Consider the following 131043-nt stretch of genomic DNA (forward strand, 5'->3'; position numbering starts at 1 on the left):
AGGGTGGGTACCAATTTCTAACCACCACCCAGTTTCCAGCCACCATCCCGTCGGGTCCTAATCTGGCCCCGTGAGAAGCAGCTGGTCACCTCCTGCCTTCCGGAGGCTGGGGTGGGGGTGGGGACCCGTGATGTCAGGGCCTGTGGCCTGGAGGAGATAAGGGAGGGGCACAGACGGTGGAGCCAATCACGGGACTCGCACACGGGAGACGTTAGAAAGGACAAGTCTAGAACTTTCAGCGACAGGAACTGTTCCGATAACATCACGAAAGGGCACAACTGTGTGCCCAGGGCGATACCAGCTGTGTGCACACAAACCTGCTGGCGAGAGAGAAAAGACTAGAGGGCAGTGGGATCGGTGCTTGTTTCTCTCGTGGGGGGGTGACAGCTACTCGGCGGTTTTCTATTTTCCTATGATGAGCTCGGTTAAGCCGGAGGAAAAACACTCGTAAAAATGGGCGGGGGGGTCTGTGGGGCACACGGCCCTTTCCCCAGGGAAGGAGGGAAGGTCTGTGTGTTTGCAGGGGGGGGGGGCTGGAATGGCCACGGGACAGAGGATGGGACCTGGGGGTGGGAGACGCTCTCCTAGAACAGCCACAGGCCGCCCTGAGCTGCACCTGGGGTGGGGGCCGGGGTGGGTGGGCTCAGTGGGGAGCTGTCTGGGAGGCAGCGGGTGTCACACTGGCCTCCCAAATGCTCCGTGGGAAGGGTCCTAGGAGAACAGAGAGAGTGACAGGAGGCCTGCCGGTGGCCCCTGGGGACCCATCAGCGTGTGTGCCGGGAGGGTGCGGAGCCCACGGGAGGCAGGTGTCTGGACGAGACGGGCAGAGCTTGGTGCTGGGGAAGGAGGGGCCGCGGGATCTGAAAGGAAGGACCAGAAGTGGCAAATTCATCGTTTAAAGGGAAGCCTGAGAGGTGCCGAGGGGCATCTGGGTTCAGCCCAGTGAACTGGGGGCCGAAGGAGCGTCTGGCGCCCGCGGTGACGAAATCCTGGTCCAAAGCCACGAGGCCCCTGAGGGTCTGATCAGCCTCGTCCTGGGCCCTGGGGTCCTGCCTCCAGCTGTGTGGGCCTCAGTTTCCCCAGAGAGGCAGGGCATGGGTGACAGCCCTTCCGTTATCCTCGGCTCTCGGGGGCTCCGCTATAAAAACGATTGTAAAATGCTCTGCGCGTCGCGAGGCTGTCCCGTGACGGGGGCGATGCTTTCCCACAGAGCGGCTCAGTTCCCAGGGGCCCCCCGGAGCCGCCCTGCCCTCGGAAGAAGGGCCCTTCTGTTCCCTGAGGTCTCGTGAGTGTGCGTCCCCGGGACAGCGTGGGCCCCGTGCCCGCTGCTGGCAGCCGCCCTCGCAGGGCACAAGGGACACTGTGTCTCCTGGGCCTGAAGGGAAACCGCCAAGATCAGGGCCAGCTTCTGCTGAGCCAGCTGAGGGAGGACAGGGACCCGGCACAGCCCGCACCTCTCGCTTGGAGAGCGAATTTAACCGCGGAGGCGGGATGAGCGCAAACAGCGAATACTCACTGAGCACTCAAGACGGGCCAGTCACTGACATACGCTACCTTTTTTTAAAAAAAATAGGTTTTTATTGATTTTAGAGAGAGAGGGAGGGAGAGGGCGAGAGAGACAGAAACGTGAGTGAGAAACATCGACAGCCCGCCTCCTGCACGCCCCCTACTGGGGATCGAGCCCGCAGCCCAGCCGCGTGCCCCATCCGGTGGCCTCTTGGTTCCTGGGTTGATGCCCAACCGACTGAGCCACACCGGCCGGGCCACACATTACCTTTAAAAAAAAATACCCATTTCTTCCTCCCAACAACACTCTGTGTAGGGACCCCTGTGACAGGCAGGACATGGAGCCAGAGGCGTCCACGCCCCGATGCTCAGGGCCTGCGAACGCGTCACCTTAAATGGCAGCAGGGCCTCTGCCGGTGAGACCCAGGTTAAGGACCCTGAGACGGGAGTAGCCTGGACCGTCCAGGTGGCCCATTCTAACCTGAGAACAGAGACCCAGGGAGGTGGCAACGTGGCAAGGACTTGGCCTGCTGCTGGTTTTGAACTGGAGGAAGGAGCTGAGAACCAAAGAATAAGGGTGTCCCCTCTCCCCAGGGGCCTCCACATGGGACACAGCCCTGTGACACCCGGGTCTCAGCACAGCGATGCCTGTCAGGCTCTAACGCACAGGGACCTAAGAGGACAAATGTGGGTGGCTTAGGCCTCTGCGTTCACGGTCCTTTGTCACAGCAGCCACAGGGGAGAACAGGGACTCGGGAAGGGGAGACTGGGGATGGGGAGCCTCGGTGCTAGACATGGATGGGCTCGGGCTGACCCTCCTTCACAAAGAGGACCTCCAGCCCCGGTGAGCACAGGGCATTCAGCTACACCCAGGGGCACGCCGGGCCCTGAAGCAGTTTCACAAGGCGATAGGTCAGTCCCCGCCAGGACCCCTGCTGACTTTCCCTGCTGACACACAGCTGTGCCTGGGGGAGGGCCCGCTGCCAGCGAGGCCTGGGCCACCGACCCGTGCGGCCCAGCTGCCGAGGGGCTGCCGTGACAGAGGGGTGAGTCAGAGTGGAATCCGGAGCCTTCCGGGCTTGCCCCCGTCCCAGCCAGCTCCACATCTGTCCCCCAGCTGTCTCCCCTCAGAGACACCTCTGCCTGCAGAGACCCAACACCGAGGTCGGGCGCACTGGGCCTTCGGAGCCCACCAAAGGCGCGGCATCTGTTACCTGCCCTCCCAGGAAAGAGCTCGCAGAGCAGGGAGGAGGGAAACGCTGCCACGTGGCAGGAGGGCCAGATCCAGAGATCTTGGTTGCTTTCCACGGAAACAGTGCCTTGGGCCCTGAAGGGATGGGAGACAGGATTTCATGACGTCCCCGCCTCTCAGGGCCTGTGGGGAGCAAGGAACCCGGGCCCACCTCCAGCCCACCCTCCTCAGCCTCACTCCGGGGTTTCGTCCCGTCGGCACCCAAACTACCCAGCTGCAGGGTCACTGGCCAGCCCAGCCGTGGTTTGGGGACACTGCCCGTCTGCCCTGGGCAAGCTGTCTTGGCCATATGGACGCAGAGGGGTTTGCCCTGGCTCAGGGTCTCATCGCCCAAAGAGGAGAAGATTCCGGAAGAAGCAGCCAGGCTGGAAAAACCTTTGACCTTTTGCTCTTGCCAAGAGCACCCTGGCCGGCTGTCACCTAAGACACTTAATGGGCTTTGTGTCCTGAAAGGGGAGGCCTGAGGCAAGAAGGCAAGAATGCTGATGGTTGGCTGGGAGGGCTGGTTAGAGGGAGACAGAACCAAAATCAAGAATAAGAGAATTTTTGCCCTGGTCGGGTAGCTCAGTTGGTCGGAGTGTCTTCCCAATGCACCAAGATTGCAGGTTCGACCCCTGGTCGGGGCATATACAAACATCAACCAATGAATGTTTCTCCCTCTCTAAAATCAATAATAAATTTAAAAAAAATAAGGTAATTAAAACATATATATATATATATGTTTTAATTACCTTATTTATATCAATAAAGATATATATATATATCTTTATTGATTGCAGAGAGAGGAAGGGAGAGAGATAGAAACATCAATGATGAGAGTCACTGATTGCCTGCCTCCTACACCCCCCCCCCGCTGGGGATCGAGCCCCAAACCCGCGCATGTGCCCCAAACCTGGAATCGAACCTCCACCTCCTGGATCCACCGCTGAGCCCGGCAAAATAAGAGAATTTTTGATACACCCAGAAAACTGGAGGCAAACACAGAGCCCAGGACACTGATCCAGCTCGGCTTTCCCCCCGCCCCCCACACTGACCCTGCTCACTGACCCTCCCTGGGGGCCCCAGGGTGCAGGGCCCCCAGCCCCAGGTCCAGTCTGCAGAGCAGGAGGCCCAGGCCCATTTCCAGCCCAGGAGGGTGGGGACCGCGGGCTTCTGCTGGGCAATTGCACCCTCTGGTGGCAGCCACGGGAAGTGCACGACATGCAGACAAAGGGGGACCAGCTGGGGCTCCCTTTCCCAGAATCCCTCCTCCTGCCCTCCTTTGGCACCACGGGCGGGGGGCCCGGGGGCCTGTCCTTAGAGCAGTGGATGTGCAGCACCACCCTGTCCCCGAGGGCTCCTAAATGAAATGGGACCCACCCAGGGGAGAGGGGCCCAGGCTTGTGGGTCACCTCCCTCAGGACAGTGCCCGGGGTTCTCTTGTCTGCAAAGCCAGCTCTGCCCAGGGGCCCGCAGCCTCCGCCCACAGGGGCTGAGGCTGCAGCTGGTGGGACAGTTATGGTTGAGGTTTCCCATCCGGGCGCCCATGTGCCACCTGAGTCCTCTCTGGACCTGAAATCCTGTCTCCAGCTCAGGCCCCTCCTGGGCCTTTTTCCCTGGGCTGTTCTCACAGGTTCCTGAATGGCCTGTGCCCAGGCAGAGCCACACCCACCGACCCCTCCCCCAGCTGCCTCCCGGCACCCCCACTCGCCCTCTCCCTTTCTTGGCCTCTCTTTCGGAAACACCTTTTTCCTGCCCCTCAGGCCTCGGTGCTTCCTGAACAGGAAGGGGGCCTTTTGACTCGAGAGAGCTATTTAGAGTGGCCTCTCCTTCCAGGCCTCTCTGAGGTGAGCTCCATGGCCCCCGGGCTGCCGAGAGAAGATGCTCCGGACGTGCCTGGGTCCCAGCCACAGGGGGAAGGGTCCCCAAACAACCGGAGGCACCTTCTGACCTCACGAAAAAAGAAACAAACCAGCTCGTGCAGCACCGTGAACCTCAGAAACAGTGTGTGAGCTACGGAAGCCGGACACGCTGTGGAGCACGCTCGGGATTCGGTGTCCATGGGGTCCCAGAGCAGGCACTACTTCCCTGTGTGACAAAATCAGGACACAGGGCTTGGGGGAGGTGACCGGTGGACAGACGGGAGGACACTGTGGCTGCTGGGGACGTCTTATATCTAGTCTGGGGTGCAGGTTATGAAGGTGTTTGTAAACTACACCTCAATCCAAATACAGAAGAATAAAAAAAGACAAGCACTGCCTGCCGGTGTGGCTCAGGGGTTGAGCATCGACCCATGAACCAGGAGGTCACGGTTCAATTCCCGGTCGGGGCACAGGCCCGGTTGCTGGCTCAACCCCCAGCAGGGGGCATGCAGGAGGCAGCCGATCAATGTTTCTCATCGACGTTTCTATCTCCCTCTCCCTCTCCCTTGCCCTCTCTCTAAAAAAATAAAAATAAAAACATTTTTAAAAAGAGAGACCTCCCCCCCCCCGTTGAAGGCCACAGGTGAGGGACTTTACCTTCCAATTGTCTCTCTCCACCTGGGTCTCGCCCCAGCTCCACTCAGGCCCCGGCCGGGTTCAGGCAGCCAGGCCTCTGTGCCAAGGCAGATGGCAGCCAACGGAGCAGGCGGATCGGCCCACGGGCCACTGAGCACGGCTCCTTCTGGCAGAGAAGCCAGGTGTCCAGGCAGACCCTCCGTGGGGACCTACTGCCATGGAGACGGCCCTGGCCTGTATTTTGGCTCCCGGGGCTGAGTTCATCATTTCAAATCTCCCACCTTCCCCTGTACTCTGCCTCGGTCACATCTGCGGCCCCTCCTCCGAAGCCCAAGCTATTTATAATGCCCTGGAAACAGCCAGGGCCAGATAATGAGGGGGCTTTGCCAAACAAAACCCCAGGCCATCCACTCCCCTCGCCGCCCGAGCAGCCTGCAGTCTGGAGCCCGGAGGGACCATGCATCTCCCACACGTCTGACGCTCAGACAGAAAAGTCCTTCAAACACCCCTCTGGGGAGAAATCTGCCCAGAAGCGTGGTCTGCAGGGCTCGCGGGTGAATGCTCGAGACATTCTTGGCTTGGTCCAGTCACTTTGACAAGCCTGCATTTACCCTCAAAGGACCAAGCGCAGTGAGCCATGGGGTGTCCAGGTCAGGGTGAGGGTGACGGCAAATGTGAACTGTGCCCCATGTTTGTGACACCCTCCAGGACGCCCCTCCCGATTCTGGGGGTAGATATTCTTGTCCCCATTTTACAGGTGAGGAAACTGAGGCTCAAGGGGTTGCAGGGGCCCAGGCCAGGCTGACTCCAAAGAAGGCCCAGGCAGTGAGGAGGCGCCTGTGAGCAAGCCAGGGAGATTCGGGACCAAGGACACTCCACGGTAAAAGAAAGAGATGGACATTCATTCCTGCCTGTCCCTCAGCTTAAGGGCAGACCCATCCCTCACCCCTATCACCCTCAGGAATCAACAAGCAAGTATTTCCTGAGCCCGGGCCATGTGCTAGGACCCAGCTTGGCCACTTCCAGATGCAAGTCCAGCCGCGTGTGGCCTGCGGGCTCCTCTCTGCCCCGGGCAGCTTCCCCCAGCCAGTATCAGCACGCCAGGCCCCGCCCCGCATCGGGCACAGTCCTGTCTCCCAAACACAGAGGCCTTTGTCTGGGGTGGATGGGGCACGGGAGCATTGCTGTCTCTTCGGCCAGCTCACTGCGACCTTCCCGCCCACTTCCCACAGCCGCCCCAACCCTGTGGTCACTTTCGGGGCCTCCCCAGTGGCCTCTGCTTTCTCTCAGGCCAGCAGGAGGAAGTGGGGAGATGACTCAGGGGCGAGACGTGGCCTTAAGAGACGGGGCTCTGTGCTGACCTTCCGTGCAGAGACGGGCCATGAGTGACGGGGAGAGAGCTGGACGGCTCAGGAGACGTGTAAATGGGGAGGGGACAGCTTGTTTGGCCAGGACCCCAATGGGCTACCAGCCTCACACAGGCCTGAACTCAGGCACGACAGTTATTTTCAACTCTGAGGAGAACATGAGAAACAGCTCAAAATATAACACGTTCACACGGCTGCTTTGACGAGTAAAATTAGCCTGAGTGATAAATCTGGGTATGCACTTTTAAGTAGTTTTTATGAAAAGACAAATCTGAAGGGCTTGTCAAAATAACGCAAGAGCAAAATGAACGATAAAGGCTCAGCGTGACTTCTGCATCTGTGTGACAGGACGTCGGCGGTGAAGGTCCAGGGCCCGGGAAGGACACGGAGGAGGCTCTGTGCGAATGTGAGAAAGGCCTCATTCTCCCGTGACCCGCCCGGGACGCGCGGCCTGGGAGGGAGTCCGGGCGCGTCCCCTTCGTGCTATGGAGACGACTCTCCGAGCCACAGCTTCTCCCCCAGTGCAATGGTTGTCAAGACAAAAGGCCGTAAAGAACCCAAAGTGCTCGGCACCCGGGCATCACCATCCCAGGGTGAGGGGCTGTGACCTTCCTCACTCGGGGAGAGAAAGCTGCCCGGCCCTGCACGCGGGGCCCTGGGCCCTGGGTGGACAACCGGGAGCTCTGAATAAGCCGTAGATCAAATGATCCTGCCCGAGCCAGTGCCAAGGGTGTGACCCGCACTGCGGCTTGTAGCAGAAGGTCCTTGTTCCCAGCAGACGCACGTGAAGTGGTCAGGGGTTAAGAGTCACGGTGCCGGGCAAGTTATTTTCAAATAATTGCAGGGAAGTTTTATTACACATGTGTATGTGGACAGACAGACCTAGGGGTGGAGCAGCGTAGCAAAACGTGAACAGCGAGTCCAGAATCCACTGTTTTTCACCCTCTCTATTGATTTGACATTTTGCAAAAATAAAATCTTGAGGAGGAGCCATGGCCCAGGAGCTCGGTTAGAGCATCACCCGGACATGCCCGGCTTGTGGGCTTGATCCCCAGTAGGGGGCGTGCAGGAGGCAGTCGATTGGCTCGATGTTCCTCCCTCTCTCTTCCTCTCTTCCAAATTAAAAAAAAAAAAAAAAAAAAGCAAGGCATTTTGCTTCGCTTTTCCTGGGATCCCTGAGAGGGTCTGTGGTTGCCTCAGGTCACCCACGTTGCAGCCTCGAGACACAGAAATTCCATTGCTAACACTCGCTGGATACTCACACGAGCTCAGCACTTTACAAGCAAAGTCAAGATTTGAACCTTGACTCCAAGTCTGGCCCATTTTATGGTGCGAATTCTTCCTACAGCATCACCTACTTCCCAGAACACGTCCAGGAAAGGCCTGAGGAAGGAGGGCTGCTGAGAGCGGAGAGGAGGCGGCGGGCAGGTGGGGCTGCCAGACACCAGAAGGTGGTGGCTGCGCAAGGCTATCTGTCAATCACACTTATTCTGCGCGGTTTCTTTCAAACATCCCCACTTTATCTGGGATGCATTTTGGTATCATTCACGAATGAGGAAGCCTCGCCCATGACAGATTAATACCAGGAGGAATTCTGAAAGACAGAGCTGCCCAAGTAGGGACTAAGAGGATTTCAACATCCTGCTGTTGGGAGTGAGTTCCCCAGGGACAGAGGTATCCAAGCCCAATGACCCCCGGTTAGAGGGGCCTTATGTGCGTGAAAAAAACAGGGCTACAGTTTACAACTTCGAAGGTTGGGTCCCGTGCAAGTCTGCACTGACTCTATTTACAAATGGATTTTGAAATCCGGGAAGGGAGGTAAAGTGGGTCACTGCCGCTGTCCAGATGGGGAGGGGATTGCGTCACTGAGAATACGACCCATCGAGGGTTCCAGGGAGGAGGTCAGCTCTCCCCCTGTGAGCAGCCGGCACCCTCCTGGAGCATCAGAACCGTCAAAGGAGCTTGGAAAACAACAGACACTGAAGACAATACTCCAGCAAATGAAGCTGAACCTCTTGGGCTGGGCCCAGGAATCAGGACTTTTAAAAGGTCCCCAGGTGATTCCAATGCGCAGCCAAGAAGGAGAACAACTGAGCTGAAGGGAGCGGGGCTCGGGTGAGGTGCCCTGCTGCCCCCTGCGCCCAGGTCACCAGGAGTCGGCTCATCCCCACGTCTGGGCCAGACCCCTCTGAGCCTCTGACGTAGGCAGCTGTTGAGAGGCTGAAAGTCATGATGCTCCCAATCAAAATGACTTTCAGGTGCTCCCTTGGGAGGTGAGGTCCTTGAACCCTCCATGCAGCGTTCAGCGGAGTCCGGACTTTTCTAGTGGTTACAAAGTTTCCACAAATTCATAGAGAGCGCAAGTAAGTAGAATGTTGCTCGCCAGGGGCTGGGAGGTGGAGACCAGGGAGTTGCTGTCGGATGGATACAAAGTTTCACTTTGGAAACTAAGCTTCAAACTTGCAGAGTTTGGAAAGAGCTCTGGAGATGGATGTGATGACCAGGGTACGCAACAACGTGAGCGCGCTCAGTGCCACTCAACTGTACACTTAATGCCACTCAACTGTACAGTTAAACGTGGTTAAGTGGCCAAGCTCATGTTATGTACATTGTACCACCATAAACATTTTTCAAATGTTTAAAGCTCAATAACTATAAAGAAAAATATAATGGGCCTGCACCAACCCACCCAACGGCAGAATGTTAGCACTTTGTCAAATTTTCTTCAATCTTTTTAAATAAAAGAAACTTTTCAAATATTTAAAAAAAAAAAAAAAAAGCTCACAGAGAGATTTATCAGAGGAATATAAGGGTAATTCAACATAAGCAAAACAATCGACGTAATAGACCCAAACACATGATCGTCTCAAGGGACGCAGAAAAAAGAATCATCTGACAAAATCCAACACCCTTTCATGATAAAGACACTTAGAAAACTGGGAAGAGAAGGGAATTTCCTCAACTTGATGAAGGGCACTCGAGACTGAAAGCTTATCCCCTGAGATCAGGAACGACACGAGGATGCTGCTATTCAACATCATACTGGATAGAAGTCCTAGCCAGAGCAATCAGGCAAGAAAAATAAATAAGAGGCATCCGAATTGGAAAAGAGATAAAATGATCTCTACTCACAGTTGGCATGATCCTCTATCTATAGAAAATCCCAAGGAATCCACACACATTAAAAAAACAAAAAAACTACAGCTAAACATCAAATTCAGCAATGATCCGGAGAATGAGAAAACACACACGCACATCGGCTGTGTTTCTCTGCACCAGCCATGGACACTCTGAAAAGAAATTAAGACAACACCCCCATTTACGCAGCTCTCAGAGCATCTGAGGGCTGGCTGGGCAGCAGGACAGTCTGGGTCCTTTGAACTGGAAACATCTCGTTATTAACGGACCCCGCGCGGGCACATGCATCAGCACCTGTAATTTTTCAGGCATCTGAGCACATCTCCTATGAAAATTAAGCAGAGCAGACAGACCTGACGGCCCAGGGCGGTGGTGTGGACGGCGCAGGACACGCGTGAGGAGAACTACCTCTGCGAGCAGGTCAGCGTGACCTGGTTCTCAGCCAAACTGCCCCCCTTCACGTTCCCGGAGTCACGGGAAGCTGGGGAACGAAATCCCAGGCCCCTCGGAGGAACTGGCCTGAGTCAGCTTCCTAGAAGGGGGAGGGCCCAGATTAGACCCAGGAAGCTGCTTCCTGAAGGGGGTGGCTTTCGCTCAGAAAGTTGGTGGGGTTTTTAAGTTGTAGGAGAAACTAAAAGTGTTTTTAATTATTGTTTGGTGACGAGGGGCCAGAGAGATATTTTGTTTGCCAAGTATTGCCACATTGCTCAGTTCTCCGTGTTCCCAGACTCGGCTGCTGCAGTCGGTCCCATCACCCTCCTTACCCTCCTGTCTCCTCCTCTCTTGCCAACAGCCAGGCAACCTCTGGGAGCACCCGGGGGAGAGCGTTCTGAGAGGCAGGAGGGGCTTCGCTGGGAAGGCATGAGTCCGGAGCCAGGCGGGGGCCCAGCTGTGTGGCTTTGAGCCCATCCGTCCCTTCTGTAAAGGGGCCCAGGGCAGAGCAGGGTGGGAAGGGAGGCCATCCTTTGGACTTGGACATTTTAGTTTTTCTAAAAGCCAAACCCTTTAAAAATTCAAAAGAACTTTCAAAGAGGGACGCGGCACTGACCCAAAGGAAAAATGAAGAGACACATTTTCAAAGACGGACAGGAGATGTTTCTCCTCTAGGCCCCTCTTTTCTCCCCACCGAGCTGACAGCAGGGGCTCGTGGTCACTCAGGAGGGGCCGGCTTAGGGAGGAAGGAAAAACAGTTCCTGTTTTCAGGCTCCCTCGGCTCCCCAAGGAGATCCCAGAAAAGGCCTGAATGCTTAAAGCTGGCCCACCTGGGGGCAAATCCACCTCACTATGGACCGTGTATTTGGGGGGTGGAGACAAATCACACACACACCAAACAACGTATAAACGGGCACCTGCATTGGATGGGAGGCCTCTGGATGGCATTTAGATCCCCTCAATTTTATTAATTCAGCATTTATAAAGTGCCTACTGTGTGCTAGCCATTTATAAAGTGCCTACTGTGTGCCAGGTGTTGTGAGCGGTCAGAGAGGGCCTCTGGCTGGAAGGCAAGGAGATGAGGCCTGTGCACAGACCCCCCCCCCCAATGTCTGAACACAAAGGAGGATGTGAAACCCACGCGGAGGGTGTTTCCCCCGGGCCGCTCCCTCCTACCCCGGGAAGTTCAGGAAATCGACCCCAGAGGCTGGAGCTTCTGCCCCCCTGAGCTCCGTTTCAACCCTCCCAGCTCCATTTTACAGAAGTGGAAACGAAGGCCCGCCCAGCGAGGAATTATTTACTCTCGGATTCTCCAGGCAACGCGCAACTACAGACAGCCAGCAAACTTCCCCTAGAAACCCAAGGGGAGAGCTGCATCCCCACAGAGCTCGTCTTAGGGAGCCCGGACGGCCCCTGTCTCCCTTCCCAACTTAGTTCCAAAGACACCGAACCAAACCCCAAGCAGGGCGAGAACCTTCAGGGTGGCTGGAGTCACATGTATCTTTGGCGTCTGAGGAACAGCCCTGCCTGGGGGTGTGGGGGGGGCGGTTCTTTGTGTGAGTCCCCTGCTCCCCAGTAAGGGAGTTGCGGGGGGGACCCCATGGAGCAGGAACAAGAGGCCACAGGAGGAAAACCGGGCACCACTGCCTTCGCCGGGCGGCCGGCTGCAGCGTCGCAGCCTCGGATTTGAACGAGCCAATGGTCTCCCGAAGGCTGAAACAGGAAGCCAGACAAACAGCCGGTCTGCGGGGACGCGCTTCCCTGAGCCCGCGCCAGCTGCGCCCCGCGCCGTCCCCACAGAGTCCCATTGGCTCAGCAGCCCGTTTTCCTGCGTTGGCCTGGTTGGGGGGGGACCTCACCCCTGGACAGCGCCCCCACCGCCCCCTATTCGAATCCTTCCCTCTCCGCTGATGCTTGATCCTGTGACCAGTTTCTGTGGGCTCCGAGGACAAGAGGGACCCTGGGGGCTTCTGGAGCCCTGAGCGCCCTCAGGTGAACTCCCCGCGGTCACCCGACCTCTCCCTGCACCTCCAGTGTCTCCCCCGGGAACGCGTGCCCTGGGCGCGCGCCAAGGAGCGGAGCTCAGGAGACGCGGAGGTGGGGGGGGGGGGACGGGCACGCGGGATCCCTTCTCTTCTGGGCGCATCCCGGTGCCCAGGGAGCATCTGGACCCGCCCGCGAGGTCACCTGCCCAGGCGGTTCCGCTCGCTCCGCTGGGACTCGAGAGGACGCGCGCGTCGGGTGTGAGAGAACGCAGCGCCGGGTGTCCCTGACTGTACAATCACAACGCAGTGTCAGCGGCAGGTATTTCCCAGGAGGGAAACTGAGGCTCAGAAGGTTGAAGTCGGCCACCCTGGTGAGTCAGCTCCTGGATGGGACGCGCAGCCCCGTAGGGACGTCCGGACCCAGCTCCCCCGTAGTGTAATATCAGCGCCCCGGTCCGGCCTCTCCAGGCACAGAGCGCACCTCCCCAGGGTTGGTCCCAACCCCCCAAGACTTGCCGGTCGAGCCCCCCACTCCCCCCAGGGGCCCCGGCCCGGGCCTCGGCAACCCCGCGCAGGCCACTCACCGGTGCGTGTGCGCTCGAGTCCCGGAGTCCGCGCCCCGCCGCGTACAGTCGCGCATCCCGGGCAGCGCCCGCCCCGGTCCCCGCCTCGCCGAGAAAGTTCCCGCGGGCTCCGGGCGGGGGCTCCTCGCGCGGCTGGGCGTCCGCGTCGCTCCGGCCTCGCGCGCTCGCTCGGGCCGCCGGCCCCGGCCCACAATGCGGAGGGAGGCGCGTCCTGAACAAAGTGCGTCCCCGGGGCCCGGGCCGGGGCGGAGCCTGGTGACCCGCTGCCCCCGGCGCGCGCCGCTGTCCCTCCGCCGCCGGCCCGCCCCGCCGGCCTCCCGCGCGCGGTGCCAGCGGATCCCGCCGAGGGCGGAGGCCCAGGTCCCCCCAGAACGGGTCACGGGAAAGCCACCCCCTGGCCCTTTCCGCCTGCGCCTTGCGCCCCGCCTCCCGGCCGCGGAAAGGCGGCTGCCGGGTGCGGGCGGGGGCCCGGGCTGGCGGGGCGGAAGCCCGCGCACAATCGAGCCTTTCCTGCGCCCGGGACCCGCCGCCGCCGCCCCGCACGCGTCCTGGGGCCGCGCCGCCGGCCGCTCGGGGGGAGAAGGGGACAGACAGATGGACAGCCGGCCGCGTCCCGGCTCCTGGCTCCGCCCCCCGCCGCCCCGGGCCGCCCCCTCCCTGAGCCCCGGACCCCGTCGGAGCGGAGCGGAGGCCCCAGAAGGGCCAGCAGGAGTAGGTGCTCAGTAAAACGCGCGACCTGCCCGCACTTCCAGGCTCTGCCTCTGCTCCTTAAAGGGCCGTGGGGGGCGAGGGGGGCCCCGCCGCGCAGGAGGAGGGCAGAAGGCCACCCGGTGGCCTGGGCTCCGAGGGAGAAAGTGACCAAGCAGAGGGGGTCAGAGACTCCCCGGCTCCCGCTGAGAAACGCGAGGCTGATTCACGTCCAGGGTGTTGGGGTTGGATGGAGGTGGTGGGGGGTTTGAAGAACAGAACGCAAAAAAAAAAAAAAAAAAAAAGCTGCTCCCTGGAAGGTCTAAGAAGCTTCCCCGGCAGGGGAGGCCGTGGGGGCCCCGGTCCCGCCTGAGGTCACAGTGACTGTGGATGGACTCCACTCACAGGAACACTGAGCAAGTTCCCTGCTGAAGAGGCGGGGACACAGGGCCCCGCTCCCCCTGGCGATGCCGAGACCATGCCCTTTCCCCAGGACAGGAGAGAAAGCCAAAGCCAAGGCTCCATAAGGGTTAAGTCTCCTCGAGTATGAAGGGCCCTCATACCAGCCCCTGCTCCGGTGTCCCCATGACAAGCCACATAGCATGTGGACAGGTGGGGAGCGGGGGAGAAAGGCCAGGCTGGTTGGGGTGATGGGCAGGGGAGGTGAAGGCCCCTGAAACAGGGGGGACCCCGCGGAGCAGCCAGACTGGACAGAGCTGCTGGGTCCCCTCCCATCCCAGAAGGGGCCTCAGCCAAGTGCCTACTTTGGGAGAGGCTTTCCTCTGAGCACAGTGATGACTCAGTTGCTTTGAGTCAAGCAAATGGGTTTTCCTGAAATATGAAAATCAATGAGAGGTGGAGGCAAGGGCCCGGCTGCGGGAGAGCGGGGCAGAGGAGGGTGCTGGGGACTGAGGTGGCCAGGGGGTGAGATTCAGTCTCACTGCAGGGGGACCCTGGTGGCTCACCATGAGCCCCAGCCCCACGCAGTCATCTAGAAGGTGGCCTCCAGGCCCTGCTGACCTTCCCGAGACTCCTGAACACTCAGTAGTTCCCCCGTTCCCCTCCTCTACCCACAGCTTAGAGCCAATCCCCAGTAGGGACAGGAGGTTACTAAGAGGTTTACCGCCAAGGAGACAAGTGGGTTTTCAAACATCAGCCCAGGAGCCTGTGGTCCCCAGAGCCTCTCAGACCCGGCTGCAGGTGAGCTCTGGGAGCCCCAGGAAGCTCAGTGAGTGACATTCTCAGGCCCAGCCTCCTGTCCTTGGGGACTCTGCCTGTTTTCCTGCCTCTTGAGGTCCCCGGGCCTGTGCTGACTTGTCTCGGCGGGTGGGGGCTCTGGCCGGACTCTGGGGGTTCGAGCCGTCGGAGCTGTTTCCGTGTGGCCCAGGAGGGACCAGGGACCCCGTCCACCTTCTGGCTCTTGCTCGGGCTCCGGGAGCAGCGCACGAGGCTCTTGGCAGCATGTGAAGACAGCACTTTGCTTGATTTCCTGAGCATTTAAAAAAGCCATTAAAGCTTTGGAGGCGGAGTCTGAGGGAGCTCTGGCCTGCGCACGGGGCACAGTGGAAATTCACCGGCGTCCACGCAGCCGGGCCGTGCGAGGCTGTGTGTCACCTCTGTTTACTCCTCTGTAAAAGGGTGTTGACACCCAGGGGACAACAACCACCACCCGGCGAGGCTCGGGGGGGACCTCAGTGAGATAACAGGGGAGCGAGAGGTTTGTACTGTGCTCCTGCCCCGGCCCCCTTTCCCCCCACCCAGGGAACATGCTTAAAAACCCACGATTGAGAGACGGACCTCTGACAGGCCACGAATAACCTTGTCCTTTCTAACTCGACTCATTTACCCAGCGAGGGGTTTTGTGGCAGTGGGATGGCGTGAGGCGTGGGCAAAGCACGGTCCCCACAGAGGCCACTCTGGCCCAAGACTGGCCCCGGGGTCCCCCTTGAGAAGGGCCCTCCGTGCTGATTGCTGAACTTACAGGGACCTGGGAGAAAGAGTCTTCGGGGACGGGCTGGCGCAGTCATGAGTGTTTTATGGGAGCCAGCGAGTCATTGCCTTATCGGGAAGACTGCTCCTCCCTCTCTCTCTGTTACCAGGAATGAGATGAGCTGAGAGCCCGCAGTGTTTTTCCAAAGATGGCTTTGGAAGAGAAATGTTTCTCGGAGGGGCCCGGCGGGTAGAGGTGGGGTTGGTGGGGCCAGACAGTCCCTTTTAAGAAGCCGGCTCTGAGGTGGCCACGCTGTACTGAGTCTATGCTTTCGTCCCCACTGCCTTTCTGAGATTTTACCATTTATGAACCCCCTGAATCCTGGCAGCAGCCCTAGGAAATAGGTACCACTTTCATCTCCCGTTTATAAGTGAAGAAATGGAGGTCGAGTTGCCTGGGCCTCGCAGCTCATACCTGCTGGAGCCAGGATTCGAACCCAGGCCCTGACTCCTGAGGCCCTGCATTGGAGTGCCCTGCCTAAGCAGGGAGGGGGGTTCCCGCAGCAGCCCAGTGGGCAACGGGGAGGGGCTCTGTCACCCCCTGACCTTTCCACACACGCCGCCCAGCTCTGGGGTGTGCGGGTGACTGACGGGCCTGCTGTGTGGAGCAGCTTCTCCCCTTGGGTACCATGTGCCCAGCAGCAGCTGCACGGCAGGGCCCACACCTGTTGCCTAGATCAGTTGCTGTGACTCCTTCCTGGGAAGGCAGGCCAGGTGCCCAGGCTTGGCCCAGGTCCTCCTTGCCAGGGGCAGGTGGAAAGGTGTGGCATCTGCCGGTCAGTCACAGCAGCAGCACCCGAGGGCTGCCTGGAGGGGGCCGGGGTCAGGAGTCTCAGCTACAGGCTGGGCCCATCTTCCAGCGGCACGCCCCCTGTCCCTAAGGCTCCTGATGGTTCTCTGGCCACTCCACCACCACATGGCAGGGGTTTGGGGGGGGGGGGACAGAGAAATAAGGAGAGCAGCGGGAGTCTTGAATGGGACCCCTCCAGCTGTCCTGGGAGGTGGGGATGCTGTGGGGCTGAGCAGCAGTGCGGCCCAGAGGAGGGGGCTGGGAGACGGTGGCTGCCGAGGGCCTAGATGAGGCTGGGCCTGGAAATGAGAGCAGAACTCGCCGTTGTGTGTCTGCCTGGGGAGAATTCCATTCCCCACCGAGCCTGCGTGGGGCGTGGACTGGCCGGCACCGTGGGAGCGCCGCTCACACAGGCTGTGAGGCAGGCCCATCCCCAGGGCGCCCCGACACTGAGCGAATCCAGAAATCCCAGGTCTCTGAGAACATTTCCACGAGGCAAATCCGAGACACACGTCCTCTGACATCCAGACCTGCACAGTGCATCCCACGTGCCAACGCACATAAAACCTCCAGGCGAAAACCAGATGGGGACTTGGCATCGCTGGTGTCTGGGATCACACCCACGCCCACACGTCTCTGCCTTCCCCCATCCCCCGCCTCGTGCAGGGCCAGGCGGCTGGAGCCTCAAGGCTCAGAGGGTGCCAAGGCCTGGGCGGGAGGAGCTCAGCTCCGCGACGGGCCTGGCGGGGCCTGGAGACCGCCTGCCCCTGCGCCCCTGTGGCCGCGCTCCTGCCAGACGTGGCGCGCTGCTGACCCCTGCTGGCGCTTTGCTTTCTGCAGCCCCAGGGGAAGCCCCAGAAAGGGCAGGAGGGTTGGAAAAACCTTGCAATCCATTGGGAGGGGTGGGAAGAAACGCCCGCAGCTCAGAATCCCCTCATCTGGAGTCTGAAGCACCCTTGACGAGACCAAGAATAAATGAGAATAAGATCCAGACCGAATTTCTGGGCGGAGTGAGTCAGGCTGGAAGCCTGTCCTGAGCCTCTGTGGCTTGGAAACCTCCCGGCTGCCCACCGCCTGGAACCTATAGCTGGGAAACCCTGAGGACGCTGCAGCAGTGAGCTGAACCAGAGAGAAAAAAGAGAAAAAAAGAGAAGACCCCACTTTCTCTCCTTAATTTAGAGCAGGTCCCGACGTTCCCCGTAGACACATTTTAGTTGTGTCATCTCAGTGACAACCTGCCTTCCAACCCCAGGGCTGTCATGAAAGTAAGGAGGCCTCCCGATGACTCCAGCCAGCCATCCTCTGAGCGGTCACATGACAACAGGCCCTGGGCAAGAACTGTCAGCTGGCGTGAGTAAACCCGAGAACCACGCGAGAGCAAAAAAAAAAAAAAAAAAAAAAAGACTGTTGTTGTGTCCAGCTGCTGAGTTTGGGGCAATTTCCAACAACCGATACCTGGAACACTGCCCATCAAATCCTGATCACCCTTCATGACCCCCTCCTTTGCACAGGTACCCCCTTCCTTGATAACTACTGTGGGGATCCCCCTCCTGGGGCTGCGGAGACGTGTCATTCACAACTTCACCAGCAGGCAGCAGCCCTGCTCCTGCTCCTCTGTAAACTAGGCGATGGATTTGTTCATAAAATATTAACTAAACACCTGCTCCCCACGAGCTGCCAAGGAGAGCAGGCTACGGTCCCTACCCTCCGAGACCTCCCCAGCGCATAAGCTCTGTCTTGAGCTTGTCTTTGGACTGCAGACTCCAAAAACCACCAATCCTTTCTTCTATCTTGGAGCCTAACTTCCCAGGACCCACCCGGCTGGAACAGAGGTGGCCAAGTTCTTGCCTAGAGCCAGTATTTCCAACCTACTCCACTGCCCTAACCCTCTGCTGTCTGGCCCAATGACCACAGAGGAGGTGGGAGCAGAAAAGACAGAGCATCCTGGTTGGAGCAGGAGGGAGCAGACCAGGAGCCAGGACAGCTGGGCGGACTGGAACCGCGTCTGGCAGGGAAACCTCTCCTGAGCCTCCAGCCGCCCTCCTGTGGCCACACTCAGTTCTGCCCAGGCTTGAGGGGCTCAGGACATCGGAGGGTGCACAGCTCCCGAGTTCCCTTCCCCCTTCACGCCCTGTGGCCAGTGTCCCTGCCCACACCGTGAAGGCAGGAGCCCCCCTCCCCCCATGGAGGCCTGTTTTCAGAGGCCACAAGTAGCAGGGAGGCTGCAGGGGGAGCGGAAGTGGCTCGTGGCTCAGGCCCAGGGGAGGGGAGAGGAAGTGGTCATTTAAAAAGGTAACCAGCAGGTTTCACAGCCCTGGGGGACCTGGCCCTGAGCCTCCCCGAGGGAGTCCCCGAGTCACCCTTTAAGCTCCCCTGGACCCATCTTGGCCTTCACAGTGTACTTGATATCCGGAGCCCCCTGAAGTCCCCCCTGGTTCCTTTACAGATGGATTTCCCCTTTTCCTGCCTCCAAGAATTTTATCTTCCTGACGTGTACACCCAGACTTCCCGCCTCTGCATTGGCCTGGCTGTCAGGCTCACTCACTTCCCCTGCAAACCCCTAGAGGTCCCAGGACCCCTCCTTGGGAACATGAGTACAGAGACTGAGAGTCCCGGTTAGAAACGCTGGGCCCGTTCCACAGCTCCCCTTCAACTTGCCTTGTCACAGCCTCCGAACTCATCTGATCCAGAAAGACCCAGGAAGATCCAGAGCTGGAAAGGGCCTCCGAGATGCCACACTCCCCGCGCTGGTGGGCTCCTGGCACTGCGCAGCTCTGACCGAGTTGTCTGTGCAGAGGTGGGGCTGCTGGCCCGGTGGGCCAGTCTAGGCTATTTAACCGAGGTCAGCAAGAGGAGCTTTGGGTGTGTGTGATGCCCCAAGTCTAATGGTCTAAGATTTCAGCATCAGGCCAGTACCTTGTGTACCTGGTCGATAACCCTGTACACCTTTGATCACCTCAACCCCAAAGTCCTCCCTGTCCCCGGAGTCTACTTTACATGCAAAAAGGCTGTGAAAGCCTGAGCCCAGAGGGTTGGCACTTATGCAGGGAGGGTGGTGTGACTGAAAGGCGGAAGGTTCTGGAAAATCAGCAGATAAGGCAGGGCCTGCTAGACTTCCTTTATCTCCAGCTCTGCCTGGACAGCTCCCAGGCCCCGTGCCCTGACACCCTCTTTGGGTGGACATGCCCAGTGACCCTATGTCCTGGTTTCCCCTGGGGCTTTCGTGGAATTATGGAGACAGGCACGCCGCATTTATTGCACTTTTCAGATACTATGTTTGATTTTCTGAAGGGTCAGATGATGGTTACATTTTTTTAGCAATAAAGTATATTTTTAAAATGTGTATTTTTTTTATTGATTTCAGATAGAGGGAGAGAGAGATAGAAACATCAGTGATGAGAGGGAATCATCTCTGGGCTGCCTCCTGCATGCCCCCCACTGGGGATCAAGCCTGCAACCCAGGTATGTGCCCTGACCCGGAATCCAACCTTGACCTCCACGCTCAACCGCCGAAGCCCAGGGGGTCTGTGTTTAGGACAAGAGCTCAGCTCCTAAGTGAAGGGGCAGGATCAGTGTTTAGACCTGTCTCTGCCTGGCGCCCAAATGTGTCCCTTACACCTGGGTACCAGGACACCAAAAAGTGAGACACCCCCCACCCCCACCCATTCCTTTGAGTCACGAGTTTATCAGGGGTCTCAGATCACATGCCCACCTCACCATCTGGCTGATAGGAAACCCCAGAGAGGTCTGAGCGCACAGTGGGTCCACAGGGCAGGCCTGAGACGCGTCTCCCCTCCGGCGGCACGGGTCTGGGGGGGCCCCCCGCGCCGCGGGCGGGCGCCCTGACGTCAGCCTGCAGTGGTGCTGTGTGCAGAGCCCACAGGTGGGCGGGGCCGGGACACGCCTTCCTGGAGCAGAACAAAACCGCGCGCGCGGGGGCTCACCCCGCAGCTGCTCCAGAGCGCTTCCAGCCGCGCCCGCCCGCCCGCCGCAGGTGAGTGCGCCAGGTGAGTGCGCCAGGTCAGCGCCGCAGCGGAAGCGCGCCCCAGGCTGTGCGCCCCGGGGCCAAGCGGGCTGCGCGTGAGTGCGCCCCGGTTCCTCTGCTGTGCCCCTCGCACCGCGTGTCCCGAGCGCCTTCGGGTCCTTCCCGTTGCCAGGAAAGTTGGGAGGAAAAGTGGCGCTGCCGGGCGCCGTCGCGGGCGCTGAGCGAGGATAAGCGGCGGCAGTTAGCCCCGCGGCGCTTCTCTTTCCGGGAGGCGCTGGGTCCCTCCCCGCCGGGCTCCCACGTGCCCTGACCCGGGCGCCATTCGCAGGTCCCACAGCAGAACAATAGGCGATTTTGCGCGCCCCCGACGCTCATGGTACGGCCGGGATGGATGAGGGGCCCCGTGCCACCCCCTCCCTGGCCTTCCTGGCCCGGGAGAGCATGCCCGAGGGTGGGGCGCGGGAACATCTGGCCGCTTGGCCCGCCTGGGGCATCTGCGCCCTGAGCACTGGTGTGCGTTTTCAAGCTTTCCAAAGAACCAGATGGAAGCGCAATGTTCCACCTCTGCCACCCGTGTCTTGGTGCCAAGTAGGGGCGATTTCAGAGCCCAAGTAACCCACAGTGGGTGCTTGGTGACCTCAGTCCGTGAAGGCTCCGGTGCAGGAAGGCTGCTGGTGTTGAGCACAGCCAGTTACAATGTTACCCAACATGCAACCGCTAGGCAGGTGCCTACTCACAGGCGGGGGAGGATTCTCAAGCTCCAGTCCCTGCATGGTTGTAAGGTACTCAGGACCTGGGGCTAGGCCTGGGGCGGTAGGTGAGCTCAGGCCCCTCCCTGGAGACCTGGGCTCTAGCCACCCACGCCCTGCTGGGTGGGGCGGGTGAAGGGCCAGGCCCTTCCCAGCCCTTCCCAGCCCAGAGGGCTATGCATTGGGGTCCTGTGACAGTGACACCGGGGACATCCACTGGGCGTCCCTGGGCGTCCACAGGTTCCCTGGAGTCTTGGTGAGAGATGGTTTGGAAGGCAGACTGGCTGCTTCTTGACATTGGGTGACCTTGGACAAATGATTTCTCCTTGCTCAGTTCCTTTTGGAGATGGAGTGCACAGCAGACCAGGAACACACTGGGGTCAGCTGCTATCTTCTCCCTGTCTCCCCGCTCAGGGCCTCCCAGAAGCTAAGGAGGCTGGTGCTGGTGGTGCTGGCTGCTTCTTTGTCATCTGGGGGATTTGTCCCAGGTGGAGTTTGGGACGGTGAGGGTGCTGAGCTTCCCCAACGGTCGCTCAACTGTGGTCGCCCAACTCTCGATTCTCAGCCAGGCTCCAGCCTTTTGCCAGAGAGCGGGTCCTCAGCCCTCAGCTGCCCCGAGGCAGCTTCTGCATTCACTGGGGGATGACCTTTTGCCTCTGGGAAAATATGGGGCCGGCCAGTGCACAGGGAAGGAAGTTTATCTGGCAGAGGGTGTGGTGTGGGCCAGAGGAGGGGGAGGGGAGCACTGCCCGGTTGGAGGGTCTGGGAAGGGGGCTGCAGGAGAGAAACTGAAAGGTAGACCCACCAGCGCGGCCACTAGGCTGCTAAGTAAAATGTGACAAACAGTGCCAAGGCCTTTTGCCTCTGGTCTGTCCTGGCCCCTTCCTTCCTGGCCCCGGTGTTTTCTTTTTTAATTGCAAGTGTCTGCCTCTGGAGCCAGGAGTCCGGCCAGAGTTGCAGCCCAGGAGCACAGTGTTGACACTTGGTTGGCGTTCAGTAAATATCTGGAGATGAAGGAGGAATGCGGTAGCAATGGGCTGGTAGCTGAGCTGGGACACTTGTAAACCTTGCAAATGGCCACAGGCTGGTTTTTTTCTGTGAGCAGTGGTGAGCACCAGGTGAGGGGGGAAAGGTTTTTTATTTACTGTGGATGCCCTGGTAGAGAAGGCTCCTTGGAGGTGGGAGGGCTTTTTTGATAGGCAGTTAAAGTCTGAAATCTTTGTCCAAGCCCAGCATACTGTGAAACGTTGGCTTGCTTAAGGACTATTAAAAAGACTTTTTTCTCCACATCAACCATTTGCCAATACTCAGGCGAATCGGCAAATCTCTAAAGAGACCCCAAACTGAGCAATAAGTGTTTGAGTTGGTCTTTCCTTAGGATAACAGTGAGCAGGTATCTGCACCAGCCTAAGCCTGGGACAGTCTCTGAGGTAGGTACAGATGCAGCCCATTTTACAGAGAGAGAAACTGAGGCTCCGGGATGCTAAGTCACTTGCTCAGTGTTGCAGCCCGTCAGTTGCGGAGCCGCCACTCAAACATAGGCTGAGGCCTTCCAAACCCACCTCAGTCACTATGTTGCCATTTTCTTTGCTACTCTGTTTCCTATTTCTAGAGACCCACTAAGGAAATACCTGCCTTCTGTGAAACATAGGTTTTGCAAAGTGCTCTACAGCAGCTTGTAAACTATCCCAGTGGCTTTATCAGTATGAACGTGGATGGCGTCGGGGTTAAAGCTCAGGGCGTCTAGGTTTTCACTCGGCTGCCTGGCCAGGGTGGGGAGAGGAGACCCCGGAAAGCGGGTCCCAGATCCCAGTGGGTACATTTTCTTCAGGTCTGATGTGCGTTTGAATTTTGGTTCCAAGTGTGCAGGAAAGAAAAAGCCTGGAAAAAAGTCCGCTTGAGGAAACACACACACACACAGGAGCTGTCGGGGGAGGGGACAGGGGACAGGGGACAGGGAGGGGTCCTGGGTACTGACAGGAGCCCTGGGCCCGTGGTTTCCAGCTTTCAGTAATTGCTATGGTGATGACTGGCTGTAGACGCAGCTCCCCAGGAATTCATCTGACGTCAGCGCCGAGGGATTCCCATGTATGGTAAAGTGTGTAAATATGGAGGCGGCAGCCTTCCAGACTGGCATTTCCAGTGCTTCCCCAGGGCCGAAGGCTGCGGCCCAGTCCTCAAAGCGACCAAGAAGGTTCACAGGGGGGCAGCTCGGCAGCCAGCGCCTCCCTGCCCAGGGTGCCCAGGGTGCCCAGTGCTCTTTATCTGGGATGTCCAGGATGGGGCTTCCTGAGATGTCAGTTGCAAACAACTTTTTTTTTTTTTTTTTTAAAAAGAAAAGAGTGCTACCTTGTTTTAAAAAATTAAAGAGAAATCACTGAGACCTTCTCAGGGATCACGATGGTTACCCCTCCAAGTTGGCATCATTCCAGACAAAAGCAAAACAACTTGATCTGTTGATTACTCCGGGAGGCTTATTATAATATAGGATTTCCTGTGACAGGCTTGAACCGCTGAAACAGGAGACCCCGGTGTTGACCTGGGTTGACCTTCAGATTTCTGAACTCCGAGGGGAAAGAGCTGTGCTGTACAAGGCGTTAGGGGGCCAGCAGGAAGGGAAGAGACTCAGATAACCCCGCCTCTGTCACTTGCAGTCCCGCAAGGGCCAGGGGACAGGGCTTTGGAAAGAGAAAACTCACAGCGGAGAGAGCGAGCTGAGCTAGAGGGACCGTCCGAGCTGGGGGACCACGGGGCCGGGAGAGATGCCGGTGAAATGCTCAGAGAAGCAAGTTGTACTCAGGGTTCCAAAGAAATCCTGGGGAGATGCGGGGACAAGGCCGGGCCTACGTCTCCACGTTGGCCATTTGTCCCCTGCCAGTGACCATTACTTTCAGGGGTCATCTTCCTGGGCTCTCCAGTGTCACCTCCAAGACATGGGCCCTGAGCCCTGACCAGCCAGCCCCCTCCTTCCCTCTCTCCTCTCCTTGGCTGCCATCCTGACCCGGGGGCATTCGGGAAGAGGCTGGACTGTGCGTACCTGGCCGGATACCACAGGGCTCAGGTAATGTGAGAGCACGTTTCTACCTCAACAAACGCCTGACAGGTCTCAACCAGACCGCGTGGGTGGGGACACGCACTGTGCCCAGAAGTCGCTCTTTGGCTGGAGGGAACTTGAGCTGTTGGACTGGGAGCGATGGGGATTTTCCACTGGACTTAACGGCCTGGAGTGGTTTGTCGCTTTACTGGTTTGATGAGAAGGGGGTCTCCTTCAGGCACTTAAGGACTGTCCACCTCTGAGATGGTTTCTCGGACTCGGAACATGGCTGAACCTGTCATCTCAGCCTGGCCTCTCAGAGACTTGGGGTGAACAGGAGTCTGCCCCGTGTCTGCTCCTGAAGGGAGACCCCCTCCAACCGGGGGGCTGGGCTCAAAGGACTAGCCCAGCTGAAAGACATCCTGGGGCACCTCGGATCTGTCCTGTCGAGACTAAGGATCAGGGTACAGTTCTCAATGGGATGGTGTGGCAGACAGACACAAGCTGGTTGCTTGTGAGATGAGGCCGATCCATCCTGGGCTTCTAGCGTCCAGCCCTGGGGGCCCTGACACTTTCGGTAAAGAGCTTCCAGGTAATTCCAGCCCTTCTGCAGAACATCCGAGCCGTTTCTGTTGAGATATTAACAGAGGAAAGCAGGAGAAACCAGGACTCGGACTGCAGTTCCCAGCAGGGATGCAGCTCTGATGGGACTCACTGTAGACCTGCAGGTGGCTGATGTGATAGCAGAAGGCAGCCCTGCCCCCTGGTCATCCCACCCATGTACAGAGGGCCTGGGGACAGAGACACAGCCAGCCAGCCTGCAGGTGGCCAGGTGAACCCCAAAGAAGGGCAGGTCCCAGGTCCCGTGTCCCAGGCTCGTGCGCTGGGCTGACGGAGAAGCCGTGAGTTTCTGGTTCTTATTTGGACGGGGAATGTTCCTTCTCAGGCCTCACTGTTTCAGATAGAGACCTGCTGGGAGGGGAGCAGACATCTGGCTGGAGGGCTCACCTGGCCAGTCCCTTAGCCGGGAGCAGCAGAGCGTGCTCGGAGCACGTGCCCGGCACGTGGCGGTCACAGCGCTATGGTCTCCTTTAATCCTCAGAACTAAGACTTGTCCCACCCAGACAAGCAAACTGGAGCTCAGAGTGCAGAGGAGCCGGCCCACAAGCCTTCAGCTAGGAAGGCTTGAACCCAGGCACCATCTTCCTAACTGAGCTGACCCCCCGGGAACTCTGATCTCAGCCTCCTGCAGCAAGGAAGAGGGAGGAGGCTGCCGGTGAGGCAGACTGACACCCGGTACTGTGCTTGACTGGCTGTCCTCCACGCTACATGGTTTTGCAGCCCTGAGGGCTTGCTCAGCCAGGCAGCCGGCCCATGGAGCCTCCAGGGCCGAAAGGGGCCGAAGGGACTGTGGGGCACGAGGACTGTCCCCGGGGATCAGGGAGCTCAGGCCCTGGGAGGTGTCTGAGGAGGGCACAGAGAATCAGGTGCCGTTGGAGAAACCCTACCTACGGGTGTGTCTGTGATGTGCGTAAGCTGCGGTTGGTCCAGACCTGGAAAGGGGCAGCTGGCCACATGCAGTGGTCAATAGCCAGGTGGGAAGGGACAGCAGGCCCCCAGCTCCAGCCCCCCACTTTGTGCACACCCCAGCTCTGCACAGGCACAGCTGAGCTCTTTCTATGGCCAGGCCCTGCATGGAGCACTGTAGGGGTGGGCGCGGTGATTAAATCACCAGCCCCCATCGTGACTGAGGCACAGTAAGCAGGTGCCTGAGCTGGCAAGTGAGTGAAGGCTGTGCTATGGGGGCTCTCAGAGGGGCTTGATTTTCTCAGGCACTAGGGAGCCACTGATGGTTTTAGAGCAGGGGCCCTGGCAGCGATGCAGGGATGGATTGGGACGGAGATTCCCAAAGCAGCTTCCCAGTAATCACTGTCTCCAGGGATGCATTCAGCTGTAGAGTAACTGGCTTCAACAGTAAAGGGAATTTGTTGGTTTCCTTAACTGGAAAATTCAGAGAGAGCTTGGCTGAATTCGGTGACTCGATGAGGTCACCACACACTGGGTTTCTTTGTCTCTCAGCTCTGTGCGCCCCACTCGCTGTCAGCCTCATCCTGGGCCTGCCTGGCCCCTTGGGGACAATGGTCCAGAGCCCCTGGCTCCCCTGTCCTTGCTCAGGAGGAGAGGCTGCTTCCAGGAGGTTCTCTCAGAAGATCAGGGTATTTTTTTCTCCTGAGCACTTGACAGTATAGATTCTGCCTGTGGGGACCTGACTGGGGGACTTGTGTTCTCTGAACTCCCGTTCGTCTGCCGGTTTTGCTCCAAATGAGCATCTGTGAGGTTCATCCGTGTGGGGCTTGTATCTCACGCTTACTTGTGCCCCCCAGGCAGCACTTGCAGGAGGACTTGGGGAGGGGGCCAGAGGAAGTGCCCCCCACCAGGGCTGGGCCCCCCTGCAGGAGCCGGGCCTCCTGACCTTCTCTCCTCCTCAGTCCCCGCCTGGGGTCCTCTGTCCCGAGCAGCCTGGGTGTCCCGTCGTCAACTCCCGTTTCTGTGCCCAGTTCCAGGATGCCCAACTGGGGAGGAGGCAAGAAATGCGGGGTCTGCCAGAAGACCGTGTACTTCGCCGAGGAGGTGCAGTGCGAAGGGAGCAGCTTCCACAAGTCCTGCTTCCTGTGCAGTGAGTAGGCCCAGGCCCGCGGTTGCCATGAGGACGGGAGGGGGCACCCCCAGGCCAGGCCGGGCCTGTCAGAGCCCCTGGGAGCTGGCCCCATGGGATGTAAACAGCTTGACATTTGGCTGAAGCCGCAGCTGGGGCGGGAAGCACTTAAGGGCCTCTTTGTTCCCGCGGAAGCCGCCTTCCAAGCGGACACTGGCCAGAGCCCGTGGGGGCGGCGGGCTCCAGGCCCAGAGCCAAGCTGCGAAGACTCGGTTAGGAAAGCTTTCCCCTCGCTCCCTCTCCTTTCTCTCTGTCACAGTCTGTCCTCTACGGGCTGAAGACATGTTCAGCCTCAAGTCTCACCAGCCCGTGGGCCTCACGATCCCTTGTTCAGAGGCCCTGCAGGCTGCAAGCTTAGGAGGAGCTGAGTTTGGGCCAAGAGCCAGCTGTCCCTTCCTCCCCCTCTGGGCCGGCCCTCACCTCTGTCCTGTCCCTTCCTGCTCCCACAGCCTGGGACAGGCAAAGAGGGGCCCAGGTGCTCTTTAAAAATATGTTTTTATTGAATTTAGAGAGAGAGGAAGGGAGAGAGAAACATCATCCATTGGCTGCCTCCTGCATGCCCCTGACTGGGGATTGAGCCCCAAACCCAGGCATGTGCCCTGACCAGGAATTGAACCGGCAACCTCTCGGTGCCCAGGACAACGCTCAACCACCTGAGGCACCAGGGCCAGGTGAGCCCAAGCTCTTTAACACCCACCCCCAACAGCCCAGAATGAGACTTGCTCCGACCGCAGCCTGGATGAGCAAGAACCAGGCAGCAGATGCCAAGCTGCCAGGAGACCTCAGGCCGCCCAGGGACCCTGCCTCCTTGCCCTTTGCTGGCGGGTGCATGGGCCAGGGGTGTTTTCAGATCACCCAGGAAGTGAGGAATTGGGGGGCCTCCCCAGGTTCACTGTGATCGCAGCAGAGGATCTGGGTTTGAGGAAGCGGCAATGTCCATCAATGCGTTGCCCTTGAGGGCAGGTGGAGGGGACTCAAGAATGGCCAGCGAAGCCCCAGGTTTCAGAGCCAGTCCTGTCCTCGGGGTTTGCGTGGGACTCTGTTTTATTCCAAGTGGTGATGGGCAGGTTAGTCCATGTCTCTCTGGCTGAGTTTTCTCGTTTCTCGGGAGGTAATGATACTGGGTTTTGTGGAAATGAAAATGAAAGAAGTTTGGGAAACCAAGCACCTGAAGGAGGTGTGAATGGTCAGTGTGTGACAGACACTCCTAGACACACAGCTGACACAGCGAGACAGGGTCACAATGCCCAGGGGCTGAAGACCCAGCCTGTTCGCGTCATCCTGTGACGCACTGAGCAATGTTAGGACACCCTGTGGCGTCTTTGTCCCAGGTGATTGTGATCCAGACTGGGAACCAGCTGGGCCAGGGGCCACCTGCTCACTAGGTCTCTACCTGCTGCCTGGTGGGTCAGCAGAAGCAGCCAGCACAGGCCTCAGGGCCCACCCCTGCCCAGCCGGCTGGAACCACAGCCCACCAGCCATGGGCCGAGTCATGAATGGAGGGTGAGCGAGCCCTGGTGCGGCCCGCTGGCCACCGGCCCACCGAGGAGCCGTAACAGCCGCATCTTATTATCAGCAACTCACTGCCCTGAGGAATTTCCTAACCGTTTATTTTTTCAGGGGGAATGAGAGAGTTTGGCATTGGCCAGGAAGAGGGTGCAGGCTGCTGGGGTCCAGTCCTCAGGGCCTCTGTGCTCTCAAATGTTGCTTAATCACTGACCAGGAGGGCCAGCTGTGGCCGAGAGCTGCCCCCCCCCCCCCCCCCCCCCGCCTGCAGTCCTGCCTGTAGGGGTGGCTGTGGGTCAGGCAGTGGAGGGGGGTCAGGAATTCAGGGGCCGCAGAGGAAGGAGCCAGCTGGGCTAGGGTGTGAGGAGGTGTGGAGGGTTAGAAACAGTTGTAACAGGGCTGGGGCGGGGGGTGGGGGAGGCTATTGTGAAAGTAACAGCCATGGGGAGTGGTCTCACATCCCTGGGGTCCCTCTAGGATTGGACCTCAGGAGGTCCCAGCCTTCCAAGGCTGGCTCCTGGTGCCCGGAACGGCTCCGGGCACTTGGCCACCTGTTTGGAATGGAAGGAGCTTCGCTGTGCACTAAGAAACGTCCAGCTCGAGTTCAAGAATTCAGGACAACCCACAGAACCAGAGGACTTTCCCTCCTAAGGAAAAGAGGCCGCAGGGTTTGGGCCTGGCTGGCGGGAAGGGCCCCTTGCTGGCCAGTCCTGAGTGCCTCCCATCCCCAGAGCTCCTCTGACCATTCTGGTCCTTGGCTCTGGATTCTGCTCAGCTCAGGGCCTACAGTCCCTTCTGGGTCTGGGACAGACAGGAAGACAGGGTGAAGCAATAGCTGGACTCAGGGAGCAGGGCCTCCGTCCTGGGCTTGGCCTTTGACCTGGGAGCAGGGACAGAGAGGCCCTGCCCTGCACCCCTGGGGTCACAGTGGGGACAGGACAGGCTAGTGCCTGTCTCTGAGCTCTGAGCTACGACAGGCTCCCTCCAGGTCTGGCCTCACCCCATGGTCGTGGCCGATGGAGGTGGCTGCTCCCAGAACCCAGAGCACAGGGAAGCTCCCAGAGGCCGCACGCCCCAGAACACCAGCGTCTCCCTGTCTCCTTACCCACAGGGTGAGGTCTGATGTCAGGTTTCACCTCTTGGTCCCACACGCTTGGCCTGGCTCACAGGGGTGTGGGCTGCCAGGTCACACTGTGTTCTGGCCGGTCCCTTATGTGCCTCGGTTTTCCTTCTGGAAGCAGAGACCTGCTCTCGGCCTGAGTGGGGGAAGGGCGGGCCCTCACCCGCGGCTGCCTCTTTTCTGCGATTCCAATCAGCATGATAGGACTCACCCAGGCCTAGCGCACCTGGAGTACAACCAATACTCAGTAATCAGCCCAAGCAGATAACCCTAACTCTCTTTACTGCCTTAACATGATTTGGCAGAAATCAATTTAGCCCTTCATTAAAAATTCCCCTTACCTGAGCCTCTGGTGGAGCCTGCAGGTGGGCAGACTCCAGGGCGCATCCCCTGGAGGAGGTGAAGGGGCAGAAAGCCAGGATGGAGTGGGGGCTCTGGGAGAACAGAGACCCACGGGGGTCGTGACCTGGAGCCACTTTAGGCCCTGGGTCTCCTAGCTGAGCTCCCGGGACCCCTGCTGGAGAGACCCCCTCAGAAGAGACCCTCGTCTCTGCTATCTGCCAGCCGGGTCTTGGAATTCCCAGTTCAATCCGGGCCTTATGGGAAGCAGCTCCTGACTTCCTGCCCTAGAAGGGAATGCTGGAGGCCTTGGCCTGTTGTTCCCTCTCCCTCCATCTGTCCAGAGCCAAGCCCCAGGGGGGCTATGGAGAGCTCCGTATTTGGGCTGCCCAGAGTGCTGGAATGAGGTGGGGATCTCAAGGGCTGGACCAGAGGGGCCTTATTTAGTCTGAAGTCTCTAACCTGGGGCTCAGAGGGAGAGGGGCTGGCCCTTTAAAGGCGAGAGGGTGGCCAGTTTGCAGAGGGCTGAGCTCAGCCTCCTGGGAGGGAGGTGAGAGGAGGGCGGGGACAGGCGCGGCTTCCCCAGGGCAGGCTTGAGGGGTCAGTCTGTGGGGCACACTGGATCCTGATATTTAAGGAATGTCAAGAAGCCAAATTAACATCATTAGGACAAGAGCTGACAGACAAGCGAAGTTGGGCCTCTGGAGGCCTGACCTGTCCCTCCATCCCTGTGCCCCGCGACACTCACTCCAGATACTAATGAGAGCAGTCAGCCTCCTGGGTGCAGGTGTTGTGCTATTTACTTCCTGCGAAAGGCCTCATTTGCTTTTCACAGCCACCTTTTGGGGAAGATATTTCGATTTCTGGGCTCAGTGTCACTTGCAAATGCAGATAAGAATAACTTGCCCCAGGTGGAGGTCACTGCAAAGCGGGAGAGCCGGGATCTGACCCTGGCTGAGGCTGCAGGACCCTAGGCTCTGAGCCGCCCTGTTCTGCAAGGCTGGGCACAGCTCCCCTCTGGCATAAACAGGAAGGTACCCAGGCTCACCAGTTTTCTAAAGTTCCCCCCATTCCGATCTCTTAGCCCAGTAGGTGGGCATTCTCCCAGGGTCTGAGCCCGGTTCCCCCTCGCCCGCCCCCCCACGGGGATCCACGCTGAGACTGGGAACTTCAAATGCTGCTGGCAAATCCTGCATCTCATCTCCAAGCCTGCCAGCTGGGTGCCTGATAAACACTAACTTCCCCTCTGGGCTCACTGCCTCACCTGAACCCTCCCCCCAAGCATACACCGAGTGTCCCTTCTGGCCCCCGTTGCTGGGAGCCTGCCCTCCTCTGCCTTCCTTCCTTTTTTCCCCTCTCTCGTCCGGACATGTGGTCTCTCTCCGGGGCAGAGTGGAGGCCTCACCGGGCTTCCTGTGGCCGGGGTCAGCCTAGGTTGCTAGCCGGAGGGTGCGGAGGCCTCAGAGGCACGCGGGCTCCCGGGAGAGGTGGCTTGGCCGGCATCCCCGGCGTTGGGACATGCAGACTCCCTCCCTGTCACCTCCCAGCTCGGGGCCACCCCGACCTGCTTTTCCAGGCTGTTCCTCAAAGGTCACGGTGGCAGGTGTGACGCGTGCTCAGGGAGCCTCTGTGTGTCCCTGTGCCCACTCACGGGCTCTTGTGCCCCTCCCCCCGCCCCCGCAGTGGTCTGCAAGAAGAACCTGGACAGCACAACCGTGGCCGTGCACGGTGAGGAGATCTACTGCAGGTCCTGCTACGGCAAGAAGTACGGGCCCAAGGGCTACGGCTACGGACAGGGCGCCGGCACTCTGAGCACAGACAAGGGGGAGTCGCTGGGCATCCGGCATGAGGAGTAAGTACCAGAGCTCCCCCACCCCCAGCTCCACCGGACACTCTCGACCGCTTCTGGTTAAGCGGCGACAGCTCAGAAAACCTATTTCCAAGGTCATCGTGGGGCCCCCACTCAGTGCCAGGCCCATCGGAGAAGCTGGGGTCCCAGGGGAACGAAACAGGCCTAGTGGCAGGTCAGAGCGGAGAGGACCCCAAAGCTGACTTGGTTCCCTGTCCCCTTTCCACGGACAAGAAAACTCAGCCCAGTGCCCGTGACTTGTCGGGTCCCCTGCCAGCGAGTGTCTGAGCCAGACCAGCCTCTGCCACCTGTCACCTCTGTCGTCCCTTCCTTGGAAATGCTACAGGGTGTCACTAGGGCCCTGGCACCCACTGACCCCTGACCTGCTGTAAACAGGGCTGTCAGCAGTCACCCTGGCCGGCTCCTTGGCCCAGGGGGATGGACGGAAACGACTGACAGATGAGCTACCACATGCCAGCCATGGTCATGGCCCAGGGGAAATGACTGGTCAGCAGATTTGTCCTGGAAACAATCTGATAATAGTCTGCAGGAATGTGGGAGAGGAGGGCGGTGCTTAGCAATGAGGTGTGAGGCGATTCCAGCATGTAACCAGGCGACTGAGGGCCATAGGGTATTTCCAGGGAAGTGACACTGTGGGGAGTCTGGGTTTCTCCATCTCTGAAATGGGAGACCACCCAAGAGTTCCTGGTAGCCCTGGTCCTATAACTGGCTCGGAAAGCTGCCCGCTGCCCCCGTTGTGAGATGAAGGTGGGGTCGTGCCCACCCGATCCGGCCCCATCGTATTTTCAGTGTGAGCCACGTCCCCTTTTCCTTGCGCAGGGCCCCTGGCCACAGGCCCACCACCAACCCCAACGCATCCAAGTTTGCCCAGAAGATCGGCGGCTCCGAGCGCTGTCCCCGCTGTGGCCAGGCCGTCTACGCCGCGGAGAAGGTGATCGGTGCGGGCAAGGTAAGGCGGCCGCGGGTGTCCCGGGAGAGGGGAGGGTGTGGGCCGGCGACATACCTTCCTGACACGTGGGCTCCAGGACTTGGCCCGTCTGGCCTTTCCCTTTAGTTGTGTGACTCGGGGAAACCACGTCACCTTCCTGAGCCTCGGGTCCGCATCTGTCAAGTAGAGGACACGATGGACCCTGACAAAGAAAGTGGTTTAAAAGGTTAAATGAGGTAACGTACAAATACCACCCAGGGCAGCGCCTGGGGTCCGCCGCTGGTATTGTCCTTGTTTACTGTTGGGGGTGGCCGTGAGGTCAGAAGGAAGATCCCTGCCGTTGATGAGATGATATGAAAACAGGAGACAGTAACAGTATTAAGTTGGTGCTTTTTCTGCCGACTCACTGTGAGAATAGAAAATTATTATGAAAAGTTCCCCGCCGGTGTGGCCCAGTGGTTGAGCCGCAACCCATGAACCAGGAGGTCACCGGTTCGATTCCTGGTCAGAGCACATACCTGGGCTGTGGGCTCTAATAAAAAAAAATTTTTTTAAAAAGAAAACATTTTTTTTTTTTTTTTAAAGAAGCAATAGAGCTTCTTAAAAAGAAAGAAAGAAAATGATGAAAAGTGGCTAAGAATCGATTCTTCCATGACCTAGACAGCGGGGCCTGAGCGAGACTCAAGGCTGCTCTGCGGAGGAGTCTCCTTCCCCAGCCTGGGGAGCTCAGGCAGGGCGCTGGGGACTGGGGACTGGGGGCTGGGCCCCCCCTCTGGTCTCTGGGAGGAGAGAGCGTGCAGAGGTCTGGCGGCCAGGAAATCCCAGGAGGTCCAGTTTTGTTTCTCGCTCTCCATCCCGGGATGGGGGGCTGTGCTGAGGGAGGCTCTTTGCCCTTAAAAGGCCTGGTTCTGTCGGCCTGGGTGCCGCCTGCCTCTTTCAGGGCTGTCTACACCTCAACCCCTGAGCTTGCGCAGCTGTTACCTCCGGAGCTGGTCTCTCAGAGGTCTTCCTGCCCGAGCCACTCCATCCCGGGGTGCAAACCTGGGCCAGTGCCGTCCCCGCCAGGCTGCTAACCCTGTGGGGCCTCCGAGCTCCTCCTAGATCCGCCAGGGCCTCCTGCAGCCCCTGGGGAAGCTGCACTCGGGCCTTTTCCTGCTGAGTTCAGAGCACTTCACAGACCCATCTCCTTCCCAAGTAACACCAGACACCACTGGCCCGGGGCTCCCCCGGGAGGGCTAGGCCTGTCCCAGGCACTGTCCACTGCGAAAGTCATGTAGTCCTCAGAGCTGCCTGGTGAGGGCAGGGCCACCAGCCCCCTCTCCAAGAGGTGAGGGCCTTTGGGCGAACGAGGCACCCATTTCTAAAGTTCAGGGGCCGGGCTGCCTCAGGAGAGTCCCCGTGACAAAAGTGTGCCTTGGCCAGGCAGCATCTGTGTACCTAGTTCCCATGTCCATTCTGCAGGGTGGGCGGAGAGGCCCCTGGAGGAGAAAGTGGCTGAGGCTGTGCAGCTGGTAAGGGCTAGGGCTGGGGCAAGCCCATGCCCACACCACTGACCCCATGGGTCTGGAGAAGGCTTGACCCACGGCACCTATGAAGCACAGCTACCTGGGCGGTGACCCTACCCCCTGGCCTGTTGCTTGTGGTTCAGCTGGTGTCACTGACCACCCGGCCCCTTGAGGTGATGTGAGGTGGTGTGAGGTCCTGGCTTGCACCTCCCTGGCCCGGCCCCAGGGCCACATCTCCCCAGGAGCCTCTGCTGAGCAGCCCTCTATGTCATTATGTCAGGGGGCTTGGGGCAGGGGACACCCTAGTCTCTGGTGGCAGCATTAACTGTTCCCTTCCCATACAGTCCTGGCATAAGTCCTGCTTCCGATGTGCCAAGTGTGGCAAAGGCCTGGAGTCCACCACCCTGGCCGACAAGGACGGCGAGATTTACTGCAAAGGTGGGTGGGCCACTTCCAGCCCCGGGGTCAGGCGGCCCAGGGGTGGGGACCGAGTGATGACGCCCTGGTTGTCTAAACCTGTTCCTGGCCTCGGGGTCAGGTCCAGAACATTGGTACACCCTTCACTTTACAGAGAGGACAAGCCCAGAGGGAGACACTGACATGGCCGGAGTCACATGGCAGATGGGGGGACAGGCTGGGCGGGCCAAATGGATCCCTGAATCTGGTCCTGGGCTGTCACCGCAGACAGTGCCTCTGTCATCTCTGCAGTGGGAGATGGACAGGGTGGGGCCAGGACCCTTCTTACAGTTGGGCTTGGGGTGCTGCAGAAGTGAGGGGGATAGGACAGCACTACTGCGGAGGTCTGGTCAGGCCTTAGGAGCGGTGTGTCTACAGCGGGGTCAGGAAGGGGTGGCCTGGGGGCGGAGTGTCTCACCTGCCTCTTCTCTCTGCAGGATGCTATGCCAAAAACTTTGGGCCCAAGGGTTTTGGCTTCGGACAAGGGGCAGGGGCCTTGGTCCACTCCGAGTAAGGCCGCCTACAGCATCCCCACCCACGTGCCATCTCCACCACCCCCTCCCCGCAGCCTCGGCCACCTCCGGACGCCTCTCCTCAGCCCTTGGTTCAGGCCTCCTTTGGAGTCTGCCTGAGGTCCCCCTCTCAGGAGCTCCCCCTGCCTGGGGTCTGCCTCCGTCACCTGCAGGAGTCTCTGTGGCTTTAGTCTCCCCACACCAACCCCACAGGCCCCGGCTCTTAGCCTCCTAGGCTGAGCGTCCACCATCATCTGGCCAAGACCCTGAGACCACATCTCAGAGCCCAGAGGGGAGGCTGCAGTTTACTGACCCGAGTTTCTTCTCTGTGGGAAAGAGGGTGGGCTTCTTGGTATCGCTCAGAAAAGGACTGGGGAGTCCCCCACAGCTCGGCAGCCACTGGGGGGGGAGGGAAGGGGACAGAGAGGCATGAGATGGGGTCCTGGTCTGCAGGAGACACCTGTTTGTCTGGGTCATGACCTTTGAGGCCGTGACCTTTGAGGCTGTGGTGAGCTGGTGTCCTCCCCTCGGGGTGGGAGAACACCCAGGTCTGAGAACCCGAGTCTGGATGTCGTCTGACCTCCCCAGCATCCACTTCCCTGTGTGATGGGGGCTCCCATGAAACACCCAAACACACACTTCTGTTATCAGAGGCCCAAACCTGAGGGGAGACGGCTCTGGCAGTGGGGTCCCCAGGCTACAGCGATAGCGGCTCCCCTGTCCCCACACGCCCAGCCCAGGGCTCTGCTGCTGCGCCCGCTTGGCCCTCGGATGGGAGGCACACAACTCAGTCTTCATCTGGACACCCCTCTCCTCTGCACCCAGAGCTCAGGACCCTCCTGCCCCTGCCACCCACCCTTCCCCAGGACCTTCTCTGGCCACGTCACCCCTATCCCTCCCAGGCCCCCAGGTCAGGAGCAGCAGGAACAAGGGGGTGGGGGTGGGCTCACTGCTCCCAGGAACAGAAAGGACAAGACGGAGCTGTGGCCCGGGAGGGGGCTGCTCAGGCTGTTTTCAAGCTCATCCCTCACTTGGTCAATAAAAGCTGATAGAACAGAGCTCTGGTATCCGTCTGTGTCGCTGCCACGGCCTGGGGCCGGGAGGGAGCCGGATTGGAGACTCCCATGAGGTCCATGGGAATGGAGTGATCTGTCCTGGCTCTATTGCAAGAACCTGTCTCGCCGAACCCCACATCTGGGCATGGAATTTAGCGCACTTTGGAATTTGAGAGGCTTAGCAAGGCCCCAAAACTGTGCTCAGAACTTCCCTTGGCTGGAAAGCCCCAGAATGAGAGGGGAACTCAGCCATGGGAACTTCCCCGTGGAACTCAGAGAGCTCCCTCTGCCCAGGGTGGAGTGGCGGGCCTGGCTCAGCCCGGCGCTGTGAGGGCCCTGCCTTCCTCTGTTCAGCCTGCTCCAACAAAACACCACGGATGGGGTGGCCGATAAAGAATAGAAATTTCACGGCTGGCGTGGCTCAGTGGTTGAGCACTGTCCCATGCACCAAGAGGTCTCCGGTTTGATTCCAAGTCAGGGCATATGCCTGGGATGCAGACTCAATCCCCAGAAGGGGCCATGCAGGAGGAAGCCTATCGATGTTTCTCTCTTACCAGTGTTTCTATTCCTCTCTCCCTCTCCCTTCCTCTCTCTCTAAAATCAATAAAAACATATTTTAAAAAAACAAACCACAATAAGAAGATGCTGTAACAGCAACAAACCTAGTGAGCCTCACAACCAGATGACCAGATCCAACCACGGCCTTGACAGACCCCCTCCTTGATTCTGGGTATGGGACCTAACCGTGTGTGGGACCAATCAATACTTTAGAACCAGATGCATGTGCCAGGTGACAGGTAGCAGAGCTGTGGTGGTTTAGAGGAGCGTGCTGTCCAGGGCTGCGGGTTCCAGGAGCGCCAAGGTCTCTAGGTCCAGCCCAGGCTGTGGCCAACCGAAAGAGGCTGGCCAGGGGCTATGGTCTTTGGGAAGGGTTTGTGCGTTGGGGAGAAGGGATGGATGTTTACACACACACACACACACACCTAGACCATCTTCCTGCTCTGGGAGAGGCCCACAGGAGAGGCCAGAAAGGGAGTTTGGGGCCCAAAATTGGGGACAGGCTGCCCTCTGCTGGCTGCTTGGGTGGGTCTCTGTTCTCCAGCGCAAGGCCATCCGCCTGCCTCTTCCAGAACAGCCCCTTTGTGGGGAGGGGGCTGGACGCACCTCCTTGGAGCGAAACCCCGGGGCAGTCAGGGGCGCGGGCCAGTGTAGTGAGGCAGGGGCGGGAGGAGCCCTGGAGAAGGGAGGGCCGCCTGGGGGTGGTACCTTGCAGGGAGGAGGACCCGCCGGCAGGAGGCGCTGTGGAGCCAGGGCAGGAGGCTCCCGGCCAGGTCAGCGCGTCCCTCCCGCTCTCCGCCCCCGTGCGCGCTGCGCGCGGTGCTCACCTGGAATCCCAGGTGACGGCTTCTCCCTCGGAGGGGTTCCCGCTAACCAGCCTGCAGCAGACCACGCCACGTAGTGACCCAAAGGCAGGGAGTCGGGATCTCAGTGTCCGTCCAGGCATTTCCTTCCTTGGTTCTCCCATCTCCGAGCTGGGCGCCGGGATGCGCAGTGGGCGGGAGTGGCTGTTCTTTGCGCTCCGCTCCGAGGAAGCTGCGATGGGATGCAGCTGTGGTCCTGATGGGAGGCCAATTTCAGGAGAGCCCCTCCTCCCAGAGCCCTAGCAACTTATTTGGGTCACCTGAGGGCTGAGGGACCAACGAGGGGTGAGGCTGGGAGGAAGGAGAGAGAGAGGGAAGTTAGCTGCTGTTAGGTGTGGGAGTTAATTAATCCCTGAACAGGGCACGGAAATACTGTGGGAGGGACCGACACATGGACCGGGTGAGCCAAGCAGGGGAAGAACCCTCAGGGATAAACTGCTGGATGGTGCCCTGCCTTCCCTGCCCCTGGTCCCTCCTCCAATTCCCCCAATTATGAGAATCACTTGGGGAGCCTTTTACAGTGGATTCCCGGCCCCACCTCCTGGAGGCTCTGATTCAGCGGGCCTGGGAATCTGCATTTGCAGAGCCCCTCAGGTGATTCTGACACTCAGGCTCAGCCAGGCTTGAGGACCAGGGGAGTCCAGCCCCAGCTCCATCCTGCAGCCCACAGCCCTGTGGGTAGGTGACCGCTCAGCTGCCCTGAGTTTGGCGCCCCACCCGGCAGCTGGGCTCTGCACGATTTCAATGATTAGAGAGGACTTCCTATTTCTGTCTCTGAGAGCCACCCAGAGCAGGTCTAATCTCCGTCCTGTGACAGCTGCCTGTCGGCTCAAGTCTGCCCCTCTCCAGGGCAAACACCCTGGCCACTCAGTGGTTCCTGACAGAGGCTGGGAGAAGCCACTTCATCAGCTGAGAAAGAAAATCCCAGCAGGGGTTGGGGCTGTGCAGGGGCCAGAGGAGCAGCCTGGGGACTTGCAGTAAATAGGTCAGTGGGCAGAGCAGAGTGGCTCCCTCTGAGAAAGACCCTCTCCTGCCGGGCTGGCTCCCTCCACCCAAGCCTGAGCCTCCCTCTTCTGGACGTTTTGGGAGCATCATTACCCATCTCCTGCACTCACTATGTGCCTCAGCCTATTCGGGGACCATAAATGTATTAAGTCACTGAATCCTCACAATAACCCTGTCACCACACCCATCACAAATGATCAAACCAAAGGACAATTTACGAACCAGCTTAATGTCAAATGGCAGGAGCAGGATAGACATGCAGGCAGCTGGGTCCAGGTCCCAGTCCTGCACCGCTGTACTGTACCTGAGTCTTCTTTAGAAGAACCCGTGGGCCGAGAGGTAGGAGGAGTTGTGCTAGGTCCATAGCAGTAGCCAGCATGCATCGAGCACACACTGTGCACTGGCACTAATCTACATGCTGTCTTATTTGAGTCCTACATCAGCAGTATGAAGCGGATATACCATCCCTTTATCACAGAAGAGGAAACTGAGACCTGTTGAGTTTTCAGGTGACTTAGTCAAAATCACTGGCAAGCAGAGGAGCCAGCGCTGGAACCAGCTGTGTGACTTTGGGCCAGCCTCCTCCCCTCTGGGTTTCAACCGCTCCTGTGTGAACCGAGGATGTTGGCCTCAATTAAACGCCAGAGGAGTGCTTCCGAGGTGACAATGTTCGGGGAGCCTCCCGGGACCTTGTGAAAATGAAGATACCTTTCGGGTGCTTGGGGTGGGGCCTGAGACCCAGCATCTCTCACCGGCTCCCAGGGGAAGGTGGTGCTGATGCTGTGGCCCTGGCCACACTCTGGGGACCCGCCCAACTCTCACATTCTGGGTTTATGGGCCTGGGAAGACTCGCCCCAGAGGCCAGGAAAATTCAGGAAGCAGGTCATCTGAATAAAGCCCTTCGTGGGCATTTTCATGCCTGGACAAGCCCTGCTGCCTTTTCCAAAGCTCCTACCCCTGAGCCTTCTGCGTCTCCTCTCTGCTGACCTCAGCCTGACTACTCCAGAGGGTTCGTGGGCTTGGTCCTGGCCTCCTGGGGACACCCACGGGCTAGTCCTGTAGGGCTGGTCACTCATGTGCCCCCTCTGGGTCACACGTCTCTTCCTCCCTTGAAGTGAGATGTGGCCCCGTGGCTTGCTCTGGCCTCTGAATTGAGGTGAGAAGTGTCCCTTGTGGGCAAAAGTCTTTAAGGGCCCTGGTGTAAGTCATCTGTCCCCAAGAGTGTCATTCGCCCCTCGCGAGCACTTACTACGTGTCACAGACTAATTGAAGACCTTAAATGTATGAATGCCATTGGTCCTCAGTCCCCCTGTGCGGTGGGCCACTGCTGTGCCCATTTGCAATGGTCTGCACACCTTGCCTTGCCCCCCCCAGCCCTGTCGGCGTGTGGGACGAGTGGACAACCTTCGCTGGGTTCAGCCTGTGGGATTTGGGGGAGTTTGTTGGTGGAGCAGGACCGAGCCTATCCTGATACATACACGCACCGGTATGAGCAGTGACGTGGGGATGTCACCTTAGGCAGCTGTGTCTGATCCCGGGGGACGTGTTTCTGCAAAGCCAAGATTGTGGCCTGTGAAATGTTCACTCTGAGATCTTCTTTAGTAGGAGGGAGCTCCCGGAGGACAGGAACGCCACCTCCCCATCTGGCCAGTTCCCACTAAAAAGAGAACCATGTCCCCAGTGCCCAGAGCCTGGGTCCAGTTTGCTCTGCTATTGCTGCCAGGTGGGTTAAGGTCACACGTCCCCTGAGCATCAGCCAGTCTTCTTCTGATGTCCCTGCCCCTCAGCCCAGCGTCCCCGAGGACAAGGGTCATGCCAGGGAGGCCCCTCTGCTCCTGCAGCAAGAGCGCCCAGATGCCAGCATGATCTGGGAAAAGGGGAAATTCTGCAGGCCCCAACCTGAACCCTGAGCCCACAAGTCCAGTCCCTGCCAGACCCAAGCTGGGATCAAATGTCATCAAGCCCAGACTCGGCCCCATCAGAGAGGGGGCAGTGGGCGCCCTGGAGACGAAAGGGATCCCTGGTGAATCAGGAAAGTTATTGGCCTGGAAAGTGATTAAAGAGCTGAGCGTGGGAGGGGATTTCCACCGAGAGGGCCAGGCCCAGGAGCAAGCCTGGGCGGGTTGGCCTCGGGGTGCTGCCCACTCGAGGTCTGTTGCAACGGTGCCCATAAAACCCAGATCCTCGGAGCCTTGAAACATTGATCGGTTTCTTCTGTTTCCCTCTGAGGATACCCACAGCTCTGGGACCGAGGGCTCCACATCAAAGGGCTGGGGCGGGTCAGGAGTAGTCGGAGGGAGAGGTCAGCTGGGGGCGTCTCCCAGGGAGAGGAGGGGGAGACCTGAGGGCTGGAGGGTGCGTGCAGAAGCCCAGAGGGGGGAGCACAGCTGGAAGGAGACCCGTGTTCCTGTCATGTCTGGGTGGGGAGGAGCTACCTGACCCGATGAATCCGGGAACTTGGGTCAGGCTGAGGCGGGAACAGCAACAACCTTCTTGTCTTACCTGAAGGAGGGACCCCTGACGTGGACGGTCCTTAGCCCCCATAAACCAGCCAGCCTTGCCAATTTAATACGGGCCAGACAGCTACATTTTAAGGTCAAGGGCACTGAGGTCAGAGAGGGGGAGCCTCAGAGCTGGGTTATGACACAGGTGTCCTTCCTCAGTGCTCCTTCCCCTACACTAGGTCCCCACACCTTCCGCGGATCAGCATGACCCGGCGGGCTTGGTAAAGCCCAGCGGGCTGGGCCCAAATCCAGAGTTTCTGATTGGCGGGTCTGGGCGGGGGTGGGGGTGTGGGGCTTAAAAGGTGCATTTCTAACAGGGACCCCGTGATGAGGCTGCTGGGGGACTCTGAGGAGCCCTGCTCTGGGCCCTCCCTGCCCAAAGTGTGTTCCATGTTCCAGCAGCACCAGCATCACATGGAAGCTTCTAGAAAGGCAGAATCTGAGGTCCCGCCCCAGACCTACTCAATGAGAACCTGCATTTACCGCCTGAGAAGCACCCCATGCCTGTTCCCCATGGGGACTCAGGCCCTGGCAGCGTGGGTGACAGAGGACAGGCGTTGAGGTCTGAATGTAAGGCGGGTCCCGTAGGGTGACCACTAAGCAAAGTTTATAACGAGACTTCTAGGAAGCTGTGTTACTTTCTGTGCCTGTCCGGGTCACCCCTATTCCCGTTTTTTTCTTCCCACCCTGTCCTGGGAGGCCACCCGAGGGGACCCAGGCTCCCTCCTCTGCACGGGGGATGGTTCAGGCCTCGCCAGAGCGTCCCTGGCACACGGTTCCCGGGCTGTTGTGCAATGCAGCCGTTCCAGCTGGACCCAGATGGACAGACAGGGTAGATCGCCTTTCCTCCAGGGTGGGCAGGAGGAGCCTGCTCTGGGCTGCAACCAGGGGACATTCCGTCCAGCAGCCCCATGTGCAGTCAACAAGTCAATAAGAATTGAGTGTCTCTGGGGCCCAGCACTGCCCCAGCCGAGTGCTCCCCAAAAGGCTAAGTTAGAGCTCCCCTCCCGGGGGGGGGCAGGGATACCCCAGCAGGGAGGGAGCACCAGCCCCCTGCATCCTGCTCCGCCTGGGTCCCAAAGTCTTCTAGATTCTTCTCATGGCCCAAGTAATCCACCTTGGGCCTGAGTCTCTCCCAGGTGGGGAAAGTGAGTCATCAGCCCTAGTCCCAGGAGGTCATGAGGCTGGAGGACAGGACTCCCAGGCTCCAAGGACCCGCACAGGCCAGTGTGGTGTCATCAGCAGAGGCTGGGTGCTCTTGGCCACCCCACCTTCCCACCCCAGCTTTGCCACTGGCAGAGCTGTGTGACCATATCTAGGTTGGTTGACTTCTCTGAGTCTCGTTTTCCTCTTCAGTAAAATAACACCGATCAGTCATGAGAACCAAACACCTGTGACAGGGCTCTGTGACCTCGAAAAAGCCAGAGCGATTGTGAATTAACCTGGAGCTGGAGGGAGCCTCAGGAGTCCCAGGCCCAGGGACGGGAGAGCAGCGAGTAACAGAGATGAAACTTTGGGTCATAGCGGGACTGTCCCCGGCTGGGGCACTCAGTGGACTCCTGTGGAGGGATGGGGTGGGGTGGGGGCTAGGAGAGGAGCCGCAGGAGGGCAGTGTTGGCAGATGGCTGACACCTGGGGGGGTCCCTAAGTCATGGCTGTGGGCACCTGAACCCCTCCACTGCAGCCCTCTGTGCCTGAGGGGACACCCGCCTTGGCTCCCTCCTTTCTCTCACGGTGTCGCCCACCCTCTCCCTGGGCGGGGGTGGGAAGGTCCCTATCTCTCGTGTGGGGGCACCTCTGCCGCTCCAGGGCTGAAGAACTGTGATAGGACACTGACAGCCCCCCACCTCCTGGGTGGGGTACTGCACCCCCTTCCACACTGGACCCTCCTGGTGCCCGTTAGGCTCTGTCTCACTGGGCAGGGGGGTGGAAACCTGGGGTGTGGGTATAAAGAGGCCTGATTACTGTCATTACTACATATCATTATTTCCATAATCGTCTGTTATTAACACGTCAATGACTAGGCCCTTAGGACATGGGAGGGCCTGGAGGAGCTCATCAGATGGGGCAGAGTGGCCACCTTCCAGGGCTGGGCCTTATCTCAGGGTCCCCATCCTCTAAGGCAGTGGAAGTTGGGGTGCAGGGGGGGGGGAATCCCATTTGTGGAGACTCTGGGAGCTGCCAGGCCCTGTCCTAGGCCTTCTGAAAATGTTACCCATCAGAATCTACGGGATAGAATAAATCTATCCCCCCCTTTGACTTCTGCGGAAATTGGAGGGTAGTGACCCTGCCCTGGGCAGGCGGGAGGGACACACAGTGAGGGGCAGGGCTGAGGTCTGAGCCCAGCTCTGCAGAGCTCCTGTCTTCACACAGCACTAAGGCAGGACAGGGAGGGAACCCCTCCCCCCAGGCCCCTGGAAGCTCAGTCCAGGGAGAAGGCCCTTCTCTTAGGAGGGGAAGCAGAGCCCCGGGGCGCTCCCGGTGTGTGCCGATGCCGAGGAATGCAGGCTGGGACATCTCCAGGTCAAGGGGAGGCCGAGTGACCTCCAGGTTCCTCTCCTCGGTTCACTTTGGCTCCCCTCTGCCAGGCTCCCCCCCTAGGGATGGGGGTGGGAGGAGGGTTGGGTCTTCCCAGCAGAGACAGCTGGGGGCAGCCTCTCCAGGGCCCTGCACCGTGGGGGAGGAACCCAACGCGCCTGGAGTCCCATTCCTGCCCCTGACCCCAGGATCCTGCTTATGTTTCTGATTGCACAACGCCAAGGGGGAGCTGGCAGAGTTAGGAAAGGGGGCAAAGGCTGGGCGGCCGGGCCTCGCGCGGTCCCAGAAGCATCCAGCAGCCGCCTGGCGCCCACCGTGCGCGTGGCACCGCGGGGACCGCGGCGCAAGCCTTTCCCCGTCGCGGGCAGCGATCCCCTCCCGCCTCCACCGCGTCCCCGGGGCCAAGGCCCGCCCGGGGGAGCAGTGGTTCCAAGAAGCGGACGACGGGAGGCCTGCGGCTGGGGCAGTCCTGCCAGCCGCCCCTTCTCGGCAGCGGCCCGCCCCCCGCCGGCCCCGCCCCCGAGGCCGTGCCCGGGCCGGCGAGGCAGGAATGCGCCGCGCAGGAGGCGGCGGCGGGACGTGTAAGGACAAGTCCCCGGGGCTGCCGCCCTGGCGCAGACGGGGCCCAGGCGAGCCAGCGAGCGGGCGCCCGGTGCGGGCCGCGGAGCTGGGCGCGCGGGGCAGCGGCGGTGGGGCCGCTGCGGCCTGAAGCGGGCGCGGGGCGAGCGGGGCGCGCGCGCGCCGGGCGGCGGCGTCCGCGGGGCGCCCGGCCTGCGGGCTCCCGGGCCGCGGCCCCATGACGGCGGCGGCGGCGGTGCTGAAGGAGGGCGTCCTGGAGAAGCGCAGCGGCGGCCTCCTGCAGCTCTGGAAGCGTAAGCGCTGCGTGCTCACCGAGCGCGGGCTGCAGCTCTTCGAGCCCAAGGGCGCGGGCGGCCGGCCCAAGGAGCTCAGCTTCGCGCGCATCAAGGCCGTGGAGTGCGTGGAAAGCACCGGGCGCCACATATACTTCACGCTGGTGACCGAGGGTGGCGGCGAGATCGATTTCCGCTGCCCCCTCGAAGACCCCGGCTGGAACGCGCAGATCACCCTGGGCCTGGTCAAGTTTAAGAACCAGCAGGCCATCCAGACGGTGCGGGCCCGGCAGAGCCTGGGGACCGGAACCCTCGTGTCCTAAACCTCCGGGGCGCGCCCTCTGACCTGCCCTGCTTTCCAGTTTTCCACCGACTCGGTGCCCGGGGTCACATCGGGTAAGCCCTCTGGGGACTGGGCGCTCTCTCTGTCGGTCTTCCCTACGGAGAAAGTGGGGGGCTCCTGCCAGCATTCCACTTAAAAGCTGGACCATCCCAGGGCCTGCAGAGAGTAGGAGCCGGGGAGTCTGGGCCTGGGAGGCCTGCCCCCACCCCCAACCCTGCCAAGAACTGGACTTCCCCCTGGGGCACCTGGTAGGGGGGCCCTGCAGGCGTCCCAGAGAAAGATGGGCGGGATGAGCCTTGCCACAGGTTGCTTCTACCATGACTCAGGCGGAGAGAGGCTGGCCTGCACAGCCCCCCAAGCCGCTGGGCCTCTGCTCCTCTGCAGGGCAGACCACCTGGGGCCTCCGCTTTCTGGGAGCGGGGAGAACCCAGCCTCTGGTGAACAGAAGCCTGTCCCCCTCCTACTAGGATGAATGCTCCCCACAGGAGAGTTTGAGCATGGAATTGAGGCAGAAACACGGACTCCCTCTGTTAGTGGGGTCCTCAGGGATTGTGACCAGATCAAGGGACCCCACTTGCCAGGTGGGGCCTCAGCAGGAGGGCTGGGCTGGGCTGGCCGGGGCTCCACCACCCTTTGTTGACAGTGGGCTCTGGCTCTTAAGGCTGAGCTGCTGGGAGACCAGAGGAGTTGCAGGTAGGGCAGGCTAGGACACCGGTGCTCTGGGGATGGACCTGTCCACCTGCCCCTGAGCACCAGCCCATGCCCAGTGGGGCCAGAGAAGATGGGGCAGGAGGGGCACATGATTTGTTAGTTGTGATGTCTTCAGGTTCTTCGAGTGGTAGGGCAGGGGGTGGGGCAGATTTGTGGTCAGGAAGGCCCAGGGGAGGGACCAGGAATAGAACCTGGAAGGCCTGGCCCCCAGCCCTGTGCCCTCTGCCCCAGATGCCACTCCCTCCCCTGGGAACTAGGAGCCAGGCTGGGGATGGGTTTGCACCACTCTGGTTTTAATTTCCCTGGTGAGGATCCAAGTCCCCCTCACCACCAACCCCCACCTTCCACTCCTCGCGTCCCTGCCCTGAGGCTTCCTCACTGCAACAAGGAGAGTCCCAGTGAGCCAGGGGCCATGTGGGGCCCCACCTTGCTCTGACCCTCCTGTAAACACTGAATCCCCATTCAGTGAGAATTGACCCTCACTGGTCCCTCAGGTGGGGTGGCAAGCGGGCTCCCCCATTGCTCAGTCATGTACAAACACTATTTTCTGTTTTTCGTGGTGGGGAAGCTGGTGTGGATACTCTCTTTTTCTTTTCAGCGCCATGGCCCTTTGGGCATGACCACGTCCCACCCGGCGAAGCGGAGTCATGGTCAGGTGCAGGAGGCATTGGAGCTGAAGGGTGGATGGCTGGGCAGGAGGGCAGAGGCCATGCAGGGCTGAGAATGAAGATTCAGCCCCTGGACACTCTCCGACTCTAAGGACGTCCCCGGCTCAGGGCCTTCTAGCCACAGGCCTGACTCATGGATCACGGCGGAGACCTGGCATGTAAGCCCCTCCGGGGGCCCTGCCATCTGTTCTGCAGACTGCTGTCCATCCTGGCTGGTGCCGCGCCCAGAGGAGGGCAGAGCCCCGTAGGGTGCTAAGCCTCGGGACACAGGAGGCCAGCCTGGCACCCAGGGGAAGATCACCTCCGGACTGACCTTGGTGGGGGAAGCTGATGGGTCTGAGGCCCACACTTGGGGGGGTCTCCTGCTGCTTAGGTCCCCCTGGGACCCCCACCCCTCCAGGCCCTCTCTTTGCACACGTCTCCCCCCACCTCCTGTCCTTCTGCTCTCGCTGCCCTGCTAGGCCTGGAGGTGGTGGGGGTGGGGTGGGGGTTTGGCCATTACCATTTCATGCCTGTCCAACAATGAAGACGCCCTGCAAAGGGCAGTGACCACACTGTCTGCTGAGTGCAATTCTTTGCCCACAAAGACCCAGTGCCTGGAGCATCCGTGTCCCAGTGACCTCTGGGGGGAGAGTTTGTCTCTCTGCCGGGAAGGGCTTAGCCTGCTCCCTGGGTCTGGGGGCGTCCTCACTGTTCCGGCAGCTCTGAATTCTGGAGAAGGAGCCTGGGCCTCAGGAATGCTTGGTGGGACCACAGAGAGGGGTCAAGGCCCCCCTCGAGGGCATACACAGGCCGGGCAGTGCCAGCAGACACACACGGGATGGAAAACTTTGCTCAGCTGGGCCTGTGGATGCTGGGCGGCCAGGGAGGGGCTGTTGCCACGGCCTCAGCCCTGGCAGCCCAGACTCACCCCTGCCCACCCGCCTGCTGTGAGTCATCCATGGGACCAGGAGACAGGGCAAGTCCCAGTCTAGCAACTGGGAGTCTGAGGAGGCGCCGGGGGTGGGGGATGGGGTGTGTGTGGGTGTGTGCAGAAACTGAGGGGAGAAGGGACGGCTCGTGCTGGTCAGGGCGAGTGGGGCCCAGAGTCCCTGGCTTCCCTGGCCCCAGTAGCAGCAGGAGAGAGGGAGGCAGACCTGAGCGTGAGTTACCTGTCACCCCATTAAAACAGAGATGATAACAGCTTCCTTCCTAGAACCACTGTGAGAATTAATTGAGGAAATGTCTATAAAGAGATAAGACGCACAGATAGTGGGGGGTAGTTTGTTGTTACAGTGAGATAACCCCAACCCTCTTGAGAAAGCCGCCTGCAATTAGACCGAAATTAGCAGCTCGCCGGGGTTTTTCCCTAATAGGGCCGGAACCGCCGAGGAAACTCGGAGACTCATCCCTTCAAGATAAGCGTCTGCGTCCTAAAGGAGCCTGAGGCGATGCTCAGAGAAGGGGAGGCAGTGCCCCCGACTGGGACTGGCTGTTCTCACTCCCCCCAGGTGCCTCCTGGGTGGACAGGATGAACGGAGCCCGCCAGCCCCCTCCGAGGGTTAGGGTGCTGCGCACCCATAGCCCCAGGGCCTTCCAGGGGCTCTCAGCCCTTCACGCACTTGCTCACCCCGTCCCCCCACCATGAAGAAGGGAGGACTGGTCACATGTCACACACCTTACCTGAGTGAGGGCCCTTGGCCCTGGCTCCCTAAAGCAAGGGAGGTGGGTCCCCCCTGCAAGCCAAGACCTCGAAGATTAACAGCCGGGCTCAGCCAGATCTGAAGAGCCAGCGGCACCCACTCAGCCCTTAATTACACTTGATTGGGGGCGTGATCAGGGCCGGTGAGCAGCTTCAGCTGTGCTCACCCCACTTGCAGGTTACACACGGCCATCGGGTGTTTCTCACGGTCTGGGGGTCCCTTCTCTGGTTCCGCCCAGAGTGTCCATTTCTCCTGCGGGACAGAAGGGCCCCTCCCGGCGGAGTCTCTGGATGGGCCTGGGACTTGCTTCCCAGCCTTTGACTAGGATGGGCCGGAGCTTCTGCGATGAGGCCACAGAAGACTGAGTTCCATCTGGCTCCTCACTCTCTCCCTCTGGCATTTTTTTTTTTTTTTTTTTTGGTTAATCCTCACTGGAGAATATTTTGTCCATTCATTTTTTTAGAGACAATAGGAGGGGAGAAAGAGAGAGATGTGAGAGACGTCGGTTGGTTGTCTCCAGCGTGCACCTGACCAGGTCCAGGCATCGAACCTGCAACCCAGGTGGACATTGTGGAGGCCCATTGTTAAACCTACCCTGCAGGGTGTGCTCAGAGGGGAGAAACTGAGGCACAGAACATCCCAGCATGCCACTCTCACCTGGAAATTAAAGTCTGAACTCCCAGACCAACTTCTCTGAGGTTAACTCTCTCCAGATGGGCAGAGGCCCAGGACAGACAGGGCCAGCTCCGCCCTTGACCATCCCGGTGTCTGGAGTGGGGTCCTCACTGCTCCCAGACCCCCAGACCCTCTATCCTGACTCCCCCAGTGGCGCCTGCGTGGGAGGCCCTGGCTGCCTGACAGGGGCATCTGGCAGTGGATGGAGGACCCTGCCTTTCTCTCCCTCGGAGCACTTCTTGCCCCAGCACCAGATTGTAGCCCCCCTAGTGGGAGAGGCTGTAAATCCACACGCCCACGGGAAGCAGCTGGGTCCCAGGCCCATCCTGGGGACTTAACCCTTTCCAGGCCTGCCGACCCCTCCCTGGGCCGTGGCGGGCAGGAGGCCCAGAGTCAGCTTTGGGAGCTTTAGATCCTTGCCCTGGGTGACCGAGGGTGGCGGCTGGGCAATAGTAGATTTTACTGAAAGCCTAGGTGGGCGGGCATTCTGCTCGGGGCAGTGTATGAACTGTAAATAATTCACTAAATAAAGACAGCAAAGGAGCCAGCGTAGGATGGAGGCTGTGAGGATGGGAACTGCGGTTTCTCAGAGGGGACAGGGCAAAGGTGGCACAGTTCACAAGCCTGGCAGGTGTCTGGGTGGGGTGGAGGTGGCCCAGGCTGTGGCCACTGGCCTGGTCCTGATGGACCCCGATGGGCCCCTCCCCCAAACCATAACAGAAAGACAATAGTGCCAGAGAGACTCCTCCTGGGGACAGGACAGGCGGTGCCAGCCTGCCCAGTGGGACAAGGAGCCCTTGTGCCTCAGCTTCAGATCCTGCCCCACCCTGCCTGGCCTGGGGGTGGTCGGAAGTTCAGATCCTGGGGTGGGAGGAGGCAGGAGCTCACACTGCGGGCCCTGGATGGAGCAGGGTCACCTGGAGGTCTCAGGGAGGGGGGGGGGCTTGGGAGCAAGGTAGGGGTTTCTGGGGCCTGGAGGAGGCGGGATGGGCTGCCCAGGGTGGTCTCTGAGCAGAAGGGAACAGAGATGCTGGGCTCTCCAGGCTTTTCTCATTTGATCCTCACAAGCCCTGGGAGGCAGAAATGGAGGGGGTGGTGCTTCCATTTTATAGATGAGAAAACAGAGGTTCAAAGAAGCGGCAGCCACACTGGAGGCCACCCAGGGAGCAGGAGGGAGCCTGGTTCACACCAGCTCTGGGCGTGGGGTTAGCAGGTGGTGGGAGAAGTTTTTTCTAGGCTGAGTGGACTCAGGACCGGGAGACCATCTGAGGGGTGGAGTCTGGTCCCCATTCTAGAGCTGTCCCCCCATTGCCCACCTGTTCCATCCACTTCCACTGCCGCCCCCACCCCTACCCCCGGGGCAGGCCTCTGGGGGCCCAGGCCAAGCCTGCAGGGTTCCAAGGAGGGTGGTCTGGAGTCCCGGCCCACAGCCCCACTCTCCTCAGCTTCTCCTTGAAATTCCACGCACCCTGGGCGTTTGGCAGGAGCCCTCAGTGCTGCATCCGAACAATTTGTCTTTCATGGCCCATTTGCATCAATCACCCCATTGTTCCTCCGCCTCTTCTTGGACCTCAGGGCTCCCTGGGCCCAGTGGGCCGGGGTGTGGGCGCCCCCTGGTGGCCCGTCTGCACCACCCATCCCCGTGCCCAGCTGAGCTGGTGAGGGAGCAAGCGCCCTAATGTCATCTTCCGGGTGACACCCCCATCTCACCCTGTTCCCAGGGTCCCTGGGTGGGGTGGGAGAGAGGGGTCATGGGAGGCAGGAACACACAATGCAGGTGGCCAGACTAGAAATGATTTTCCCTTAGAATTCTGAAGGCATTTTTTTCCATTTAAAAAATAGACTATTTTTAAGAGCAGTTTTAGGTTTACAGAAAGACTGATTTCACAGAAAGTACAGTTTTCCTAAATGCTGTCCTCACATCCCCACACTGTTTCTCCAATTATTAAAATAATCCTGCATTTGTTACAATGAATTTGTTAGAATGAAGGAACAAATATTGATACATTGTTATTGTCTGTTGTATCCTATGCTCCAGTAGAGCTATGGGTTGGTATGGGACCCTCTTCTTCTCTGTGGATGTTTTAAATCTCTTCTCCTGGTCCCCGTGCCTCAGGTCTTTGCTGTCACAGGGCTGGGCGCTTGGTGAGTCTTGCCCCCTCGGTTTTGGAAGGTGTGGTTTTAATTTCTGTGATAACTATTTCTTTCTAAGTTCTTTGAAACTCCAACTAGCAAAATATGCACCTCCTGGTGCTCATTTAATCTTCTTATCCTTCCTGACCTACTTCCTATATATTTGGGGGGGGTACTTTCTGGAAGATTTCTGAACTTTATCAACTGAATGTGTTTTCGAGGGCCTCTGAGCCCTGGCATGGGCACGTGTGAGAGCTTATGACTTTTCAAATGATGTGTGTGAATGTGTTGGATTTCACAAGTTTTCAAAGGAAGTTCTACCTCCCCTCCCCAAAGCAAGGAACCACGTAACCCCTTAGCTCCTCAAGGGACCATCTAGCCAGCAGTTTAAGAAAGATAAACATTTCCAGAGTGGCTACACTGGGGTTACAGTAACTGTGTTTCCAAACACTTGTATCAGATAAGCTGTGTTTGTTGCTCTCTAAGCTTTGGCGCTGGAGCTGACCCAGATTACATTGTGCGGAGGAGGACCGTGGAGCGGGGGAGGCTCGGCCAGTGATGGGATCGGGCCTGGGACCGGAAACACTTGTGACTGTTTGTCATCTGGGAGGAGGCGGGCCAGGGTGGGATGGAGAGAAGGGATATCCTCAGACGGGCAGCCACCCCCAATCCTCACACAGAGACAATCTCAGATTCAGAGTGGATAGGTCACAAGTCAGTCCCACTCACGTTCTTCCCGTCACACCCGCGGGCGCACGTAGGCACATGCTCTCTCTGGTGGCCAGAAGCAGAACTTCACCTCCAGGTCCTGGGTACAGGCCAGGGCGGGACCGAAATGAAAGCCACAGCTGCACTATTTTATGTAGTTCCTTATGAAAATTTCCTAACTTGTCATTTTAGGGACATTTTATTAGACCAGGAGGCCACAATTCCCACAGCTCACTACAGTGGCCGGTCCCGCACGCAGTGACCTGGAAGTCAAGGAGTTCCTGATCGATTCCTGTGCCTGGCCCTCAGGGACGGAATTAAAAACCAGACTAATTGGTTTACCTTGCCTGGTTCTCAGAGTGGGGTCCCCAGACCAGCAGCAGCACCCACCCTGAGAACTTATTAGAAATGCACATTTCTGGGCTCCATCCCAGACCTGCTGAACCAGACACCCTGGGGTGGGGCCCAGAGTGTGTGTTTTACCCAGCCCTGCGGGGGCTCTGACGCACCCAACAGGCGGAAACCCACTGGGCTAGCCGAGGCCTGTCCTGCCCACACCGTGCTGAGTCCTGAAGGGCAGACCGAGAGCAGAAGCCCCATCACCTTCCCCCAGATAGGTTTTCACCTGAAGAGAGGGGACAGAATGCTACGACCAGTGAGTGGCACAGACAGAAAGTCCTGTGGCAGGAGAGACAGGTGGAGTCTGGGAAGGCCCCCAGGAGGGGGTGGCTTCCTGCAGGCCTGGAAGGAAGGGCAGCTTCCGGGGGGGCTGGGGGGAATGAGGGAGAAGCATTCCTGCTGTGGGAACCTTCAAGCTTCAAGGTGCAGAAGCAGAACCCACAATGAGCTGGGAGCAGCAGCTAGGCGGGTGCAGGGGTGGAGGTTCGGGCAAGCCGGGAGCTGGCAGGAGAGACCTGGGGTGGTGACGTTGGGTGGGGCGGGGGGGGATGGGCATGGGGAGACAGGATTGGGAGAGAGTGAGCTGGGTTCCCAGTCCCAGCCTTGCTGACTGCTCACATGATGCTTGTCTCTAGGGTGGGGTCCACCCTGGTTTGCTAGCTCCCTCTCCACCTCAGTGCCCCGCACCCCCCCATCCCTACAGGATTCAGCCCCAAACCCCACTTGCTTATTATGGGATTTCTGGAGAAGCAGACCTGCTGAGACCTGGCCCCAGGCCCTCAGGTGTGAGGGCTCAGCTGGCAGCACAGTGGGGCCTGGGGTGAGGTGGGGGTGGCCTTGGGTCCCTTCCTTCATCACAGCACTGAACAGGCTGGAGGACTCGGGGTGGACAGGGTGCTCCAGGCAGAAGGGAGGCAACAGGTTTGGGCAGCGGTGTGTGTGGGAGGAAGTCGGAGGGTGGGGGGTGGCTTTGAAGGCGAGGGTGTGAGAAATGCACCAGCTGAGGCCCAGGGCCCCCCTTCCCAGAGCCAGCCTGGAGTCTGCCGGGGCCAGGCCCTCCCTCCTGCCTCTCCCACTCCAGTGGCCCCGAGAGCTGCCACTCACTCAGCCCTGGCCCTGCCCAGGCCTCCTCCTGCAGGTATCTCAGCCCTGAAAACAGTGCTAATACCATCTGTTTATATGCAGCTGAAACATTTACACAGAGCTAGGCAGAGACTCGGTCGTTCCGAGCATTACTTACAGTTTTTAACTTTGGAATGAGTTAGAGGAAGCACTGCCAGTTCATCCCACATTCCCAGGGGGCCGCCTCCCTGGCTGCAGAGAACAGTGAAGTCATAATGGAGCCGGCTAATTGAGCCCGTGCTCTGGGCCGGTCGTCACCTGGCTGGTTAGGAGCACAGACCCCGGCGCTGGCCCTGCTCTGCCTCCCCTCTGCCGTGGACCTTGGGGGAGCTCTTAACCGTTCTGAGCCCTGTTTCCTCTTCTGCAGATTGGGGGTGATAACAGTACCTGCCTCCTTGGGAGGATCTGAGAGCTGACACTTGTCAGGGGTTCGCCAAGTGCAGACACAGGCCACCTCAGCACAGCACGGCCACCCGGGTTCCCAGTGAGAAACAGAGGCTCCGGAGGGTTAAGTGGGGAAAGCTCCTAGAGCTGGTGCTCCTGGCAAGGGGGGGGGTTCAGTGCCTCCCCTGCCCCGCGTGTGTCTCTGATGCCACAGGCCTTAGTGGTGAGGCCTGTCGTGGCAGAGAATCGAGGGGTGGAGACATTTTGGGTCTTTGATCCCTCTGCTCTTGCTCCTGAGCCCCCAGCCTGGCCTGGGCTCAGAACTCAGTCCCTGGAAACCCGGCCCTGGAGCAAAGGGGGGGGCTTCGGACGGGGGTGGGGGAGGAGGCAGAGGGGGGATGTGGCTGTCACTGAGGCCATGGCCCCAGCCGTGGGGGCAGGCTTGTGGCAGGAGGGGAGCCCGGGAGACAGATGCTCCTGGGCCTGAACGCTGGCTAATTTGGGCTCCTCACTTCCCAGACAATGCAGGGCAGCTGGGCTGACAGGTGTGGGCCAGGAGGGACCAGGCCCTGACTCCACCCCACAGCCTCACCAGGCTTAGCTCCCTGGCCAGACACTTCCTCCCCTGCCCTGTGGCCCCCCAAGTCCTGGGATGGGTCTCCGGGGACAGGGACTCCGGCAACACTCTGTCCCAGCAGGAGATTGGGGAGGAATCGCACCCGGGACGCTCAGAGTCCAAGTTCTCTGTGATTCTCTGAGATTCCCCATGATTCCTTGCAGTGCCCTGTGTTTCCCCAAGATTCTCTGAGATTCCTCGAGATTCTCTGAGATTCCCCATAATTCCTTGCAATTCCCTGTGATTCCCCGAGATTCTCTGAGATTTCCCATGATTCCCTGTGATTCCCCGAGATTCCCTGTGCAGAAGGGGTCCACTGGGCAGGTCACATTCCCCACCTTTTGGGTGGTTCTGACCATCTTTTGTTCTTATATTGGCCAGTCTGCTCTCTCCTTTCCTTTTCAAAACGCAGGATAATTCACCCAGGCATTCATTTATTGTGCACGTGAAGCCTTCGTAAGAAAGTTCTTGTACAAATTATAAACGTAACAAGCAATGCCATAAACTGCAGCCGACTCAGCCCTGGCCCCGGATTCCTTCTCTGACGCCTGCTGCTCCCTGGCGGGGTCGGGCCTTGATTTTCCATCCCTGCCCCTCCACTTGGAACCCTGGGCTCCAGCCCCCATGACGTCCAGACCCTGTCCTTTCTCCCTGGCAGCCTTCCAGAGCCACACAGAGTCACCTCTGTGGTTCCCCAGAACGACAGTGTCTGGAGAGCAGGGGCTTCACTACTGGACACTCTGGGCGCATCTCCTAGGGACACCCATCCACCAGCTCTGTTCCCCACCAAACGGGGGACCCAGAGCTCCCCAAACCCCTCTTGCCAGGCCTCTCCCTGGCCTGAGAGGGGTCAGTACCGATGTCCTGGCCCAGCCTGGGCTCTGCCCCTTGAGACTGAGCCGGCCGACAATAATAGCCCTGGATTAACATAGCAGGCATTGTCTTTCTCTGACTATAGGGTGGGTATTATGTGCTCATCAACCATCCTAAAAATACCCCGTAAACAGGTGCAGACCTGTGGGCACGAGGCTGGGGACAAAGGGGGGCAGAAAGGGGAGACAGTCTCATCGAGGTCCAGGCCTGGGGGAAACCTCGATTCCTGGAGACCCACCTGGAGGGGGCGCCGGGCGTCTGCAGACCCTCAGACTTCCACACTCACACACTACAAGCGTCCCCAAAAGGTGCGGAGCGTGGACTCGGGGCCTGGGGTCCCCTTTTCCTTGTAAGAGATGGAGGGTCATTGAGACAGTCTCTTCCCCCAGCCCTGCTGCCCAGGACTCCCAGTGTCCCCACCCGCCAGGCCCACTGCTGCTCCCCCCGGGTCTGCCTGTTGTTCCCTATGACTCCGGGCTCCCCAGGCGGTGCTCGGGTTACTGAGTCAATGGCCTCTGCGTGCACAGGATTTGTGTGTCCTCCAAGCCCCCCACATGTGTCTGCAAGCCCGAGGGCCCGCTGTGTGTGTGTGTGTGTGTGTGTGTGTGTGTGTAGGAGCTAGAGCTCTGGGAGTCGGTGGGAGGGGGCGGCGGGAGGGGCAGCGGGCCTGTTCTATTTTTACCAGCCAGTTGCTGAGGGCCGAAGTTTTCATAGCTTCCCCTCCATGCCACCCCCACAGTCTGCTCTGCTGCAGGACACAGTGAGCCCAGCTCACGCACACTGACCCAGGTGAGTGCCCGAGGTCTGGATCTCCAATTCAGGTTGAGCCCAGACCCAGAGCCAGGGTGGGGCGGCGGGGAACATGAGGGCTTGGAGATGGGAGGAGCCGTTTCCTGCTGGAGCAGCCCTGGGCCCCCCACAGCATCTCATCCATAGGATGCCAACCTCTCCTGCCCACTGGGGCTACCAGCCACGAGCAGAGCATCCACAAGTTGCCCCACGAGCCCAGGGCACAGCCTAGTGGGCCCTGTCTGCACAGCGGGCCACCCAGCAGTGCCAGGAGGGAAAGAGCCCTTGGGGAGTGGGCGGCATTGGGGATCGGGGGCGGGGGCACAGGCTGGAGGTGGAAGCTTAGCAAGGGCCAGTGAGCAGTGAACGTGAGCGGTGTCAGCAGTGGAGAGAGGAGGTGGTATGGCTAGTGGGACTTGGGGAGCCTGGAAGACGGGACCCCAGGTGCCCCTGACCCAGGACACCTCTTGCCTCTTTCTCTTTGTCTCTGAGGGATGGCTTAGCTCCCTCTGCCCGTCTGGGAAGCAGGACAAGGGCAGGTGAGGGCGGACTGCCAAGCCCTGGGCACTGCTCCTGCCTCTGAGGAGTAGGGGCAGATGGCATCGGGAGGCTCCGGGGCTGGGGGCGGGAGAGGGGCTCTGTCTGCGGTTGGGGCTCAAGGCCGCACCTCCCGCCAGGTTTGAAGACAGAGCCCGAGATGGGGCTGTGCTGTGTCCACAGCCCTAGCCTTGAGGTACCACACTCATTCAGGGCCAGGCAAAGAGGTGCCCTTGAACTGGGCCCAAGGTCAGGGGTGGGAGGCAGGGGGAAGAACTGGGGCCTGACTAGAAATGTGTGTCCCTGGTTACCAGGGATGCAGGGAGCCCAGTTCCCTTCCCGACACACAGTCACGCTCACACTCACGCTCAGTGCTATAGTCTCCCCCCAGGGGACTGGGAGGCACACACAGGCTCCTCCCTCCCTGTGGGTTTTCTGATTACCTCCCTGCTGGCCCCCTGTGGGGGGCAAGGAATGCTGGCCTCCAACCCCCCATCTGACTCTATCTACATCCTGACTCCTTATCAGGCCCTTGCCTGTCTCCCACGGGACCTGTCAAGGGGTCCCGTCTGCTGGGAATCACGGCACAGGCTGGGGACCACTTGGCCTGGCATTTGTCAGTGGGCAGGCCCTGGAGCTTGGCAGGAGGCCTGGGCCGGCCTGGGCAGGTGGGCCCCGCACTAGTGACAGGGGCTCTCCGAGGCAGGCGCGAGCACAGCCACGTGTCCCCCGAGGGGGAGGTGCATCCCAGGACGGAGCCGGGAGACTGCTGGGCCGAGTCCCGGGGCAGGCATTTCGAGAGGGCAGTGATGACGGACAGACAGACCGGGGGTGGCTCTTCCCCAGCTCGTGTTTCCTTTGGGACTTTCTCAGTCTCTCCGGGGGCGCGGAGCCCTCAGAACAAACATCTGGCGGTAAAATCTAATTTCAGCCAAGCATCTCGGGAATGTGCGGGTGGACTGGCACCCACCTCTCCCTCTGCGCCCAGGGTGACAGCTGAGACTCCAGGGTCATCCCCTTGCCCTCAGGCTGCACTTTCCACCCCGCCGCCTGGGGTCCTCACAGAGGACCCTGGGCTCCCCTGGGAACCCCGGCAACCAGCCCCGTCAGCCCTTGTGGATGGATTTTGTTTTGCTTCTGAGTGCCATTTGGTTTACACACGGTTCAAACGCTGAACGTTACGTGGAAAACGACTTCTCTAAGCCCCTAATTTTGCAGAGAGGTAAGCGGGCCTGGAGAAGGTCAGGACGAAGACCGGGATAGCATACAGGCCTGCCCCGTCTCCTGGCTCAACCCCCCTCCCTGACCTCCTCACTGCCCCCCCAGGGGTGCCCCGCACACTGTCCCCCAGGCGACTAGCCCGGCACAGTTACACTGCAGGAGCGTGAGCGGAGCCCCTGGATAAATGCACAGTGTCCATCCCATCTGACCCACCAGAGTCCACCCTGCCTGGGTTTTGCTTCCTGTTGTCTGACTCTCTCTCCCCATGGGGTTGGGGTCGGGAGCTGTAATCTCCCTCATTAATGGTTCTCTGTGCCCCCAGGTGCTTCCCCACCGCCCACCGCCCACCGCCCACTGCCCACCGCCATGCCGGAAGTGTAAGTAGTCCCACCCCACCCTGGGCGCTGGGGCAAGTCCCTCTGCTGCAGAATCCAGCCCCTGCGTTGGACTCCGTCTGTTTACTGAGCCTCCCCCTCCCCAAAGCCGTACCCCAGAAGCCGGATCCTGAAACAGAAATGGCCCTGAGTGCCTGGATCCCCAGTGTCCCCAAACCCCCAAGTTGCCTGGGGAAGAGCTTCCTGGCCTGTTCCAGAGTCAGTCTGTCCACACTGATCAATGAATCGTGCCAGGCTGAGATTTAACACTGGCCCCCACTGCCGTGACTTAACATTGGTCCCGTAGATGGACGGAGCTCTGGGGATTTATCCCCGAGCCCAGAGATGGGAGCTTCTCACTGCAGGACCCCATGTCCAGGCTTCCCTGACCTCCCGCCCCCTCCTCACCCCCAATGGGGAGTCGCTCCCAACAAGAGCCTCCAGCAGCCCAGAGGCCCCGGGGTTTCATTCTGTCCCTCTGGCCCCCGCCTGAGGCCTGGTTTCTCTCTGGTGCCCCTCTGCCACCACACATCCCCCCTGAGCTTGCCCAGGTGGCTCTGCGGCTGCCTGAATAACTTGTTCCTTCTCTGTCTTCTGCTCTTTCCCTGGTCCCTCCCGTGACGGTGCCTGAAGCGAGGTAAGTGAGATCTGGGGCATCTCTTGCCGGTTAAGTCTCTGGACTGGTGCAGGCGGGGTGGGCATTGCAGGAGATGAGAGAGAGCTTGGGTCACGGCCTGGGGAGGCAGATGCCCAGCGGCTGAGCAAATTCCCGGGAGGATAGGGACCTTGGGTGAAGATCTGGACATGAGGCTCCTCAGGGTCCGGGGAGGGGTGCCCAGTGCACAAGGTCACGGAAGGTGGCCCTGGGGCTGGGACGGCAGCGAGCTGGGCGTGACTCAGCACCTTCTCCTTACCCTGCACCCTCACCCGGCGCTGAGCACTGGGTCACCCGCTCTGAAAGCTGGTCCAGCCCAGGTTTGGGGACGTTTCCCTCCAGATGCCACATACGCATCTCTCTGCTGCTTTTCAAAGAATGTGCCCATCTGGACCTTATTTTGTTTGTAATACTCTCAACTGGGGCAGGTGGGTCTCAGCATCACCCCCGCAGGTTAGGAGGTGGCGCCCAAGGAGGCCATGGGACCCGCTGCGTCTCCCGGGGTTCCAGCCGCAGCAGAACCAGAGGAAGGGGAGACTCAGCCCCCAGTTGGGGGAGCTGACTGCCGCCCTCTCTGGATTTGAGAATTCTAGCTAAAGAGGAGCTTTGAAGGGACCCCAGGCGAGGATTCTGGGGGATGACAGCGACCCCGGCCGGCACTCACCCTGGCCAGGCCCAGATTTTCCATTCCGCAGCTTCCCCCTCACCCTGTCTTTCCCCCCTCTCACCCCCAGAGAAAATCCAAGATCACCGCCTCCCGCAAGCTCATGCTGAAGGTGAGCTCAGGAGCAGGGGGCCGGGGGGTGGGGACCTGGGTTTCGGAGAGGAGGCAGTGACTGGGTGTGGGGTGGGAAGCCAGGGCAGGGCAGAGGGACTTGCTTTATTTTGGTTAAGAGTTTCTCTCTCTGGAGCTTTGTGGGCAAACAAACGGAAGTGGGTAGAAGGAGCCTGGGAGAGAAAGACGAGCTCCAGGACCTGCAGTGTGTGGGGTCACGCGGTGTTTGTCCCACACGGCCAGTGCACACACTTCCATTCTCGGGACCGTCCTGGCCGCGTTGCTCCCAGAGCGTGAGGACAGAGAGGCTGACGGGCCAGCTAAGGCCCGAGCCGGCCTTCCCCTCAGGCCCAATGCCCGTGGGAAGCAGGAGGGCCCGGCCCGGGCTCACCAGGCTCTGTCCTGTCCAGAGCCTGATGCTGGCCAAGGCCAAGGAGTGCTGGGAGCAGGAGCAGGAGGAGCGCGAGGCCGAAAAGTCGCGCTACCTGGCCGAGCGCATCCCCACGCTGCAGATGCGCGGGCTGTCCCTCAGCGCCCTGCAGGTGAGCCTGGCAGCTGGGGACAGGGCTGGGGCTGTGCCAACGCTAGTTATTTTTATCTTATTATTTTTGTTTAACACACACTTTCCAAAATTTCTACAATTAGCTTATATTATTTTTACCATAAGAAAACTTTTTAAAGTATTGCCCGGCCAGCGTGGCTCAATGGTTGAGCGTCGACAGTTCGATTCCCGGTCAGGGCACAGGCCCGGGTTGCCGGCTCCATCCCCAGTCGGGGGCCTGCAGGAGGCGGCCGATCAATGACTCTCAGCATTGATGTTTCTCTCCCTCTCCCTCTCTCTGAAATCAATAAAAACATATTCAAAAAAATAAATAAAACAAGTACATTCAGAAAGGAAGGCACAGGGCTTCCTCGCTGAGCAGTCAGCAGTCGCGAGCCTCAGGGGGAAGGGGCTCCTTGGCTCCTGTCTGGACCGCCCGCCTTGCAGAGGGGCAGGGAGGGGGCCAGGGCGCTGGCCTGGGAGGCAGGAAAGGGAGGCTCCCCTCATCCCTGCTTCCCCCAGGACCTGTGCCGTGACCTGCACGCCAAGGTGGAGATGGTGGATGAAGAGAGATACGACATCGAGGCCAAATGCCTCCACAACACCAGGGAGGTGAGCCTGGGGGGGACTCAGGTGGGGGAGGCGGGGGGGGGGCGCGGATACTGCGGCTGTGGACCAGGCCCCCCTCCTTCTGCAGGGTCTGGGGGTGGCCGCTCCGCAGGATGCTCTGGTCCCCTCCCTCCCCCACTCTGGCCCCACAGGGCTGGAGATGGCTGACGCCGCTCAGATGAAAAGCACACACGCTCCCCAGTCTGGCAGAAGCCACCCTCTTACTCACCACAGACTCACATGCCTGTTAGTAACAGCCTGCCTGAGCGAATAGCTTTCATGCGCCTTTGATCCCTCCGCCCGCCTGTGGATGAAGTCGCTGCTATTATCTGCGCCGCGCAGAGGACCACACTGAGGTTCAGAGTGGCCCAGGTCACACACTCCAGGGCTCAGTGCTCTCTCCACAGTCCAGGCCCTGCTCCGGGCAAGGAAGGGCAGGGCTCCTGCTGCCTCTGGGCACGTCTCACTCCCCCCCATCAGCAGTGACGATCTGTGGACTCATTGATCTCCGCAGATATTGAACCCTGAATATCCCCCCTGGGGTCAGGGCCTGGGGTTCACCCATCACCTGGACCAAGGCTCTGCTCTCGAGGAGCTGCCTTGAAGGCTCAGTGGGGAAGGACAAGTTAGGAGCCATTCACGGCCATGGAGGCCGGGGGCCTTTATCTGTCCACTTATTTGTCCATTTATCAACAAACACACGTGGCTATTTGCAAGGAGAGGGGTGGGTCTGTGTGTCTCGGAGGGTCCGGGGAATCTGGGTGTAGCTCTAGCTGGGACCCTCAGGAAGGGTGCCCTCGGTGCCCCCCTCCAGCGAGCCCTGGCTCCTGCCCTCTTGCAGATTAAGGACCTGAAGCTGAAGGTGCTGGACCTCCGAGGGAAGTTCAAGCGGCCGCCCCTGCGCCGGGTCCGTGTCTCGGCCGACGCCATGCTGCGGGCCCTGCTGGGCTCCAAGCACAAGGTGTCCATGGACCTGCGGGCCAACCTGAAGTCCGTGAAGAAGGAAGACACCGAGAAGGTGAGTTCCCCGGAGCCTCTCAGCCACCAGCCTTCACCTGCCACCCGGCAGGCCCAGGAGCTCCCGCTAGAACATTCTCGAAGCCCCTGGGAGGCCAGGAATGAAGCCTGATCATTCTGTTTGGGGAGAAAGAAGACCTGGTCCCTTCCCTGACTGTTCCCTGAGGAGGAAACAGGGACACGGAGGAACCAGACCAAGGAATGAAACACCCAGAGGATGTGGAGATTAGGGTGACTGGAGACACTGCCCTCTGTCACTGAGGAAAAGATAGCAGGTTATCACACAGGTCACAGCACACAGAGCACAGAGGTTAGAGGGCAGTTCAGGTCACACAAAGCTGGCTGAGGTCACGGTGTCCATGCTCAGAACCGAGCAGGTCGGTGAGAAACGCGGAGGAAAGACGTGGCCCGTGGCCCAGGAAGCTTCATAATGGGAGAGGGGGGCCTGGCGGCACGCTGGTGGATGGAAACGGAGCCAAATTAGCAGGAGGAAGGCTTTCTGGAGGAGGTGGCCTTGGGCTGCTGAGTGGGACCAGGAGGGCAGGGCGGGGCCTGGAGGCAAGGCTGGTCTGTGGGTCCTGGGGTGGGAACGGGCCGTCACCCCACGGTCACCTGTGGAGCCTCAGCGAGTGACCCAGGGAGGCCCGGAGGGTCTCTGATTCCTGTGTGGCCTGCCCGCAGGAGCGGCCCGTGGAGGTGGGCGACTGGAGGAAGAACGTGGAGGCCATGTCCGGGATGGAGGGCCGCAAGAAGATGTTCGACGCGGCCAAGTCTCCGACCTCCCAGTAGAGGTACCTGGAGACCCCTTCCCTCCTCTTGGGGGCCCACCTGGGTCCAAGGGGTCATAGGGACGCAGGACACAGCTGGCCGGATGCTCGTGGGGTCCATCCTGGCTCAGCACCCTGAGACCTTGGGCGCGTCACTCACAGATGTCCCCTCCCTTATCGTTGGAGCTTGTCTCAGATCAGTGGTCTGGCACCAGCGGCATGGGTGCCACCTGGATGCACACGGGTCACTGGGATTGATGGCTGCCTCCTCTCTGTCCCCACAGGCTGCTTGCTGCGCTGGCCCTGGGATCCCTGTGTGGTCCCTCCTCTGCCTGTCCCCGAACCCCACCCCCACCCCACCCCCACCTCCCTCTTCACCCCGGGAAGCGTCCTGGTCTTCGGGAACCGGAACCGGGATCAGCAGACACAGAGAGCACCAGTGTCTGAAAACCTCACCCCGGCCTGGGGTGGCACCTCCCCCCCGCCCGCCACTCCCTCCCCCACTGCTATGACAAGCACAGTGGCCACAGACACGGTGGCCCCTCCATTAAAATCCCAGTGTTGCCAGTGTCTCTCTCGGGGAGTCTGTGAAGAGAGGGCTGTTGGGGCTCCAGTCAGCAGCTCGGTGAGAATGAAGGCTGAGGAATCAGCCCGCTTAGGTCCCCCGGGACCCCTCTGCCCAGTCCTGGTGACCTCACACGGCACGCCCACACCCCCCAGGTGCACAGCTCACCCAAGCCCTGACCTTGGAAACAGCCCCAGCCCCCCAGGCTCCAGCCATCCAGAGGGCCCTCTGCATTCCAAGCCCATTGGTCTGATTCCACAGCCCCTTCCTCTGCAAACCTGGGCCCCTCTCCTTGAGATGTTGGGGTTCCTGACTGTTCTGGGCTGAGAGGTCGGGAGATTTCAGCTCGGGACCCGGGGCCTGCGGGCACAGAGCAGTTCTGCACCTGGCCACCAGGGGGTGGCGCCTGTCCATCTCGTCCCTGGGGCTCCCTGGTCCCTCCAGCATTGGCTGGCTCCACCGGCATCCACCCTTGCCCAGGCTATTGGTTATTTCCTTCACACCCCTGGACAGGTCAATCTCCCTGCCCCCATGGGGCAGCAGTGGTCTGTCCTCTGGTTCAGGCCTTTCTCCATCCGACCTGCGTCTGGACCCAAAGCCCAGGGAGCTGCGTCGGCCTGCTAGGGTGGATGGCAGGACTGGGGCAGCCTCCCTGCCCCTACACTCAGTGCCTGTGCTGCAGACCTCAGAGCCAAGCCCACAAAGGAAGTGCCTGGTCCCTGACCTGGGCCCCTTGGCTTGCTGATCCCAGGAGAGGAGGAGCCCCCTTCTGCCCGCCTGCATGTCCCTGCCTGCCCTCTGCCCCCAGCATATTGTCTGTCATAAATGCCAGAAAAGCAGGTGCAAAGGGCAGTGCCAACTCTTCTCCAGGGCAGGGTCTGGCACCCGGGGCTGCCTCGCCACCAGCCAGAGAGGGAACAGCAATGGGATGCGTCCGGGGAGGCAGAGATGTGCCTGGGGTTCCTGCTACAAGCAGCTCTGTGGGCACAAAGGCAGACTCAATTCTTACCATACCCAGAAACCCTCAGGCCCGCCCAGTGACACCCACCCACACACACACCTGACGGGCGCTCCCTTGAGCCACAGAGGATGGGGCGGGGCGTCGTGCCCAGGCAGCCACAGAGCCCCCTTCCCTGCCTCCCGGGGCTCCTCCCAGCTAGCCTGGGTCCAAAGCTTCTCCTTGCTTTGTCTCTTGTAAGCCCTTTGCGAGAGCCGAGCCCCAGGTTTCAAGGCCAAATCTCAGTCCTACCAGTTGACCAGTCACCTGGGGCCCCAGCAGATTGGGGTCCCCACCCTGCCCTATAAGACGGGAGACCAGCCCCAGGCCTGACTCAAAACAAACACCTGGGTGCAGAGAGCCCGTGGGCGGAGGAGGTGGGGCCTGCTGCACACACCCAAGACGAGGGCCCTTTGGGGAAGGGCCGGCCGCAGGTCCCTCCAGTTTCTGTGCAGGGCTAGGCTAGCCCACCTCCTGTGGGCACGGAGCCTGGGAGACCCTGAGAGGACCAGGGGAGGAGGCTCCGGCACAGGGCTCCCTTGGGTGAAGGGCACGTTGGGGAGGGGCTGGGACTTTAGCTACAGCCATGAAGGGGGCCTGGGCGGGAGGCATGGTGTATCTTCCCACCATGGAGAGCCAGCGGGACCCAGACTGGACCCAGGAGAGCAGAGCTGGGCCACTACATGCAGGGCACTGCTCTGTACACCTAACTCACTCAACCTTCACAAGCACATGAAGGGTACTAGGACACCCCCATTCTATAGATGGGAAAACCAAGGCACAAAGCGGTTAACGCCTGCCCATGGTCACTCAGCCAGTAAACAGAGGAGCCAGGACTTCACCCATTAGGCCTGTCAGAGTCCACACTCCCAGACACTATTTTTAAAAAATATGTTTTTGTTGATTTCAGAGAGAGGAAGGGAGAAGGGGAGAGAGAGAAACATCAATGATGAGAGTCATTGATCGGCTGCCTCCTGCGCGCCCCCGACTGGGGATCAAGCCCGCAAACCGGGCATGCGCCCCGACCGGGAATCGAACTGCGGCCTCCTGGTTCACAGGTCGACGCTCAACCACTGAGCCACGCAGTCTGGGCTCTCAGTCACTATTTTAATAATAATAAATAAGATGCTGCTGATTTGTCAGAATTATATCACCCCGTTCTCAGAAAAACCTCAGAAAGAGGTGGATACCGTGACTCAGATGGGCAGGGGAGGAAATGCAGGCTTGGGGGGTTGAGGTAATTCACCCTCAGTTACAGGGTTTGGGGGCCGCAGGTTGGAGATTGGAACCTGGGTCAGCCGGCCTCAGGGTTGAGCTTTTCTGGACTCAGATCTGTGTCAACGGAGCCCAACCAGCCACCTTCCTCAGGGACCCGGCTGGGGGTCAGGGCCCTGCACCTGCACCTGGGGAGGTGCAACAGCCCCGCCCAAGGGGAATTGTGCAAATGACATCACAGGAGAGGTCGTCCTCTCACAGTAGGGCCTCACCGGGGCCGGGTGAAGAGAAGGGGGCTACTTGGGGGCTGTCGGTGACAAAGCCACACACAACAGCTGGCGAGCACCCTCTCTGCAGCTGGAGATGGGCCTGATGCCACCTGCCACTACATCTGCCTGTCCGAGGCCTCGGGAGGCCAGCTGCAGCCCCCTCCCCGACTTGGCCCTTTCCTCCAGGGGCCAGGGGGCGAGCACTGTCTGTCTGTCTGTTCGCCTCGCAGCAGGCCCAGTGCTCAGGGCTGCTAGGGCTAAAGTGCCCTGACGAGGAGGGAGCCAGTTAAACATTAGCCCCAATGGCCCCCCGTGAAGTGAGTCAGACTCCCCGCAGACTCCGGGCTGGACGGCCAGGGGGGCAGTTTCGTTCCAGGTGGGTGAGCAGGCTACCAAGGCCCAGGACAGGCCGCCAGGACCAGTATTGATGGCCGCCTCCTCTCCTGACCCAGCTGGGCTCTCTCCTCAGAAAGCCCCACGGGTGCCGGCTGCGGGGCCCATCACTGGACGTGAGGGAGAGGCTCTTGCTCCCACAACCCACCCCTGAGCTGGCCTGGGGGTCCCTGAGGCCAGGGCTGAGCAGCGTGAGGTCAGAACCCCTGGGAAAGCATCTGCAGTCAAGGTCAGGAGGCCCAGAGTGGGACAGTGACTCGCTCAAGGTCACAGACCTAAACTGGGACTAAAACGCAGGGCCCTGGACTCCTGGTCCACTGCAAACACTGGGTGTGGGCAGAGCTTGGTCTCCCAGCCAGAGACAGAGGCCTGGGCTCCTGAGTAGGGAGCCCACTCCTGGCCCATCTCAGCAGGTGCCTGGTTCCAGCCAGTGCCCACACCTGGCCCTCACACAGGCTGGGTGACCTGGCCCTTTGCTCCGGGCTCAGGAGAGAAACATGGTCTCACCTGGGAGCCAGGACAGGTGTTCTGAGTTGGGAGCCCCAGGAGGAGTGTGTGTGTGTGTGGGGGGGGGTAGGCTCGTGACTGTCAGGTGTGACTTCCAACCCCGCTGGTTTGGGGCCAGGGATCCCCCTGGGTCCGCATTCTGGCCTCTTGGGGAAGGAGAAGCTGCCCTTTGAGGTTGGGGATTCCAGAGCCTGAAGTCATCCTGGCAGCAGAGACGTGACCTCTTCCCTCTGCTGGCTGGGACGTCTTGGAAACTCCTGACCTCGACCGGGGACTTCCTGCGCGATGCTCGGTCTTTTCAGGCTCTCCCCAGAGGAAGTGAGCAGCTTTTATTAAAAAAATTAATTAATTTTTTTTATTGATTTCAGAGAGAGGAAGGGAGAGGCAGAGAGAAACATCAATGATGAGAGTCATTAATTGGCCACTTCCTGCTCCCCCCACTGGGGATCCAGCCCGCAACCCGGCATGTGCCCTGACCGGAAATCGAACCAGTGACCTCCTGGATTCTAGGTCAATGCTTGACCACTGAGCCACGCCGGCCGGGCTCATTCCTTTTCTTGTCTATACGACATCATCACACATTTCGTGAATTTGTCAATGACACATGATGTTCACACCTTTTTGTCGGCCTGGCTGGCAGACACGCATGCTTTCTGCCGTGTCCGGTGCTTTGTTGGAGGTTAAGGCTGTAGAATCATCCCTGGGGACACAGTCACCTGCAGCTCATCTCCTCTGCCGTGGAATCACGATGAAAACACCACCGATTACTCATCCGTTTTGCTGCTAGAGACAGTGCTCCAGTTGGCGGCACTTGGTTACCTCGGTCCTGGGGACAGTGCCCGGCACAGAGCGGCTGGAAAAATGCACGTCACGGAACTTACCGCTCCTCGTGACTCCCGTCATCCACACGCCAACCGTCCATGTCTGTGGGTCTTTATATCTACAGAGAGAGTGTCGGGTTTTGGACTTTTATTTTTAAATTTTTATTTATTAATTTTAGAGCGAGGGGGAGGGGCCGACTTTTTGCCCCACTCATTCACGCACTCCTCCGTTGATTCTTGTATGTGGCCTGACCTGAGATAGAACCTGCGACCGTGGGGAACCCGGTCGGCGCTCTAACCCAACGAGCCACCCAGTCAGGGTGGATTTTGGACTTTAAGATACGTGATTATCTCCTGGCCTCGAGAAGTGTCCTTGGAAGGGCCAGGCTTCCAGCGCCTGGGGGTACTTCTCTTCTAAGTTGAGGTGCCACCACCGACACTGTGGGACGAGTGTGCTCCAGGTGCCCAGGCAGCCCTAGGTTCTCCGTCAGGCCCGGGCCCCGAGGACCCAGGGACGCCCCTGGTTGCTGCTCCCTCTTCTCCATCCCTGGAGACAGCCACAGGTGGCTCTTGGCCCTGCCTTGGCCTCTGCGCACAGCCCGGGGTCCTCTCACCGGGTCCCCCTGAGGCTGCAGCCAGCTCCTCTGGGCGCTGACCTTGCAGCTCGGGTCCCTCAGGGGAGATGCTTTCCCCCTAAGCTGGCTCCTGGAGCGGAAGCGGCCGCACCCACCGGCCCAGAGGGGCAGGTGAAGGGAGCCAGGTGGTGCTGGTGGTGCGGGAGCAGCCTCAAGTTCCCCCAAAATCCCAGTCCCAGTTATCTGCGTCCACGCCTTCCTCCCGGGGAAGCCGGACCTTCCTCTGGCCGGGTGCACGCCTGCCCCTCCAGCCCAAAGTCCAGCCCCGGCGGCCGCGCGGAGCCTCCCACACCTTCCTGTTTTCAGCGTTTGCTGAACTGAATCTGAGAATCGCGTGTGTGGTTTTTTTTTTGGGGGGGGGAAGGGGGGTACGTCCCAGCCCATCTCAGGCCTGTTTGGGGCGAGATCACGGCGCCCGGGCACCTGCGCCCCGTTCCCGCCCCGCGTTTCTGGGGCGACGCGCGCTCAGCCCGACCCCACCTGCGCGTCCCGCCCCCCGCCGGGCACCGGGGCCGCGGCACCTGCGCGCGCGGAGGGCGCAGCTGGTCCGACTGGTTCTGGGCAGGAAGCCGGCGCCCTCGCCCGGGCCGCCCGCCGACCAGCCCCGCGCCTCCCGGCGGCCGTCCGAGCGGCCGTGGGTCTGTCCGGCGCGCGGGGCGGGGCGGGGACCGGGGAGCCCACACCCCGGGGCCGCGGCCGCGACAAATCAGCGCGCGGCGCGGGGCGGGCGCGGATATAAGTCCCCGCGACTCACCTGGGCCGGGGCGGGGGAGGGGCGCAGGCGAGGCCGCAGCATGTCCGGGGGCAGGAAGGACTGGTCGGCGCTGTCCAGGTGAGCCGGACCCCGGGGGGGCTGTCCCGGGAGCCTGCCGCTCCTCAGGGAGCCAGAACTGGGGGACCCTCGGGTCAGGGTGGTGTGGCTGCTCCCCACGCTTCCTTTCCTCCCCGTGGGGGTGGAGGCCACGCACAGGGCGCGTGGGGAGCGCTGATGCCCGGCCTGGGGAGCCCCCAGCCCCCCCAGGCCAGCTCTGGGGGATTGGGAGGTGGTCAGGGGTGGCTGAGCCTCATTCCCGAGTCCCCCTCGCGGCGGGTTTTGGCAGAGTTGTAGGGCGGCCCCCCGGAAGCTGGCCCCCAGAGCCCCAGGTTCTGAGATTGGCATTCTGGGTGCTGTTTGGGCTGGGTGACCTCAGGATAGACGGTGTCCCCCTCTGCGCTCGTTTTTATCTGTGAGCGGGGCCCTCAGGGGGTCAGGGGACTGGGCGTCCTATCCTTGCCTGCGGGACGTCCTGTCAGGGTCAGGGAAGGGGGCTCGTCTCAGAGGCCGCACCCCGAAGTGCTCCCGCGAGCACCTTCACCCCGTATCCCTGCTGCCCTGCTGCACACATCTTGCCCCTGAGGAAACTGAGGTCCGTGTAACTCGGACCCAGACCCTCAGGCACTACCCAGGTAGGAGTTGGCCTCTTGGCCCCGCCCAGGTGGGCGCTGGGGTATTGCAGGTGCCCCCCCCCCCAGGCCTTCCCCGTTAAGGCGGCCTTGGGGTCTCCCCGCCTCCGCCTCCCGTGGTGGTCTGAGTACAGAGCTTCTCCCGGGCCTCAGCCTCAGCCTCAGCCACCCCCCGGCCCACTCGTCTCCTGAGGCGGGGGGCCCACCTCCCACTGCTCTGCAGCACAGCCCCATGGTGACCCATGTAGAGGGACCCATGGGGTGTCGGGGGAAGCTAAGCCCCGAGACTGGAGGCAGCTCAGAGCTCTGGGAGAGGAACCCAGGCTGCCGAGAGGTTAGACACACCCCAGGGAAGGTATGTGCTTCGGGTGGGGCTGGCAGCCGAGGCCTTGGACTCTGCTTGTGGGTCAGTGTGCCTGGCTGGCTGTGGGTGTGCCTTCTCTCTCACAGTGGGTATATTTGTGCCTGCGGATGTGCTCACACGTGTGTGTAGGCGTGTTTGTGGCCTGTGGAGTGAGCAAGCGCCTGAGTGGGCGGTAGGGTCCCGTGTGTCCGAGCAGGTTCCGTCTGAGTGTTGACTGCGGACCTCACTACAGTCAAACTAGACGCTGCCTCCCCAGGAGCCAGCTGCCGGGATGTATGTGACTTTGTCTGACGCCTGCCTGGGTATGTGCGTGTGGTGGGTGCTGCGGCTTTTCAGATGGGCACAGGGTCTGGTCTGAGCTTGTCCACTCCTCAGAGGGACACAGGCCCGTTTGGCACAGGGGCGGAGTCCAGTTCTCACAGGGGCCCAGGTGGCCCTGCGAAGGCAGTCCTGCAACAGGAGCCCCTCTGCCCTCCCTGCCTCCCCAGCCCTGGCCAAGCCCCGAGGGCAGACACACTGCTGCCAGCTGTTACCCTGATGTACCAGGGCACAGGGCCGCTCCCGCTCCGCTCCCAGGTGAACAGGCCCCAGCACAGGAGGGAGAGGGCCGTGAGTCACATCACCCAGCAGGCTGGGAGGACTGCAAGGAAGGTGTGACGAGTGGGGCCCTGCAGGGAGCTGAGGGCCAGCTTGCAGCCCACCCTTGGCATGAAGTGGAAACTCAGATGCTGTGGCCCTGGCTCGGGGGCAGTGGTGAGCCACTGGCTGGATGCCCTGTCAGCAGCCTTGTCCTTTCCTCCCTGGGCTGGCCCGGTCGTGGGCGAGGCTGGGCTGGGCCTGTCTGCTGGGGGTGGAGGTGGATCTGAGAACTCCTGCCCCGAGCAGCTCATGGTTAATCATTTTCCTGCCTGGGCCTTGAGCAGCCCTCCCACCTTCCAGGGCTGCCCTCGGTCTCCTCCAACACCTCTCCCTAGACCATCAGACTTTGGTGACTGCCTAGGGTGACCCTAGTTGTGTGCAACCCTTGGGGGCTGAACACTGGCCCAAGGTCACACAGCCAGTGGTACAGGGCCTCCCAGCCCAGGCCTGGGCCCCTTTGTCTTTTCTCTCCTCCAAGGTTGGCAGGTCCTACTTCCTGAGCCTCTGGGGCAGCCTGCGCTGGGGCAGTGTTCACACCTGCCCCTCCTCTAGCCAGAGCAGCTAGGGGTCACAGCCCTACAGGGAGGCAAAGAGGGTGCATGTCCCCAAATGCAGGTGGAAGCAGAGGAGAGGGTTGTCAACAGGGAGGGAGTGGCCTTCAGCTGGTGAGGGTGGCCGGGACTCCCTGGATGGTGGCACCCACGGGTAACCCCCCTCCCCAGCCTGGCTCTGGACTTGAGAGGTCAGCGTGTTGGTCATTGGGTTTCCCCAAACCTGCTCTCCTGGCTGCACCGCAAGCTCAGCCTGCCCTGGGCAGGGAATCCCTCTTGGTCAGCGGCCGACCCAGGCTCCTAGTCCTAAGAGGACCTCATTTGCGTGTAGCGAGCGAGTGAGTGAATGAATGAAATGAATGAACGATGCGTGTGCAGCTGTGCAGAGCTGTGAGGTCGTGTGAAGGTCAGGGAATTGCCCACATTCTGTGGTCAAGGCCACATGGCCTAGCCTGGAGCCCTCCACCTCCCCTGCGTGGAGCAGAGATGCGCCTGAAGCAGGAGGAGGGCGGTGGCCCCCAGGCTACCCTGGGCCCCTCTCTCCGCCCTGAGCCTTCCTGACAACCTACAGTACCTGTCTCTCCCTCCGCGGAGCAATTCCGTGCTTTGGTTGGGGAGTCACGGGTGGACACGCTTCCCTTTCTCACCGGACGGCTGGGGCGTCTGGGGTGGGCGCCCGCATACAGAATTATCACTGAGACTCTCAGGTTGTCTTTCGTATCGTCTGCCACACGCACGTGGGCGCAGCGCCCGTAGCCACCCGCAGAGGGCGCCACCTAGGAGCCGCGGCCTCCCAGGTCTGCCTGTGGGTGGCCAGGGCGTGGGGCCCCTGGGCCTCCCTGACCTCCCGCCCCTCCCCTCCGGCAGCCTGGCCCGGCAGTGGAGCCTGGAAGACCAAGAGGAGCAGCAGCGGGAGCGCCGGCGACGCCACCGGAACCTCAGCTCCACTTCGGAGGACGGGTCGCCCGGGCTCGCGCAGAATGGAGGGCGGCTGGCCTCCCACAGGTGAGGGTGGGGGCCGGGGCCGGGTGTCACAGCCTCTCCTGGCTGACCACTCAGTGCAGCCTGAGGCCTGCGGGGGGGGGGGGGGGGGGAGACACACGTGGCTCAGGGAGTGAAAAGGAACATCATGTCCCCGCCCCCCCCAGCGCCCCGGACCCTGCCTGGCTCCCCTCACCTCACAGCTCTAATCGGTTCAGTCTCTTCATTCCATTTGTGAGCCAGTGCTTCGCTGGGCATTTGATGGGTCTCTCTCACTCAGTCCTCACAGTGTCCCCCAGAGAGGTACCATGAGCCCATTTACAGGTAGAGAAACTGAGTCAGGGCGTACACAAGTGATGTGCTGAGGTAATACGCCTGGAGCGGCGGGGCCAGAATTTCTGTCCAATCTGTCAGGCTCTGTGGCTCCACTTTCCCCATTAAACCAGGCTGCACCCTCAAACTCGGACCCTCTGTAATTCCCTCCTAAGGGGAGGGATGAAGGGGCTGGTGTAGCCGCCTAGCCTTGGGGTTCGAGGGCCAGGGAGAGAAGGGCCCAGGATTTTCCAAATGTCTCCTGTGTGCCGGGACTGTGCAGGGCTCACCCGTGGGACGAGTCTCATCTTCCCTCCTAATAAGCCCACTTTGCAGATCTGGAAACTAAGGCCCAGACAGTGCGCTGACTTCTCCCGAGTCACACGGGGAACAGGGATCTGAGGGAAGGGTGAACCCCCTCCTGCAGGAGGCCAGGCACTGGGGGTTCAGTCGGTCCTGTCATGTTCCCTGGCTCCCATGGGTCTCCCAGAGGAGGGAGCGCAGTGTGTGCGTCCAGGTGACAGACGGGAGGGTGGATCCTGCATCAGGGCCTGGGGTCTGGCTCCGCTGCTGAATGGCTGTGTGGCCCTTGACAAATCCCTGAATACCTCTGGTCTTGATCTCAGCTCTAAGGTGGGGGCCGAATTTTTCCTTTTGACTCCCATGCTCAGTACAGGGCTTAGCATATGTAAAGTAGTTGTCCAACCCATGTTTATCGATCAGGCCTGACCCTGGATGGTTGGGCCTTACAGGGTTTTATAAACTGTTGAAATGATATCTCAGACGCCCTCTGTGTAAAGCAGACGAAAGTGGTCCTTATTTAAGTGATGGTGATGGTGGGCCCCTCCCTAGCGACCCTGCTGGCATCCCTACTGGGTCCGACACCCCAGGGTCTCTCCCACCCTAAACGTCCTCTGACCCTACCTCCCATCTTCTGGCTCAGACTGCCGAGTGTGGAAGAAGCAGAGGCCCCCAAGCCGCCGCCCGCCGCAGCCTCCGGAGAGGAGAGCGAGGATGTGCAGGCCATCCTCAGGACCAGGAGGGAACGCAGGCAGCGGCGACAGGCCGTGGAGGTCGCGCAGGCCCCCATCCGGGAGCGGCTGGAGGCGGAGGAGGGACGGGACCGCTCGGGCCCTGGGCCGGCGGAGCAGCAGCCCCTCTCAGCCAAGCAGGAGGCGGGGGCGCCACCTCGCCGCAGACTGAGCCAGGAGCAGCGTGGGCCCTGGGCCCGGGAGGAGGAGAGCTCGGCGGGCAGACAGAAGGGGGTCCCGGAGAAGTCCCCCGTCTCGGAGAAGTCCCCCGTCTCGGAGAAGTCCCCCGTCTCGGAGAAGTTCTCCATTCCGGAGAAGACGTCAGCACTGGAGAAGAGGCTGAACTCAGAGGGCACCTCCATCTCCGAGAGAACATCGGCGTTGGAGAAGATGGAAGAGAAAAAAACAGTTCTAGGAAAAACAGGTGTCTCGGAGAAGCCTCCGGCCCCAGGGAGGACGTCAGGTTCGGAAAGGAGACTGGTGTCTGAGAAGGCATTGATCTTTGAGAGGTCGCAGGTCTCAGAGACAAAGCTGGTCCCAAAGAGGGCTGCAGCCTCAGAGCAGCCCCAGGCCCGGGAGAAGCCTCAGGCCCAGGAGAAGCCCCAGGCCCAGGAGAAGCCCCAGGCCCGGGAGCAGACTCAGGCCCAGGAGAAGCCTCAGGCCCATGAGAAGCCTCAGGCCCGGGACAAGCCCCAGGCCCGGGAGCAGACTCAGGCCCAGGAGAAGCCTCAGGCCCACGAGAAGCCTCAGGCCCACGAGAAGCCTCAGGCCCGGGACAAGCCCCAGGCCCGGGAGCAGACTCAGGCCCAGGAGAAGCCTCAGGCCCACGAGAAGCCTCAGGCCCGGGACAAGCCCCAGGCCCGGGAGCAGACTCAGGCCCACGAGAAGCCTCAGGCCCAGGAGAAGCCTCAGGCCCAGGAGAAGCCTCAGGAGCAGCCCCACACCCGGGAGAAGCCCCAGGCCCACGAGAAGCCTCAGGCCCCAGAGCACCCCCAGGGCCAGGAGCAGCCAGGGGCTGGGAGAATCCAGAGAGCAAGGGCCCTCCTTGGGAAGAACCGTATGTCCTCAGCAGAGCCGGCAGCATGCAGCCCTCCGACTGCGACTTCCCGCCTCCCCCCCATCACACTCCAGGTTGGCAGTGCCCCCTCCCTCCCAGTCCCGCCCAGGTGCCTGTGGCTCCCTTGCTGTCTCCTGTCTCCCACCTTCAGGCTGACTTTGGCCGTGTGCGTGCCCCACCCCCCGGCTGCTCCCCGTCACTGTCAGAACAGGGGACAGGAGTCAGGGGCAGCTGCTGGGCTGCAAGAGGCATCAGCTGCGTAATGGGGAGCAAATCCTCACTCAGGGCCTGGATTCGGGGTCCTTCCAGCAGTTCCCCTGGCAGCCTGGGATGGGCCGGGCCACCTGCGGTCCCCATGGCAACTTGGGTTCGGGGCTCCCCAGACCTCCTGTGTGACACGCCCCCACCCATCCAGGTGAAGATTCCCAGCAAGGAGGAGGAAGACACCTTCTCGCCCACCCAGACCACCTACAGCAGCTCCCTCCGGCGCTCCAGCCCCAGGACCATCTCCTTCCGGGTGAGAGCCCAGGGTACCTCTGTCCTGTCCACGGGAGGGCCAGCCCAGGGAACCAGCATCCGTCACAGCACAGAGGCCTTGGGTCAGACCCCAGGAAGACTGTCTGCACGGGAGTGGGGGGGGGGGCTTTGGATTCCCCTGGGGGCCAAAGCGGAGGAGAGTGAGTTACCTGAGGAGGGCAGGTTATTGACTTGGAAGATGCTTATGGACACATAAGAGCAGCCCCACCTGGTGGTGGGAGACGGAGCTGCAGGGAGCCTGGAGGCCCCCACAGGGCTCACCGGCCTGCAGTCGGGGGGCAGACAGAACCGCAGGTACCCCCAAAACACCTGCAGGGACCCAAGGAGAGGCTTTTGACCCAGACTGGTGGGGGGGCAGGTATCTCCCAGACAAGAGGGGGGCCTTTCATGGAGGTTAGGTTGGGAGTTGAGCAGCGGAGGGGTGGGAGGTGCAAGGAAGGAGGTGTTCTGATAGCGGAGCCCCTCCTTGAGGGGGCTCAGCCGCCCTGGGACCCCCTGCCACACACTCATCACTGCCTTTCTCTCTCCTTTCAGATGAGCCCCAGGATAAACAACTCGGAAACAACCCTAACCCGCAGGTCAGGGGCGGAGGCTCTGCTCTCCTGTCTGGTCATGTTCGGCCTGTGTTTGCTTAGCCGGGCTGTTCCATAGCACACGAGGGGAGGCACAGTTCCCGGCCTGGGGTTCGAGCCGGGGGAGAGTGCAGGTGACAGGCAGGGGAGGTGGGCGGAGGTGAGGAGAATCAGGGGACGTGTTTGGGTAGAAGTGACAGGACCTGGGAGGATGGCAGAGAGTCCTGGTCCTACTGAATGGCTGCTTCCAGGGAGGTGAGGACAGTCCTGGAGTCTGCAGATTTTACCTGGGCCAGGTCATTAGATCCTCACCTGGTGATGGAGGTGCAGCAGAGCAGTCTCCCTGGGGGCAGGGATCACCTGGTTGGTCTCACCCTGTCCTTCTGTCCTACAGTGCCAGCGTGAGGCTCCCAGTCAAGTTAGGCGAGAAGCTGGAGAGATACCACTCGGCCATCCAGGTGGGTGGTGCCTGCCGGTGTGAGGGTGTGGTCTGCCCCCTCGACTCCCCGGGCTCAGCGTCTGTGCTCTCTGTTTCCAGAGATCAGAGTCGGTCAGGTCCTCAGGCTCCTCCCGCACCGAGTTCTTCGTGGCGCCCGTGGGCGTGGCCAACAAGCGCCACCTCTTTGAGAAGGAGCTGGCAGGACAGAGCCGGGCAGACCCCGCCTCCAGCCGGAAGGTGAGGGGCATGGCTGACGGAGCCTGAGGTCTCCCAACCCAGAGCCCTGGCCCTGGCACTGCTAGAAAGCACCGTGTTTTCATGTGTCCATTGTGGCAGAAGCTGCTGTTGATCTGTTTGTGACCTGAGCCCAAGACTCCACAGGTCCCGGGGAAGGGGGCAGTGACCTCCAGGTCTATGTGGCTGTGCTGGTGGACATGGGGTGGGTCCTGTCTTGCGTCAGTGGCCCCAAGCCCTGACCGGAGCCTCCCTTTTCAGGAGAACTTGAAGCTCTCAGGGGTCGTGACCTCTAGGCTCAACCTGTGGATCAGCAGGACCCAGGAGCCGGGAGAGCAGGATCCCCAGGTACCTGGTTCCTACCTGAGGCCCCTGACCATGGGCCCTTTCAGGGTAGAATGAGGCGGGTCAGGGGGTCTCTGAGAGTGAAGGGGATAACCCAGGAGTGGGCAGGCTGTGCAGAAGCCGGTGGGTCCTGAGGCACCAGAGAGGAGGGGCGGTTCTGGGGTCCTCCCTCCAGGAAGGGGGAGGGGCTGAGGGTCCCTCTGCAGTCTGCCTTGTCCCTGACCCTCACCCTGATGCCCCCAACCAGGAGGTGCAGAAAGAGTCGACAGCCACCAAGAGAACCCAGTGGGGGAAAAAAGCAGACTTATCCCTGAATGCCGAGGTGAGGGGCAGTCCCTCTTCACTCCTGGGGGATGCCCCATGCCCACCCCACACCCACACCCACTAACTGGCCTGCAGTTGCCCACTTAGAGTGCCCAGAGTGCCCCTGGTCCTGCTCTCAGGCTGCTGTGCCCCAACCTCCAGAGCTCTGTTTGCAGCCCCAGCTGGCTGTGTCCCTGCAGCCCTGTGAGCTGCACCCCCTTCCATCCCATAAAATGGGGGTCTCTGTCCCAGTGTGGGTGCGGGGCTTGGGCAAAGGAACGCCTTCCTGTTCAGAGACCCCTTCCTCTCCCAGCCCTAGGAGCCCCCTTCCCTTGATCTAACAGACCTTTGTCCCACAGGTGTGACAGCCCTGCCAGGACATCCTGCAAGTGTCTTGAGGGCCCTCCCTCTGGCCAGGCGCCACCTCCTGCAGCTGCACCCTCACCTCCCACTGCCCTGATCCCTTTCTGCCTCTGGACCCGGGGCCAGGAATGTCCGGGGAACTCCGGCAACCCCTTCCCAGCCCGCCCCAGGGGGCAGGTGTGCCCTGGCTCTGTCTTGTCCCACTGCGTCGGCCCGGGCACCGCCCTGGCTCTTACCAGCACCCTGTGGCCTCAGCACCCTGTCCACGGTGTCTCCTGTTTCCTGCCAGGGTCAGAGTGGCTCTGTCTCTCAAGGACTCCAGGCCACCTGTTCCATCTGCTCCCAGCAGGTGTCTCCCTAGCTGAGGCCCGGTCGCCCCACCTTCCTGGGGGGCCTGCCCCCTCCTCCGCTGGCTGAGCTCCCATGCGGAGCAGCTGTACTGCTCTCCTCCTGCCCGCTGCCCCCTCTCACTGCCCGGGGGGCCTCAGTGTTTTCTGTGGCCCTCACCCCTCTGTTCTCAGGAAAGATCCGATAAACTCATTCACTGTCAGGTGTAAGTGATTAAGACGACCTCCAACCCATCCCTCCTGGAGGCTCCGCTTCCTAACGGGCCTCTGAGTGCGTGTCTGTGTTGGGGGTTGTGGATTATTTTGGCTGGGGGGGCGGGTAAATCAGTCACCATTTTCCTTATAGCCCCTCTTTTCCTCACATTAAGGTGGGTTGTATCCTGTTGTGCTATGTAGTAAGTCTGGGGGCAGAACTGCCAGCCCCCCTCAAACACACACACTCCCAAAATCCAGTCCCCCAACATCATGGCCCCTGTAAGCGTGGAGATGCTGGGCCATCTGAGAATCTAGGGCAAACCAGACTATGACAGACCGGTGGCCGGTCACACCCCTCAATGCTGTAATTTTAAAAATGTAGATATGGGTGCCCTGCCCCCATCTGCTTTGCCCCCCCCCCCCCCCCCCCCGGCCAGCCTGGGAAACTCCAGGGCTTCTTGGAACCGGACCCTTAAGGGTCACACATTCTGTCTTGAGTCTCACGGTCGACGGGGCATTGAGAAGGGTGGGCGCAGCCCTGCGTGTCACAGTGTGGCTGCTGCGGGTGGCTGGGTGGTCACACCAGCTAAGGGACTGCCTCCCAGCTCTCGGGATTAGATCCCCACCTCCCGCAGTTACGGCAAGAACGCACGGGGGTTCCCGTGGGGCTCGGGGGGACTCAGGCACCCAGTCCCCTCGGCTGGTGTCCCTGCACACAGGTCATGGTCTGTGTGAAGGATTGCTGGGCCTACAAGGAACTATGACCCACTGAAGCCGCTCAGATTAAGGGGGGGGGGTCGTCTAGGAAACACAACCCCTAAATTCCAGGAGATTCCAGGCCAGGACTCAAAGCTATGCTGGGCCCTGGTGGGCTGCCACGGGTGAGCCTGGTACCCACGGTTTTTCAGTGAATCTGCCCCCCGCCCCCGCCCCTCCCTGCCTGCCCCCCAGGGTGCTGGTTGGCAGGCCTGTGGCTTCAGCGTGTCCTGCCCCGATCTGCTGTCCGGGTGGGGGGCCACGAGGCAGGGGATAAGCCTGGGGGTGGGGTGGAGTCAGGCCGTTGGGCTTTGAGGCTGCTGGGGACCATGGAGGGGAGAATTTCAGCTGAGTGAAGGGACAAGAGTTGGAGGGCGGAGTGGGTGAGACGGGAGAAACATCCGGCTGCAGTGCAGTGTCCCCCCCAGGCAGCTCGGCTGGGAAGGCTGGACACAGGTCAGTGAAGGAAAGAGTGGGCAGGACTTTCTTTGCCCACAGAGAAGAGCGCGAGTCACTGACGGGCAAGATCTGGAGGGGCGAGGGGTCAGCGCTGGGGGGCACCTGGAGGAGAAGCCTGGTCCAGACGGGGGCACCCCTTCTTCAGAGTTGGGACCGGGGCCTTGAAGATTCAGTGAGATCAGGGGACTGTCAGCTCGGCTGCCACCACTCAGTTTCCTCTGCTCACTCAGTCTCGGTCACACACTGAGCCCTCAGCTGTCCCGGGCTGTACTAGGGCCGCGACACACACCCGCCAGCAGACGACGGAAAACCCTGGGCCCGGCCCTGCAGGTCTCACTGTCTAGTCGGTCCAGAAGATCCCAGCTTCGTTTAAAAGCCCTAGGGGGCGAGCAACGGTCCCCACGCAGCCAGCTGCCTGTCCCAGGAGACCCATCGCCCTCTCCTGGAAGTTATTTCTCCCTGTCTGACCTCCCGGGGTGGGTTTCGTCCCTTCCCAGCGAGCTGGGCTTGTCCCGTGGTTTGGGGGGGTCATGGAGAAGACCCACTTTGCAGATGTCCTCATGAGGCCCCAGACCTGCGTCCCGAGGAGGCCGCTTGGCCCATGAGAAGCGGCCAGTGGCCTGGAGGACGTATGTCCACTCAAGACTGTTGTGGGGTTGCCTCCTGCCCCAGCCCAGCCCAGCCCCCAGCCTCCTCCCCAGGGCTGGCCGCTGGCATCTGCTCTATCAGGATTGTCAAGAGGGACAGCTGGCTTCTGTTACCCGCCTGCTCCCCTCTGTCCCCTGCATATCTGTTCCGGTTTTAAATAGCTTCTCCCAGCAGCTGGACCACCACATGGGCTTATATGGTGATGAGCCCATGTTCCGACAGCCCTGTCCCCCCACCTGCCAGCACAGCGGCCGGCACCCCCACCCCAGCGTCACCGCCCCCTGCACATGCCCCCACCCTGAGGCTTGGCTCACAGGCCCCAGCCCCCGTGCCTGCTTAAAGCCCTGTCCGCCCCCTGCCCTTGCCCAGTCCCTGCCCAGGCTGAACAGGCGGCTTGTTTTGCAGGCAGCTCCTGCTGGGAGGTAAGACCTGGGGAGACGCTAGAGGGGGAGCAGGCTCTGCCAGCGTCCACTCTGAAGACCATTGGAGTGGGCAGAGGTCTGCGTGGCCTCCACAAGGAGGCCCGGATTTGGAGGAGATGACCCAGGGATGGGACTCCAGGGAGAGCAGAGCGAACCCTCTGTTAGGAATTAGAGGCCCAGGTTTGAGCCCCAAATCTGCCACTAAAGACGTTTTACTTGGGGTGCTTTGGGTAACTAATCCCATCCCTGGGCCTCAGTTTCCTCATTGGCAGAAAGGACAGGATCCTCATCAGGCCCCTGCCTGCCCTAAATACCACGAAGCTCTAACAACGGGGACTTCCCTAGATGGCTCGGTGTCCCCCTGCAGGCTGAGGTTCCCCTGAAGCTTCCCGGGCAGGTCCTTCTTGGTCCCCTGAGAGTCGAGTGAGATTGTGGCCACACCAGTCGGAGCAGTCCAGGGGGTCAAACTCTCTCCAGGACGCAGAGACTGCCCTAGAAGCCCTGAGAGGGGCCACAGTCCAGCAGATGAAGTTCACCTGTTTCCAGACCCAGCCTCCTCCCCTCCCAGAGATGTGGGCTGGGAGGTCCCTTCAGGGTTGTGAGCTCAGCTCGCTAGGTTAGAGGTTAGCCCTGAATCAAGCTCTCCCCGCCCAACATGCCTGCAGAGAGAGAGTTCCTTGATTTTTAGCTTCTCCTGCGCAGGTGAAGAAAATATTTGGGGAAGGGGTTGCCTGGAGTGTCAGGAATTTCAAACACATTCCAGGCCTAGGCAACTGGCGCCCTGACTTTCCTCCCCCGCCCTCTGGTGGCTGGCATGCTATTTTGGGGAGCTGGGTGGTGCTCCCAGGAACAGGGAGAAGGCTCCAGGCTGCTCCCTCCTCCTCTGCACCCCAGGGCCAGTGGCTCTGAGCTGGTGGGAGTCAGGGCAGGAGAGGGGAGAGGACACCAGAGACCTCATGCCCTTGACTGGCCGCACATGACCCCTCCCGGAGGTGACAAACTCCTCCCCTGCTCCAGGAGCAGCCTCAGTTCTCAGCTTCCAGTTCCAGCTGCTCCCCGGGAACCCAGCAGTGCTTGTCAGCCACAGACCCCCCCCCCCCCACCTGACCCCAGGGCTCTTCTCCAGCCCCTCATTCTGAGGACACAGCATTTGTAAAAAAAAAAGAGGCAGCTTCATTGTGCACTTTGCCGTTTTCCCCCAGTGGTAACATCTGCGCAACTATGTTGCAAGTTGCAATTAGGATACGGACACTGTTACAGCCACAGTCTTAGCGATGCCCGTCCCAGGACTGACAAGGGGGCTGAGCTGAGGAAGACGGGCCCCTTCCCACCCGCACTGACGTTTTTCTCTTTCTGGAGGGAGGGAGAGACCATGTCTGACACAGAAGAGGCGGTGGAGGAGTACGAGGGGTGAGTGTGGGAGCACCTGTCCCCTCCCTCCAGCCCCTGGAGCTGCCTGGGAGCAGGAGGATGGGGGTGGGGTGTGTGTGAATGTGAGTGTGTGTGTGAGTGTGTGTGTGTGGCAGTGTGTGTGTGTGTGTGTGAGTGTGTGTGTGTGTGTGTGTGTGGCAGTGTGAGTGTGTGGCAGTGTGTGAGTGTGTGTGTGTGGCAGTGTGAGTGTGTGTGGCAGTGTGTGTGTGTGAGTGTGTGTGGCAGTGTGTGTGTGTGAGTGTGTGTGGCAGTGTGTGTGTGTGAGTGTGTGTGGCAGTGTGTGTGTGGCAGTGTGTGTGGCAGTGTGTGTGTGTGTGTGTGGCAGTGTGTGTGGCAGTGTGTGTGTGTGTGTGGCAGTGTGTGTGGCAGTGTGTGTGTGTGAGTGTGTGTGGCAGTGTGTGTGTGTGTGTGGCAGTGTGTGTGTGTGTGTGTGGCAGTGTGAGTGTGTGGCAGTGTGTGTGTGTGAGTGTGTGTGGCAGTGTGTGTGTGTGGCAGTGTGTGTGCACACATTCCTGACTGTCGTCTCTTGCCCGCAGGGAGCAGGAAGGTAAGCGCCCACCTGCACACTCATCTGGATGAAGGGGGCCTGGTTGGAAACTGACCCACCTCTTGTCTCTCTCTTGCGGCTGTGACCTCGGAGCAGAAGAGGCTGAGGAAGGTACGGAGCTTGGGCTGATGGTGGGAGGTGGGAGGAGCCCCAGGAGCCCAGGGTTCCCGGGAGCCCAGGGGAGCTGTCTGTCTTTGTCCCTCTCAGCGGAGCAAAGCTCCTTCCACACCTGTGGCTCCTACGGGGGACCAGCCCCGACCTTGGTAGCTCAGGTTCACGGCAGGGTTAAACCTGTCTCTACTGTCCACCACCCCCCTGTTCAAACAGAATCACCACGTTTTCCAATGAATTATTATTTTTCTTCTCTCTGTTTTTAACCATGGGAAGCTTTAAATGCTCCCGCCCCTGACGTCCAGCCCCCATGGCATCCAGGTGGAGGGCAGGTCTCCATGACTCTGCTTCATGCCCACCCCTCTTGTCCTGGGAGCTGCCGGGAGCGGGGGCGGGGCCTGGGTGTTCACTGCATCTGTCACTCTGTCACTGTGTCTGTCACTTCTGCAGAGCAGGACGAGGCAGCGGACGAGGCGGCAGGAGAAGAGGCTGAGGCAGAGGCTGAGGCTGAGGCTGAGGCTGAGGCTGAGGCGACCACCGCAGACGGTGGGGTTGGGGGAGGGTGCGGGGCTGTGACACGTGCAGGCGGGGAGCAGAGCCCCACAGCCATTCCTGTGTCGGGCGGGGTCCGGGCCCAGGGCCCACATGTGTGTGCATGTGTGGCTGTGTGCATGTGCGTGTGTGCATGTGTGTTTGCACGTGTGTGCGCGTGTGTGAACCGACAGCTCCGTGACCCCAGAAACCAGCAGGTGCACTGAGTCATGCCCTGTCTATGGGGGGCTCCTGGAGGGGGGACCTGAGCTTAGAACCAGGACTGTATTAATTTCTCACCTTTTGTTTAGACAACAGACAAGAAGAAGAAGTTAAAGAGGCTGAAGGTGACCCTTGGGTGCCAGGGGAGAGGTTTGGGGTGTTGAGGGGACCCTCCTGGAGGCCCTAGGGGAGACGGCTCACAGGGAGATAGGGGAGAAGGGCTTGCGGGTCAGGACAGACTTGGTCACTGTGTAGGTTCGTGACATTTGGCTCCACGCCTCTGTCCCTCCTCATTCCAGAGCAGCTGCCCTGGGCTCCCCCGTGGGGGAGGTGACCGGTGTCCAGGTCCCCATTCTGGGCAGAGCTCCCAGCCGTCATATCCACACATGAGGTTCTGGGAGCTCAGGCAGAATCACTCACAGGGTGCGGGGTCCGTAGGGTAAAATCTCAAGGCATAGTGGGTCCACGTGGCGGTCACTTCTGTGGCCACAGTCACACCTCTGGGGGGAGGGGCAGCCAGCTAGGATTAGAATCCTGCCCCCGGGAAGTCCAGGGAGACTGCACCCTGGGAGTCGCTACGAGAGGGCGAATGGGTTTGCAGCCCTGGGCCTTAATTCTCGAGGGTGCTGCTGGAACTGGGAGTTCAGGGCTGGAAGGGACTTACTGTGCAGATGGGGAAGTAGAGGCCCATAGTACCCAGCCCATCGGGACAGAGCTGGGACCAGGCCTGGGCCTCCTGACCCCGTGGCTGTGTGCTTCTCTCCTCTGCAGATGGCCCCGTGGAGGAGTCCAAACCCAAGCCCAGGTGAGCAGGACATACCTGTGGCAAGGCCTGGGAGCAGAGGGCCAGCAGGGGTGGGTGGCACGGTGGGCACTGGGGGGACACACTTCCTGGTTCAGGGGGGCAGACTGTGACCAGCCCAGCCCAGACACCCCAGTGGTGACCGAGCTCTGCAGGAAACGGGGGCCCTGCCTGCACCAGGCACCCCAGCGCCCGGGCCCAGGACAGGCTGGTGCTCAGCTCCTACTTCCCTCCAACAGGCCATTCATGCCCAACCTGGTGCCGCCCAAGATCCCTGACGGAGAGAGAGTGGACTTCGACGTGAGTAGGGGCTGTGGGGAGGGCAGGCCTGGGCTGGGGCCATCGCGAGGGCCCCTGATGAGAGGGGGAGACCTCAGGACCTGTGGGCTGGGAGAAGGTGGCACGGGATGGCGTTTGGCACCAGCCAGGCTGGGCCCCAGGCATGGAGGAGGGCGACGAGTGCCTGCCTGTGCCCCCCTGGAGCCCCGTGTCCCCCGCAGGACATCCACCGGAAGCGCATGGAGAAGGACCTGAACGAGCTGCAGACGCTGATCGAGGCTCATTTCGAGAACCGCAAGAAAGAGGAAGAGGAGCTCATCTCACTCAAGGACAGGATCGTAGGTGTCCCGCTTCCCACCCAGCTGCCCCCTGACACCCCCTCTGTCCGCAGCCCTCCCACGCCAGGCCTCAGGCTCCAGAGGGGCGTCCCCGGTGGGCTCCTGTGCCCGGCTCTCCCCAGTCGGTCCTCTGATGACCCGCCCTCCCCAGGAGAAGCGGCGGGCGGAGCGGGCCGAGCAGCAGCGCATCCGCAGCGAGCGGGAGAAAGAGCGGCAGGCCCGGCTGGCGGTGAGTGACCCCCCTCGCCCACCCAGGGAGCCCCCAGCTCCAGCTCCCGCGGCCCCAGCCCCTCTACTCACAGACACTGACTCCGTCAAGAGCAACAAGCAGGAGAGCTGGGAGGCAGAACTGTGGTCTGCGTGAGCTCAGTATTTTAAGGGACTCCCTGCACGTCCCTTCCCCAGCCGGGGCCACCTGCCAGGTGACGGTCCCACCGCCCTGTTCCTGGGCCGAGGCTCACTCACTCGAACGTCAGAGGCCCCACGGCCCCCGAGGGGCAGGCCCTGTGCGGGGACCCTCGGAAACTTCCAGCCCCGTGGAGAGGAAGCGGTTGGTCCACCCATAAAGCCCAGAACCAGGGTCTGGCCCTGGCCCCTGACCTGCCGCGCCCCCCGCCAGGAGGAACGAGCCCGGCGAGAGGAAGAGGAGAGCCGGAGGCGGGCAGAAGACGAGGCCCGGAAGAAGAAGGCCCTTTCCAACATGATGCACTTCGGGGGCTACATCCAGAAGGTGGGCGGGTGGTGCTGGTTCTGGGGCCCGGGGATGGCCAGGGCCGGGGACCCAGGGGGAACGTCCCAGCCTCTGTGGGTGAGACTTCGGCCTCCTCGCACCAGGCCTCCACCCCCTCGGGCGGCTGGTCTCACTAGGAGGGGCCCCCTGGGGTCAGGGTTGTGGGTGAGGCTGGGGCACCCCAGGGCCCCCCATCTCCGGCTTCAGCTGCTCCCAGAGCTCCGGGAAGTTGGACGCAGCTGGCAGAGCCCTGCGCCTGGACTCAAGAGCTCCGGTCGGAGACTCTGGTTGGAGACAGCTGTGTGGGGGCCTGTTTCCTCATTTGTAAAGTGGGGTTAATGGGTCTGCCCGCCTCCTCTGAGGTCAAGGGGGTTCACTCCTGTGAGGCAGCGTATTCCGGGGACTCCCTCTGAATTCCTGACTCTCAGGCCCCCTCCTGCTAGACACTCGTTCCCCGGGAGGAGGGGATGTCCAGCTGCCTTTCTGAGCCCCAGCCCAGAGCCAGGCCAGCCTCCCCACCTCCGCCCCGGGGCGACCATACAGCCAAACCCTGTCCGCCCCCAGCCTCATGTCCCGGTGACCGAGGGGCCCACAGGGAGCACGTCTGAGTTACCTTCTCCTTGCCCCATCTCTCCCTCTCTCCGCCTTGGGCCTGTCCTCTCTCTGTCTCTTCTCCGCCTTTCTCTCTGGTTTTTCTGTCATGGTGCCCCGGTTTAGCAGGCACAGGTGGGTACAAAACCTCCTCTTTTCTTTGGGGGGGCTCCCTGGAGGGAAGGATCCTGGCGATGGGGCTGGGTGGGGCGGACGGATCCTGGTGAGGCCGAAATGACCCTCCTAGCTCATGGCTCAGTTTCTCTGGGGAATCCAGGCAGCGATGGGGCGGGTGTTGTGGGAACAGGATGAGCCCCTGGTCCCTCTGCAGCCTTGTCCGCTCCCCACCGGGTTTTTGGGGGGGCTGGAGAACGGGAGGGGGTGTCCTTTAGCTAACGCCCTTTCCCCCTGCTTGCCACCCCCTCCAGACGGAGAAGAGAAGTGGGAAGAGGCAGACGGAGCGGGAGAAAAAGAAGAAGATTCTGGCCGAGAGGAGGAAGGTGCTGGCCATCGACCACCTGAATGAAGATCAGCTGAGGTGGGGCCCCGGCAAGGGCGCATTCTCGCCTCCGCCACCAGGGGGCGCTGCCGCCCCGCACATTCTCCAGGGGCGCGTTTGGTGGGACTGGCGTCCGCAGGTGCCGCCAATTCCCGCCTGGCTTTCCGGCTGGGGCACTGGGTACCTGCCCCTGGGCCCCGAGCTCAGCCAGGCGGGCAGGTGGGAAGGGGATCTGAGCCCCTGGGGCTGGGTGAGGGTGAGAATGACGGCAGAGGAGGGCCCGTCCTTCCTGTCCTCAGCACCCACCCCCCCACCCCCATTTTGGCCCCTGCAGGGAGAAAGCCAAGGAACTGTGGCAAAGCATCTATAACCTGGAGGCCGAGAAGTTCGACCTGCAGGAGAAGTTCAAGCAGCAGAAATACGAGGTGAGCCGGCCCACCGCGCCCCCTCCCCAGCCCTGCTCCCCCTGGTTTGCGTGGGTCCTACCTTGCTGCTGGGTAAGGCCCCTTCCGCGGCTACGGTGCCGAAACCCCTCCTCTCCACCCCCAGGGCACCTGGGACCTGAGCTGAGGGAGCCCCCAGGTGATTCTGTTTTTCCCACTTTTCTCACAGATCAACGTTCTTAGAAACAGAATCAATGACAACCAGAAAGTGTGAGTGTTTGAGTGCGGCCTTCCCCTGCCCTCGCCTCCTCCCTCCTGTCTCCCGCCCTCCCGCCCTCCTCCAGCGCCAGGCTTTCTTCTCGGGGCCCCTTCAGGGCCTCCCTTTCCCTCCCCCCAAGCCCATGGCCACTGCCCACTCCAGGCTGCCCCTCTCAACCCTCAGCACCCCACCCTGGGGAGAACTCCTGCTCTGCACCCCCCTCTGACTGGGTCCTGCTTTTCCTGCAGCTCCAAGACCCGCGGGAAGGCCAAGGTCACCGGGCGCTGGAAGTGAAGACCTGGGTCTGCTCCTCATTGCGTCCCGGCCCTGCATGCCCCCCACTCCTGGGGCCTTCCTGGCACGGGGGGGGGGGGGTAGCTCCTGTCTGGACACCAGGAGGGGCCCAGCTGGACGCCGCTGCACACAACTGTATCCCACATGCCCACACCAGTAATAAAAGCCGCTGCACACCGAATGGCATTTCTGTCACTTTTTCTGTCTCACCTGGCAGGTAGGGGGCGGGACAGGAGAGCCCTCCCTCACCTTGCCAGGTACCAGGGCCTGAGTCCCCGGGAGACCCGGGCCCTGGAGGAAAGGGTGTCCACACGAGTCCAGACTGAGGAAGAGAAACTCAAGAGCCAGCCTCTGTTGACTGTCCCTGCCCCAGTGGCTGCCCCAGTCTGTGCCAGGGCAGGATGGAGGTGGCAGGGCCCACTCCCAGGTGGGCTCCACCCCTGACTCCACAGCTGGTTTCTGGAGAGGGTGGGGCAGGTCCCACCCTGGGCGGGGGGCTGAGGTGTCCTCTCTCAGGCATAGGTCCCAGGCTGGGGTGGGGGCTGGCTGGAGGGCAGGGCAGACGGGAGCCCGTCTCTTCTCTTCCCTACCCCAGAAAGCCTCTCCTTCCCTCTCTGCCAGCCCGACTTCTCCCATCCCCGAGGGCCTGCTCAAGTCCCTGATTTCCCAAGAAGTCTTTGGGGGCCTCCCGAGCACCTGTGGCTTCCCTGGGCAATGCCCCCATGCTCCCTGTAGGACCCACACTGAAGGCCCAATCCCTCTGGGCTGGGAATTCACAGAAACAGGGTCTGGGTGCCCAGCCCACCCTCACCTCCGGGCCCCACCCGCCTGCTCATCCCGGGTTCTCAGCCCCCACCCAGCAGCTAAGAGGTGGAAACTGCTGGCCACTGCAGACTTTGGGGACGCTGTCTCCTTGCTGGTGGGGAACGCCCAGGCCCCAGGGCCTGCCCTGCCCATAGCCCTGCACTCAGGCCTCGGCCACACCTGCCATACACCCTAATCCCAAAGCAGGTTCCCTGGAAAATCAGGCCGGGGCAGTGCAAGGCTGGAGGCGGCAGCGGGGTTGGGGCCGCTCTTCAGGAACATGGAGGGTGGCGGGAGGTGGTGCGGTCCCCTGGCGGCTCGGGGCTGGGATTGTGCTGACACCAGGGGTCAGGGAGACCTGCTGAGCATAAGTGGCCTCACCCCTCTCCTGTCCCGTCCACCCCTCCCCTGCCAGTTCCCCAAAGGAGACGGCCCCCGGATGCAGGAGGCAGGAGGCCGCTTGGGGTAAAGAACAAGCACAGTTTCCCCGTCTAACCTTGACACAGGGGCCCCTCTGGCTCCGTATATCTGCCGCCAACTAGCCCTACTGTGTGCCCAGCGCTGTGCTGAGGACTTTACATGTATTCCCTAGCTACAGTAACTGCACAGTTAGGGCTACATCACCATAAGCCGGCTGCTTCATGACCAGCGTGCTCACTGCACCGGCCCGTCCCGTGTGGACTCGGACACCCCATACATTCCACACGGATTGTGTATTTATTTTATTTTTCTATTTCTACTTGTCAGTGACAGGCAGGACACACGATTGCGTTGGCTTCAGATGCACAGTGGTGATTATCAACACATTTAGGAAGCACAGACGCCACCCAGGGGAGGGGCCCACCCTGACCTAGCCCATCCCAGCCCATCCCCTAGGCTAGTCTGTGCTAGCGGTGGGGCTGGGAAGGTGGGAATATGAAGGGGACCAGGATGAGGTCTTGATCACCGCGATGGGACTGTCTAGCAGGACAGGGTTTCCCCGGGGTACACTTCCCCGTCCCCACTTCCTGAGGTGAGGAGCTAAGGCTGGTGGTGCAGGCGAGGTGAGGGGTCTGGCGGAGCCCCTCTCCTGTCCCTTCTGGACAGTGGCCCTGCAGGGGCAGCCCTGCCACCTTGCCCAGGGTCTGCGGGCAGGGTGTCCTCACCAGCTTTATTTAGCTTTGAGTCTCCAATGCTCTTGTCCTGGACAGTGCATCCCCGAGAAGGCTGTACCCGGCCGGATGGCCACAGGAAAGGAAGGCGTAACCCCCGCCTGCCCGGCAGGGAGGGAGGGGGGCACTTCTGCAAATCCCGCACCTGGGCAGGGAAGGGCACACAGGGCGGGAGAAACAATGAGGGACAGTGGCATTCAACGGCACCTCGAGTTTGGGGACATGCCTGGCTCGGGCGGAGCGCAGGTGTGAGTGTGTGGTGGGAAGGAGAGGAGATGGAGGCGGATGGGCCAGCCTGGGAGCTGGGGGCCAGTCTAAGGATTCTCCCTTCAGAAAACCGGGAGCTGGCCGACATTTTTAGGCAAGAAAGAATATAATCGGCCTTGCTTTTTGTGGCGGTTCTGGTGGTGGCTGGAGGGGTGGGGACCTGGAAGGGAGAGGCCGGCCAGGAGGCACTGCCAGCTTGCCGTGGGCGAGGCCAGGCTTGGCGGTGGCCCAGGCTAAGCCACTGGCGGTGGGCATGCAGACAAGGTGACAACCTGGTGCCCCGACGGGAAAAGACGCACTGAACCTGAGCTTCTTGCTGGGTGACTGAGCGGGTGGGCATCGCATTGGTCTTTGTCTTTTGTTTCTCAAAAGCAAACAAGCCGAAGAAGTACAGAACGTGTGGCTCCGGCTGGTTTTGTAAAAATATGTTTTTTATTGATTTCAGAGAGAGGAAGGGAGAGAGAGAAACATGGATGATGGGAGAGAGTCATTGATCGATTTACCCCAAATAATCCACTGCTTGAAAAGGTCACAGAAACGCCAACAATTTATTGATTTCCTCTATTTCCAAAAAAAAAAGCAAATACATAGCGTGCCACACAGGCCGACGGGGCCCGGCCAGCCCAGAGCTCTGATGCCCCCTGCCCGTCCCACCTCCCAGCCAGGCTCCGAGGTGAGCCAGAGAGTGTCCCACTGCCACGGAGTCCCCGAGACAGGTGTGGGGGCTGCACTGCTTGCTGGTCCCCACGGGACAGGGCTGCCGGCCAGTGACTGGGTGTGTCTTGGGGGACATCCTGGTGGGACCAGGCTCACACGGGGGACCCAGGAGAGGGGTGAGCCAGGACCTTCTGTCAGGCCCACAGCACCGAGGACACCTGGCCCCGCGGCCGGTCATCCCAGGTCTGCCCCAGGTGTCCAGCCTCCGTTCAGAGAGGCGTCTCCGTGCTGACTGCTGGACCGGGGATGGTGCAGAGTGGGGGAGACTGAGGGGTGGAGAGGAGCGAGGGGCGCCTTCGCCTCTCCTAGAGAAAGGACACGGGCGGGCTTTGAATTCCCTCCTGACGCCCCGAGGCCAGCCAGTGTGTGGAGGCTGGGACAGGGACACCCGGGCACCTGCCTTCTGCTCTGTCCCCAGTACATTGAGGCCTATTTACAGCAAGATTTCCCCAGGGGGTCCTGCCACGACCCATCTGAAATGCGCATGAGGCTGGGGTCTCGGGTATGGCTGGTGCCCTGGACAGGCCTCTTTCTGCCCCAGCCGAGCAGAGACAGGGCGGCTGGGGCTTAGGGGGAGGTGGGGACCTCTGGCTGGGACGTGGGCTTGTGGGCGGCCTAATAGGACAGTCCCTTTGCTGGTCTAGTTTTCCTTTTCTCCAAGTGTCCTGAACCCCAAACCCTCCCTCACTGGAGCCTCCCAGGCACCCAGCCCCAGCCTGTCTCCCTCCCCACAGGGAAGATGAAGACCCAGCGGCCATTCCCTGGACAGCCCTTTGGCTCTGGCACCATTTCGCCTTTTCTCCTGCAACAGGTGCCTTACGATTAGTCAGGACACAGCCGAGGACACAGCGAGCCCCTCTCTCTGGCCCCCACTCCCCCAGGAGAGACCTCACTTAGCAAAACAGGCGTGGCTGTCCCCGCCTGTCTCCTAGGGCCCCGCACCCTGCCCGGCCCAGCCCTGTGGCTCTGCGGGACGGTGGCATCGTCAGAAAAGCAGACTTTCCCGAGACCCACGAGCCTCGGCGCCCCGGCCAACCTCCCTCCCTGCACAGCCACCGCCAAAGGGGGAAGGTTCGCCCCTGGGAGACGGGCCCCGCGGGCCCCCGGGGCAGCTGCCACACAGCACACGCACTGGTTTAAGGGTAAGAAACACAGGGGGCCACCATCCGTCAGCCTGCCTGGCATTCTGCGGTTCTCGGCCAAGCCCGTAGGCGCTCACGCACACACACGCGTGCACACACACACACACACACACACACTTCCATTGTACACACACGCATATATATATGCCATTTCTCAGCAGAAGAAATATCGACATCAGAAAAAGCCCCCTTAACTCAAGAAAGGCCCCCCCACCCTCCCCAACCCCCATCGCCTGCCAGTTCTCCCAACGGGGGTGAATAAAAGCATCTAAAAATATTTCCATTCTCCAGTTTTCAGGTTTGCTCTCAGTGGCTTTGAAGTCTTCCAAATACTGCGCAGGTGCACAGAACAACCCTCCAGCCAGGCCGAGGTCCCCTTCGCGGGGGAGCGTCCTCACTTCTGCAAAAGGGGGACACTCCGGTGAGCGAGGGTGGTGGCAGGTTCCCACGCCCGTGGTCCAGCCCCACCCATAGCTCCGCCCAGACCTCTGCCTGCAGCTGCTACCTGGATGCCACAAATCCCCGATGTCCCATGGTAGGACGGCCCGTGGCACCCTGGCCACCCACAGCCCTGCGTTGCCAGACTGTAGGGTGCTCCTGTGTCCCCGGGGAGCTCAGCCCTGGCCCCTCACCCTGGGACTGGCTGCAGCTGCAGGGCTCCTGGAAGCTCCCTCTCACCTGGGGGTGGGCTGAGTCTCACCTGCGAGCTGAGCCTGCTCGGGTGGCCTCCTCTTAGAACCGGGAGGTGAAGTTCCTGAGGCTGTTGGCCCCGGCTAAGCTTCCCAGCATGTTCCTGTCGAAACCTTGCTGCAGAGGGAGAGACAGAGACCGTTTGGATCCCGAGGTCGTGGTCTCCCTGCCCCCATCGCCTCTCCTGCCCCAGCAGGAGGCTCCCGGGTCTCTAAGACCCACCGTCCTCACATCTTCCCCCAGCCCCTGCTCTGCCCGCTTCCTCATGTCACTACAGAGATGCTCGGAGCCCCTGTCATTAAACAGGTGTCGCTTCGCCTCTCCTTTGTCTCCCTCCCTTCTGGGTCAAACTGCGGTCAAACTCCACCCCACCTGTGCTTCGCCCACCAGAGAGGCCCGCAGGTTCCCGGGCTTGGCCAGTAGTGACCTCAGAGGTCACTGGAGACTTCTGGCCATCGGGTGCAGGGCTTCCCGGGGAGCCTGGCCAGCAGCGTGGGGTGTGGGCCCTCACCTGTCTGAGGATGTTCTGCAGCTCCTTGCTGGACCACATGTCAGACAGGAGGAGCCGAGCGGCTTCCGCAGCCTTGGGGGAGGCACTGGGCAGGGGGGAAATGCATTTGTGGGTGAACTTCGGGGAGAGGTGAGGACAGACCCTCCTCCTTTCCACCCTCACCTCTAGGCCTTGGAGACACAGGGGCCCCAGGGTGCACGAGACAGGAGCTGCCCTCGGCATCGGGCTGGTCACTCTACACAGTGGGCACAGCCCCACGCCCCTGCCACCTGAAGGTGCCCCAGGACTCCCCTCGGGGCCATGAGGGGGATGTGCCCTCCATTCTGGTCCCCCTGCCCCTGTCCTGGGAGGAGAGAGCCCCAGGGAGCAGAATTAAGCTCCCACACGGCTGGGTCTGCAGCTCCTGCCTCCTGCTGGCCCTTGGAGGACTCAGTGTCCCCTGGTGACCCCGGCGGAGAAGTGCGCTGCCCTGAGGCCGGCTGCTGGACACTCAGCTCCAGGGCGCCCTGGGCCTCTGGACTGACGCCCCCCAACCACCCGTGAGGACTCCCTGCTTGGCAGGGATGGGGCTCCGCCCTGGGGCCGGGGCACGGCTCCCGCCCACCTGCTCCGACACAGGTTGATGACATTGTTGATCATGCTGCTGGAGAAATACTGCTTGGCCATCTGGGGCTGGGAGGCTATCAGGTTCCTCACGGTGTAGCAGGCTGAGGACAGGATGTCCTCCGAGTTGCTGGTGTTGCCAGTGTGGCTGGTGAGGAGCCGGGTCACCTCCGGGAACACCTGGTTCCCTGGGAGAGAAGGGAGGGGACGGCGGGGGTCAGAGGACGGAGGGAGAGAGGGTTAAGGCTCCATGGGGGCTCGGGACCTGGGTGGGACCTCACACACCTGCCGCCCATCCCAGGTGACCTGCCCCTTTCTACCTCCAAGCTTCCCTCCTGAATGCTCACCCTGGGGAGCAGTGAAAGGGTGACCTTCTGGCAGCCCCTGGAAAGTGGGGGTCTGCCGAGTGCTACCTGGGGGCGGGTCTGGGCCATGGGGGGCTCACCCATCACTCTGTGCAGCGCCGGGTGGCGGGACATGTTGCTCAGCAGGGAGGCCCCGGACCGCACCACGTCCGAGTTGCCCGACTGCAGGAGGCGGGCGATCTGCGGCAGCCCCTTCTCCCTGAGCCCGATCAGCTGGCTCATGCCGTTGGACATCTGGACAGAAGGACCAAGTGAGTGAGGACCCACCTGTGGCTGCCCCGGCCCCACGGAGGAGAAGGGGGGACAGGTGACCCCAAAGAGAGACCTGGCCTTCTCCCTCCTTCACGTTGGCCGCACAAACACAGAGAGATGACCCTGTGCCCGCCTGGTAGCCACAGGACACCAGGCAACTTGGCACCTCCCCTTCCCTGCCCCGGACCCAGCTCTCGGGCCAGCCTGCAGCCCAGAGAGTGCCCGGATTCAATGTCCAGGTGACAAGCGTGTCTGAGCTGCCCCCTGTGGCTCCACCCAGGCAGGAGCCAGTGAGGGGCCAGGAACCACGAGGCTAAGGGGGCACTTGGCACAGACTCCAACAGGAGCAGGCTCATCCCCCCTGTACCCCCGGGAGTTCCCAGAGGGTTAGGCCACAAGGGCCAGCCCCGGAGACTGGCATGTGGCAGACTCCATATCCCTGTCTGCAGAACAGAGCTCCGGGCCTGTGCGTGTCCAACGGGACACAGTGCAGGCTCAGGGGCAGCAGGGAGCAGCTTGCCCCGACTGGAGGCCAGGGCTGGGGTGGGGGCAGGTGCAGCGGGAGGGGCCCCTGCTCACCAGCCCCTTGCTGGCCGTGAGGTTCTGCAGGGCGCCGGCGCAGGCCTCCAGGGTGGCATCCTTCCTGCTCTTGCCCATGAGGTTCAGGTAGGTTCGGATGGCGTCCGAGTGGTACAGCCAGCTGCTGCCCTTGGGGTTGGTCTCTTCCTCGGGGAGGGGGCAGTCGTAGTTGTTGTTCTGAGGACAAAGGGCCGGTCATCAGGCTGCCTCCAGAGGCACCAAACCTAAGCACCTACCCCCCCCCCCATCTCAGGGCCGAGTTCCTGCCCGCGGGGACAGAGCAGGTGTCTGCCTTCACTGAAGCCACTGCAAAAAAGGGCGTGGGACCCGCCGTGGCGCTCGGGGCTGGTGTCCTGGGACGAGTGGCCAGACTCGGGCAAACCCGGCGGCTTTGGGTCTGAGCTCCTACTGTCCCGACCCACAGGCCCCTCAGTCTGCAGGGACACCCTCTGCCCAGCTCCCGGAGGGCAGCAGGCTCCGGGGCGGAGAGGACGGTGAGGCAGGGCCCGGGCCCGGGGGTGTGTGGGGGGGGCGGGGAGCCCAGGCCCCGCTCACCATCATCTTGTTGCTCTTGTTGCTAAAGCAGCCAGTGGAGGACTTCTCGGTGTAGGTGTTGCGGGTGTTGTACTCCAGCTGGCGGTAGCGGGTGGGCACCTCGGCGTCCAGGCGGTAGGAGAGGTTGTGCAGGACGCACATGCAGTTCTCCACGGACTGGGGACAGAGAGAGGGGTGTCGGAGCCGCCTCGGGAGCCGCCCCGGGCTCGGGCTTGGGGCCCGGCAGCCAAGGCCCCTCAAGGACCCTTCCCGGAACCTGGGTTTGAATCGGTTCCCCTCATTCCCTGCCTGTGGGGTCTGGGCCCCTCAGCTGTAGGGGGTGTCCCATCTGGAGCAGAAAGGCAAGGTGCCCGCCGGGACCAGGCTGAACAGCCAGGGGACGGGGCCCGTCCTGAGGTCCCGCTGTCACTTCCAAAGGAGGCGGCCCCGGGGGCGCTCCCTCACCTTGTCGTCGCAGCGGCTGGCGGCCACGCAGTTCTGCACGTAGGCCATGAGGGAGTCGATGAGCCCCACGTAGTTGCGCATGGTCTGGCGCCCGGCGTCCGCAGAGCTCAGGTTCCTGAGGGACAGAGGGAGAGTGTTGGGGGACCCGCGGGGGGGGGGGGGCAGGGACAGAGGGGAGGGCCCGGTGCAGGTGGAGGTTTGGTACCGGGTGCACAGGACGGGAGTGCAGAGGGAGAAAGGCCTGAGGGGTGAAGGAAAGGAAAAGGAAAGGAAAGGAAAAGCAGGCGCCAGCTCCGGCAGCCCCGGCAGAGGCTGGGTGGGTCTGGCGGGAACTCAGTTCTTTTCATTTTTCTATCCACCCACTTAGCCCACCAACAAAACTGTCATGAGTGTCAGTGGCTCCAGTGTGGCTCTGGGCCCCTGTGGGGCTGCAGCTCCTTCCTGCCCTGTCTCTTTCTGGGGGAGCTGAGGCGGTGCTGGACCTGGGACCGGAGAGGCCCCCTCGCCCAGGAAGCTGTGCTCTGCCCACAGTGGGCTCAGCGAGCTCAGTGGGCTCATGCCCAGCGGTGGGCTCATCCCCAGCAGCCTGGGCCCACCTGCCTGTAAAGCCAGTAGTTACCCTGGCTTTTCACCTCCCAGGCTCTGCTCCCCAGAGGCTGCAGCTGGAGGCCGACAGGGGCAGTGGCCCCAGCTGAGACACAGAGCCCCTGCCAACGGCACCTCGTTCTGCGAGGGCCCCCAGGGCTTGGGGAAAACAACCCCCTCGGAGCAGGGCTGACCCCGAAGGGATCCCCTCCACCCAGGCCCAGCACCCACTCCCAGCTCGTAAACCTGCCCTGAAATGAGCACGCCCGGTCCCTCCTCCCAACGCCCCGAGGGGCTTCGCCGCACCCTGGAGAGGAACTCGGGACACTTTGGGCAAAGAAGAGCCAACTTCTCGCCAAGGAATGAATGTTGGGGAGGGTTTAGCCCCACAGCCCGGAAGTGACTTGTCAGCAGCCAGGTAGACTTTCGTCTAAAAGGAGGCTCTTCAAGGCAACGCAAGAAGCACATTTTTTCAGGGGTGGGAGCGGAAGAGAGAAACCAGTTTGGATGTTCAGGTCCAGGCGTTCCCACCCTTAGATTCGTGCCTATATCTGCTGGGTCCCTCAGAGGAGGGGGTGGGTTTGGGTGCTGAGCACACAGTGCAATATACAGGGCTCGTAACAGAAACCCACAGCTGAAACGTGTATGACCCTATTAACCAGTGTCACCCCAGTAAATTTAATGAAATAAAAAGAAAGCAGGAAGTGGGGAACACGGCCGTGCCTCAGAGTCGGTCCCCGAGGGCCAGGCATGTTTCTGCTGCACCCTGGCTGAGTCTTAGCTGAGTCGGAGCTGCCTGGGGGAGGGTGTAGGGCCCCGAACACCCACTCCTCTCACCTCAGGCAGCCGGTGGCATTGAAGAAGACCTCAGGGTCCACCGTCTCCCGGGACATGTTGCTGTTCCCATCGCACCAGCCGGAGAAGGGAATGATGACTCTGTCGGCCAGGACCGGCAGGGCATCGGTGATGAGCTCCTCCTTCAGCTCGTCCGTGGAAGACAGGTTCCAGAGCAGCCCTGCGGGCGGGACAGTCGACGCGACTCACGCAGGCTCAGGAAGACACTGGGGACCGAGGGGCCACCCCAGCCCGCTCTGGCCAATGAGCCTATGGAACGTCAACTTGCACCTAGACCTGGTCTATGACCTCTCCTGTCCCATCGTTTCATGAGCTTTCTTTGTAGGTCAAAATGATGCACATGGAAGGAAATGAAAAACCACTGCCCAGACCAGCTGGTGTGGCTCAGTAGGTTGTGTCGACTCGCGAACCAAGAGGTCACTGGTTTGATTCCCGTTTCAGGCTCGATCCCCAGTAGGGGGCGTGCAAGAGGCAGCTCATTGACGTTCTCTCTCATCAATGTTTCTATCTCTCTCTCCCTCTCCCTTCCTCTCTCTCTAAAATAAATTTAAAAAATAACAACAAACAAAAACCCATTGATCCGTGGTTTTCAATATGAATGATAATATTCAGAATCTCCTAGTGTTCTCTGTTTTCTACCTGAAAGTCACTCCAGAAATACTTATCACTGTTACTCTGTCCACAGTCTCAGATTCCCTGTCCAGTCGAGGGCTGTGTAGTGACTGCGTTTCTGAGCCCTACCCTCAGCCCTTAGCATGTTTTTTGGACACAGGGTAGATGCTGCAGATCTGTCAGTCACTGTCCCCTTCACCTACAAACCCTCAGGTCTGCTAAAGATGGATCCCATCTGGGCACCAGCCTGCCACTCCTTGCCCACTATCCTCTAAAAACCTTGCCCCTTGTGAGCAGGCACAATGCCCAGGGTCACCATCTGGACACCACGAGGAGCCTGGCCACAGCTGGTGCCACGGGTGCCCAGGGTATCAGCCTGCACCTGTGCTTGGCCCCGCCTGAGGGAGACCCACACAGCGGTCTTGCTCCCCACGGCCGGGCTCCCTACCAGTCAGCTGTTTCTGGATCTCGGTGTTCCTGGTTGTCCTCAGGAGGCTGACGGCCTCACGGATCCCGCCCTGCCTCCGCGTCTCCAGCTTGTTGGTAGTGCTCCGGAAAACCAGGTTGCGCAGGGCCCCGGTCGCAGCCTGCTGCACGTTCTGGTTGGGGCTGCGGAGGAGGTCCACCAGCTTGCAGATGCCTCCCAGCTGATAGACCTGGGGGACAGGGGCACCACGTCGCCGGTCAAGGAGGTGGCTCTCTGACCACAAACCCTACTTTCAGTTCAGAAACATCCACGTCAACCCACATAAATGAGCGGTGTGGCCGAATGGTAATGGACCAGGCCGGGAGCCAAGACGGGCACTCAGACCCTGACTCCCCCACCTCCTAGCAGAAACGCGCAGTGGGCACTCCTCCCTGAGTCCCACCTTCCTCCTCAGGAGTACGGTGCTGAGGACCAGATAAGAAATGTCCGCTCAACCAGAGGGCTTTGCCCTGCACAGAAGGTCAAGATGCCCAGCTCTGATCTTGGGCAATGCCAAGCACACCGCTTGCCCCAGGCAGTTGGGCAGGGTGAGAAAGAGCCAACTACAAATGCCCCCACCCATCCCTAAGTGCAGGCTCAGGCTGCCCAGACCAATGGGGGGAGGGGGAGGGTGCAGCCAGGTACCTGTTGCTTGGCCGATTCGTCCTGGAAGCAGGTGTGCTGGATGTAATAGGCCCCGATGGCCTGGAACTTCTCATCCTGGGAGCTCAGGTACTGCACAGCCTTGGGGATGGTCAGCCCGCTGCACTCAATGTCCTCGCTGCAGATCCTGCGAGGAACGGCCATGAGGGTGGGTTAGGGGCCCTGGATTTGGAAGTCACCTTGGCACACCCAGCTGTCACAGCCTCATCTGCCCTCCAGAGGGCCAGAACAAGGAGCTCCAGGTCCACCTGGAGAACACCTCTGTGGAACAGCTCCTCCAGGGGAGGGACAAGGCTCACCCCATGGTGGACACTCGCTGAGATGAGGACCTGGTCGTGGGTTAATATTCAGGCAGGAAGGTACCTCTGCCCTATTCTCGAAGGAAGCTTCCCACCTACTCTGCCATGTCTCATACCTGTGCTCAGTATTGGGTAATGGAAACGAATGGCCGTGAGCCTGTCCACCCATCTATCCATCTTCCCTCTTTCCCTCCATCCATTATCCATCTGTCATTCATCTTTTCTCCATCCATCCATCCATCCATCCACCCAACTTCTCTCCAGCCATCCATTAATCTATCCATCTATCCAACCAACTCATTCATCCATCCATCCACCCATTATCCATCCATCATCCACCCAACTTCTCTCCAGCCATCCATTCATCTATCCATCTATCTGACCCATCCATCCATCCATCCATCCATCCATCCATCCATCCATCCATCCATCCTCTCTCCTTCCCTCCATTCCCAAGTCTAGCTAATTCTTCTTACACAAAAATTCTCACATCTATTCTTTCTTCCTGTCCTCAGGGTCATTCCTTCCTTCTGACCATGACCACGCTCATCGAGATTGCAGCGAGAGACCCCACACCTGGCTCTCTTCTCCAAGTTCCCTACTCAACATCTCACACCTGTTTACCAACTCGGCAGTCCTGAAACCCTGTTCACAGTGTGGTTCCTATTAGCGGTTTCCCTGTGCGGCTGGGTCAAGGTCAAACCATTTAGACTGATATCCAAGGGCAATTGTTAGGTTGAACTGTATGAAATGGCTGTCAACCTTTTTTTGAGCCACAAACCCAGCAATTTCTTATTTTAACCCAATATAGTCTGGCTCTGCTGTGCCTGACTCTGCAGGGTCGGCTCCAGCAAGGCTGTGGTCTTCACGCCCCTTCCCCATCAGGACACATCCCTAACCTCTTTCAGAAAACAGACTGTGATGCCTGAGATCAGAGGTTCTCAAACTCTGCGTGAATCACCACCCCTGCTGGGCTCCTGACGTCACTCAGGGCCGGCCCCTCCCCCAGGGCCCTGAGTCAGCAGGTCTGGGCCAGGACTCGGGAATTACCATTTCTCACAAGTTCCCAGGGCTGCTGCTGTGGCTACTCCAGGAACACAGGTTGAGAACCACTGGCCTAGTTCACCTTTAATTAGCCTCCCTGTGCTCATGACCTGCGACCCTTCAAAACCTACATACTTGGCACATTTGTTTTAGGGTCTGGGTTCTGTGTGTGGGCTCTTCATACTGGGAATTCCCCCCCGGGGGGGGGGGACGACAAGGAACTCCCTGGGGACAGAGGTTGAGTTTTTTGGCCATCTCCTGCCAGGATAGCCAGGCTGACTGGGACCTCCTTCCAGATCAGGCCCTGCCCCTCCCCAGCTTGGCCCCGTCCAGGCCCCAGCCCCAGCCCCAGCCCCAGTCCAGCCCAGCAGCACTCACTTGGAGCTGGCCCTTGAGTGGCCAAAGGACATGTCCTTGTTGCAGGAGATGGGCGGAACATACACGGGGTCCTGCTTGGAGGTGCAGGAGGGAGGTCTCACGGGGCACTTCTTGACGGGCTTCTGCCCGCTGCAGGTGCTGTAGAAGCTGTACCGGCTCTGGGTAGTCTTGTGGCCCTTGCTGCCCAGGGTGCCCTTGCGCAGGGTGCCCCGCGGGTCACAGTAGAGGTCGGGCTCACTGCGGCTGGCCTTGATCTTCTGCATGAAGCAGATATCACTGCCGGCGCCTGTGTTACAGGTGGCCCGGGGGTAGTGGCGGCCCCAGTTCTCCATCTGGCTGTAGGAACTGAAGCGTCGGTTGTCAGCTTCCCGCTTGAGGGTCCCGTTGTAGATCTGGCCAGAGAGGGGGAAAAGGGCTCAGCAGAGAACCCCCACCTCCCCCGGCCCCACAGCAATGCTCACGGAAACCCACAAGACACCTGAGCCAGCATCTGATACATTATCTTTCAAACTAGAGGCTGTGACCCACTGTGGAGGGTGAAATCAATTTAGCAGACTGTGGCCATCAATTTAAAGAATAGACTAGGGTAATATAAACGGGACTAGAAGATGTCACAGTGCCAGGCAGGGAGTGAAGACGTGCTGTGTTTGGATACCAGGCTGCCCTGTAAAATGTATTTCTCATTGTGGGCTGCAGATAAAAATGTGTGACCTCACGGGTCTGGTCCCACGTGGGAGGGGAGCCCGAGGCCCTACAGTTGCTCACAGAGGGAGGGGCAATAGTGGGACCTGAGCCTGTGTCCCCTGGCCCTGGCTCTGCTGTCCTGTGCCATCCCCAGACACCAGAGGCTCCAGACGCAGTGGCCTTGCTTGGCCACTGTAAGCAGCAAGGGGGAATGTCTCCTGCCCCGGCCACCACCGTTTCCCACTGTTATTTCTCCGCTAATCTCCTCATCTTGGCTCCCCTCTGCCAGGGAAAGAAGCAGATTGGAATAGGCCCTCTAGGGGGTTCACCTCAAAGGCTACAGGGGAGAGCCTTCTGCTTCTGGGCTTCCTGTTACGGGGGCACCTGCACAGGAGGAGGCGGTGGGGCTGCTGGGGCCTCCTGGGCTCTGTCAGGCTCACTGGGCACAGGCTCAACCCAACGGGAAAATGTACAACAGTGAGGCGCTCCCAGGGCTGTTGGAGGCCACCTGGAACCCAGCCTCCCTGGGAAGAGCCAGCGGAGCTCCGGACGTGGTGGGAATGAGCTGGGACAGAGCTGTGCCGAGGACTTTCCCAGAGCACGGGGCCTGTGGTTCTGCCTGCGCTGACTTGTCCTGAGACCAGAGGATCAACACGGAGCCTGGGAAACATCCCCACACAGGTGCTGCCTTGGGCTCACCTCTGCAGCAACCCAGAGCCTGCCTGCTCCACCTGTGAGTGTGAGGAGTGTGAGTGTGTGTGAGTGTGGGTGTGAATGTGTGTGTTTATGTGTGTGTGTATGAATTTGTATGAGTGTGTGTGTGAATGTGTGTGAGTTTATGAGTGTGTGAGTGTGACTGTATGAATTTGTATGAGTGCGTGTGAATGTGTGTGAGTGTGAATGCGTGTGTGAGTTTATGAGTGTGTGTATGAATTTGTGTGAGTGTGAATGTGTGTGTGTGAATGCGTGTGTGTGTTTATGTGTGTGAGTGTGACTGTATGACTTTGTATGAGTGTGTTTGTGTAGGTGTGTGTGAGTGTGTACAAGTCTGTGTGTGTGTTTATGAATATGTATGTGTGACTGTGAGTGTGTGTGTGGGGGGGGTAGGTCAGGCAACTGGGTGATTCCCCTCCCCACCAGGTCTAGCCACCCAGGCTGGGGAGGGCCTGCCCTTGGCCAGGTCCCTGTTCCTCGCCGCAGGGAGAGCCTCCGAAAGCTGGAAATCAGCCGTGGGCCAAGCTCCCCCCCAGACACAGCAGCCACACTCAGAAGCCACGGACTTGGCAGTGGGGCGCCATCAATGCCACCCACGCACCCAGGCAGGCGCAGTTTCTTCCCCACACTGGGTCAAACCCACCTGCCCCGAGGGAGCTGGTGTGTGGGTGTCGGGAGGGTAGATGGGCAGGAACGAGCAGAAGGCAGGGGAGGGGGCAGTTTTGCCAGCATGCGGACAGAATGCACACCTTGCAGATAACACGCAAAATATGCAATTAGGCCCCACCCCCCCTCGCCTCCACTCTCTCAGGGAGGAAGGTGATGATGGCCCTTTGGAGGGAAAGCCGATGACGACTCCCAAACAGGACAGCCAGCTAAGCCTTAAATGGACATGCAACTGGAGCGCCTTGTTCTCAGCCGATGACACTCCCCGCCATCATGTGTCACCTGATGAGGCACCAGGCGCCTATCCTGGCCCAGATCCAGTGCCACTGAGATCCTGCTGATTGAGCCTCACAGAGGCTTTGGGGCTTTGCTCTCCCGGCTGGGGAAGGAGCAGGGGCAGCCCTGCCCATGGGGAGTGGTGCTGGCTCTGCCCACAGGGGGCAGGTGGGGACACCCCTGTGGACTGCACTTCCCAGCCCCCATTAGGGACACTCCAGCGGCGTCACCCATTTCTGGAAACCCCACCCCAGCTCCCATGTCCCTGCCGCTGTTGGGTGGCATTGTCTGGTGGTGGCCTAGCCCTCCCTGCACAAGTGGCCTGTGTCCTAGCTGAAGCCTGAGACGTTTCTCCTTTTGCTATCGGGCTGAAATGGTGGTGGCACCTTGGGGCTCCAGGCACCTCCCTCAGGCTCACTGGGCTGAGACATCAGCAGCAGAGGGTGGCTCTGTGATAAAGAACACAGGCTCTGGAGCCAGGCGCCCCTTGCCCAATGGGCAGCCTTGGGCATGTTACTTAAATCCAATGTGCCTCGGTTTCTCCATCTGTAAAGCTGGTGTAACAACTGTACCCAGGAAAGGGGTCCACACTGGTGTCACCCCGTGGCCACAGAGAAGCCTCCATAGTTTCAGGAAAACAGAGGCACGCGGTCCACGGCGGGGCCAGGCCTCAGGGTGGAATGGCGTGGGCGCTGCTGGCACTCAGGGAGGACAATTCCTCACTGTGCAGGTACCTGAGCATTTTCAGGCCTGAGGCCCCGAAAGCCAGGAACGCCTCACGGTCGCAGTGACTAACAAGAGTGCCCCCTCCATTCCAAACAGTGGGACACACGTGAGGGGGAGCGTGGCATGCATGCACCTGTCCCCGGCAGGCAGGACAGCTGCTGCCGCGGTGCCGGGTCCCAGGCACCCCCGTATGCCGATAGCGATCAGCTGGCAGCGTCCTTGCTTTGACTACAAAGGACAGTGGAGCCCTACACAGGCCCCTTGTCTGGTTATCTCGAGCTTCCTTGGGAATCTCCAGCCTCGGGTGGGACGAGCCGCAGATCAAAACATTCCAAAGGCCAGAAACATGACTCTCTGGGAGCTGAGCCGACCACTCGGGACAGACAGGACAGACTGGGCTGGACAGCAGGGGGAGCCTGGGGGTGCACCTCCACCTGGGAGACCAATGGGGCTCGTGGGGAAGCTGACACTCGGTGGGCCACGGAGGGGCTCTCCCTGGTGAGCTGGGCCCTGGGACTCCCCAGCCTTCTGCCCTTCTCCCGCCCTTCTAGGACCCGTGGGATTTTACAACCACCCCCTCCTGAGTGTTCCTCAGCCCAAAGCCTTCCTCTCTTCCTGTTCTTCTCAAGTCAGGAACCTCTCAGAGGCCAAGCCCCTGGTTTTGTAGGCGAGGGGACAGTTTTGCACAGTAAAGCAGAACTGAGTTAGGGTGAGCTCCAGGGCCTCGCAGGACTGGATGCAGTCCCTCTCAGTCTGAGAGGCCCCCACTGTTGGAGCTGAGGCCACTGGACAGGGTCCACCGGGAAGGAGGTGGCTTCTTGTATCCTTCCATCTGAGAACTTTTCCGATGCCTCCCTCCCACTCCTGTGCCCAGACCAAGCCTGGTTGTTGGTTCTCCACTGCCCAGACCCAGTGCCTTCTGGCCCCACCCAATCCGCAGGGCCTGGCGCCTGCCCGGTGGGGCCGGCACCTGGACCTTCCCCAGACAAAGCTTTCATTAGCCCTGGTCTGCTTGGGGCCTGCAGGACAAGACTCTCTCTGCTCTGGACATGGCACACACCCTGGCCAGCCCGTCCCAGTCCATTGTTCCTGCAGCCCCATGACCTCAACCCACTCCGGCCTCTCTGCTTCCGCTCCAACTGTCCCCCATCCTGGGGGCCTTTCCCCGCCCCTCCTCTCAGAGCCTGTCACCTCTGCAAAGTCTGCTCTGCACCCCCAGAGCCTTTCTCTGGGCATCTCCAGGCATCTCAGGGCATCTCCTGGTAGCTCTCACACCCAGCCACCTGTGGTCCTGGGCGCTCTCCCTTTGCTAGTGTTCACCTTCATTGCCCTACACTCTCCAGGCAGAGACCCTTCCCAATGCCCAGAGCAGGGCTGGGCTCACAGAGCTCAGGGTAAGGGAATCTGTGCTGAGGGTGGAGACTCGTCTGCTGATTGGCACCAGGTGCTCTCAGCCACCATGGGCACAGGGGAGCTTCTGTCGCTCAGTGACCTGCTGGGAGGCAGGGCATTCTCTTTGAGGTGAGCCAGTCGATGGGGGGCCCAGCATGGGACCAGACCATCTCATGTTCATGAGCCTTCCCTGTGCCCCTTCACCTGGGCGACAGCCCCTGGTTGGCCACGTCCAGAGAGCTCTCCTCCAGCCCTGGCTGACCAGCCAGAGCTGCCTGGTTCCTTGGGAGCCAGGTACGTGCTGGGCAGGCCGAGATGAAAAGACTGTCTGGGTCCCCAGCTATTAGTCCATGTGAAACCAAGCTTCTGCCAGCCAGGTGAGGCTGCCAAACCGGCTTTCCGGGGACACACCCTGCTCTACCCCGCCCGGCACACACCCAGCAAAGAGCCCGGCTGGGTCTCTCCAACGCCCTTCTCATGAGAGCACAGCACACACAGTGCCTTGGGCCTTGTGCCTCTCAGACCCATGGGGGGCTCTCCCGAGAGAGGCCCGGACCGAGAGCGGCCAGGGACAAGACTCACTGTCCTGCTGCTCCCACTCAGCGCCTGTGGACACAGCCCAGTGGACCTTCCTGGGATGTGGGTCAAGTCTGGGTGGAGCTGGACAGTCCCAGGATGGCAGGGGGACTTCGCATGTGGTTGGCAGCTCTGCTCTACTCTCCCCAGGGGCCTGGAGGGCACAGGTCCTCTCTCAGCAAGGGCTGCCAGGGACGGGGCGCTCGGGGCCCCAGGACTGGGGAACTCTGGGCGGGCGCAGGGTGGCTGCTTGCTCAGCACTGTGAGGCAGCGTGGGAGCCACTGGGCCTGAGTCACCAAAGGTGGGACTTTGGCAGGGGGCAGGGGGGGGAGGGGTGCTGGTCCCTGTCTCCTCCTGAGCACCACTCCCCTGTGGCCAGGTGCAGGGGTCCTGCCGCGGGTGGCCCTTCTTTCTTTCTCTTTGTGTAGAGCCTTGAGAATGGAGAAGCTCCACTGCTCGGAAGTCCTGGTGCCCGTTGGGCACAGAGGGTGTGCACATACACACATGCACATGCAGAGGCACACACGCACACACACTCCCATGTGCATACCTGCCTATGTGGGACACACAGCACTTGGCTGGGGGTGACTCAGGGAGGAGAGGTCTTTGGAAGTCCCTTGAGCACATCCTAAGAACCTCAGTAGGTACAGCGCTTTACAGTTTGCAAAGAGCTCCCCCGTTCCCCACCTGGCTGGAGCCACACAGCACCCTGTCTCCCGCTGGCGGAAGTCCATCCTCTCTGTGTGTAAAGCCCGGAGAACTTGAGGCCGGGCCAAGGCCACGCAGCTAGGACGCGGCAGCCCCCGAACCAGGACTCAACCCCCAACCCCCCTCCTCCCGCGTCCGTCCTGCAGTCACTCGGCCACCAGTCTGGTGATGTGAACGAAGTCTGAGTGGCTAAGAGCCTCTGCAGGAAGCCCCCAGATTCTCTGGCTAGAGGCTGGTCCTGACTCCCAGGACCCCTCCCCAGGGATTATAGACAAGGGGTCCTAGGAGTCAGTTAGGAGGAGTGTGGCTGCTCAGCTGTCTGACATGACTCTACTGGCCAAAGATGAACCTGGTTCCAGGCCCGGGGACAAAGCCCAGGAGCCGCCTCCATCGTTGTCTGTGCAAATGGGGGTCGAGGGGGCTTTCCTGAGCCCAAAGTTTCTTCTCACCCCAGCTGTCTCTCACCGCCTCGCGCCCTCCCCCTCCCCGCCCCGCTAGATATTTTTTCAGCTGAGTTAGCTTTTCCTCGGGGCCACGAGAAGGCTCCGCAGAGACACGCTGGGTCCCTGGGGGAAACAGCCTCTCCCTGTGAAGGGTGGGGACGGCACTCCCTCCCATCTGGAAGCAGCTGCACTGGTCTCCCTGGGCCCAGTGACACAGGAACAACTCCAGCCAGAAGACAGGCACCAGAGGACCCAGCAGGGTTTCGTGGGGATGTCCCTCCTCACATCGCCTGCTCCTGGCCTGGACACATCTGCTCTCACCTGGCAGGAGAGACACCTGATGCACTCCTCTCCCCCATCCCCCCAAACCCACTGGGCCCTGTGCTCGGTTCCGCCTGGTCTGCCACGAGGCACCAGGTGGGCCCGCCCTTCTCCGTAGCATAATTTCCCGGCACATAAAGTTCGGCCAACAGTTCCTGCTCACCGGTGGGTCTCGCCGGCTGAAGGAGCGAGAAGGGGGCTAGAACAGGCCTGTGTGCATTCAACCTGCTGCTACTCAGGGGTTCTTAAATGGGGGGGCTGCAGGCTGGATCTCTCCCACGTGAGGGCCACTGAAGACGAGGGCTGGGGGTGCTGAGCTGCCCTGCAGGCTAACACTCCCCCGATTCCCCAGAACCTAAGGGCTCACACCCAAACCTTCAGGACACTGGGGCCTGGGGCTGGGCTGAGGCCGGGCAAGGCTTGTGGGTCAGCTGCTTGCATTCAGCTGCAGCCCCAGGGCGGCAGGAGCTCCTCACCTGGAGTCAGACCACCCCAGGGACAGTCGCATATAGAGGGGGCTCATCCCAGGGGATACCCCAGACATAAGCATTTGCCACAGTTTAAATACAGGGAGTGTCCTGGCTTCAGCAGGGAGTCTGTGAGAACATGCGAGAGCAGGCTGCTGCTTTCAGGAGTGTGGGGGGGACTGGGAGCAGCCCATTCCTGCCGGCTCCCTGACTTTTCTCTTTTGGGCACATTCTGTCCCTCGGCAAGTATGATTGCTGTCTCTTCTTGTTGGGGGAGAGCCTGGGGCACTGCTGGGACCCTCCTATCTCCTGGGACTGGGTGGCAGTGAGTCACAGGCTGGCACAGGGACACAGAGTTGGCAAACACATCTATCGCTCCCTCCCAGAGCAGGAGCCAGTCCTGCTGGGGAGAAAGAAGCAGCCTGTGCCCCTCACTCCCCTGGGCTCTGAGAGCAGGCAGAGGCCCAGCAGGCACTGCCTCAGGAACCCGGCTGGCACATCTGGAACGGGCATTCTGAGCTGAGGAGGGGGAGCCGGGAGGACGTGGGTTGGGAGCTGTCAGGTAGTTGCTAGATGGGCCCAGATTTCTTTTCTGCAAAGCAAAGGAAGGGAGGCCTGCTGCTCTGTCTGTTGCCCTGTTGTGGGGGGTTAACTAGCAGCTGCTCAGCTGGCCCTGGAGCTGCTCAGGTAAGACCAGGGAGGAAGTGCAGGCCTGAAGCCAGAGGCACTCTGAGGGTCCCTAACAGGCCAGTCAGCCTCCCTGTAGCCTGAAGTCACCCAGTTTGGGTCCTTCCTCTGGGAGAGGAGCGTGTAGTGTGTGTGGGGGAGGGATCTTGTTTTTATTATAGGGAACGAATGGGAAGATACCCAGATCTAGGGTTGCCAGATATAGCAAATGAATATATAAAACATCCAGTTAAATTGGAATTTTAGAAAAACAACCAATAACTTTTTAGTATAAGTATGTCCCAAATACTGTACTTTCTCTGGAAACTACTCAGACCCCACTAGTGCTTACAGCTGAGTAATCCAGCCTGGGTCTAGGAAGAAAAAAATCACTCTGCGGGTCTCCTAAGGTGACACTGTGGACAACTTAATTATTTAAAAAAGAGAGAGAGTAGAAAGGTTCTGAGCAGATGGTGGTGTTGGCGTGCTGGTCCCCCCAGCAGCGGCCGTGCATCTGTCTCCCTGTCCACCTCTGTGCTCCTCTGACTGGCCTGCGGGCCACTGAGGGAGGCAGTCCCTTCACCTGTGCACACCTAGCTCTGGCTGGGGTCCCAAGGTTTCTCGGGACCAGCAGGCAGGAGATGGTCCTGAAACCTGCTGATGAGACCTGCCGACAGCTGCGCCCTGCTCCCCGGGGCCCTGTTCCCCTCGGCCTCATCTTCTGCACCACACTGGTTTCAGCAGAGGGAAGGGGAGGGAATCACACCACCCTGTGCCTGTCCTACCATGCCGGGAAACCCCACAGGCAGGGGACCATCCCGGCCCCATCCTCTGTCACCTTTCCCCCTGCTCCCTTCTCCCTGGGTGCTGACCCCCTCTGGTTTAACCAGTCCTCATCTGACTGCAGGCCCGGCTCCAATATCTATTATTCCATTTCCTCCCCTTCACCCTCCCTCTGCCCAGGCCCCGTGTGTGCTCAGCTCCTTGCTGTTCCCAGAGCCTCTCCTGAACTGAGAGGAGACAGGACGTGCCCCAGCAGCTGCCCCGACGTGAGTCATGTCTGAGGTCCTGCCAGCAAAGGAGGGGCGAGGAGGCAGGCCTTTGGGTGCGGGAAAGAGAAGGGATTTTCCCTGGTGGTCAGAAAACAGGTGGGGGTGGGGGGCAGTCAGGAGCACCAAGAGCTGCTGAGTTTGAGTCAATGCTCCCCCCGGAGCCAGGCCTCGATGTTACAGTGATTAGTTACAAACTTTCATGTTACAGTCTTTCACGTTACAAACTTTATGTTTGTAACCCAGATAGTTACAATTCAGAGCTGATGCAACATTGTATCAAACTGGTAGCGAAGTGCTCACACAGGTTTCCCCACCCCCACGGCACAGATGAGAACCCTGGCACCCAGAGGTGCTCAGAGGTTTATCTAGAGTCACAGAGCAGGACCAACCTTCCTGTACCATTCCATCTGCATTGTCAGCAAGATGGCTCGTTCCTATTTCAGGTCCCACCCAGCGATCTGCCCTCCTGGGTCTCACCTACCCTCCCCCTGCAGGAGCGAGTCCCTGGCTCTGAGTCCGTCTAGTCACCACGCTGTGTTAAAGCCCTCGATTCACATCTGCGCCTGACCTGCCAGCTTATTGGTCTGTCACCTTATGTTGCGCCAAGGGTATCAATTGACATTAAGAATCAGAAAAAACAGAGGAAACTAAATTTTCAGCAATTCTGGTTAATTTTCTCTTCAGTCCCTAACCAATAACATGCAAAAAACACACAAGTCCTCCAGAATTAGCCCCAAAGAGAATCCAGGAAAGACAGAATCAAACTGATGACAAGAGGACACCTGGCTCATAAGCCACCGGTCGCCTCCCCTGCCCAGGACCCCAGCGATCAGGGTGGCATCTATGAGCAGTGCCGCTGGAACCCGGAGCTCTGCGGAGATGGTGCCTTCCTCCCCACCCACATGATGCTCCGAGGGCCCCCCAAAAGGATTTCCAATAACAGTACAGACTCATGTTGAAATTGGCAAAATCAATGAAAGATTGATAGAGTTGGGGGGCTGGGAGGGATCCTGGATGTCACACAGAAAAACAGTGGTGGGCCGGGATGAAAGAACCTAAAATCATCTCTACGCATGTTAATTTAAAATTTAAGTCTGATTAAAATAATTGTTTACACACGTTATATCATCCTGATAATGATCCCGTGAGGCAGACTTTGTTATATCCATTTTGCATGTGAGGGAATGAAGCCCAGAGGCCGAAGGATGTGGCTCAACACCCCATACTCGGTTGGGTAGCAGAGCTGGACTTTGAAGCCAGGTGTGTCCGACCTGCAACCTCAGGCAATGGCCCCTCCAGCCCCATCCTCTTAGGCCAGAGTCACCACCATGGACATGCTTTCTTGGCCTTGGGGGAACTTCTAGAGCCCCCTCCTTGGTCATCAGCATATACTCAAGACAGAGGTCCCTTCAGGATTTTCCTAGGAACACCTAATTCAATCCACAAATGGACCTCAAGGATTCACGTCTGTGATGTGATTAAATCAGACATCGCAAAATGGACTTTAAAAAAGAGATTTTCCTGCTGCTTCTTAAGAATTGTTCTCATGGGAGACATTCAGAAATATCCAATCAGCCCAAACAGGAGGCCCATTAAGAGCCACCTATGAAATACTGGCCACACCAAGGGACCTGGTCAGAGTTGGGGTATCTTATCTCATTGAGCCCCCTCCCTGCACCACTCCTCTCAGCAACAGTGCGATTTTCGGCACCGCAGACCCCGAAACACCCGCAAACACCCCCAGCATCTCCAAGTGGCCGCAGCTCCTTACCGGGTAGCCCCACGAGCCGCTCCCCGCCTGGAACTTGGAGTAGTAGCTGCCGCGGTTGGCGGTCCCATAGTTGTAATTGTCGGCCAGGCCATCATACATGGAACCTGAGGGCAAAGGCAGAGAGTTAGGACAGAGAGACTGTGCTCTCCACCCATCCTTCCTGCCGGGCAGGTGTCACTCCAAGTCAGGGCCGCCTCCCCTTCCCAGAAGACCAAGTCTGAGCTGAGGGAGGAGAGGCTGGGACCAAGTCTCCCCTCCTCTCCCCAATTCCAGTGCCAGGGCCGAGGGCAGGCCCCACGGACGCTGCAGGCACAGTCTTGGGCGAGCCCTTCCTGGGGGCCCAGTGGCTCCCTGTGCTTGGCGTAGGTTGACACCCACATGTCAGGAGCTGGCCCGGGGGGCCTTGGAGCAACGCCGTTCCATTCCAGGGAATCACCACCCCGCGTCCCACAAGGATGAGCTTCCCGCTCCGGGAACACAGGCAGGAGATGGACATGCTGAGCCCAGAGCCCCGAGGTCAGGGCCACAGAGCCACGGCGGCTGGTCCGAGTCCACTTTGGGGCAGGGCTCTGCTTCCGACCTCAGCCTGGCCCCACTCGTGACGTGGGGCCCTCCCGCCCCTTCCTGCATCTCTGAGCTGCTCCAGCTGGTGTGTGTCGGGGGGTGGCCATCAGCCTCAAAGGCCCTGGGGAGGATTAGTCACTGTTTTCTGAGTGCTGGAGACCCACAAATGACAGGTTACAAGGGGGACAAAGTGTCATTAGGGCTATTAGCAGCCAAGTGGCTTTGCATCACCGAGCAGAGCTGGATTGGGGCTCCTGGGGGGGGCGCCCCTCTCTTTCCCCCTTTACCAGATGGCAGGGACGAGGTGTCTATGGTCCTCGGAACAGAGCTGACAGCGACAGGTCACACGCCGAGCCTGCCGTTTCTCCTCTGCCCCGACCACCAGTCTCACCCACATTTCAGAGCCAAGCTCAAGGCCCATCCCCTCCAGGAAGCCTTTCGTGACCAGCCCTGCCCAAGGCCGCCTCTGCCTCTTCTGAACACAGGCTGTCCGGCTGTCTGACCCAAGTCACATCCTGCCTGGTGTCCCCTTCCCAACGCTGGGACGTCTGCGGCCGGCACGTCCAGAGCAAGGCTGCCTGTTCGATGCTGGTCTCTGGGGCCCGTGGGAGTCTCCTGTGGGGGGTGCGCACCCCCTCTTCCTACAGCGATGGTTAGGCTGCAGCCTCAGAGGCCCCGTCTAAGGGGAAGGATTTGCTGGTGGTCTCACTGGGTAAGTGAGCCCCTCCCCCACCTTTGGGGTAGAGGGTGGGGGGAAGGGTGGTGAGTAGGAAGAGCAGCCCTAGAAGGTGGCAGGTGTCCCTGCCAGGTGCCACCTCCTCTGTGCAATGCCCCATGGCCCCCTCAGAGCTCCGAGGCCAGAGCACTGCCCCTGGTCCCCATGCCCCAGTCACAGAAGATCAACTGATCATTAGCACCATCGGCTTTGGCTCTGAGAGCCTGGAGGTGTTCAAATTGGCTGTGCTCTGGCATTTGGGCAAGTCATGTGCTCTCTCTGGGCCTCAGCTTCCTCTTCTGTAAAAAAAAGGGGTTGGTTGCTATGCACCCCAAAGGCCCCACACAGCCCTAGGTTCCATGGTTGGGTGATTGCAGCGACAGGTAACCAATGGCTTTCAGGGACGCCAGGGTCAGGGTTGACCTCTCCAGGGTCGGGGTTCGTTACAAGGAAGGGGTGCCAACACCAAAGCAACCATTGCCTCCCTGGCCTCTAACTTGGGCGCTCCAGGCCCAGCCCAGCCCTGACGCCCACGGGGATGTCCCTCGGAGCCCCTGACTTGCTCTGAGCTCCTTGCTGAGTGCAGGCAGCTTGTTGCCCCTTTCTCCAGAAGCTGCCCCACGGGAAAGGTGGCCTTTGTCAGGAGGGGACAGAGGCAGTGTGGAGGCCTCAGAACCCCAGGAAGGGGCTGCAGCCATGCACAGGGCCCAGTTCCATCCCTTTCCCTCCATCCAGCGCACCTCTGACATCCTCCCAGGGCTTGGCAGGCCCAGGTTCATTTGGCTCTTGCCCACGAACAGGGAATTCTCACCAAAGGGCAGACGTGGGTCAGCCAGCTGCTCTCAGTGGAAAATCTGGGGTGGTGACAGACAGTCCTCAGAGCCGGAGGAGGCCTCCCGCTAGGAGAGCAGGCTCCCACGGCCTCCGCCCCTTCCAGACAGAATCTGTCAACGGTAACGTCACTCAACCCTCGGTCATCCAGGGAGCATCTCCTCCCTCCACGCCTTCACCTGCCGCTTTCTTCTCTCACCTTCTCCGTGGCTGGTGGGGAGTTCTCTGCCACGGAGGTGGGGCTGGGAGTGGGGGCAACACGGCCACTTCTGGAATGCCAGTCCCTGTGTCCTAGTGGTGACTTCGGTGGTGAGAGGTGTGGGTGTGTAACTATCACCTCCAATTGGGCCAAGGCCTCCGGGCCCTTCCTGGGAGCTCCTGAAGGCACCCTCTAAGTTCCATGTGAACTCGGGAGTTAGACCACCTGACTCCCACCTTAAGCTGCTTTGCCTGGCTTCCTTATGACAACAAGGCTGCCATCACACCAGCCAGCACTGCTCCTCTGGCAGAAAGAAGGGAGCTGTACATAGGTCCAAGGCTGTGAGGGAGGGGAGGGGTCTAGAGACATTACACACCTGAGCTCACACCTTGCCATGTGCCTCGAAACCAAACGGTGCAGGTGGGAGGTGAGCTCTGTTTGGAAGAGAGCTGCTCCTACAACGGAAGCGACTTTTCCCTCTCCTGAGCCACGGTCCCTGAACTCTCCTCAGCTAGGCCTCCTCCTGCTGGGCCAGATAAGCCAGGACAAGCAGCCGAGCACAGCTCTAGAGCCGAGGTCACCTCCTTGAGGGGGATTCCTGGCCCAGGAGTGGTCAGAGGAATCACCCCCACCCTCCCAGGTGACCATCTGCATCCCACTGTCTCCCCAGAAAGGCAAAGGATGGCGTGTCTCAGGGAAGTTGGCTGCCCGCCTGGCCTGTGCACCATCCCCAGGAGGCCTCTGGCCCCCTCCAGAGAACCCCTGGGTCCAACAGCAAGTGTCTCGGGGGGGGGGGGGGGTGCACTGCCTTCCTAATACGTGGGTGATACTGGCTGCTCCGCCCACATCGCTCCTGTCACTCTCGTCAGTGCTCTGGTCCCAGCCATCTCAGGAACCTGCCCCTTGGTCGGCCCCACCCTGCACCCTGCTTCCCTCCGACTCCCCTCTTGTCGTGGGAGCAGCCCGAGCTTTCCCACCTACAGAAGCTGGGACATGCAGATGGCTCCTTTGTTAGGACACAGGGAGTCCTTTCTTTCTCCGGTGGGGAAAGGGGAACCTTTGCAGAGATGACTCATCCCTTCACCTCCAAGTTTTCAAATACGTCCCACCTGCCCCACCTGAAACATCTCTCTTCTCAGCCAAACCCTCTCCCTGCATTTGAAACCTTGCACAAAACCAGCCTCTCCCAGAGGTGACCCCACCCAGCGCTGGGTACCCCGGACCCTGCGGCAGGATCTCATCAGCACTGTGCCCCCTGCCCGCCGGTTTGAGTGCTCCTTGGAGCATGGCTCCTGTGCATGCCGTGTGCATGGCGTGGGCACATGTGTGTGCATGCGGGTGTGCTGTGCCTGCAGAGAACGTCATACGAGGACATCTAACATCCTTCCACTTTTTGTTGTTGCTAATCCTTACCTGGGGATATTTTTTCCATTGCTTTTCAGAGAGAGTAGAAGGGGGGGGGAGAGACAGGGGAAGAGGGAAACATCCATGTGAGAGGGACACATCCATTGGTTGCCTCCCCCCCACACACTGTCTGGGGGTGGGAAGTGAACCTGAAACCAAGGTCTGGGCCTTTGCCTGGAATGGAACCCAAGACCCTTCGGTGTGCAGGCCGACGCTCTAACCACTGAGCCACACCGGCCAGGGCCATCCACTTGTTTTGTTCAAACATTGCATGCCTCTGGGTGTGGTACCCATCCCGGGAGCAGTTCCCAGGTTTTTAGCCTGGAACGATTGGCTTGTGGATATTCACAGTTTTGTGTGTGTGAAGGGAATTTTTTTTTTTTTTTTTTTTAAATCTCTGCCCATGAGCCGAGCCCAGGGGCTGGATCTGGGGAACGGCATTTGCTCTGAAACAGCCTGGAGTAGCCAGCATTTTTGCATGTGTTGTGACAGGCCAGCGGAAATTCTGCTTCAAGCCTCAACGTCAAGCCAAGGTACATTGTAAAAAAACAAAAATTGGTTCATTTGAAGTTTAATTAGTGGTTCGCTGCTGGAACAAGCTAAGGCACAAATACCTTCTACCATCCCCCGTCTCAGCTTTGGTCCCAAAAACACAACCGCAGACCTGCTGTCTGTTCATGGTCTGCGGTCCAGGAAGGATGGCTTTCAAGAGAGAAAGGTGAGCAGACCCTCACCCAGGCCGAGACACAGATATGCACGTGCTAAGGAGGCCTTGCCACAAGGCCCCTTACCTGTGCTGGGTCCCTCCCCTGCGCTGGGTCCCTCCCCTGTGCTCATGGGGACAGCACAAGCCTGCCCCCAAGAGACCTCAAGTACCTCTGCTCTGTGATGGACAGGGGGACAGGCACTGCCCCCACCCACTGTCATCCACCCCCACCGACCAGGGAGAAATACAGGTTTGGCTTTTTGCGATGGAAATGATGCTTCCGAGGGGGGAGAAGGGAGACCAAGGCTGACAGTAAAAACCACAGCTGTTTAACAGCAGGAGACGAACCTGGGAAATGGTGCCGCCCGCGTTAGGGTTTCCCCCGACTGAGCCAGGAGAGGAAAAGAGTAGATTCCGTCCAACTTTGTGGGGGTTGGGGGCTGGGTCACTGAGATCTGGGTTAAGCTTTAAGAAGAGAGTCCAGCGAAGCCACAAAGACCGCAAGTGTGGACAAGTGTCTCCCCCCCCCAACCCCCACAGGGACTGCTCAGTGGAGTATCAGAGATCCGCCTGGGCAGCCACATGCCCTGCAACCCACCCAGGCTGAGATGACACCCTGTGCACAGAGGGACCCTCCAGAAACACAGGGGCCAGCTCAGGGGACCAGCCATATGGGCAGGCAGGCTCAGAGCGGCCCCTTCCGTGGGGTCTCCAGACCCAGAGACTCTCTTTCCCCCCAGGGTTGCCCAGCCAGGGTGAGGGATCTGTCTCGAGGGCGTGTTTCTGGGAGGACCCGGGCAGGGACAGGCACTCAGGCCCAGGATCCTTCCTCAGAGCTCTTGCTCCCGCCCCGGCCGCTCAGTCCCGCTTCACGGACAAGACAGAAGAGAACCTGTGGGTTCCCCTGACTATCCCTCATGGGGTATGAGGAGGGGGTGAGGCCAGCCTTCTCCAGGGCTGAGTAATTCACTAGAAGGTCCCTGGATGGGCCTCAGGGGCCAGAGAGAATCAAAGACTCCGAGGGACCTGCTCTTCCTTCGTGGATGAGATGGAAGCGGGACTCAAGTCTGTCCAGCAGGGCAGGGGAAATGGCCTGGGGTCTGGCCCTTCCACAACCACCAAGTCCCCCTCCCAGGAACCAGAGGGGGTGCATGGGATGCAAAGGAGCTGGAGAAAGAGGGAGAGAAGTGAGTGGCCTTGGAGGAGCAGGGAAGCTTGGGCGGCCCTGAGGAGGGGGACTGGGAGCTGATGAAACAAGCTCGATAAACCAGACGCACCAGCTCCCGGTGACCTCACTGCCTCTCCCAGCTCTGATGCCGCCGGGGGACTGGGCCCTGTGGGAACCTCACCACAGCCGAGGTTCGTGGGCACACCTGCAGGGTCAGGCCCTGGAGAGCCCCATGTCTGGAGGGGTACCCATGAGCCGCCAGCTGGTGCCCCCATAGGTGGGGAGAAGAGGTGCCTGGGGCACTGGGGCTGGCGTGAGGTTTTTCCGGAGCTGTGAGCCTGGAGTTCAGGCCAGAGGTGGAGTGGGAAGGGGACAGGTGAGTCTCGTCAGAACAGAGTAGATTGGCTGCAGCTGGGGCTGGGCTGAGGCCAGAAATGGGGCCCTTTGTTATCCCAAACTCATTCCAGAAAAGGCTAGTAGGCAGCTACCAAGGCACCAAATTAAGGAGGCAAAGGCTCTGGAGGCTGCATGACCTCGGGGAGGTCAGCAGGAGAGGCGCAGGGGCCCAGCCCAGAGCTGAGGGAACTTGGGGTCTGGGGTGCTGGGAGGTCTCAGCCTGCCAGGAGCCACTCAGGGACAGGACAGGGAGAGAGAGGACAAGGGCCAGAGGTGCGGGTGACCTGGGGTGCGTGTGTGGTGGGAGGGGGGAGGGGCAGGGCTCTGCCCCTTCCTTTCCCGCCCCCTGCACCCCCCACCCCCTCTCTTTCTCAGGTCTGACCCCTCACCCACGAATCCTGGCTTGAAGTCTTCCGTCCTTATTAGCATTTTACTAAATTTAACTAAAGAAACCAATGGTCCACGAGTTTGTCATTCTTACCGCTAATTTTTTTGTATTAAAAACATTTGGTCTAAAAATTCTCCACCAGTGCCCATCAGAGACTGCGTCTCCCTCCCTGAGTTCCAGGGGTCCCTATGCTCCTCCCTCACCCAGTCAGGGCACTTTGTGGGGGGAGGGGGGCCTGCCTGGTCAGGCGAGCACCCAGGTTGGACAAGTGCCCCCACGAAGCAGCAGCCAGGGCCTCGGGGAACCCCCAACAAGCCAACTCCAGTCCCTGCTCTTCCCCGAAGACACTGTTCCCAGCTGAGCCGAGTGCAGCGGGGAGAGTCCTGGGAAAGGGAGCTTCTCCTTGGCTGCCAGGGAAAGAAGGCGTCCCCAGACCCCCTTCCGGTCCCCAGGGAGCCACCAGCCCTGGGGTGGCCTTTCCCAGGAGCTGAAGTCCTGAGGAGGCAACAAGGGCTTGTCCCACTCCCAGCGCATCTCCTGTCCCTGACTTGGGTCTGGTGACACCCTCGGGGCCTGGCAGCCACGCATTGCCCCACCTGGACTGCATCCCGCCTGCCTGGGCCCTGGCTGCTGGAGGCGCAGGAGCGTGACGCCCAGAAAGACCGGCCGGGTGAAGGCGAGCCTGGGGGGCCGCGGCCCCTAGGGGAGCTGAGGCGGGAAAGGAGCAGAATTGGGGACAGAAAGCCATCGGGGCCCGGGGCTCAGAGAACGGCGAACGGCGCATGGAGAGAGCTCCTGGCAGCGCCCCGGAGCCGCCTTGGCGCCCACTGGCGCGCGCGCTGACCCCAGGAGCCCGCCCGCTGGTGGGGACCGCTGCTCCAGCCTGGGGGTTCCAGGTTCGCGCCCCTTGGAGCTCAGGCCTCAGCCACCCGGTTCGTGCGCGCCCCGCGGCCTCCGACCGGGGTGCCCGCGTCCTCGGAGCGGGCCCACGCGCGCGCGGGAGCCTTTACCTCGGTTGGAGTGGGTCAGGGTGGACGACTGGGAAGACTTGGACTTCTGCCGCTTGACAGTCATCATCACCTGCTCCTGCACGCGTTGCTTGCCCGACGTGCCCGTCTTCATTTTCTGGTCCGAGGGCAGAGCCAGCGTCGAGTTGTCCTGGTTCTGGAAACACTCGTAGGCCAGCGCGGTCTTGAGCGGCGAGTGGTTCATGGTGGCGGAGGCGCGGGCCGGGCCTGGAGCGCGGGGAGGCGAGAGGTGCGGCGGGTGGGCGGCCGAGGGCTCTTGGGGCTCAGCGGCTCCCTGTGGCCATACAGCGAGGCTCCGGCGAGGGCTCCTGCTGCTCACGGCGCCTCCGCCCTGGCTGGTCCCTCTCCAGGCTCTGGCGAGGCCCGCCCTCCGTCAGACTGGATATACGGCCCCTGCCTGCACCACCCACTCCACCCGCCGCGCGCCCGGCCGGGCTCCTGGGGGCAGGGCGCTCCTGAACGCGGGCCGGCGGCCTCTTCCCTTCTCTCCCTCTCCTCCCTCCCCCACGCAGAGGTGAGGTCCCGGGTGACGCCCCTGTGGCCTGTTCCTCCAGCTCAGGGAGAAACTATGTGCTCAGCTCAAGCACCCAGGGACGCTTCTCTCTAGGAAGGAGCCTTTCTGCCGGGCCCGGGACAGCCAGCCACCCATCCCTGTCTGTCCTGAGGTCAAGGCGGAGCCCTGCGGGTGGGGGCTCCCACGCTGGTGGCAGGAGGACAGGCCCCTGTCCTGAGAGATTCCTCCCCTTTATGGGGACAATCCGTTCTCCTGAAAGGCAGCCTCCCGCCTGCAGAGAGTGGGGTGGGGGCACCGAGCGAGACCAGGGACCAGACCTGGAATGGGGGACCACGGAATAGTAACCTGCCTGCGTGGGTGCCCCGGGAAGCACGGCGTTCACAGCAGGTCCTCCTGAAACCCCTGACGTAACCCCTAAAGTAGTGCCTGGTACAAATCAGGGGCTCAATAAAAAAATACCTGTGCGTGGACAAGGCTAATGTGAGATAAATTAAGTCTATCGTGAATCCTACCCAGACCCCCACTGAAGCACCCAAGGTCGGCCTCGCCCACGAAAGGACCCCAGGATGGACTCCTGGGTTTAGGACTGACGTGTGCGGTTCTCCCATGCACGCCCCTGGGACAAGCGTGCAGCGATACCTCCTTCACGTAGCATCCTCTGCAGGCCCCAGGGTGGCTCACATCAGGTGACCGGTGAGTGACAGGAGCTGAGTATTTTTTAAGGACATTGATGGAAATCTTTGTAAAAAGCATCACACCTTGCGTCACCTCCTTAAGCTCAAGACCCCGAACGAATCTCACGAACTCGTCGATGACTCAGGGCTCTCACCCTGGACATCGGGACTGAGCTGTGGAATAAACAGTGCCGTTCGTCGGCTCCTGAGTTTTCGGGGCGCACGCTGTCTCATGTTGTCGTTGGTCGTTACCACTAAGAGCTCTCGCAGCCCTTCTCGTCTGCAGAGGAAGGGACCACCAGAGCCTATGCTTGTTGGGACTTCTATGCCAAGGAAGGGTGGAGAAGCCTGAAGGACGGTCTCAGGACCACGTGCAGGTCACGCGCTTACTTCCCGGGAAGTGGGTGTTCCGTGCGGGAAGCCCCAGCTCTTCCCCCAAAGGCATCCCTGGGAGCCACGTGCTAAGCAGAATATTGTAAAGCACATTATAGTGTCCAATAGAAATAGTTTGCTAATTGAGGGCTGTGCGCCCGAGAACTGAGTGTGTAATAAACCAGAGATGTGACCGACGGTATGTCATAGATACGTAAGTTCAATGCCTGTGGGCCTCTATCATCACTAAAAATTTTAAGATTTGGCTTCTGGCCCTCGACCACCAGGGCTGACAAAGCTGTGGACACCTCCGTTCTGATGGGGAGAGGAGGTGGCTGGCTTGCAGTCACCAGGTAACAGGTGCCACAGCCTCCATTCTGATCGGGCCTGGTGACTCCCAGGCCACTGTCTTCCTCTATACTCACCTGCCTCCCTTATAAAAGTCCAATAAAACGGGCATTAAAGTACTTCGCACCTGGGTTACGTAAGGGCCCTGAAGTACTATAAAGTACACATAGCAGCGCATAAAAATACGGCTACATTGTATCACGCACCTGGCCTATCTAAACCTAATATGCCAGCCACAGTAAATGTTAATTATGTCTTTAAAGAATGATAATTTTGCTACTTTTAAGATGTATTAAGGCCCTGGAGGAGGTGAATGGACTGGCCCCTACTGCTATAAAAGGCCACACTTAGCCCCTGGACGCCAACACAGATTACCTTAAAAATTTTTTCCACGTATGAAGCTCAGTCCAGCTAGATGTCCCTGCTCTAATTGGACATTGATATTATTACTTCGATATATTGACAACAATGGCCAGCGTTTGCTGTGCCCCAGCCACCCAAGCATGGTTCTGGCCCTTTACAAGGACCATCTCATTCGATTACTGACATTAGTCCTAGGAGGTGGGGACCAGTGCCATCACCTTTCTTTTGCAGATGAGGAAACTGAGGCTTGGTGAGGTCACCCAGGTGGTCGGCTGTAGAGACCTAATGTCCTCAGATGTGGGGCTTGCAGCAGGTCCACTGTGCAGGCCACTGTGCCGGGGAGGGTACAGAGGGCCATGGAGCAGCTCCTAGCTGTGGATGGGGAACGGGAAGTGGAGGGGGGCCTCCAGAGGCCACTCCCCAGGCCCTCATTGGAAGCTCAGCACCTGTGACCTTGGAACCCCCTGTCCTTGAGGACCCTGTGTCTGCTCACACCAGCCTGCTATGTGCTGGAGGCAGATGGGCGAGGGCTGGCAGTGGGCAGGGAGGGAGCAAAGAGGTTGGGTTCGGCCCAGACGGCAGGGCCTGGATGAGTCCAAGGTGGGCTGGGCCGGGCTGGCGAAGGGGCGAGGCCAGGGCGTGCACCTGGGCCTCCGACACGCCAGGACTCTCTCCAAGCTGCCGTTCTGGTCTGTCCAGGCGGCTGGGTGGGGCGGCCAGCACAGCAAAGAATAACAGGGCAGCGGCCCGGCCCGTCCCAACCGGCTGCCGTCAGCACTAGGTCGGCTCTGCACCCCGCCCCTCTGCCAACCCCAAATTCCAGTTCTGTGCTCCCGATGCTGGCATACCTGGGCACTGCCTTTCTATCTGTCCCCTCCCCCTGGCTGGGGCCTCTAGCTCTCTGCAGGACCAAATGGCGCTAGGGCATAGACTCCAGGGCCTTCCCAGGGCGATGGCTGGGAAAACAAGAACAGGTGTGTGTCTGGCTTTTCCACTGCCAGCTGCGTGACCTGGAACCAGCCACTTAACCTCTCTGTGCCTCATTTCCCACACGTGTAACATTAGGTTAGTAAGACCTTGCAGGGTTCTTGTGACTGTAAATACATATTTAAAAGTATATAAAATGTCTAGCATAGTGCGTGGTGCATTGCCGGAGCTTACTAACACACAGACTTCCTTGCTCCAGCAGCACCTTCTAGCCTAGGCTTGAAGGGAAGGCGTTGCTCCTGCTGCGGGTGCTGGGAGATCGCTAGCACCTGGGAGGTGGGGCGGGGCCCAGGGAAAGGCCGTGGGAGCTGCAGCGCTGGCAGGAACGTGGGGTGTGAGTCCAAAGAGCTGAGCGGGCCCCTGTGCTCTCTCCTTCTCTGTCTCACTGTCACCTGTCGAGCCCCAATCCCAGCCCTGCACAGCCTGGTGGTAATTTGATGAGTCACCCGCCCGCGCCCGCAGACAGAGCAGCCACACCCAGGGCAGCTGGCATCCTGGATGGTGTTTCTGTTCTGAGCTGCTGGGCCGGCAGCCTGCCAGGCCCTAGATGGGCACAGATGGGGAGCCAAGATGCTCCAAGGCCTTGGGCCGGGCTAAGGAGCTGCTGAGTGGCAGAGCCTCCCGTCTGTGTTGCCCCATTGCCAGCCAGGCCTCCTGTGGGCAAGCCTGGCCCAGGTGCCTTCCTACTAGGATCACCAATCACCAGCATTGGCCTGGCCCCTCCCAGACCTGTGCTGAGTGGGCCAGGCTTCCGGCTGCTCCTGAGTATCTGTTGTCTCCCACAGGCAAGGGGGCAAGGGAAGACAGGGGTCCGACGTGGTGTGTCCAGCCTGGCGGGACGCTGCTTCATCCCTGCCACCTAACTGTCATAGCTGCCTCCCCTCCCAGCCCAACTCACATGCCCCCTCCTGCACACAGGCCCCCAGACACCACACATACCACAAGGCATTTCTGGGGTGGACAGAGCTGCCGGAGCCCACGGTCTTTGGGGAGGGATAGACACAGTAGTGGGTCGAATGGTAGCCTCCCCCAGAGAAGCCCTGTCCACGATCTAGGCCCCAGACCCTGTGAACGTGACCATATTTGGACAAAGGTCCTTGCAGCTGTACAGGATCTCAAGATGAGATCACCCCAGATTTAGGGTTCACCTTAAATCCAGTGGTAACTGTCCTTTCAAGAGAAAGATGAAGAGATGTAAGACAGAGGAGAAGCCACATGGAGACAGAGGCAGAGACCGGAGCCACACTGCCCAGAGCCCAGGGACTCCAGGCCCTGGAGAGCATGGCCCACGCTCAGAGCGCAGCCACCCCGGGAAACAGAGCCATGAATCCGAAACTGTCTCAGGTGCCTGGCATGAGCTGTCGGCCTCTCACAGCAAACTCACTCAGGGGGTGGGACTCAGGGCTGGCCCCAGGGCACACAGCAGAATGACATAGCTCCTCAGACCTGGGACCAGGCAAGGGCCTGGGCTCCCGCCAGTCCTGGCAGGCCAGCCTCTCACCCTCTGTGTTTGGCTTCACTCCCTACGGAAAAAGGGGATGCTCCAGTGGCCGTGGGAAAGGGAAACGGCCAAGGCCACGTCACCCTCCACTGGCAGGAATTTATGAAGCCAGTTACGCCTCTGCCAGGAAGTCCGAGGGGCCCACCTCTAACGAAGGATGGGCCACCCTCATTTTCATTCGTTCTCACTTAATGGATGTCTGGGCGACCAGCGCGGCACGCGGCAATTAAACCCAGCCAGAAAACACAATGGACTTTGTCTTTCATTCGAGAGCTTGGGCAGCCTTGGGAGCCCTGGGAGGCCCCACGTTCCACTCCTAGGTGGGTAAACCGAGGCCCTGTCCAGGGAGCAGAGCCAGAACAGGGTTCTGGTCTAATTATCAGTCAGTCTTCTGGCCAAGAACTTGGTTCTGAAGGGCCCTCTGGCTCCCTTGTTGGCTGGGTCTACCAGGCTTCAAAGGGATGCTTAGCGTTTTTCCAGAAAAATCCTCAGGATTAGCTGAGCCTTTGAGATGGTCAGAGTGGGGCTCGGTGCAGCTGCCCAAGCGGTGGGAGGTGGGTGGGCCTTGAGGGAGCAGGAGCGGTGTTCTGGGTGTCCTCGTGCCTCAGTTTACCTGGCACAAGGAGGACTCTGGGCCTGACTTGGCCTCCAACTTGCTGTGTGACTTTGGACAAGTCATTCGCCCTCTCTGGGTCTCAGTTTCCCTGCCTGTAAGATGAAGGGTTGGGTAGATGCTCTGAGTCAGTCATCCTCAAATCTTAACCTACACCCAAGAATCTGGAAGATTCTGCCTCAGCAGGTCTGGGGCGGGGCCCAGGACTGCATTTCTAACCAGAAACTGCTGCTTTCGGAGCTGCAGGGCCTCAGGCCATGCTCAGGGAGGGTCACTGACCCTGAGCTGTAAAAGGCCATCAGCTCCTCCTCACTGCCCTCCCCGGGGCTGTTTGAAGAGCAAACCAGCCGCTGTGTAACCGCCAAGTTGAGTTTTGGAAAGATCACCAGTAATGTTAAAGACTATATTTGGAGCCCAGGGACCTGGTTCGGGACCTCTCCCCAGCTCAGGACGGCAGGCATTTCTCTGAGCCTGTGAAACGGGCGTGGGACCCAGAGCTGGCCCCCAGGCACAGCAGAATGACACAGCCCTCGAGCTGGTTATAAGAATTCAATCAGATGAGGCCTTTGAGAGCAGACACTGGTCACCTTTCTCCTCTCAGCCCCTATCCTGCCTTTCAGGATGGGAACAGTCTGGGGGGGGGGGGGCTGCTGCTCCTGATCTCACCTGCTCTCACCCTGGGAGTCCAACCTCCCAGGTCACGATACAATGGCCATGCCGTCCCCAGGGTCCCTAAGGTCCCACCCAAGCTCCTCCACTCTCCTACCATCCCAGAGGCTGGACCCACAATGTCCTCTGCCAAGACCCCTGAGAGCTGGGGGGGGGGGGGGCATCTAGAGCTCCCGCCACCTGAGTTCAGGCTCCAGCAGAAGGGAGACCAGTTGGCTGGGATCCAGGGATCCGGGGTGCATTTCCCTTGGGAAATTGCCTGCTGCCCGAAGGTGCTTGGGTTTGGCGGGAGCCGTATCAGTCTCCATGGCGATGAGGCTTGTGGTGTAAGCACAGCAGGAGGTAGGGTGCTTGCTGGATGCTGGGGGGGGGGGTGATGACATTCAGAGCTCCCAGACCTGGAGGACAGGGACTTCCCCAGCAGTGCCCCCCCTCATCCCCAGCACCAGCCCCTCACAGGGTGTGCAGGCCCCCAGAGAGGCTGCCAGGGGCAGATCCCACCAAGCCATGAAATCTAGTTACGTCTAAACAGAACAATTACCCTAATTGCTGTTTGTGCTAAAATCCTGTCATCACTGGCCTGACAGCGGGAGATGCATGAGTCACCCAGACAGCAGCAGAGTCCAGGCCACCAGAGAGGGGGCTCCAAGGGACCCCGGTGCCCAGCCCCGAGCTGCGTGAACCTAGACCCACCTCCCTGCTCCAGGCCTCGGTCTCCGGCTCTGTTTCTAGGTCTGAAGGGTTAGGTTTGTGGACATGTGATGTTTATGTAACACACACCCAGGGCATGGAGCTCACAGGCCCTTTTCCGATTCTGACGATGGGGAATCGATAACAGAAAATAAGTGAGACCCGCCCATTGGGGGTAACTGGGCTGCAGATTTATAACGACATTTTGTATTCATTCAAGGTTGTCTTGGTGCGCAGCCAATTCTGAATCAAAACCCCTCAGCAGGGGTCTCCCCTCCTGCTCCCTGCCCCACAGGCACCCCACTGCCCTCTGCCCCCAGACCCCACTCCACCTCTGCTCTCCCTGGACCCGAAGATGTCCGGAGTCCTGGTAGAGGTGAGAACTCTGTCCAGGCCGGGGCCCCCCACCCTGTGGCCTCGAGGCTGCCATGCCTGCTGATGGTGACTCAGCCCCCTCAGCCCCTCTGTGCTTCCTCGGGGGCCACAGGGGACCTCCTGGCTGCCCCAGGTGCCTCGTTCAGGCCGTAGGGAGCCAGGGGACAAAGTTTAACACCGTCTCTCTGGACACATCCCTCGGTCATTCGCAGTCTGCTGCTCTGCCCCCTTTGGGATGTGGCCCCGGAGTTGGGGCCTATTAGGCTTTTCCGAGGGACTCGCGGCGTCCTAGGCCTGTATTCTAAGAAGCTGGGAGTGAGACTCCTGCACAGGACCCCCCACCAACCCTCTCTGGCTGTTCCTAACTTATACTTCTTCTGGACCCCTAACCGGACCTGATGGGAGGAGGGCAGGCCCCTCACCATCCCCCTTTTCTGCCCCCCGCCCCCCCCCCCCCCCCCCCCCCCCCCCCCCGCTCCCAGGCCACAGAGGACTGCTTCTTCCTCCCCGAGGCAATAAGCCTCCTGGATTACTTTAATCACAGAACTCAGGGAAAGGAAGAAAAAACTTGGATTACTCGGGGGAGGTTTGAAAACCAGTAAGCACATCACGCAGGAACATTGAGACCTGGGAGAGGAGTGAGCTGGGACTCGGTGCCAGGAGGAGGGCTTGGTCCCAGCTCTGCCTTTTCTGGGGCGGGGGGGGGCGCAGAGCTGGGGAGTTTTGATGTGCCACGTGAGGGTGTGCATGCCATGGTGTCCAGAAGCCAGGGGGTACTGGGGCCTTTGGGGTTGCCTCCAGGTGCAGCCAGTTATTTTTGTACATTTAAAAACAATTGTGATAAAATATACATAACATAGCCCTGTCTGGTTTGGCTCAGGGGTTCCAGCATTGGCCCCCAGACAGAAGGGTCTCTGGTTCAATTCTGGTCAAGGGCATGCACCTCGGTTGTGGGCTTGATCCCCTGGCCCAGGTCGGGGCGAGTGCGGGAGGCAACCAATTATCCATGTGTCTCTCGCAGGTCGATCTCTCTCTCTCTGAAAAGCAATGGAAAAAATATCCTCCCATGAGGATTAAAAACAAACAAAAATAACCAGGGAGCTATTTCCCCCACCACGGGCACCCACCCTTCTGCACCCGTCTCTCTGAACTTGACTGTCCCAGGCCATATGCGCGGAACCACACAGGATATGTCCTTCTGGGGCTGGCTTATTTCATGAAGCTTAGCGTCTTCCAGGTCCCTGCGTGCCGTGGCCTGTCTCAGCGTTTCCTTCCTCTTGGTGGCTGAGTAATATTCTATTGAATGTATGGGGCTCATTTTGTTTGCCCATTTATGCGCAGATGGATGCTGTGTTGATTATTGTAGATAATGAACATGGGAGTAGATATCTTTTCGAGTCCCTGCTTTCAATTCTTTTGGGTCATGCCCAGCCCCTTCTGTCACTTCTAATCCTGCATGCCACCCATTTGCCCCCCTGACCTAGAACAGCCCCTGCATTTCTGTCTCCAGGTCCCACCCTGGCCTCTTCTAAACCCAGCCCCACTCTCAAAGGCCACTTTGGGGCCGCGCAGTGGACGAGCAAGCCCGGGGTTCAGGCTTGACCGAGGGCTGTGCCCCCCAGTGCGCAGGGACCCGGGGATGAAGCCGGGCCCTGGTCTCTGGAATGCCGTGGGCAGGAGGGCAAGATTTACATATGTGAGGCAATCCCAGGAACAATAGAGGACTGATGTGACTCACCTGCTTTATATCAAAGCTCACAGAGGGTGTGGATGGAGCTGCTCAAGTTAGCCTAAATAATACGAAAAAGAGACAGCGAAGCAGCTATGGAAACACCCACGGGGGCCGGGAGGCGGAGGAGCAGCCTGGAGAGGTGAGCAGAGTCCAGCCGGGAGGAAAACCCAGCTGAAAACAGAAATGAGCGAGCTCCTCACCCACGTCCCAGGTTTCAGAGAGCACGTTGGTGTGGCGGGAATTCAGACTAGGTCATCACAAAACCGAGGGAGATAGAGATTGCAGCTTAGGAAAACAAACGGAGAACCAGACAATTGCTTATCGAGTGAAAGGCTTAGAAACAACATCTAAGGCTAAATATAGAACAGGACACAGGCTCAAAACCACCGTCGTCCATGCCAAGAAAAGGAGACAGAGACAGAAGCGACTGGAGGGAAGAGAGGGGTTTGGAGGACAGAAGTCATTGAAGATCCGCTTATCTAAGAATAACTAATATTCCTCAAGTAGAGAGCCAAAGGAATAAAACAGAAAAGCTATTCAGGGATGTGGTACAGAAGAGTTTTCCTTTGGATAAAGGAAGGCCTGAATTTACCCATGGAAGGGGCACGCGGCCTACCAGGGAAGAGAGAGTGTGCTCAACGCCAAGACTCGGCCTGTTTAAGTCGCCGAACGTCACAGCATAATCGATTGTCCAGGTGTCCAGGGAGAGAGAGACAGGTCATTGCAAGGAGGAAAACTCAGGTTAGCCTCAGGCTTCCCCACCTTCAATGCCGGAAGACCACGGAGCAAGGTCCACAAGATACAGAGGGAAAGAACCGGGACCCTCAGAGGTGTCCTCAGGCCCGAGAGCCGGCCTTAAAAATACTAATGTGACAGTAAGAGGCAGGAACCCGGGGGCTGAGAGCCCAGAGAAGGGCTGGCGGCGAACATTGTATCATTTAAATATAAAGCTGTTACACAGCAGCACACAAACATTTAAAACTCGCAACAAAATAGATACTATGTAAGCAGCAAAAGCCGGGCAGTGGGGAGGAGGCGGGGCCGAGCGCAGGTGCCTGCCATCTGCCTGTCACAGCCGAGAGTCAGCTGTGGGGTCTAAAACAAAAGCTTAGTTTAAAAGAAAAATGAATGATTACGACATTTAAAAAGGATCTTGAAAAATAACTTACTTTCTTATCTTTAGAGGGATCTTACAGATACAAACGTCTCTTGCGGTTAAGAAACATTTTTCCGAGACAGAATCATGCCTTCGGCTTTCTTTTTTCTTTTTTGTTATAAGTACAAATAAAAGTAACACTCTCATATTTTAAAAGCAGGTAACATCTGGATCCCATTCTGATACACTGTTTCTGTCTGTCCTCTGCCTTCCATCCTGTCTGTGTTTATAACTTAGAGATACGTTAGGGGGGCTCATGCTCACCAAATATGGATGCTGGTTATTTCTGGGGGGTGGGCGCCTCCTGCCAGGGGCTCAGTGGACAGCGGGTGACAGGTGGCGGACACAGGAGGTTGGAGGAGGTGGGGTTTGAACGGGCAGATTTGCAGTGCATCTGTTTTGCCAAGCATTTCGTGGATCGTCTTCCTTAACCTTAAGATGTCTGTGGAGTGTGCAGCATCGTGTCCATTTCATAGATGAGGAAACTGAGGCCAGAGAGAGAAAGCAAGGGAAGGACGTGGCAGACAGAGCCCAGAGCACAGGGCAGGCTGGGACCCAGTGCAGCAGGGGAGCCGAACTGCAAGGCCGGGACCTGGCCTCCCGGGCAGAAGGGGCCTATGTCCCAGGTGGAGTGAGGAGAGACCTTGAGGCTGAATGTCACACAGCAGGGACTGCCCCCAGAACTAGAGGGTAAGGGCAAGGAGGCTGGACTGGGGAAGCAGCAGTGACAGATGCTGGGACCAGCTCTCGCAGCGGGCAGTGCCAGGTTAAGCTGCAGACCCTGCATGGAGATCCCCGGGCCCATGAGAGGAGGGGCCGGGAAGACTGGAGTCGCAGAGCAGACCAAGGTCATGGCAGTGATGGCACCCACTGAGCCTGAGGGCACAGAGACTCAGCTCTGCACCGGGGTCACGGTCTCTGAGGCCACGCACGGCTCCTTTGGCCTCCCGGGGTCATTAAGCCATAATTACATAGCAAGTGGCAATAATAGGGCCCTTGGGACCCGCAGCCCAGGGGCTCTGTTTGGAGCCAGTGGCCTTGCTGTGTCTGCAGGGAACGCACGTCCGTCAAGCGAAGGTTTCCCAGGGGCAAGTGGGCACCTGGTGCAGACACTGGGGGGAAACGAAGGCGGTTAAAATGCAGGTCCTGCCTGAAGGTGGCGCCACAGGGAGGGACTTTCAGAAGGTGGGTGGGAGGCATTGACTTTATTTAGATTTGTATACGTTTATGAAAATTCATCAAATGTGCGCTGGAGGCCCGTGCCTTTGACTGTATGTAAAACATGCCTCAATGGCCAAAAAGCCATCAGGGAGACAGATCAGAGGGAGGGGATTGGGAACATGTGCAGCCACAGGTACCAAGGCAGCTGGGAGGCTGGAGCCCTGGAGGTAACGCTCCTGTCCCAGCAGGGGCTCCGGGAGTGATGAGCCCCACCCGCCGGCGTGAGCACATATTCACCAGAATCTGCCTGGCGCAGGCCTCTCTCCAGTGCCAAGGCTGCACCTGCCCTGCCCCCCTGCCGGGCCAGGCTCCCTTGCTCAGGTCCATTTCCGGTCCTCAGCCCCATCCTGGGGCCTGGCTGTGAGGCTGAGCACAGAGGGAGCGTTTGTCCACCTGCAGCTTCATTTCCCTACGGTCTTCCTCCAGCTGGTCTCCCTCCTCCAGAGGGCCACTGCCTGCTGGGACATTGGGGGCAGCCGTGGGACACTCACAGAGGGGGTCTCTGGGGAGCCCTCCAGGGGCTGGGCCACCCCAGATGACAGGGCGTGAGCTGCCCGAGGCTTGGGGCGGCAGGCCGGGAGTGTCTCATCGCTTGGGAAGCCAGTACAAGCGCCGACAGCTCCCCTGACGCAGGCGGGGGGTGGGCAGGTGTGGCTGCCAGGGCAACAGCAGGCTCTCCCCGGGCTGTGCCAGAGCCACCCTGCAGGCTCCCAGTCCTAGAGGTGGGGAAGCCCCCCAGTGAGTGCTCCGCGAACCCAGTGCTCTTCTCTGGGGTCCTGGGCTCCTGGGTGGCAGCACCCTGGGCGAGGCCAGGCCTGGGGGAGAGACGGGTCCCCTAGCTGCAGCCCCCAGGAAACAGCAAAGCCGTATCTTTCTCACTTGAATCAGGGGGGAGGCCTCCGCTCCGCCTACCTGGACCAAACTCATCTCCTGCCTTTCCTAACCTTGTGTAACCGCCATCTGGGAACATAACAAGCCCAGCCCCCCCCCCCCCCAGCTCCAGGGGGAGGCCAGCACCCCCTTCCAGAGGAGAAACCAGGCTCCCAGGCAGACCAGCCTCAGGGACTGATGATGTTGCCAGGAGGAGCCAACAGGGACCAACTCCCTCATCATTAAAAAAAAAAAAAAACCTCTCAGGAAGGGGAGTGAAACTGGTAAGCTCAGCAGAACTGGGACCTTTCCCTCCCCAGCAGGCTCAGAAGGGGAGGGAGGGACTCGCCCGAGCCTGCAGGGCCATCGAGTGAGGGCCAGACCCCTGCCCCTGCCAGTGCCCCAGGTCCTGCACCCCCGTTACTCCCCCATTGGGACTCGGAGTGGCTGTCCTGGCCGAGGCTGCCCACAGAGCAGAACAGGGCACCCAAGTCCACTGCCCTGCGGGTGTCGGACCTGCTCCTCGGCCATGGCCCCAGTGGGTCCCCTGAGTAGGGACAGCTTGAGGTAGGTGGGGTGGGGTGGGCTCCTGCCTTAGGGACACTTGTGCATATTCTGCTCAGCCCAGCCTGAGCCGACAGGGTCTGGAGAACAGGCCCCTGGGTGTGGGAGCTGTTTGTGGGGTTGGGAAGAGGAGGTGAGGGGGACAGAGGGACAGGGCCAGGTTTTAGGAGGACCCCACAGGGAGGAGAGCCTCACAGGGGACTGTCCGGGTGGGCTGCAGGGCCTGGGCTCCGTGTGTTGAGGGGAAGGCTACTTTTCAGGGCGGCGGGAGCTGGCAGGCAGACACCCAGGGTGGACGCCATCCCTGTGCCGGGAGGAGCTGCCTGGCTGCTGTGTGCCGGCAGCTTCCCGCCAGCTGCTCCCGCTGCGTCAGCGGCGGCCAAATGCTGGAGAAGCGCTTGTCCCCTGCGCTTGGGGGCCCCACCCTCCAAGCCTGGGCCCAGCCTGCGCCCCACATCCCAGGCACCTCACCCAGGACACTGTGTCCTAGGACACAACAGGGCTGCCAGCAGTCCCGGCCGTGCCCTGTGGTCCTCCCTCCACCATCCAGCAGCTGACGCCAGCTCTGGGTCTGAGCCCTTGGCGGGTCCAGCCTCAGTGTCCCTGGCCACCAGGCCTGTTCACTCCTCCTTGGCCACGGCTGCACCCGCCCTTGAGGGGACACTCTGCAGCCCTGTCCAGGCCATCTGAGCCCAGGCCCTGAGAGGATCACTCTTGCTGTGCCCCGCACCTCTCCTTGACCTCGGAGACCCCAGTTTTGGTCTCAGGAGGAAGAGGAAGGGTCTGCTCCGTGGGCCTGGCCCCCTGTCCAGCAGGGCCGAGGAGGAGGGCCGGTGCTGCTGAGGACAGTCAGAGGGCCAAGCAGCAGGAGAGGACCTGTCAGCCTGGGCCTGCTGGTCCCGCCAGCTGTCCCTGTCCAAGGCCCAAACACCCAAGGCCGTCCAGGACACCCAGACCTCCATGGGTCCTACCCCCTGACCCCCACCATGAAGCCTCTCTCAGTGACACCCAGAGCCCAAACCCCGGCCTCCAGGAGACCCGAGGCTGAGGCCGTGAAGGGTGGCCAGGGGCAGGGGCTATACATGTCCCTCAGCCCGGGCTCCTGTGTCCAGCAGAAAGTTGCCCCAGAGAGACCTGGGGGAGACTAGAGAGGGAGGGAGAGCCCGCTGGTGGCCCCGCCAGCCCCAGGCCACCTTCTGTCCCCTTTTCTGTGCCCGGGCCCCTGAGGCTGTC

General features: G+C 60.3%; 7 protein-coding genes across 17 annotated transcripts in view; 5 read left to right on the forward strand and 2 right to left on the reverse strand.

Annotated features, from left to right (window-relative positions):
* NAV1 (neuron navigator 1) overlaps window positions 1-12944 on the reverse strand; it is a 115428-nt gene extending 102484 nt beyond the window's left edge. For all 4 annotated transcript variants that reach the window (XM_081123865.1, XM_081123864.1, XM_081123863.1 and 1 more), the window contains exon 1: window positions 12742-12944. The gene's annotated coding sequence lies outside the window, so the exon portion shown is untranslated. The remainder of the gene's footprint in view (window positions 1-12741) is intronic.
* On the forward strand, window positions 12394-35986 carry CSRP1 (cysteine and glycine rich protein 1). Of its 6 annotated transcripts, none has more exons than XM_081123874.1 (6): window positions 12394-12528; window positions 26534-26652; window positions 31340-31508; window positions 32346-32475; window positions 34304-34397; window positions 34853-35986. In XM_081123874.1, the coding sequence occupies exons 2-6, from the start codon at window positions 26541-26543 to the stop codon at window positions 34927-34929; spliced, it is 582 nt and encodes a 193-aa protein (XP_080980000.1). In that variant the 5' UTR covers window positions 12394-12528; window positions 26534-26540; the 3' UTR covers window positions 34930-35986. The 6 variants fall into 6 exon arrangements, with proteins under 6 accessions (XP_080980000.1, XP_080979998.1, XP_080979997.1 ...); XM_081123872.1 differs by lacking the exon at window positions 12394-12528 and adding an exon at window positions 20107-20214; XM_081123871.1 differs by lacking the exon at window positions 12394-12528 and adding an exon at window positions 20107-20201.
* An 8200-nt stretch (window positions 35987-44186) lies between these two features.
* Window positions 44187-46578, forward strand: PHLDA3 (pleckstrin homology like domain family A member 3). Its single transcript, XM_081124072.1, has 2 exons — window positions 44187-44697; window positions 45954-46578. Exon 1 carries the CDS (start codon window positions 44247-44249, stop codon window positions 44622-44624), a length of 378 nt encoding a protein of 125 aa, XP_080980198.1. The 5' UTR covers window positions 44187-44246; the 3' UTR covers window positions 44625-44697; window positions 45954-46578.
* Window positions 46579-55357: 8779 nt separating this feature from the next.
* On the forward strand, window positions 55358-62472 carry TNNI1 (troponin I1, slow skeletal type). 2 transcript variants are annotated; one of them, XM_081123797.1, is made up of 8 exons: window positions 55358-55404; window positions 57485-57543; window positions 58926-58967; window positions 59377-59508; window positions 60030-60119; window positions 60958-61134; window positions 61815-61924; window positions 62185-62472. In XM_081123797.1, exons 3-7 carry the CDS (start codon window positions 58959-58961, stop codon window positions 61920-61922), a joined length of 516 nt encoding a protein of 171 aa, XP_080979923.1. In that variant the 5' UTR covers window positions 55358-55404; window positions 57485-57543; window positions 58926-58958; the 3' UTR covers window positions 61923-61924; window positions 62185-62472. The 2 variants fall into 2 exon arrangements, with proteins under 2 accessions (XP_080979923.1, XP_080979924.1); XM_081123798.1 differs by lacking the exon at window positions 57485-57543 and having other exon boundaries at window positions 55390-55408.
* Window positions 62473-67972: 5500 nt separating this feature from the next.
* LAD1 (ladinin 1) lies at window positions 67973-77096 on the forward strand. Its single transcript, XM_081123918.1, has 10 exons — window positions 67973-68134; window positions 71167-71304; window positions 72536-73754; window positions 74096-74197; window positions 74752-74795; window positions 75184-75247; window positions 75328-75465; window positions 75724-75810; window positions 76055-76129; window positions 76470-77096. The coding sequence occupies exons 1-10, from the start codon at window positions 68097-68099 to the stop codon at window positions 76473-76475; spliced, it is 1911 nt and encodes a 636-aa protein (XP_080980044.1). The 5' UTR covers window positions 67973-68096; the 3' UTR covers window positions 76476-77096.
* A 2143-nt stretch (window positions 77097-79239) lies between these two features.
* TNNT2 (troponin T2, cardiac type) lies at window positions 79240-86398 on the forward strand. 2 transcript variants are annotated; one of them, XM_081124082.1, is made up of 13 exons: window positions 79240-79300; window positions 80660-80716; window positions 81840-81935; window positions 82232-82267; window positions 82914-82947; window positions 83184-83244; window positions 83445-83561; window positions 83713-83790; window positions 84181-84291; window positions 85311-85420; window positions 85716-85806; window positions 85994-86034; window positions 86272-86398. In XM_081124082.1, exons 6-13 carry the CDS (start codon window positions 83191-83193, stop codon window positions 86315-86317), a joined length of 648 nt encoding a protein of 215 aa, XP_080980208.1. In that variant the 5' UTR covers window positions 79240-79300; window positions 80660-80716; window positions 81840-81935; window positions 82232-82267; window positions 82914-82947; window positions 83184-83190; the 3' UTR covers window positions 86318-86398. The 2 variants fall into 2 exon arrangements, with proteins under 2 accessions (XP_080980208.1, XP_080980209.1); XM_081124083.1 differs by lacking the exons at window positions 79240-79300; window positions 80660-80716 and adding an exon at window positions 81268-81389.
* A 4229-nt stretch (window positions 86399-90627) lies between these two features.
* On the reverse strand, window positions 90628-117455 carry PKP1 (plakophilin 1). The gene is made up of 14 exons (XM_081123997.1): window positions 117144-117455; window positions 109763-109866; window positions 99300-99691; window positions 97561-97705; window positions 96898-97105; window positions 95820-95997; window positions 94398-94512; window positions 93954-94109; window positions 93399-93575; window positions 92648-92801; window positions 92204-92390; window positions 91600-91684; window positions 91099-91205; window positions 90628-90798 (listed from the first exon to the last, which is right to left on the reverse strand). Exons 1-13 carry the CDS (start codon window positions 117343-117345, stop codon window positions 91131-91133), a joined length of 2178 nt encoding a protein of 725 aa, XP_080980123.1. The 5' UTR covers window positions 117346-117455; the 3' UTR covers window positions 90628-90798; window positions 91099-91130.
* Between the last annotated feature and the right edge of the window lie 13588 nt (window positions 117456-131043).

This window comes from Miniopterus schreibersii (assembly GCF_964146895.1).
Source record: "Miniopterus schreibersii genome assembly, chromosome: 21".
In the NCBI taxonomy this organism is placed as follows: domain Eukaryota; kingdom Metazoa; phylum Chordata; class Mammalia; order Chiroptera; family Miniopteridae; genus Miniopterus; species Miniopterus schreibersii.

Coding starts and splice junctions, on each gene's coding strand:
- PKP1 (XM_081123997.1), bottom strand. CDS start 117,345: ATGAACCACTCGCCGCTCAAGACCGCGCTGGCCTACGAGTGTTTCCAG. Junction 94,513..95,819: donor AATGCCACCGGCTGCCTGAG/GTGAGAGGAGTG, acceptor TCTGTCCCTCAG/GAACCTGAGCTCTGCGGACG. Junction 93,576..93,953: donor ACAAGAGCAACAAGATGATG/GTGAGCGGGGCC, acceptor CTTTGTCCTCAG/AACAACAACTACGACTGCCC.
- CSRP1 (XM_081123874.1), top strand. CDS start 26,541: ATGCCCAACTGGGGAGGAGGCAAGAAATGCGGGGTCTGCCAGAAGACC. Junction 26,653..31,339: donor CAAGTCCTGCTTCCTGTGCA/GTGAGTAGGCCC, acceptor CCGCCCCCGCAG/TGGTCTGCAAGAAGAACCTG. Junction 31,509..32,345: donor CTGGGCATCCGGCATGAGGA/GTAAGTACCAGA, acceptor TTCCTTGCGCAG/GGCCCCTGGCCACAGGCCCA.
- TNNI1 (XM_081123797.1), top strand. Junction 60,120..60,957: donor GCCTCCACAACACCAGGGAG/GTGAGCCTGGGG, acceptor GCCCTCTTGCAG/ATTAAGGACCTGAAGCTGAA. Junction 61,135..61,814: donor AGAAGGAAGACACCGAGAAG/GTGAGTTCCCCG, acceptor GCCTGCCCGCAG/GAGCGGCCCGTGGAGGTGGG.
- TNNT2 (XM_081124082.1), top strand. CDS start 83,191: ATGCCCAACCTGGTGCCGCCCAAGATCCCTGACGGAGAGAGAGTGGAC. Junction 83,562..83,712: donor TCTCACTCAAGGACAGGATC/GTAGGTGTCCCG, acceptor CGCCCTCCCCAG/GAGAAGCGGCGGGCGGAGCG. Junction 84,292..85,310: donor TCGGGGGCTACATCCAGAAG/GTGGGCGGGTGG, acceptor CACCCCCTCCAG/ACGGAGAAGAGAAGTGGGAA.
- LAD1 (XM_081123918.1), top strand. CDS start 68,097: ATGTCCGGGGGCAGGAAGGACTGGTCGGCGCTGTCCAG. Junction 68,135..71,166: donor GACTGGTCGGCGCTGTCCAG/GTGAGCCGGACC, acceptor CCCCTCCGGCAG/CCTGGCCCGGCAGTGGAGCC. Junction 71,305..72,535: donor GGGCGGCTGGCCTCCCACAG/GTGAGGGTGGGG, acceptor CTTCTGGCTCAG/ACTGCCGAGTGTGGAAGAAG.
- PHLDA3 (XM_081124072.1), top strand. CDS start 44,247: ATGACGGCGGCGGCGGCGGTGCTGAAGGAGGGCGTCCTGGAGAAGCGC.